This window comes from Stegodyphus dumicola, chromosome X1 (genome assembly GCF_044657685.1).
Source record: "Stegodyphus dumicola isolate Sdum_Otavi_A_Nest chromosome X1, ASM4465768v1".
In the NCBI taxonomy this organism is placed as follows: domain Eukaryota; kingdom Metazoa; phylum Arthropoda; class Arachnida; order Araneae; family Eresidae; genus Stegodyphus; species Stegodyphus dumicola.
Window position 1 is genome coordinate 120136974 of NC_140780.1, and position 144179 is coordinate 120281152.

Here is a 144179-nt window from a genome sequence, read left to right on the forward strand (position 1 = left end):
ACTCTCTGAATTTTTAATGTGAATATAAGAAGCCTAGTCATCTCTGCAATTTCTCCATTGTTCAAAATTAATTAAATAATTCTTAACTAATATCTCCATTTAAAATAGGCTACAATACTACAAAATAAGCTTCGATTTCTGTCTTAAACTGCAAGTCTAAGAATACTTTGGAATGGATATATACATACAAATATGCGTAATAAATTCGAGCAGCGTTCACACTGATACTTCTAAAATAGTTAGCAATGAGCGTTCTTATAAAGAATGCAAATAATAAATTCAGGGCATTCATTTTTCTCCAAAATCATGTTCTCACCAAAACTATTCTTTATGCGAATTTGGTTACCTGGCAATTTTTGTAATATGTGGTAAAATTTCGTCTTTATTACAAAAAGTGAAAAAGATGAAAACATTCAACCCCCTTATACTGTAATAGCCATGACTAAATGCAATCTGATGTGATGTAAGATGCACCTCTAGTTTAAAATTACAAAATTTGTAAATCCGTTTTTACAACATGCCACTTATTTGGTTCATTGTTTAGATTATTTTTGATGCGGAATACGTGAAGAATGAGCAGTGCCCTCTCCGGGACTCGAACTTAGCCCTTTCGAGTAGTCACCGAGCGTGCTACCCCTTACACGACGAAGGCATGCTGGGAGGAGGAAGGAAATACCTCACAATTGAATTTTACATATAACAGCTTCGTAATTCTTCATTTTTTTAAATGTTATATTACACATTGTTATTAATTTTCATTTTACTCCGTCTCGTCGAAACGAATACCTTCTGGAGCACATTCTTTTTTATATGTCGAAAGCCGGTACTTTTATCGGAAGTTAACTGACCATAATAGTATAATATGATCACGTTAGTTCGTTTATAAGTGAAACCACTCATTTGACATTTAAACAAAAATTTCTGTTTTAAAGACATTTTATTAACATCCTTTTATAAGGATAGGTTACTAATTGAGCAGATACCATACAGAACACAGCTATATACAAAAGACGATTTGTAAAAACCCTGTGGGTTGAATTTCTGTCGAAAGCACATGCGTTAGAGCCATGAGTAAAGAGTGAACAATGTTCATTGATGAGTGATCCAGACATGCGATCCATATGTCGCTGAAAAAATTGCTCTGCTTGAATTCCACAGTCGCGTAAAAGATGCTTGTGCTGGCATTCCACAAATTCTGTAAATACACTGCAAGACAAAATGATTGCCGTTTCAGATTTACTATATATTACTATATATTATTTAACAAGCATAATAAAACATAACCACTTTCTCTAAAATGCGACGTGAACACTAACTCGTTTATAAATGCAACATGCTCAGTTTTATAAACTATATGCTCTCTTCTATGTCTCATCGGGAAAATCATAAACTTGGTTTAGCTGGATGTTTTTTAAATTTGAATGTTTTCGTTATTACAGCTTTCTAAGCTCAAAGGCATATAAATGTGATGAAGCAGATTTAGATGTTACTGGGTAGAAATATTGAATGAGTAGTTAATGATCCATGATGAACAGCAAACATGGCAGCCGAGGCAGATTAAACATTCATTTTTATTTCATTATTATTTGTGGTCGCAATTTACTTGGGAATATAATCGTGCCTATTTTAAAATATTTACACTTTCGATACCTTTGCGATAGAAGGGAAGCAGTAAGCCACAGTCTACCTTCGCTGAGTAGCAGAAGCAAAGTGCGTAGTCATCCAATGTGGAGGCTTATTAAGAGAAAGGTTTCGGTTCTCGAAATTTTGAGCTTCGAATTAGCAACGCCATCATCGTTATGTTAAGTAGTATGATATGGATTATTCTAGAAATGGCGCAGTCCAGAAAATTTATTAATATTTTTAGAGTAGAGAGGCGAAATTGTAAGGATCTTATGTTTGACTAACGTTTATTTATTTTAAAAATTTTACTGTCCTCTCTTCATTTCCACTTCCGGACAGAATAAACCCGTTAGTTTGGTTAAGCAAATTGTACTTGCTAAAGCTTAAGTATTTAAGCTGTGGCTTTTCGCCAAGAACAGAGTTAGATGGGGAGAGAGTGAGCCTTCTTGCCTCTGTATTTCACGCGAGCTTTCAATCAGTTGTTGTCCGCCTTTAAGGCCAGAGACTTTGTCCTCTTGATATCTAAGACATATTGTCGTTTTCCGCAAGTGCCGAAAAAATTCAAATGCTGACACACTTACAATCACACACACAATCACACAACGGTGAAATAAAAAAACATATAAAAACATTTAAAATAGACATTATTAAGGAAAAAAATTGTCACTGTGTATTAAATAGATGATAAAAAATTGCAAAATGTCAAATACATGTATTTGATTGCGGCACACCTATATCCTACTCATGGCACACCAGTGTGCCGCGGCACACCGGTTGCGGAGCACTGTTTTAGGATGACACTTTACTTACCTTCAATGATTAGCTTAATTTACAAAAATCTAATTAAAATTCTTCGAAATAATTTTAAAACTTAAGTGACGTATAAATATCTAATTCAAGAATGGAAATATTTTTATTCGTGCCAAGTACATCAAAAATTCCAACTTGGATAAAGCATTTTCAAGTATAAAAAATATGACTCCAGTCTAAAGCCATTAACCTGCACACAAACTAAGGTATTACCATGGATAGCATGACTGTAGTTGGCAAGCTGTGAAAATACTTATTAGACTTGTCCAACAAATGTAGCCGAGAAGTAAAGCCGCGAAGCATTCATAGTTCTTCCCAGGTTTTATTTCTGGCAACTAAGTAGATTAATTTTTTCCCATTTCGCTATATTTTGGTAGGATTAAAAATGTAGCAATTAAATTTCATATGAATTTGAAACGATTTAAAAAGAATCTTTTTAATGAAACTGTCAAAAGTGATTTCATTTTCACAGAAATTAGTTAATTATTTAAAAGCTCTTTCTTAAAAGTAAAGCACATACATTTTTAATTAAGGAATATCGTATCTTAAATTAATTAATTCAACTTTGATGCATCGAATGCTTTCTGTTTTAATACAATCAAAACACTATGTAAAATCTTTAAAATTCTCTTTTTAAGACAGTAACTGAATTTTAATTATTAATCATTTCAATTAATTAGAATTTATTTTATAACGGACGTTATAAGAAATATTTTATTATCATTTAGTAGAGTTGTTAATTATCATTTTAAATTTAAACAAAATAATACCCGTAACAAAAATCGAATATTTCCAACTTGTGTTTATTTCAACTCAGTTCGTTATTTGATGTCTCTCCTTTGAGTCCAGAAATTTCCATCAGTATTAATAATTTATGAGATGCATTTTGGTACTGAAACACAGAAAATATTATATAACTTATTGTAGTCAAAGACCTTATCAGATAACTGATGAGATCTATGCAATTAGTATAGATCACAACATTTGTACAGTGTAGTTCTTTTACATTTGTTTAATTGAACGCTCTCGAAAACTGTATAAAATGAAGAGCAGAAAATGGAAAAGCTCTTGCTCTCGAATTATACTTATCCTACCATATTTTCAAAATGAATCAGTTCGATCTGCAAATATGTGCTTGCGAAAATCGTGCTTAAACACCGTGATTGTTCTATTTGTGCTTAGACAATGAAGGACGTCATTAATAAAATTTCGTAATTCCTAATAAAAATCGACAATAATTGTTACAATAACAGTGATTTTGTTAACTGTTATTTACAATAACAGTGAGGTTAATTTCTAATATTAAATGAAGATAGCCAATAAATCAATGTATGCAAAACTCAAAATATTCTTCTCTAAAATTTCTAGAATAAATTCTAATTTGTAGTTTTAAATCCTTCTTGTTACGTTTAAATTGAAAAATGCAAGTGAACACGATGTATTTTATACACAAATATTAAGAATATAAAAAATTAGAGAAAAATAAAATATAAGTCTTTTAAACAAAAGTAATACGGCTTCTAAATCGTAGAGCTTGCGGTTATGATACTGCTTTGAAACAAAAACATGTTTAGAATAAAGTATGTTTCGTTCAAAACATATTGATAATTTAGATTACTCTCATCATGCTCATGCTGTTTATGCATGCTGTTTTGAGAGCCCGACCAGTAGCCGAGTGATTAAGACCTCTGAATATTAGCAGTTAGATCCGGGTTCAAACCCAGATAATTGGGGTGGCTGTATGGTTGTGTTTCTTGGCTTTCCCATGTGTAATGTGATTACGAGCTAGTTTTGCTTAGAGATTCCACCACGAAGTCATCCCTCCGGTTGGAAGATAGCTTTATTCAGCTTTATCATTGTGAGATAACTTACCCTTACCTATCGTTCTGAAAATAAATTTCTAGATTCTGATATTTTGAAGTTCATATAGGTTACTTGAGGCTAATGCCTTGTTTAATGGCAACGAATGCGTGATTTTTTGTTTATTGATAATGATAATAACTATTTTAGATGTTTCTATTAATCTTTATTTCAGGATTAATACGCGACTAATCTTTATTTAAGGATTACTTTTCAAATTGCTGATGCATGAAGGCCGTCTTTTCATACTATATCGATTACCCTCTGCATGTCTGGTATTGCTGTTTTTGGCTGTGTCTCATAGTTTTTGTGATAAGTGTCCTTACTTCTCAAATTCACTTCCAGGAGCGCTGCAGTCGGTCTCATGTGATTCCACATAGCCATTTTAAAGTGGTCAGATGCATCTTCTATCCAAATATTTCCAAAGTTATTTCGGTGTTTAAAGATTTTACTATATCCTTTATATGCACAAAGAGGAGATTTTAGAAAGAGAGATCAGAATTTATTTGGTTTTAAAATTGTCCTTTCTTGCAACCGAAAACTTTTCAGGAAATGTTTTCGCATTGAAAATATTCGGTTGTAAGCTGATTATAAATATAACTGAAAATATCCTTCCTTTATTTCTTCATACTAGAGAATTTAAGCATAGAATTATGAATAGAATTATAAAATCTAGCACAAATAAGCATATAATTGTTTCTCATTGCAGTTTTGTTGGAACTTAATTCAACTTGATCAAAGCATTGTTTAGCGACGATATTTTATGTTAGTTGGTGGATTTGACAAAAGAAACGTGAATGGGCTTGGAACAAGTTTTCTACAATTTCAACAGGAAAGGAGTGAAAGCTACGTCATTTACGAGGTTGCTATACATCAGAATTTCGGAAGCGCCTAAGAAATGCAAACTTAAAGAGGAATTAATTTCGGCTCTCAAAAACTATGGTTTAGTCAAAACAACGGAATGCCATGATGGATTTAACCCTTTTTCTGTCTCTTTTAACGTAGTATGTATTCGCTTATCCTGAATTTTAAAGATAAGCGAATTTGTCCAATATACGCCAAACGGCATTCACAAAAAATTTTATAAGAAGCCCATAAATGACGATCTGATTTTTTTTTTATTTTATAACTAAGAATTTGATTTTATTGATAGGTCTGAAGGAAATCAGAAAACTATACTATTTGAAATATTTGAAAAAGTAAAAGCTGAATTTAGGAATGAAGGGAACATCAATGCTAAGGATTGAAATGTCTTCAGCTTAAAGATTTAAAACTGATTCGAATAAAAGTCTGGAGAGTTCCTTATATTTTCTATTCTTTCTATCTTCTATTTTTAATCGTAATCTAACTTTTCTGGTGCCAGACGTAATACAATTACTGGACAATATGGCTTACCTCACAGCCTTATTACCATCCTTCGGTCATACCTCAGGGATCGATGCGTACAAGTAATATCAGACAGTGACATTTATGTCCAAAATTTCTCTACAGGGTGTCTGCAGGGGTCGTACCTAGGAACAACCATGGGAAATATAGTGGCTAACTCGGTATTTCATCAGTTCCAGAGCGCAGAATGTGCTCCGCTTATAGCCCACACGGGCGATTTTATGCTAATCGTTAGAAAGAAGGACAAACTCGAAGCAAGATAGTAGTACCCCAATGGGCTACAGCACACAAACTTCAGATATCGACCCCGAACACTGAAGCTTTATACAGATACAGGAATCATATAGGACGCAACAAATATCTTAGACATAACCCAAGTGTTAACCTGCAAGGTATTATTATTATTATTTACTTATTACGTGCTCCGTCCTTAGGCACTACACGGAAAGGGTGGGATGCCCCGTGGAGGTCTTTTTAAGGGAAACTGGCTCCTATCCATTTTACGCATGGGGAAAACCACGAAAACGCCCATGCAGCCAGCCCGTTCGCCGGGACTCGAACCCCGGAACGAACTACCAGTGTTCAGCGGCTTTTACCGCTCGGCCGCTGGTGGGCCAACCTGCAAGGTATACCAATAAAATGTCTGCCCCAGTTGAAATATCATATGCTAACACTCGATAACTGATGATGACTGGATCTTTACATGTCTTAAATCCTGGATGTTACTTTCCTGGATGTTACATGTCTTAAATCTCAAGACGCAATTTAATACATTAATCAATAACGTGTAACGTATGGCTTCATTTATATGGGGTTTCTTGTCTAAGCTGTTAACATTTGGCATAGAACTATCACATAAAGTGTAATCATATAAGGAACGGCTATCTGAGGTAGAGAACATACCTCTCACATGATACGCCTCTGCTCTCAATGCAGATATAGCAGCTACTCCAAATATGTGGGGTCTATCTTATTATCTCAGAACTAGCTCTACAACTGGCAGGATTTCTTCCCTTAGACTATCACAAGCTATCTAACAAGGCTGATCAGGAACTATAGGGAAGCAACTATCGCAAGGCTGACTAGGCTGGGTCAAACGTTCATATTTTGGGGTCATAGTTTTCACTACTGGACTATGATGAGCAACACATGGTCAAAAACTTTCATCCAGCTGCTTTTATTGTCTTCGAAAGCATCCACATAAACGAAGAACCAACTTTAAGTAACAATTATGACCCAGTCACAGATGGCTCTACGGGAAGAACTGCATCGGAAGTGGCTTCTGTAGAATAGAAAATTTAGTGGAAGACGAAACTAGGCCTTGAACAATTGGGTATACCAGGCAGAGCTGTTATTTGTCAGAGCTACAATTAGCTATACTAACTATACTAAATGCTGTACTAAATTAGGTATACTAACACATTTCAGTAGCAGAAATTCACGATTCTCAATGACTCGGAGTCAAGCCTCGCAGCAGTCGCAGGATAGAAGAGTAGAAGCCACTTGCTATACCGAATTCAAACACAGCTTCTGGCTGTGCTTGTCGCACAAAGGGCCACTCTAGAAGGTGTTCCCGCACATACTCAAGGCAATGATGCCGCGCAGTTTCTGATCAAGCAGGAAGCAAATGGCAGGGGACTGCTAGAAGAACTTAATAAACTTAATCTCATGTTAAAAGAGCAACTTTCACAAGCGTGTTACGAAACTGGCGAAGTAGAATGTCAGAGATCGAGTGAATGGCATTTCGCTTTTTGCCGAAAGTTAACAGGGAAAACAATATCCATCGTACCAGCTTCGCATAGTTCCTGATAGATCATGGGTCATTCCGTATGTACCTCACCAAGCTCTCTTTTGCGAGTTTCTACAGCTAGTAGATTTCCCCGCTGGGATTGGTACACAATTCACTTTGATTCACCTCCGCGGTCGGAAGCCATCTTAGTGGCAGTGTCACTCACTCACTCTTACACGTAATTTCTTCCTCATATTCCTATAGATATTTCTACGTGAAACAACTTCAGTTTTATCAAATGCAATAGCTCAAAGTCATTTTCTCTGGGATTCTAAAAAAAAACACTCTAAATTTAACTTTTTATAATAAATTGCTAAGGTACTGCATACATAATTAAAATGTTTTATCCACACATACTTAAAATTGCAGTTATTAAACTATTTAATAACTCAAATTTACTAAAACTAAAAAAACTTTAACTAATAAAATTATAAATATCCATAGCAAAAATGAATTTTATTACAAAAGCTTAAAATGAAATTCAATTGAAAATTATTTTAACTATATTAAATTATAAAGTAAAACATCACAAATTTGCATAATAAAATTCTTCATATGAACTATGAACCAAAAATACTTTCTTACCAACAGTGCATTTTCAACCTATCATTGACATCTTTCGCTTGATCTGTGAATTGGTCACCATGATTGTTCTTCAGTCTCTTGTATTGATACGCGCATTTTCGAATATCTATTGAGACGTTTTTCAAACATGGAGCATACCTCAAATAATCTGAAATATATTTTATAAATAAGAAATTAGAGCATTTTAGTATCGCAAATAATGCGTTTCAAGCACACATTTCAGCAAATTTTAACAACACATTTTTTAAAAAAGGCATTTCATATATAAAGTGGTACTAATCAGTTAATGTGTAGTTCAGCATGCTGCAAACATGTTTTCCAATAAAGATTATCCCGTTCAGCCATATCATTCTAATAGCAATAAACCTAAATATGTACTATAAGTTTGAAGGAAAAATTGGCATAGTATTGAAAAAATTACTTTCTTTCGAATTAGTAATATGAAAATGCTTCGTTAACGATGTATCGTAACGTTACGTCACAAAAATAAAATTAAGTTGATTCTTTCCAATACAGGTTAATATGTGGTAGCTATTAAAATGCCTACCATTTTTTTTTCATTCTTTGAAGTTACAAATTGCATTGGCTTAGAAGCACCGCAACCAGTAAATGAATTTCACAAGATCAAATACAGCAGCAAGTCGGTGTAACTAATACAGCAATAAGGGAATTAAACGTAAGTTAATGACAATAATTAGTGTTCCTTCATCAAACGAATGCAATAAATGTATTAATAATATTGACAAAAGCCTTTTATCATATGCATCAACCGAAAACTAACGACGGAGGGAAGCTACGTGCTAAAAGGATTTTTATGGTCCTATTAATGGAGAAAGGAAAGGAAGCAATAATTGCATTAAATAGCATAGCAACCAGGTTACTGGAAGAAGACACAATGTAGCTTAGTCTCGAAGCGTCTTTCAAACCAAGTTGATTTCTATCAGTGCTAGAAAAAGTATTAATATTCATAAAGAAATTGAAAAGTTCTGAATAAAGTACTTATTTGTTGTCTAATTGGGCTTGCAAAATTCTATGGGATAATTTTGTAATATCCGAAAAATTATGAACCGAATGTTATTCTCTCTTTCAACCTATTGTCATTTTTTAAAAACTTAAACAAACCAAACGCAAACTTTTGGCTCATTCTGATGAAATTTTATAAATATGTATTATGTTATTAAAATTTGCTGCAAGTGATATATAATGCATTATTTCTATTTCTTTTGGAGCATTAAATGTATTTGCAAGCTTTTTTTAAAAAAAGAAACCAGGGGTCTCACTTTGCTGTTGTACGGTTTACGGGTAGTGCCTACTTGGCAAATGAACATGCACTTGGCAAATGAACAAGCTGTAGTAATGCATATTCTAGTTGTATTATATTTGTGAGTTATTACTTAAAGTGAATAAGGCAGTTTAGTTAGTTGTGCCGTCACTGATTCACCCGAACAGGATAAATTGTACAATTTAGTAAAAAATTAGTAGTTGAGTCAATCTTTCATAACTCAAGGCAATCACTATGCTCCTCCTCTGAAATTTGAAATGGAACTATATGACAGCCTGCATAAAAATTAAACAGTTTTTAGTATAAGGACACTGGTCCTATTGCTAACCTCCCTGTTGCTTATATCCACTTCTTTTGACTATTTCATAAAATTTGCCAAATGACGCCAGACATCGCAGTTGAGTTAGAGAAAATTACGCTATTAAGAAAAGATTATTTTAGTTAAAAAGACTTCAGTCACCTAACCTTTTTTTAACATTTTTAGAGTTTCCTTATCAAACAGTCATTCTCATATTCTAAAATATTTATACTACCGTACTTAAATAAGAGATATTCCATTTCCGTTACATTGAGCAAAATAAAAGGATAGCTACTCAGATCTCATTAAACTCAGAAAAGAATTCTTGTGTCCTCATAATAATTAAGAAATAGTTTACTTACAGAATATAATGAAATTTTAAGTATAGAATTTATACTTTTCACTGAATTTGAACGCTTTACTGTCTGCATTAATTTAATATACACACTCTTAGACAAAAAAAAAAAAAAAAAAAAAAAAAAAGAAAAGAAAAGAAAAGAAAAGAAAAAAAAAAACCTACGCACCAAGAAGGAGTTATCCGAATGGGTCGAAAATCGGTAGACGTGATGTACATGTACAGAAAAACAAATGATTACAGTTTGAGAAAAATTGGATGATTTATTGAAGAGATAGAGCTCCACAAAGTGAAAAAGTCAGTAACGCGTTTGTCCACATCTGGCCCTTATGGCATCGATTGATAAAGGTTGCGGTTGTCCTCCTGAGGGATATCGTGCAAATTTTGTCCAACTGGCACGTTAGATCGTCAACGTCCCGCGCTGGCTCGAGGGCCCTGCCCATAATACTCCAAGCTCAATAGGAGAGAGATCCGGCGACCTTGCTAGCCAAGGTAATGTTCGGCAAGGCAAGCAGTAGAAACATGTGCAGTGTAGGGGCGGGCATTATCTTGCTGAAATGTAAGCCCAGGGTGACGTGACATGAAGGGCAACACAACGGGCCTTAAAACTTCGTCGACGTACCGCTGTGCTGTAAGGTTGCGAGGGATGACAACTAAAGGGTGCCTACGATGAAATGAAATAGCACCCCAGACCACCACTCCTGGTTGTCGGCCTGTCTGCCGGAAGACAGTCAGGTTGGTATCACACCGCTGTCCAGGGCGTCTATAGACTCGCCTTCGCTGGTCATTGGGACTCAATTCAAAGCGGGACTCATCACTGAAGACTATTCTACTCCAGTCAGTGACATTCCAGTGCGAATGAGCCCGACACCACTGCAAACGGGCTTGACGTTGTACAGAGATCAATGGTAGTCGGCGCAAGGGGCGCCGTGACCTCAGCTCCCTTTTCTGTGAGCCGTATATGAATGAACCTTGCAGTCACTGAAACACTAGTTGCAGGTACAGTCGATGATAATGATGCATCTGGGGCTGTGAGTGCCACTCTGACGATTGCTCGGTCTTAACGTTCTGTCGTTTCTCTAGGCCTACCGCTTCCTTCTTGACGCTGTTTGCGGCCATGGTTCACCCATTACTGCCAACATCGTCTAATCGTGGCATCGCTCCTGCTCAAATTTCGAGCTATTCGCCGATAAGACCAGCCCACCAGCGGCCGAGCGGTAAAGACGCTGAACACTGGTAGTTCGGTCCGAGGTTCGAATCCAGCGAACGGGCTGGCTGCATGGGCGTTTTCGTGGTTTTCCCCATGTGTAACGTGTATACGAGCCAGTTTCCCTTAGAAAGTCCTCCACGAAAGGCATCCCTCCCCTTAGGCAGATAGCCCTAGTGTGCTTTGCCATAATTAAATACACACACACACACCGATAAGACCAACCAGCCCAACAACCTACACGACCTCTCTCAAATTCTGACATTTGCGCGTATCGTTTGGCACCTGTATGCGAGGCATAGTTACTGTGTACCAGAGTACACGGAATAAAATTCGTGAAGAATTTATGACCTGGAATCATAATTTATCCTCTTAATTATCCTGCCAGTTACGCAGATCAGATGCGCTGTAGTGACAACTGTTCATTCATTGGTCGCCAAAATGTAAAATTTTGCATTTTCCATCGAAACCTGTATGCATATCAATTTGTGCCTAATTTGCTTTATGTCTTCTCAGTGCTCGTGGTGAGTCGTTTTTATTTTTGTCTCAGAGTGTATATATAAATATAAACTACAGATATTTTTATTATCTGAGCTACAGTTAGGTTTGATTTAGTTTTAAATGTTTAGTCTGCCAGAGTTACATGATAGTACTTAACTTTCTGTTCCTATAGACTTTGAATGTGTATATCAAATTTTACCTTTTCTAAAATGTATATTTTTCAGTTTAGTTTGATAGCTTGATCTCACGTAAGAATGTTAACAATGTGTGCTTTCGTTTAATCTAAAAATTCTCAAAAATTTACTTTTATCAAGTAGAGTTATTTTGAGCTTCTGTTTCAAAATAGAAATACCATTGTAGGTTAATAGTTTATTTTTCTAATAGTTATTTTTGTTTTTAGAAATAGCTTTACTTCCTCATGTCCATACCTATACTTTCCGGCCAAAATTTGTTTTCAATTTTACGCTTTATGCAAAATAGGGAGAAACTGCTATTTCAGCTGAGATCTGAGCTACTTCAGTTGGAGAGAGTGTGCTCTGCCTTTCGGCCATGTTATTGTTAAAGCTTGCAAGCTTATGGTCGGGTGTGATTTTAGCTAAGAGCCAACTACGCAGTAAACAAGGTCTGTGGAGCTTAGGTTGTTTATTTTACTTATCATTTGTTTAAATTTACATTTTCTATTTTAAACCAAAAGTGTCTATTTTAAGCCAAAGGTATTGGCTTCTCATACACCCAAGAGGAGCCATCTGTGAAATTATTTGAGTTAAAAGGGTATCTTAACCTTTCTTTGGAGTTGTTATTTACGCAACAGGAACTTACATAATCTTTGCTATACAGTTCTAAAGAACTATATTTTAGCCAGAACACTACAACATTATTAATGATAAATAATCATTGAATAATTAAACATTGGAAAAACTTACCCTACTTTATTACATGCATTTTGCTGGAATAAATATTATTTTCAATTTTTAGCGAAATGTTTTACTTAAATTTGACTAAATTTGACTATATTTTTTTTACAGAGATGTACTGGTATTACAAACATTCAATAAAATGCCTTAACGCAGTTGTATTTGCAGCCTGTTTACTACCGAATATGATAAGGTCTCAGGTCATTTCGTAAACCATCCTATATCTCCCCATAACTCTCTTTTTCTCTCACGAAAACAAGGAAAGCTAGCACTGAGGCGCCTGCAAGACCTCCGTGCCTATGATCCCAGAGAGTCTTAATCTGGCATTGTATGAATTTAATTGTTGTAAATTCCACCGCTTTAATAAAAGTAGAAAATCTCCCAAGTTAAACCAAAATTTTATAGAAAAAGATTATATTGCTTTGTAGGGTTTATATTTATTTTAACTAACATTTATTTTAAGTTTAAACTACCTTTCCTGTCAAGCCTTACTTTTCCCCTGGAACTGCCAATGATAGAGTATGTAAATTTTAGTAGAAAGCGCAAGGATTCAAATTATCAGCGGAAGTATTCTGATTTAAATAGAAAGGAAACGAGTTCGAGGTGTGATATTCTTACTTCACGAGCACGGAGGTAGTTGGCCAGAAATTGAAGAACCCCGCGTTTCGGCCTGTGTGCTTGCATGGATGTAGTGTTAATCGTTCAAGTAATCTTCAGGTTTGCTGAATTAGCAGCGGTATTGTAAAACGCGGTGAGTTAGTTACTTTTAGAGAGCCTCGTAGTTAGAGTCTTGTCTTTAGTTTCTTTTCAGGTTATTATTTTTATTTGACCGCCGAGTTGGCGCAGTTTGTGAGCGTCAAGAGCACGCACTTGTAATTTATTACGTTGAATAAAAAGGGACTTAAACCCTTAACAAGACTCTGTCTTTTATCCAGTTTTCACAGTCACCTCTTGGTTGCGTGCAAGTTGGAGGTGCGCAACGCTACATTGGCGCCCGAACACTTATCGAACTGAAATGGCCGAAAATTGGATGGAAACCGCTGGACAACACCAAGAAATGACAAGCCAATTGGAAGGATTTAGATACCTGGTCCAGACTTTGAGAGCGTCAATCAAGCCAAACGTCCATTTCGACGGAAAAAATTCGGTGGCGGTATTTCTAGAAGGTCTAGAAAACCACTTTCAACTCTACCCTGTTCCTGAAAGACAAAAAGTTGCCATCGCCACATCCGCACTAAGAGAACAGGCCGCGCTATGGTGGAAAAAAATATAGGCAAATTTTTATTAGGGGAATTTGGAAGCCAGACATATACATTTGAAAATTTCAAAAAATCGTTAGTAGAGGCCTTCGCCATAGTGAAAGATCGCGCAAGGCTGGAAGCCGAACTATATAGTTTCTATCAACGAGATATAGCAGAATTGACGGACTTTATTCTACGAAAAATTAAGCTGACGGATATGCTCTATGGGAAGAAACCCGATGCGGAGATTATTGAAATAATCTTACCAAGATTGTTACCCGCTGTTCAAGACTACTTTGAAATTAGAAACCCAAGCACATTGCAGGAGCTCTTCGAATTGGCGGTGAAGTTTCAAAATCGCAGAATAGCGGAAAAAGCCAGAGGGGCAACGTATTCTCAAAGTACCCGAAGGAAATCTTCAAATGAGGAAACCAGAAATGGAAATCGCTCTTATGGGGGAAAGAGCTATCAAGCTAACTCATCGAAACTCGAAGGTCAAGACCCAAAAAGAAAATTCGAAAATAAACATCCGCGTACCAAGAAGGCACAGATTGAAAGGAAAGCTTTAAACAAGTAGAGGGGCCTGTGAAAGGGAGGGTCCAGACCCCGGAAGTTTAAAAAAAACCCTCAAATAGACATTTAAATACGGTCATCGTAAAAAACTCACAGCTACCAATTATACAAGTCCTGGTTGGCGATGTACCAGTAGAAGCCCTCATCGATACAGGAGCAGAAGGAAATTTTATGAGTGAAAATTTCTTCAAAAAGAATTTTTATAGGGTACGATTATTTAAAACCAAAAATACGGAAATTATAGCGGCGCAAGGAAAAACATGTCACTGCATCGGGAAATTATCATTAAACTTACAGGTAAAAGAGGAAAGCCTCAAAGTATTAATTTTTATAGTGAAAAATCTGCAAAATCCTCTTATTTTAGGTATGGAGTTTTTAAGGGCCTCGAGGGCCAAATTAAATTTTCAAGACAGTTCCGTGGTACTGGAGATGGACCAGAGGGTGGTGGAACCTGTGGAGACACCGCAAGTGGACCTTAGCCATCTGAATGACCATGAAAGGCAAGCAATACAGCAAGTGGTGAGTAATTTTTCTAATTTGTTTTCAGAAAAACCAGGAAATTGTCAAATAGTCACGCATAAGATTCAATTAAATGCCCAAAAACCTTGTAGGACTAAACCTTATCGGTACGACAAACAAAAAGACGTAATCATCGAAGAACATATTCAGGAGATGTTAAAGAATAAAATAATAACGCCCATAAATAGTGAGTACGCGAGTCCAGTCGTACTATGTAGGAAAAAGAACGAGTTTCCTCCTTCGGATAAAAGGGCTTGGAGGTTTGCCATTGATTACAGAAAACTAAATAGTATTACTAAATTTCCAGTTTACCCTTTGCCGGTTATAGACGAGATCATTAGACAGATCAAATCGACAAGATACATGTCTACTTTGGACTTAACGTCTGGCTACTATCAAATAGCTATGAGACCCAAAGACATACAATAAACCGCGTTTATAACAAATTCGGGCACTTATGCATTTTTACGCATGCCCTTTGGGTTGTGTGGGGCCCCATCAACATTCCAGAGAGCTATGGACATTGTTCTAAAGCCTGTCCTAGGAAAATCAACTTTAATTTATCTAGATGATATAATTATAACGAGTAGTACGTTGGAACAACACATTAATGATCTAGAACAAGTTTTTAAATTATTAAAAGAGGCCGGTCTTACAATTAACGCCTCAAAATGCAAGTTCGCAACTAAAGAACTTAAATATCTCGGTTATAAAATTTCGCAAAAGGGTATAGAAACGCAAGATTCAAAAATAAAAGCTATCAAGAATTTCCCACCGCCCAACACCGCCAAGAAACTTTCTTCTTTCCTTGGGTTATGTTCTTACTATCGATCTTTCATAAAAGATTTCGCTAATATTGTTGAACCACTCTTAGTAATCAAAAGAAAAAGGGGTAAATTTACGTGGACAGCAGAAGCAAACACAGCTTTTGAAAGATTAAAAGAAGCGCTCATTAATGCCCCTGTTTTAAAATTCCCGGAGGGGGACGTAACCTGGAAATTGCAGCAGATGCGTCAGACTATGCGGTGGGTGCGGTTCTTATGCAAAATAACAATCCTCTGGCATTTTTTAGTAAAACATTGAATCAGACACAAAGGAATTATACAGATACAGAAAGAGAAACATTAGCCGTATTAATGGCTGTACACAAATTTCGAGTTTATTTCGGCAAATCACCAGTAACAGTCTTTTTGGATCATGCGGCTGTTGGTAGACTTTACTCGGGGAAAAACCTAACGCCCAGGTTAATAAGATGGGCTTTAAAACTCCAAGAATATAATATCAGAATAAAATATAAACCGGGTAAGGAAAATGTAGCTGACGCACTTTCTCGTATAAAACTGGACGATGAAGGAAATGAACTTAAATGCGCTGTGTTGACTTCAAAAATTTTAGATTCTAGAGATACGATTATTACTGAACTGAAAGCTGATCCTGAATTTGGAAATATCTATGCATATTTGAAAGACCCCGAAAGCTTTGAGCACACAGACATCGATGCGAAAAGAAATAGAGCAGAAAACTATGAAATAATAGATAATTTATTATTTTATACGAAAACAACAAACGAAAATCTTGAGTACAAACCAGTCATCCCAGCCTCGCTTCGATTAAGCATTTTGAAGGAATTACGCGACGCGAAAACAGCGGGCCATTTAGGGGTCAGAAAGACTTTAAAAAGGGTACGCGAGGCGGTATATTTCCCGCAATTATACAAAATAGTAACGGCGTATGTCAGGTCCTGCAATCAATGTCAGTTAATAAATGATATTAATTACAGTCCGGCCGGGTACTTAAATAGCATTCGCGCTACATTTCCGAATGAAATTTTAGGCATAGATCTTCTTGGTCCCTTTCCCCAGAGCGAGTTAAATAAAAATCGTTTTCTTTTAGTAATAGTAGATCATTTTTCAAAATGGACAGAAATTGTTCCACTTAAACGCGCGTCAGCCAAAACAGTCGCAGATGCATTCTTACACAGATACATTTTAAAATACGGTGCACCGATAAAAGTCATTAGAGATAACGGTAAACAATTCGTTAGCCAAATATTTGAAAATATTTGCACTGGACTTGGCATACGCCATATCAAAATGGTTCCGTATAGACCACAGGCAAACATAGCAGAAAGAGTGAATAAAAACATAGTAAAAATAATTCGCAGTTACGTAAGCACACATCACAAGCGCTGGGATGGTTACATAAATGAATTAGCTTATGCTTTAAGAACGGCAAATCATGATACTACGGGAAAAACCCCAGCAGAATTATTTTTAGGCCGAAAATTAATTACGCCTTTAGATAAATTATTCTTTGTGCAACAAAGAGAGCAGGAGTTTAAACAAAAAGATGTGCAAAAGCTGATTGATCAGGCGCTTAAAAGCTCGGATACGGCAAGAAATAGGCAGAAAGTATATTATGATAGAAAACGCCGTGAAGCAGATTTTAAAGTTGGGGATAAAGTATTGAAGCGGAAATTTTCTTTATCAAGTGCCCCAGACAATTTTACGGCAAAGCTAGCTCCAAAATTTGAAGGTCCCTATGTAATTCAGGAAATCAAAGGAGTAGTATTAGATCTTAAGAACGAGAGAGGAGAAATCTGTAAAGCAAGTCCCGACCAGGTGAAAAAATACTATAATCCAAATGATTTTGAAATCCTTAAAAGTTTCTTGCAGGACTCAAGTCTAAACGAAATAGAAGGGCCAGAGACTGCAACAACTATTCCACCACCCAAGAAACGGAGAACTGAAGAGAGACCTAGCACTTCTACAACCCGGACGTCGGTATCAAAACGAAAAAATGATTATCAAACTCCAGCGTTTAAGAAAAACAAAAGTACAGATGAACCGGGTAAAGAAACCGTGGTAAAAAGAAAAACACCACCTACAAAGGATGGCAGGAGGAATTACACATCAAGAAGAACGCGCACACGGCCACAGAGTCAGGTGCCAGCAAGGCCGCCGTTCCGGAAACTGAAACGGCAACAGGAGGAACAAAAATATCAGGAAGAGAAGAAATTCAAGAAGGACTCCAGACCGGAGGACGTCAAGACCAGCCGTCCCAGGGAAAAACGGAAATGCCAACAACCAGACGATTACTCCGCCAAGAGGCCAGCATGCAGAGGACGCAAAAGAAAAACTCATGTGGACGACACTCGGAGGTCAGTAAGGAGAAGATTGACGTCCATGAAACCGATAACTTGGGAACAATATTGCCACAAAAGAATGACGGAGTTTCAAGCATCGAAAACTCAAAGATAAGTTAAAACCTTCTATAAAATTTTTTTTCTCTTTTGTTCCGAAATGTTATGCATAAGTACGAAGTCCTATGTTTTGACGAAAGTCAATATGTCTCGGTTGAGACTTAGTTTTGTTTTACTTTATTTAGCTAAGGCAAAAGTATTATTTTCTTTAAGTATAAAAGCTAAGAACAAGCATTTTCTGTTGGTCGAAAGACTAATTCTGTTATGTTAAAGCCAAAATGTGGCCGAAGATAAAAATAACTTCGTATTCTTGTATTAATAAGAATTTTAGTTTCAGTGCCGCCAGCTTGGCGAAGAATGAGTAAAGTAAAAATTTATTTTCTCTTATTCATTGTATGGTAAATTGTAAAAATTATATGTATTAAAATTTTGTAAATGTACGTAAATACTTGAATGTTATGTAAAAGTAGAATTTAGTCTAGAAGCATAAAATTTTAGATGCTAAAAGTAAATGCTCAAAAGCAATGAAGTCAAAATTTAAGTATTAAATTGTAGATAAAGTCATGCTTTAGAGCGAAAGCCTGCATGTTTAAAGATGAATGAGGGGGAAGTTAGAATGAATGTGTTTTGTAGGGTTCTCCACCTACACTTGAATTTTTAAGAATATTAAAGTAGCTCATTGAGTTGTAGAATGTCGAGTAAGGTGTGTCTATTTGGTCGTTGAATTCTAACAAATCATGGTGGTTAGGGGAAGTGTTGTAAGACTAAAACACGAATATTCCCGTTTGACACCACACATGGTGGAGAGCCAGGGTAAAGTTAAATTAATGCTTGAAAAATTGAATGAATGTGAAGTAAGCAATAACTAAGAAAAACGAATCGTGTAAAAAAAAATTTATTGTGTCAAGAAAGTGTAAATTATAATGTATTTAGAAAGATACTGATACTTATTCCTTTCATATGCTGGAAGGAAAAGACCAAGATTGATTGATGAAGTCCAGGAAAAGTTGCTGTAAGAAGAGAAAGTTATAAGTATACACAGAATTTTAGTATACAATTTGTTACATAAGATTTTTTTTGTGTAAACGAGGTTCTCGACAGTTAGTTCAGAATTATAGAAACTTACAACAGGTCGTTTGTAGGACCTGCTTCCAAGTTTTCCAAATTCTGGCAGCGGCAAATGTAGGGTTTATATTTATTTTAACTAACATTTATTTTAAGTTTAAACTACCTTTCCTGTCAAGCCTTACTTTTCCCCTGGAACTGCCAATGCCAGAGTATGTAAATTTTAGTAGAACGCGCGAGGATTCAAATTATCAGCGGAAGTATTCTGATTTAAATAGAAAGGAAACGAGTTCGAGGTGTTTTACTTTATTTAGCTTCACGAGCTTACTTACTTACTTCACGAGCGCGGAGGTAGTTGGCCAGAAATTGAAGAACCCCGCGTTTCGGCCTGTGTGCTTGCCTGGAAGTAGTGTTAATCGTTCAAGTAATCTTCAAGTTTGCTGAATTAGCAGCGGTATTGTAAAACGCGGTGAGTTAGTTACTTTTAGAGAGCCTCGTAGTTAGAGTCTTGTCTTTAGTTTCTTTTCAGGTTATTATTTTTATTTGACCGCCGAGTTGGCGCAGTTTGTGAGCGTCAAGAGCACGCACTTGTAATTTATTACGTTGAATAAAAAGGGACTTAAACCCTTCACAAGACTCTGTCTTTTATCCAGTTTTCACAGTCACCTCTTGGTTGCGTGCAAGTTGGAGGCGCGCAACGCTACAGCTTATAAAGTTGAATATTAAGGCTAATTTCAGAAGTCGCTTTCTTTCTCTCACTGTTATACACTCTTCCTCTCTCTGAATGAAATTCGGAAACGTCAGGTTAAGTAAATAATGCTATCTAATAAGAGTAAAAACTGCTATTAAATTTTTCTAGGTTTATTTCCATCTATTCTCTACTTTTTAAACAAGAAGGTACATATAAAAAATACCTTTAAATGTGAGGGTATGTGGCTTTATCTTATAATATTACCTGGGTTCTGCTGGATCATTAACAAATGTGTCCATAAATGCTGAAAACAAGTGGAATGGAAACTCGGAGGATTTTAGTATATTAATTTCTTTTAAATAACTCATTAAAATTATAAAATTCTATAACTAAATCAATTTATATTTATTTTTTATGATCTTATTATTTTTTATCAAAAATATAATGCATTAATCGTAAAGCATACTTGGCAGCTATTTTTTAATATTGACTGCTTTTGATTCTTAGCAAATTCCTGTAACATACCTGCGAAGCCTTCGCTTCTAATAAGTACTTGGTTTCGCACTGAAAACTGCTGCTTTAATGTAATAAAACCAGATTAATATATGAAATCTGTAAAGAAAGTAAGAAGACTGATTACGCAGTGACTTACACGGCAGGTGAGAGTGGTTGCCCTTGCAGCAGACTAAAAATAAATCATGTGATAAATCATGTGAATAAAGATAAATCATGTGTGCGCTTCCCCACAGGACCCAGTGCTCGAGCTATTACGAAATGCGAGACGACAGGCTCTAATACTGCAGAAGCAATAACTCGTTCAGTTACGTCTCCATTGACTTTTAACTTTTTGCACTGTTTCTGTCACCAAAACCTCTCGATTTCAGACAGTCTGATGGACGAATGATTCTGTTGCTCTTCTAAAATTGTTTCAACTATAACGAATCAGAGGACGTCAAATACAACCAGAAAATTAAGAGGGTAGGACTAATTCAGTCTGCAAACTGTTTTAGGCAAGGCAAGAACTCAGAATACTCTATGCTCTTAAACTCTCGACTAGAGAGACTGTGGCCGCTGCCAAGATCCTCACATAATGAGGACAATAAGCACAATAATTTTTTCGATGGTTATCTATTTTTAACAGAATATTCTCGAAGTTCTATATTAAATGTATTTTAGTTCTATATGCAGTAAGTAATATACAGCCTTAAAAAACTCAAACAACACCAGTTAACGAATGGAGTCGCGCTATCAGTGCAGGGTACCGTTATCACCCCGCCCTTCACATAGCATCAAGACCAACCTCTCATATTCTTCAGTTCAAACGGCACCTTCACAAAGTTCAGATCTACTACGTTACTTCATTTTTCACGAGTCACAAAAATAAGTTATCTATGTTTTAAATAACGATACGTCAGTAAATTTTGTTTTAAAATTGGGCGCAAAGCGATCGTAACATTTTAAAACATTCAGCAAGAGTATGGAAACCATGCTTTGTCGACAGCACAGATTTTCGCGAGGCCAGGGAATTAATTAAAAGTGATCCTTGTTCTGGAAGATATTTAATAAAAAGAATTGATGAAAATATGGATAAGATCAGGAATCATGGGAGATCATATCCTCGATTGACTGTGATATTCATTGCCAGTTGCAAAAATGGGTGGTTCACGTTAAACCAGAACTCAAAAGACTTGGATGCTTTATCATAACAATGCGCTGAGCTGTACGGTGCATTTAATAACGGCGGTTTTGCTTCCAAAACTGTTATGAAGAGTGGAATCAGCGCCTCAAGTGATATATAACTTCACAGAGGTTTGCTTTGAAGAAGACTGAGTAGCCTATTACAGCTTAAATGTAAATAAAATTGCTCTTGGAAAAAGCATCATTATTTAATTTACTTATCTCGTGTATGTAGTAAATGGAAAGCTGTATGTGTTGTAGAATACTTTTAATATTCTTAAATACTTACACAATTACCGCATTGAGTGCGCATATTATGACTAACTATTTTTCAGTTTTAATTTTAAAAATATCTTATAGCGTTTAATATGCTAAATTGTTAATTATTAAAAAATGTGAAATATAGCCCTACCTTAAAATACAAATTTTAAAAACTGCCGTTTCCTGCCGTCAGCATTTTATTCTCATTTTCATTTTTCTTTATACATTTATTTTCTACTTATTATTCTATACATTTCAACTTATAAATTTACCTTCTTGTAACTTTCCTGGAACGCACAAATCGTTTATGACGTGTCTTGACTCCGATACAACTGAGTTGAAAATTCTTCTTTGTACTACTGAAAAGCAGCGATAGCTGTGATCATCAATGCAGCGAACACCATGCTGTAGTTTTCTGAAAAATTTAGAATATTAGTTAGTGCAGAAGGTGGGAAAAATACACATTAATTTTAAAGTTGTAAACACTCTTCAGTCTTTTTCTAAATCTCATATCAACAAGATAGCTGCTTGGAATGATTTTCAGATCGCACAGAAATTATTTTTTCAGTACATATTAACTGTTTTAAAAGTGTAATATTGCATTATGCAAGTTTAACAATTAAAAATATTTATTTTAACTTGAAATTCAGAGACAAATATTAAGATCTAGCTACGTATTTATTTGTAATAATTTAATCAAAACACAAGCAAAGCAAATAAATTTAAGTAACTGTCATAGAAATAGGAAATTTTCTGTCTCATGGCATAAACAAACATAAACAAGCGACAAAATTAAAGGTGCAAAATATTAAGTATTACGTGCTAGAGCTTTAAATGACAAAATGTTTTACTTTGAAATATACAAAAAAAGAATTAAATTCATCCTGCCTCATGTTTTCGTACATAACTAATAGTAGTTTTTCAAATCAAAGCTTATGTTCTAATAATGTTTTACAGTAAATCTACAAATCTGGAAATTAATATAAGATGCGTTGTAGATAAATCTTAAAAAGGTATATGAAATGAACCTTTTATCAGTATAGGTATTCGAGGTTATGTAAATATATACCATGACCCCGAATATCCTTATTCGGCCTTTAGTTTCGCAATCGTTGATTGCAGATATATGCTACGAGTTACAAAAATGCTAAATGTGAAGCAAGTGTGCATTTTTGCATTTCTAAATTTTTATAAAAATTTGTAAATATTACCAAATCTAATTTTTATATGGCTTCCCTGGCTTATAAATTATACACTGGCTTTCCAAATTAAGCAAACAAGGCAAATTAACAATTTTCGAAAGAGAAGTTGAATTTGAGTGGCTGAAAATTGCTGCGGATGCTGATGGCAATATGCAAATATCGTATGTTACAGCCAATCACGATTGCTCAAAGGCAGTCATTAAGGATGTCAGCATTCTGAGGATCTTTAAATGCCGATACGAAGCATTTATAACTTTCGCAAGACAAATTTTGAAAATATTCGTGTATCTGCGGCTGAAGGAAGACGAATGGCAGATTCTGAATGGTGTCGGGATGTCATAAGTTTGGGAACACGGCAGTCAATAAAAAATGTCATTCTTTTCTTTGGTGTTATCATTCAGAAATTTCTCGAATGTGGACACAATTTCAAATAACTCCAATAGTTATCTGGAGATCTGTGCCCGGTCGACAAAGGGTTACCATCCTTTTTGAAGGAAAATGTATTTCTAGAGCTGACAAGCGGAATCCAAGAGTGATCTCCAGAACTGTTACATCCATGGTTGCAGGATCATTTTGGTAAGACAGTATTTGCCATAATTTTGCTCCATAGTATAAAGGGACTGTATTCCAGAGTACCAAGCGTTTGCCTTCCACCAGCCGCCCAGTCCGAAGGAGCAAGATTAAAGTGCTGATGTCAGCATCTGAATTGGATTGTCTCAGATTGGCGCAACATCCTTTTCACGGAAGAGTCCATATTTCCCTGAATCAAATGTAAAGATCTTGCGAGAATGAGGCATATGTAATCAGGTCCAGAACATCATTCATTTAGGAGAGACAGTATCACTGTGTGGGCTGGAATTTCGATGGGGTATCTCACATAGCTGTACATCTGTAAATACGGTTCTGTTCTTTAAAGACAGTATCGAATGATATCCTACTTCTAAATGTGATATTCTACGCTACAGCAATTGACCTTGAGTTCCTCCTTGTGGATGATAATGCCGGTTCAAATCGAGACAACAATGATTACGAGTACCTGGAGAGCGAGTTTATTTTTTTTATGGAGCAGTCACCGTATTCTCCGATGTTCCCATTGAAAATCTCTGGTATGCTCTCGGGCGTGCTGTAGTTGATCACCTTCATTGAAAGCACAGGGAATCGCTGGAAAGTTTGTGTGAGGGTTAGGTTTGGTCACAATCCTTATTAATGAAATTGTTTGTTTGATTTTAACTTTAAACATGAATTTGTTAATGACCTAAATGTGACATTATCATATAATTTAGGAAAATTAAATATTGTTCTCATCTTTGTACATTGTTTAAAATCCTGCAATTCAAAATTTTTATAGTGAGAAGAAAATTACAGAGAATTCAATATTAATAAAAAAATACGTGACTTTATTCTAAAGGTTTTATACAAGAACAAGCTTTACAACTAAACTTTGAAACTGACTGATTGAAAAACTGGAAAGAAACATGTTACAAAAAAAAATGAAACTGATAGCGAGGACACAAAGAACATTAATGAAATTATGCCTTATATACAGGGATGCATCTGATTTAAAAAGGAAAACTAATTTATTTCCCTGCGTTTGGAAATATAAGCTAGGGCAGAGAGAAGTGAGTTATTCAATAATGAACTGAAAACTTGAAATCTCGAAAAAAGGTCAGAATTAATCTGTTATGGGTAAAAGACGATATATTAAAGCTGAAAATCTTATATTACAGAGCGGGATAAGCAAAGTAAATCATTCATTGATTTTACTGCATCTAAATGAATACTGTTCAGTTTCTCATTGCTGCCTTTATTTTTAATTATAATTAAAATTTTATGTTTTAACATGCAAATCTTTCTTCATAAAAATGTCAATGAATATGATTCATTATCTTTAGATATGTTTTAATACGATCTTCTCTGCTACTCTTGTAAGGATCTTAAGTTTTACCTAAGGTTTATTTTATTTTAAACTTTAGTATCTTTTCTTATTTTTCTCTTCCGGCCAGAATTAAATGCGTTAACTTGTTTATGTAAATTGTACTTGCTAACGCCCAAGTATTTAACTTGTGGCTTTTTGCCAAAATTTAGATAGAGAGGCAAAGTGAGTCGCCTTGCCACTGTATTCCGCATGAGTTTTCAATCAGTTGCTGTCTGCCTTTAAGGCCAGAGGTTTAGTCCTCTTGATATTTAATACGTATTGTAGTTTCGGCGGTGTGCGTACTATATACGTAAAAATTTAAAAGGCCAGTCTTAGTGTTAAACAGTTGTGTAAAGTACTCGAAGTTAACTCTTATTGTTAGTTAGTTAGTAGTTTTTATATTTTTGCGTTCAGACCACAAGTGGTTGGTCTTTGTATCCCGAAGTGCGGGAGCATCTGTAATATCGTGGACAATAAAGGGTAAATGTAACCCTTCCTGCTTGTGTCGTCCATTCCACACATATTTGACACATAGCTTGAGTAAGCTCCCTGTTCCTATTCAGAACACGCAATATTCCCAAAACAAATTAAACGGCATACAAGTGCTAACACTCTTACTACTTAATCTCTATAATCTTCTCTACTTAAGAAATAGTAAACCATGTTTGCGAGGGGACAAGAATACATATTTAAGGTAGGGGGTATTGAACAGACTGTACAGCATACAACGTAATTGACGGTCTGAAGTATAGAAAGCCTAACACGACTTATGCTCCAAATATGAGTTCATCATTCTAATAAAAACTGTCTTTTCATACAAGACAGGGCACAATGCCGCAAAACGAATGTGTATTCCTAACATTTTAATCAAAGCTGAAGTAAAAGGTACTTCCTTAACAAGAAATAATTCTAATATAAATTCTGTCCAAAACTTGTGGTTCATTATAAAAAATAACATTAAAACAAACAGAATAGCCAACAGAATGGAACTCTTATTCGAATATGACACCATAACTTGGATGTCAAACAAAAGTTTCAATTCCTTAATTGAATATATTCTAAAGATTTAAATTTGACAGAAAATCATAATGTTCCACACTAAAAGTTACCTAACCATTAAAATTTTGAAAATTTCATATTTACTAGGCTGAATATTATATAAATATTTCTTTTGAGTTTAATAATTTGTCCTATTCCACAGGATTCTTTTATCTATAGAACTGCATATCTTATGTAGTTACCTTTATAGATTTGCTTCCTTTTAAATGTTATTCTGTTGCAAAACACTGCTATTAAGTACTACAAATCATTATTTCCACTAATTGTTAGAAGCACTACTCATGAAATAAACTAGAATGAATTCTTCCTTTTCAGACCCAAAATATATTTGAAGAAAGTAACAGAGAAGCTGAAACAGTAATCCCCTCGTTTCGTTTTTATTCCTATTTTATTCTGAAGGACTATGTTGCAGATAATGTATGAACGACACTTGTTGTAACAAATGTCGGGAATCTGCGAAATAAAACAAGATGTCAGGTGAAGGTAATTATCCAAACGTTTCAGGTGAAGATATTATTAAACGGCAGACTGAAATCGCATGGAAACGGAATTATTTCAAGATAAAATTTATGTTATTTTACTTCCGAATTTAATATACATTTATAATATATATTTAACATATATTTTACTTCCAAATGAAAAGCGTGAGTATGTAAAATTCCTTGAATAAAATTGATTGCAATAAATAACAGTAAAACATGATGGAAGATGTTTCATATCGTCTATTATTATTTTGCAAAATGTATAATTGTTTTAATCGGGCTTTCTATAAATATTCATTAAAATATAGCTTTATCATCAATGGACATTTCCTTTAATTTAACACATACTTATGTTATTTACATATTCAACTTGCCATTTCTGTTTCATTAGGCTTACGTTTTGTTCACTGCACTACCGTCTTCATGTATTATAGTCTTTCAAGATTCATTAAATTTCTGTCATTCCTTCAATCCATTAGTGATAACGCAAAAATAAGTAACAAGAAATATATTATTTAGAATGTTTCATGTTAAACAATATTTTTTCAGAAATTTAACAAGCATGCCTAGTGAAAATTTTAATAAGGAAAAACAATCGGTACCCCTTTTGTTCCAGTATTGCTTGCATCATATTTAATACTGTGTACTTAAGATGCTGCTAGTCGTAAATATAAAAGGGAAAATAATGTAACAGAAAGATGACAACCTCATTTTTCCACATGACTAAAATAAGGCAACTGCTTTTTTTTATCTTGTTATCCTTTTGGAATTATCATCAGAATGCCGGAAATGCCGTTAATCCGGAACACGTCAAGTCAGACACTTCGGGTAAACAATCTTCCACTATGGTCAGCAATGCAGTTCCTTTCACAGAAGTAACAGACTTTTGGGCCAATAATTAAATAATAATCTATAATTTAGATCTCGTAATGGAATACATTTAATAAATACAATACATTAATTATTTGCTGAAACAAATAGGTGTATAAAAATCACTTGCTTAAACACTTCCTATTTATTTTCGCAACTTCGTAATTACCTGCACACAATGTCCAATTCCTCTCTAGTCACTGCTAGAGCTAGTTCTTCTGTTTGCGCGACCGCATTTAGTGCTCTAAGACACTCTTCAAATTCCTGAGCAGTGCATCTGTATTCCTTCTCGCCAAAGGTACCTGAAATTATTCATAGATATATATCAGTGATGAGCATCAATTCCAATACAATTATTAATCACAACACACAAGCCTTTTTCATAAAAGCAATTTTTTGGCTGGTGTTTCTGGCATTTTGCCTTTTATAGAATTCACAGAAATACTAACACTTCTTTAGAAAATCTGATTAAATTACTTTTGACTTAATTTAGATTGTTTCAAAGTCACAAAAAGCTGAATTTTATAATAAAGTCGTAAAAGAGAAGTAATATAGGAGCCCATATGTTAGAATGATAGTCGCACAAAACTGACTTCATATGAACAATACGTAAAAAGTAAAGAATGCTAGAAAACTGCTACAGAGGATGTTCAAGCATTTTTAGACGATTTTCATTGTAATTACAGAAATATTTTACCAAAATTTTTTATTTTTTAAATATTCTGCTTGATAATCGTTATTCTTCATTATATTTATACATCGTAATTTCTAAGACGATAAATTTTTTTGTAATATCGGAAGAGGTATTTTATCTCATTGCTCTCGAACAGCTTTCCAAAGTCTAAAGAAGTTTAGGTAGACGTTAGGAGAATCCGCTTTTTTCGAAGTTCAAAAACGCAAAAATACATTGGTGAAAGTTCAGGAAATTTAGCAGGAATATGGGTAAAAGGTATAGCCTTGATTCCCGTTTCTTGTTCCCTTTTTTCCAAGAAATTAAGAGTAGATTTTGACGTGCGAATGCTTGCTTTTGTCTTGATGCGATTCTACTGATTGATCGCTCTGTGTGTTAAGAAAAAGTATTTCATATTTGAAACTTGGGTACAAAATATATTTTTGATAATATATGGAGTGGATTTAACATTTTTATCGAGCAAGAAAGCGAATGTCGATCATATTTATACCCTACAGGCGACCAGTAGAAGAGCTGATAGCGCCATCTGTCGGCAGAAATAGTAACGAAAAATGAAGGAAGCTAACTCAACCCTTCATTTTTCGTCACTATTTCTGCCGACAGTTGGCGCTATCGGCTCTTCCATTGGTCGCCTGTAGGGTATAAATATGATCGACATTCGCTTTCTCGCTTTTGCAGAATTTTTTGCTCCTGATGAAGGGATACTCGTTTTACTCTCAAAATCGATTGTGATTTTACAAAATCTAGGCCGAATAAAAGGTTTTCGATTTGCCTGTTTTATTCAAATTTAGTAATGCAGGCCTATTAGCTGTCAATTAGGCTAGCGAGAGGACAGTGGAAGCAGAGACCACGCCTAGTTCTGAGACGAGCATTGCTAGGAAAAGACAGGATGCTGGTACAAGAATGAAGACAAACCGGCCGAGGATTGAAAAATATCCTAAGGGGGAAGACTTCAGAGGAAAGTAGAACGAAAGTTGCAGGACAAAACAGCAGAGGTCTATAGCCCAGGACAACCCAAGGAGCAAGAATCTGAGACATACCGCAATCAGCGTTACCAATAGTGCAGGAAACTTCTAAGGCGTCTGGGAGACGAACGAGTTTGGCAGCAATCCAAGAAATTCCGAGAATAACTACTCCAGAAAAAGGACGTCAGCCAGGCAAAAATCAGTCAATAGCCCCAGCTCTTGTAGAGGAGAGAAGCCCAGATAACTAGAGGCCATGGTAAATCATCGTAGATCCAAGAGACTAAGAGATTTAAGAGAGAACTAAGAAGGAAAGGATCTATAGACTAGAATTCAGGTAAAATCGAGTAAATGCAATAAAAACTTAATGAATTGCAATTCGATTGAAACTTTCCGCGCGTACATATGTTAAGAATTTAATATTGTTCTAAAGGAAATTACATTATTGCTATTGCAGTAAACGTAAGACTATTGTAAGGGAAAAGATTTCAGAAAATTAGTGGTAGGCTGTTCTAGTAACACAAGGTTTGATAAACGAAGTTAAAATGTAGGTATTATCTTAATGCTTGAAGTAGGATGTTGCTAAGGCCTGGCGTGTCTAGCGAACTAACCACGTAAGACTTGAAAATGTGGAAGGTAGTTGATCTAACATCAAGACACATGCGTGTTCACTCAGTGTACGGCTGAAGAGCAAATAAGATTTAAGATACAATCAAGCTCCAAGCACATTGTTAAAGTAAATTCCTGTGTCATGGCTTTACGTACTAATCAGGGGATCAAACGTGTTACCTGAATACTAAACTATTTTTCCTTTCATAAGTCTGGAAGGAACTGAGAATGACTTAGCCCATTGTAAATAACAAAATTTTTCTCAATATTATGTAAACATCTTGGCTTAATCTTTGTTTTATAATTATAAATTCTCTACAAGCGTCATAAACTCATTTGTTTACGAATTATTTTAATTTTCATGAAGGCGACTGCAAGGTGTCATGCTAATTAACACACTACCTTATTATTTAATCTGAACTGTCACTTCTGCTTTTTTCGCCTCCCATTGGGGTCCACATTAATTAACGATTATATGAGAGCAGAGTTCTTACAATTAATGTGTGAACTTTCCGCAACTATGCTGACCTTTGTCTCTTACAGCTCGTAGAACTACTTAAATCTGCTTTAACATTTTGCTAGCCGTGTTGCTCACGTATAAAAAAATCTGAGCCTAACAGGAATTTGCCTTGTGAATTTTAAGCCTTTAAACTCTTGATCTGATATTTTCTGCTAGCTTAACTTTACGTTAGCCAGAATTTTGTTTAGTCTTGGGCTTTCTTAAATAGATACATAGATAATTATATTTTAATGCTTTTGTTTAAATTGAGCTTTTTTAAGCATACTGCTGAAGAAATTGCAGCTGTACTGAAATAAACCAATGCATTCAATTTATTTCAAATACTTTACGTATAAGACGCAATATTATAAAAACACATGTAATAATTTAAATCTTTAACGACGCATTATATTCAAAAACGTAAAATACCTTATATATCATGCAAATTAAAATTAAACTGGAGAACATTATCAGTAGTGTTGGAAAGCTGTTCAGTTTCAGATATACCAAATAAAAGGACAACTGCAAAATATCTAAAGTAAATTAAGTGAAATGTTCACTATACTGTAACTAACATAATTAATCTAAAGTCATGAAATTCTTTGAATTTCTTTAATGATTAAACGGTGTATAGTACATAACAAAGTCATTCGTTCATCATTAGGTATTTTTCAGAAGCACCTTACAGTACTTCCGTTTTGTATTCCTTCAAACGTAAAATATCTTGTATATCATACGGTTTAAAATTAAACTCGAGAACATTATCAGTGCTTGTAAAGCTGTTAAATTTCAGAGATGCCAAATAAAGGGAGAACTGTAAAATCTCAAAAGTAAATTAAGTGAAATGTTCAACTATACTGTAACTAACATAAGGAATTTAAAGTCACGAAATTCTTATGAATTTTTTTCATTAATGATTAAATGGTGTATAAGTAGATCACAAAGTCATATTTTTCGTTAGGTCTTTTTCAGAATCACCTTACACTATTTCCGTTTTGTATTCCTTCAAACAAAGTTCTAATCTATTGTTCTAATGGGAATCCTGCTGTGATTCTAAACAAAGAAATAAAACAGTAGAACAAACAAGAAGTTGGATGACAAAAAGTAACTATTTCAAGGAAGGCATAGCCTGTAAAAAGATTCTAGGAAAAGAAAAGCAAAAAATATGGTCGTTTCAGACAGCAAGAAAAGGTTTGAAAGCAAAACAATAAGGAAGAACAAGTTTACGCATTGGAATAAAATCAATAAGGCTCAAGAGCCCGATTGACTACTATACTATTATTGCAGTGTTAAAAGAGATACAAATTGTATTTCAGTTGGTTACTTGGATACGAGCCAAAAGAAATCAGGCTTTGTGTAGTACGTATAGTTTTATTTTAATAAGAATAACACGCAAATTCCTTGGTATAAAAAATTCGCAAACTAATATATAATCGGATAAATAAAGGTTTTATGACTTACGAAAACAAAAAGCAATAAATTTTAAAATTGTCATAGTTTGTCAAGTAAACGAAACCATTTAGTATATTATGCAATGTCTCTTTCTAAAACCACTTTTATTTAGCAATGCTTTCATTTTGATTTTTAATATTGTTAGTTAAACTTATTTTCACTTTCAATATATGGATATATGGAGTTGAATATATGGATCGAAATCCTACTGTTTGCCCTGGTCATTTACTAAGGCTACGAGGCGAACAATATGTAACTTCTTTTTAGGTCTGAATATTTGAATGATGTACGTATGATTTAAAGATGTTTCTCACGATACAAATAATTAATTGCAACTTTCATCGCTTAAACATTAAAATGAAATAAATTTGGGAACTGGGAAATCTATTATATTAAAATCAGTTTCTATATGCATATAATTCAAAACTTGATCAGATTTTATCTTTTATAATGCTTTCATATGTTTTACTAATTAAACTACAAATGGTAAAGCAGTCGAGGATTATCAATGATTTCAAATTATATATAACGAGATAAAAAGCAAATGTAATCATTATAGTTCTTTATTAGATAAGTTAGAATAAAGACATAATTGCATATAGAAGTTATACTTTACTTAAAGCTCGTTGTTATGCAAAACATGGAATTGGCGAGAAGTCATAGGCTAGCCTACATGTGGTTTTTATTTATATGTTTTGGTTTCTTTGCAAGTGCATCTGGATTATCCCTGAGAGTCAATGTACTTTCTTTGCTTCCTTGTCTGAAAGTAAATCTTCCTGAAGTTTATTCTGACTACTGAAGAGCCCACTGATTTTTTTTCTAGTGATATTTCAGGGTTTAACTCTAACAGCTTAAGAACATTTTACTGACTACTTCTTTCGGCATTTAAAAGCCAAAAACTAGGACTACTGCTTTTAAAAGATGTCAACAAATTACATTCAGACTTCTTTTTTTTTATGAAATGCCTATCAAAACACGAAACTGTATCTTAAGTATGAAACATAAATTGGGATTGATAGCAATTTGACGTTAATTTAACAACACAATTTAGCTGTTTGGACACTTAGGAGAACAAACCGATGGAAATTCATTTTCTTAATACGAACACACAGTATTTTGAAATTCCGGGAGGCAGTCCTCTACGCTCCGATGAGAGCGGGAAGAGTCAGGTATAATAAGCAGTGGAATGTGAGTTAAAAATATTAAAATTGTCTTTGTAGAAAAGGCCGCCGAATTCCGCTTTAAAGTTATGCTAGCGTTAAAGCCTTTCACGGGCACGGCTGGGGAAGAGTTGAGGGTTTAACTGCTGCTCCGATTCCAAGGCAGACATGACGGGTTCGTTCTTGCGCTTCGCTAAGTACTTCGACGAAGAGGTGCGTTCGTTTCCTCTCGTGTTAAGACTTTTACTAACACAGACGGTTGAGATATGGATGTCGCTGCTAGCTAGAACTTACTCTTGATCGGTTTCACGCATACTCTCTCACGAAGTTCTTTCGTTATAGTGGAGTGTATTAGCTTCCCGCGGACCGTGTGTGTTAGTTCGCGTTCTCTAGAGCCTCTGCTAGTTTTCTCAAGGCGAGGCTTGGTCAGCATACGTGTGAGCAGCTCTATCCCCATGTCGTTGCTGCGCCCTTCAGAAAAGCAATAAAAATTGGAAGACGGAATTTTTGCATGTAAACACAAAAGCCTCTAGATGCACCCGAAGGCTCAAATCTTGGCACTGATCCCATGGACAATGTAGTTAGTTTTGAACCACTACCGTAAACACGAACTAAGATTTCGTGTCTGTAAAATATCAGGAAGCCGTAGAAAGAAAGCGGCTCCCAGAGCATTTCCAAGGTGTGTGCTATCAGTGTCGGATTCGAGTTACGTGTAACTTGAACGTTCTGTGAACGTAAAAGAGCTACCTTTGCCACAGAAATCTAAATAGTAGGGTACAGTCCTTCTGGGCTAAAAAATGTCCGACAACATTAAACCTTGTGCTGAGCATTCTATAGATATGTTGGTTTTAAAAGTCTTGTGATTTTGCTCTTGAATATTTTATGTGACATAAGTGCGAAGAAAACTGTATTAAGAATAAAGTCCAAAAGTCAGTTATGTCAGCAGGAGTGAGTCCAAAAGTAAATAGGTAAACTGAGAGCTCAAAGAGAGCATAATAAACCTTATCAAACCCTCTGGTGCCACGTGAAAGTCTGAATCCTTTCAGGTTTTCTTTTCTTTTTAAGTATTGTTGCTTAGTTACTTTCATTTTATTTTTAATATTAAGCACATATTTTTAAAAATATGATGATATAAGTAAATGGCAGTACAAATGTCAAAGGCTATCTGCCTCAGAGAAGGAAGACATTCTTGTTCCTCTGCCTTCATTCAAGACTTTCTAAGGGAAAATAGCTCGTATTCACGTTACACATGGAGAAAACCACGAAACTCCACCACAGAGCCAGCACGTTTGCCTAGGATCAAATTCAGGTCCGCCTCCCAGTATTCAGCACTTTTAACTACTTGGCCATCAGTGGGAGAAATTACAGTCATCAAAGGTCCAGAGGCTCGTGGATAATCATTGCTGGTTGTACAGAAACAATGTTGCGATACTGCAACCATTCGTCACCATCGTATAAATGCGGTCGCACGCGATCCCTCTAGCTCTTAAGAACCTCTACGTATGCGGTAGCATTCACTTTCCATTTTCCAAGAAGAATTTGATAGTAGACATAGACAACACTATAAATTGAAGACAAAAATAGCGAGCATTATTTTTGCTGTCTTTAAGACCCTTATTGAAAATCGTGATCTTCTTGAAAAAAGCTATTTTCTTCCCTGCGTTACCTCCATAAAAAAAGCATCAACATTTCGTAAATTTCCTGACACTTTCTCTTGAGTTTCAAGAGAAGTTTGGCATTGAGTCGTTCTTACACTTAGTTATCAGGTGATAAAATTGATGGAAGACGAAGCTACCTGGTGTTATGGTGGTTCTGCCCTTCACCTTTTCTTAACCAGAGGCAACACGTTCCAGGGGCTCCAAAGCGCCGTATCGAGAGGGGAACTTAACCACTGAACAGAAGCATTTGTCTAAAATTGTTAAGTTTTGTTTACATATGATCGTTATTACATCCAGGTTTTACAGTTTAAACATCCCAATGGCATATAACGTTTATCAATTACAGTGATATATACAGTTTATACATAATTTATCCTATTTCCACCGTTTCCACCGTTGAAGAAAGATCGTCCCCTCCATGCACAAACTACTAGTGGTCAGCAGTCTAACTGCTCGATCACTGGTGGGGCGTATTATTATGTAAATAATTTATTCAGCATTTCATACTTTAAGGCAGAGGTTCCCAGTGGGGGTCGGTATTGAATCTCTGGGAGTAGATGAAATTTTAAAGTGTTAATGATGATCAAGAAATCGACTAAAGGTCTACAGGTGAATATGCATCGGCAATTAATAGGCATAATTAGGATCTTATTGATTTCCAGAAACATTTTTATGAATTAATAATAATATTATTAACAATAATATTATTAATAATAATAGTTGATGATTAATTCTTTATTTTTATAAAACTGTATCATATAGTAATATGCAAGAAAATGTTAGGAATTCCTGCCTTATAGTAATGCTATAATATTTAAAACTTAAAAATCAAACATAAAAACAAAAACTCGGAAGAATTTCAGCAGCTATTTTTAAATAAGAAGGTAGAATGTTTTAGAGAATATTAGATTTTAACATTTCAGTAGAAGAAACAATCATGTAGTGTGCTACGTTTTGAATAATCATTCAGTTATTACAGTTTCATAGTACAATGGGCGCAATTATCACAGTTTGTTCATATGCTTCCTTAAAGTAGTTTTTCAATTTTAGTATTGAAATTTCCTTACTCCTTGAGTTTTTTGATTTATAAAGCACTTTGTTATTCACAATTTATTTAGAAAATCATTTTTAAGTAATTTATGAAAAACTAAGTGTATGGAAGAAAAAGAAAACGTTATTAGCGACAAAGTTATATTTCATCTTACACACACACACACACACACACACACACATATATATATATATATATATATATGAATATTATCAATATTGTGAGTTCTAAGAAACTGAACTGTAATTTGAAACTTCGGGAACATAGCAGATGAATATCAAATTTAATTTACTTAAAATTCAAAGCGATCATTCTGAGCGTTGGCTCCTTAGAGATGGGAATAATTACATTTACGCAGTTGCAACTGACTACTAATCAGTTAATTGTTTTCGCTTAATCATTTCCTTCAAAGATAAGTACAATTCAGAAAAGCAAATGTACTTATATAACGCAAGCTGAACAATCAATTATGTAAGTACTAAACGATAATGTCTACTCATCTTCCTTTGCAAAATGATTTTAAAAACAAGCTCACTCTATGTGGCTTTGTTAGAAATAAAATTTTTAATTTAAATCACATTTGAGTATAAACTAATAACCTCTTTACCTTTTAAACTTTGAGTTAAACTTAAGTTCAAAATCAATTTGATCCCTTTTAAAGAAAGTCGGAATTTTTGTTCTATGAAAAGTATTTATACAAAAGGCATGTTGTGAAGATTTTTAGTTCAATCATTAAGTTTCTGTAAATTAATAAATCCTAAAATATGAATCACAAGTATTTTTTCAATAAAAAGCTGTTGTTGGTGTTGTGACTAATTTCATTTGTCTGACCTAATCAAAACAAGCCCACGAATTTTATCGTGGCAAGAAGTATAAGATTGCCTCTGTCGTTGGCAAAAGCCGTGAACACCATAGAGAGGTGACAGATAGATTTTGCCGTTCCACCCCAATTTTGAAGAACAGTACCCAGGAGGCGGTCTGAGGGTCTTTCACGTCTCTTCTCGTAGCACCAAACCACACGAGAGGACTTTCGGCTCGCCATATACACTCATGTCCATAAATTAAGGATAATGCAAAATCAGGCAAAGGAAGAGTTAGAAGCAAAACAAATTTGACTTATTTGCAAAGCTAATTTAGTCATAGATAATGCTAAAGTAGTTAGCTTTTATACCTAATCCTGCTACATTCAGCTATTGTAATGTAAATTTAAACCACAAGGAAGGGAAAGAAGAATAGAAAAAAGGTTCCCATTAATCCATTAGTAGGTTACACCAACTAGAATCAGCGATCTCTTCTTTAAATCAATCATACTGATAATTTTTCCGAGTCATTTTCACCTGTCTATTCAATTTATGCATAACCTCTTTATTCGGAAATCACGATAAGTATTGAACTGAGAAAAGCACGACGACAGTTTACAATCATACCTTGGTTGAAGAAGGAAATAATTTACATGACAATTTAATTTAAGACCTGTGCTTATCTTTTTTCTTTTTACATAGCTTTTACATGAAAAACTTAATGGTTGTTGAATTTAAGAAGAATTTTATTGAAAAGTCTTTTAGATGTTATATCATATTTTATTACATTCAGAAAAAGCATTCATTACTTTACCATTTCACGGAAAAGTTAGCGTATTTTCCAGTATCTGTTCTTAATTTAAATGAAATAGAAGTACTAAAAGCTCAAAGTGCTTTTTTAAGATTTTGTCAGTTATTCATCAGTTAACTGGAAATTTCCAGAGAAAGGTCTGTAGCTTTTTTTCTTTGTAATTTCAATTAACCAGAGCACCCAGTTATGCTATCAGCTAATGTCATACTATTATCTTAAGTGTCACAAACTTTCAAACTACTACAAAAATATGACACAGAAAATTATTTTCTAAAACAAAATAGGCTGCTTTGCTCTTCTATTTCATGTTATAAATTATTTCGGCTCAATGAGTATAAATTCAAACAAAATTTCAAATTCATGACGTCATTTTGCGATTAAAAATTCATAGAGTGGAATCTAAAGTTACCGGATACCCCTTTCCCAGTAGAGCCGTTATCTAATCTTCGGGTTCACGGTGTGCGTAAAATGGATTGCCGATTTATTGATTACCATTAAATAACCTATTCGCGATATTAAGCGCCGTCGTCATTTTAGCGATAGCTATACATTTCTCGTACACTCTGAAATATGAATATTGGCGAAAACAAAACCTCCGGCAAAACTATCGCTTTTTCGAATGAGTGCTTCAATTTCTGTAGCGGATTAGGTTTCCTATTAACAAGCGAAATTTTACTAGCTCTTTTGTACTGTAAATGTGCATACCGCGAAATTTCAAATTATAGGAATTCAACTTTTTCCTTGTATCATATAAGAGATTTTTCTATTATTAACATTAACGAAATTTAAAGATTAAATTGAATCTACCGCTTCCAAATTAATTTCTAGGCACTATATGTCAGCCATTTAATTTTGCATTTAATTACTATATTCTGGATTCTTAATTTACATAAAAGTAAGGAAAAATGTAGCATTTTAATTTGGAGGAGAATAAAAAAATAGGAAATATCTTTCCCCACTATATTAATTACCCTCTTATTCAAATTTCTTAATCTTAAAAATTGGGTAAATTTTTAATTATTTTATTCATAAGTAGACAATAAAATGTGTAAAATAAATAACCTATTATGTTACATTTACACTCGTATCCAAAATTAAGATAATTTGCAATTCAGTTCATTTTTACGAAAAGTATTGCTTCAGCGATATTTATTATGCAGCCAATGAATTATGTAAACACTCAGACTGGAATACCTGGATATTCAGAGTGGATATTTGCGTGTCTGCGGATCTGTGACGTAAACGAGGGGTTTTCGGCAATTTGCCTGCTCGTACTCCTTCGCGACTTTCGCCGTGTTTCTCGCAAGAGTTGGGTAAATTTTCTAAGGCTATAAGGCATTTCTCCCGCCTTCTTAGCGAGCCTTCATGGTGTGGTGGTCTGCAGGGTCAGCGCGTAACTGAGAGATCCGCAGTTCGATTCCCGGCGAAGGCGTTGCATATTTTTCATCTTTCCGGCTTCCAAAACACTTAATGTCTCTACAGTGGCGCCCGAACTAAAAGGGTGTTGGATGATGATTCTCCTCACCCAGGATTTGACGATTGCGTCCCCTAAAAATTCCAGTCGCCCATTAAAAGGGGGAGTATATAAGGTATTTCCCCCGCCTTTTTAGCGAGCCTTTGTGGTGTAGGGGTCTGCACACTCAGCGCGTAATTGAGCGGTCTGCGAAGGCGTTGCATATTTTTCATCTTTCCTGCTTCCAAAATACCTAATGGCTCTAGAAAGCATCAAGTAAAATGAGTAGCGACGAAAGTACTGATGAAGGAATTAAATGGAGAATTGTGGGTAGATTTGAGGCAAGACAGTCGCAAGAGCAGGTGGCTACAGAGCTCAGTGTAACGCTAGTGTCGTCGGGAATTTCTGGAAACAGTTTCAGGCTACTGGATTATCGAGAAGACCTGGACAAGGTCGTCTGAGATCCACAACGACGAATGAGGATAGTTATTTGGTACTTTCATCTTGGTGACACAGGACTGCTACAACTTTATTGATGTCACGTGAGCTTACACTGACACTGGAACCTGAGTTTCATGTTCTACAGCTGCCTGAATGCTTCATGAGATAAGGCTGTGTGCCAGAACACATGGTGTTTGAGGCGCGCTCACTGCAGCACTCAAGAGAGCGCGTTTAACATGGTGTAGACAACATGTGCTTTGTACTAGACTTCAGTACAGCACCTTGCTTTTTCATGAGAAAGATTCAGCTTGGACACGGATTCTCGGCGTACCTGCATCTAGAGAGAGCCTAGAACACGATACCCTCTTCCCCTCATCAGGGAAAAGGACCTAACGGTGGTGAAGGTGTAATGGTTTAGACAGGCATTATGACGAACGACCGCACACCTCTGCATATGCTTAAAAAAGGTTCCCTGACTGTTATGAGTTATAGAGAGAAGATCTTAAGAGCACTATGTTTGACGTTCCACTGTTGGTCTTGGGTTCCTGCAAATGGAAGAAAACGCTCGTATACATAGGGTTCAGCTTGTCGACGATTACCTAGAAAGTTAGGATATTCGCCGCATTTATTGGCTAGCCAAATATCCGCACCCTAATCCTGTACAGTATATCTGGGATGCTCTTGGAAGGGCAATTTTATCTCTGTCTTTCCCTCCGGGAACCATGCCGAAATTTAAACTGCCTTGCTGCAAGAGTGAGATCGCCTGCCATAGGGGCTCCTCAACTGCCTCCTGTCCAGTATACCGTCAAGCTGCGCGATCTGTCTGGCTGTGGGAGGGAACCATAGCCCATTATAGACTCATTTTCAGCTCGATATCGCAACGTGGATTTTGGATATCTCTGCACTATAAACTTTACTGATAATTATGCGTAGATAAAATGACTTTTGAAGACACATCTCCTTCTCTATTATTAATTTATACCAAATTTCGTTAAAATCTGTATATTATTGTTTTCAGAAATTGTACATAACGTGCAGATTCTCTTAATTTTCACACTAGTGTGATTATTTATAGACGGTTAAAAATGACTGTTGAAAACGTTTTTCTAACGGGAGTCAGAATACTATCTTGAAATAAGAAAAATTAAGTAAATGTACAAAATTTAAAAAAAAAATTCAATATTTATGTAAAATATATCATATCAAACATTAACAAATTAACATAATTAATATGAGCATTTATGTAAAAATATTATTTCTCCGTTAATTTTTCTTACAACGAAAAGGGGATATTCAGAACTGTTTTCCATTTATATTTTGTTGAGTCTAGAATTTTTGGCGTAAAGCTGAAGATTACTGACTCTTCTTCTGTTACAGTTGAACTATTTTCTGATCACTGTTTTTATTTAACTGTCTATTCCGGAAGAAAGACTATTTTCTTAACAATTTTAATGAAAACTAGTGGTAAATTTTAAAATGAATTATTTTACAGGAGTTTCGAAAATTTCGAAATTAAAAGGGATGAAATTCATTTGTAAGCATAATCAAAATACTACTTATTTATTTTCAACAATGAGTTTTATAACAGACTTGTTTTTAATACATGTGAACTGCAAATTTACTGAAATGCAACATGTGAATTGTTAACCAATTTATTGCAACGTATACATACTTCGAAACTCCTTAGCTAGATTGTAGACACACTAGATATTTTTTGGAAGAATGTTAGAGGAAAAATATGCAACGACTTCGCCGGGAATCAAACCACGGATCTCTCAATTACGCGATGAGCTTGCAGACCACCACACGACGAAGGCATGCCAAGCCAAGAAGGCGGGAGAAATACCTTATATACTTCCCCTTTTAAAAGGCGACTAGGGTTTTAGGAGACATAATCGCCAAATACTGGGTGAGGAGAATCATCATCCAACACCCTTTTAGTTCAGGCGCCACTGTAGAGACATTAGGTATTTTTTGGAAGCACGTTAGATGAAAAATATGCAACGCCTTCGCCGGGAATCGAACCACGGACCTCTCAATTACGCCCTGAGCGTTCGGACCACCACACCACGAAGGCATGCCAAGAAGGCGGGAGAAATACCTTATAAGGTTTTTCACTTTATTTTTAAATCTATTATGAGAATTTCTCCTCTACACTTTTCGTTCTATATGGCTACAACAAACAGAAAGAATAATTTTGTGAATATGACTGCTTATTTTATAAGAGCTCTATTTAATACACTATATATTTCAAAATGATGACTGGAATGAAATAGAAGCCTCACTGAGGTTTCAAATTCATATTAGTATTTCATCTCAAGCATTCATGTTTGAATATGAAATGCATGTTGAGTTCATAGTCTAGCCTTGCCTTTGCTATTATCAACTATTATGCAATTAAACAAGATTTTATTAAAAGTTAGTGCTTATTTAAAATTTCTATTTGTCTAAGAGTTCTAAGCATACTAGTAGATCTGTTATTCCCGTTTAGCCCAAAAAGCTCATTTAAAATGTCGTATTTAAACTTAATCAATTTTGATATTTTAAGAAAGGCTTCTTTCCTATTCCTCTTTCTATATGTAAAACATTTGGTACCCGATCATTTCATTCCAAGCCAATGATATTCGTAGATTGCCTTATAGATCAAAATCTAAACGTTAGAGGTACTTGTAAATTTAATTCTCTTACATATATTAATTAAAATCTCTTTGGGTCTTCTTTTGAAGCTTTTGCTGTTAACGCTGTTACTGGAAATCAACTTCTGTCTATTCATATAAAATTTATTGCCTTCTAGTATTCCAAATTGTATTAGACTGTAAACTGTATTAACTGTAATAGAAACTGTAAACTATATTAACTGTAATAGAAACTGTAAACTATATTAACTGTAATAGAAACTGTAAACTATATTAACTGTAACAGAAAGAAACTTAAAATCATCGGAACTTTCAAAATATGATTTGTCAGTACTTTTTGCCAGTGTGTCCACGAATAGTCAGTCGAAAGGCCATATATATGTTTCCTATTTCTTATGCACAGGTGCAAAATCATTCACATCAGTGTACTTTGCTATGAAGTGACATATTTGTTGGCTCAAAGCTATAAGCAATAACTCTGAATTTTGATCTTGTAATAACTCGAATACTCAAGCTAGCTACTCTTTTTTGTCTTTTACACTCTTTAAGAAGTGTTACTGTAGTCATATTTTAGTAAATGAGGAATATCTGGAATTTTATTCCTTTCTCTAACTGAAAACTGGTAAATATAAGTTAGTATGTACAAAGTTTATATGTATCGTATGTACAAAGTTTGCGAAACTATTGAACACTGAGACTCTCCAGGCTGATGTTGTGTTTTGAAATTCTAAAGTAAACAATGCGTAGAACTCCAGTACCTGTATGTGACTTATATTAATATGAAGATGTCGAATGCAGACATTTGACTGTTTTCAGAATAAGAGTGCATTAAAAAAATTAGAACACAAGATGAAAATTTAAACATGTTCATCCCAATAATGTAACTTTGTTCATGTACAGAAAAGTATTTCTTTCAAAACAAACTCCTCAATGGGATAGAAAATTACACTAAAAAGAAATCAACAAAAACGTAAATTTCCAGCATTTACATACCACTCTTTAGTATAATGTTATTTTAAATTCAAGTACTTGACGGCTAGAAAGTCAAAAGGATTAAGCAGGTGACAGCTTTATCTCCAGGAAATCAATTTTACTAGTATTAAGTTATCCAAAACGGATTTACCGCATTAAATTACTTTAAAGGCAAGATTCATTTTTTCCCAAATTCTCATTCAAGGAATTAATGTCAATCACATTATTACTTTGTATCTCTAATATATACTATTTTGTCTTTTTGTGTTCAGCTGTATGTTACGCGAATTGCTTCTCCGTGATCTCATAGAAAGATTTTTGTCGATAAGATTATTTGATAAACTACAAACCAATAAATTATTAGAAGCATAACTTGGCTACCTCTTCGCTTAGCACACGACCTTTCTTATACAACTTTAATCTAAATGTCAGAATGATAGTCTTTTAAACAGTCGTTCTAGGATTTAATAGAGGAGGCAATAAAGGTGTATTTATTACTTGATTTACTTATTGTTGCTTTGCACTTCCTTTTAAAAGTTGACTGATATAATTTATGGTATGATGTGGTTTGTGAAAAATATCATCAATGTTACAATATATTTTAAAATGAAGTGAACAGGTTACTTATTGAACAATATAGAATGCTGCTTAGTTTCAGAGTAATAGATATATCCAAAGTTTTCTTGTATGGACAAATGATCTTCAAGAACCAGAAATGACTGATGCAATCGATGTGACTATTATTAATTTAACTCTTGAAATATTTACGAATGAGACTACATTGTGTTTTCGTTTTACCAAATTTTAAAATCTATGCTTGTAAACATTATTATTCCGGAGCATGTAGCATGAAAAATCAACTTATCTTTGCTGAGTTCCGAAACACGAAATTTTAACTTGATAGCTCGACGTACTATAACTTATGCAGCAAGAACACGTACGGACACATACGAAACCTCCTTATATTCTCCTCCACCTAAAGGGTGACTGGAAAGGTTGGACGACTTATGGTCTACCTTATTTTTAATTTAAGCAACAACATAGTACAGACTATTAGGGCGTTCGGAACGAAACATCAACTGCCTCTCACCGGAATTCGAGCCATCGATCTACAGTTTGCTAGCTGGATGCTTCAACCACTTACACTGCGAGACCCGCTTTGAGAAAGGCGATAATATTTTACATGTTTTCAAAAAATTGTCTTAAAATCTGTATATAAGCTGGCCTTCCTCACTGGTTGCTTTTGCTTACATCCCTATAAATTTATTTGAATAATTTAAATATTACTACCAAATTTTCAAATATATTGATGTAAAATATATTTGTAACAGCACATTTTATTACATTTTTTACGTTTAAAGAACGCGGATTTCAGTTACACCTTTCATTAAAACTTATGTCTATTACCATATGTGGCTAAACTATATATAAAAATGCCTGTACTAAATAAACTGATCTACAATGCTTATTGCAAATGATATGCACATTAGAAACGTGTAGTGAAAATGATTTCAAGATGAGGCAGCTGAATTTTATTATTCTTTTATCATAAAAATAATCATAACCATGTAGTTCCTTTCGTGATTTTGTAACGAAGGTAACTACCTGGTTATGTTTACATTAAACTTCGTTATAAAATCACCATTAAGGAACATTTGTTCTTATTCTTGGTTAATAGGTTCTGATCTTACATATCTCTCTCAAATTTCTCTGCATTCTAGTTTCTTCCACTAAAACGATTTTGACGGATCTGTCTGTAAGGGAACTTAAATTTCTGCTACTTCATTCATATTATCATATACTTCCGATACTTTGCGATCCCTTTTGTCACTCTTCAAAGATTAATATGAAGGGATCTGCACAATAAAAAGGAAAAAATATTCTCACACCTATAAATCACAGCTCGAGAAATGAAAGGCGAATCAACCGAATGGAAATGATCACAGAGCGTGACAAATTGCCAGAAACTAGCTAAGCTGGAAATCCCCAACAAATAAAGAAACAGAGCAAAAAAAGATGTCTTTTTACGCACTCGGAATCGATTAATAAAGAATTCTAATATCTCAAATTCAATATCCTTCAATAGGCTTATGATTTACTGGTGTTGAATTTGAAACGGAACACAGTCCTTTCTGAAAAGATCGTTCAATGCATTCAAACAGGTGATTTTAGTCAGAAAGTAGTGTGCTGTGTCATTAGCATGCGACTAAAATGGTTTTTTGTAACAGTATACGCTGGTAATCATTAATCATTGTCTGTTCTGTAAGATATGAGAATGAATATTTTCCCGTAAAAATAAAAACATAAATTTACACAAAAAAGCAGGAGAAAACTTGTTTAAAAATACGTAACACAAATATGCATAATAAAGGAACCCATGTACAGAAGTTTCAAACAAATTCTGTGAAAGCTAAGAAAGGTTTTAGATATAAGAACTACCAATAATTTTATATCTGTGCTTTCAGTTGGAGATTATATACACTTAGTATGGATTACTAAAGTCCTAACTTAATTTTAATTACCTTTTCAGATTTTTTGTGCTAAATATACATAAATCACATACTGTGTTCCAGTTTTAAAAAATTTTATAATGAAAACATAATTTCAATATATCGGAATATTATTATATTACAATGAAATTCTTCTTATAAATTAGATTTATAGACAGATGAGCATTATTAATAATTATGGAATTCCCTTTTTAACTTTTTGATAAGTTATTGCATCAGCTCTATTAAGTAATTTTTTTCTTATTTCACCATGACTTTAAGATTCCTTGCCTCTGTGTGCTTTTATCTTCATTATAATGATCATTATAATTATCTGAAGGTTTTGATATACAGTTTTCTAAAACAGGTACATTTTACGACAGAATAAGTACAATAATACCACACAGAATACATAAATACAAGAAATACAGAATACAAGAAAGTGAGACAGCATCCAAGCAGTATAAGGTGCCATAAGATTAGTTTTAAATGTACAGTTATTTATATACTTGTTTTGAATTTTAAAACCCGCAGCTGTTAATACTAAATGTGCACTTTAATTAGTAACAGCTCCTTAAATGTTTTTTATAATTTGATTATTCGCCTTTTCCATTCCAAAAGTAATTTCCAAAAATGTTAGATTTCAAAAAGATAGATTTCATAAATGCTTATATTAAATCTTTCTGAAGATCTTTACTTCAAATTAATTCCTGTCAAATTATTTTTGTACAAAGTATAACGCTAATGACGTATGTACTTACATACTGACAAAAATGAAACGGAAATCTTTTAACCCATTAACAATGAAAAGTATTCAATCTAAACCTTATAGCTAACCAAGAGAAATTAAGCGGAACTATATCTTTGCTCTTCCTAATCTAATAACAATATCGCTACCTTTCCTCATCCCACGCATCCTTTATAGCCCTCGTAATACATCGTACACTACATCCCTTGTCGCCAATTGGTATTTTATCAATATTTAAAACGTAAATTATGAAGCTGCGGAGTAGCGTGCTTCCGTTTCTGAGCTTGTGCTTTGCTTGATTGTGAAGGAATTCAGTGAAGTATGCAAAATATAAACAGAGCCTGTGAATATCTGCAACTGCCTGATATTGAAAGAAACAGTTAGCATACGCATTATTATCTTCGACAGACTCAACGTCTTCATGACGTATATACATCATTCAGAAAATAAGCATAACCGTGAACGATTTAGTATCTAAATTTTAAAACCTTATTTAAGAAAAGTATTCTAAAAAATTATTTATCATTTTTTAGTTGTATTAAAAATGTTTTTCAAAAAATAAATGTAAAAGTCGTTTTTTTTTTCTCAGTGTCACTTTTAATTATTTGCTGTGCTGAAATAAACTGCTTCAATGCTTGATTTCTACATTTATAACATTTATAAGCACATTTATGATTTTCTTTTAGTCAGTGTAGAAACTTGTAGCTACTTACTGTTTTTCATAGATAAAAGTTATCTATAATTTTGCACATTTATTATCCTTATATACTGGCACTATTAATTGAAAGTATTTTTGTTTTCCTAAATTACCTAACCTTTTATCCTTAAACACTCAGAAATGCAACTGGTAATCTTTGATTGTGTGCCATGAATTGCTTTAACTCTGATGTGACAGCATGTAATTAATGATTCCTATTATTATCCGATTTATGCATCTGTTATTTACAGTTTTTTGGTTCAGGTTTGGCATTTTTCTGTTACCGATATCTCCACATTTTGGTGGTTACTGTCGACGTAATCGTATCTTTCTAGTAATACAAAATTCTCATGAAATTAAAATAGCTTATTAACAACATTTTACGTCATTTTAATCTAAATTAAAATTTATTTCTATATTGCTGCTCATATCTCTTAATTTTTTTTTTATTTTTTCATTTACTTTCAATTTTCATGACATATAAAGTCGCGCATTATGCTGCGAAATTAATTAAATAATCAAGAGATAACAATTAAATCAAAATTAGATTATGAAAAGAATAAACATTTTAACATTAAATACACATATCAAAATGGAAATAAAAAATATTTAACAAAATTGATATAGCAGCATAAAATTGATGTAAACATAATAATATAAAATAATATTGATATAAAATATATAAAATATATAAAGTTATGAATTCCTTGAGGATGAAAAACAGTATTGAATATCCCTTTATCCATTTTCAAGAAGCTCCCGAAGAATTTTCACCAGAGCCATGATTCTGGGTTATATCTAGATGAGTGTGAATTCATGAAAAAATTTGAAACAAAAAAAGAGGACCATTAAAGATTAATTTTAATTAAAATTAAAACAAGTATTTAAAATACTCTAAAAATGCAACAAAATAAATATAAAAAGAACTAATGTTTTTTAATTTAATTAATTATAAATATATAATCTGCTCTGACATGACCCGAAAATAAATTATTGTAAAAATAAGCATTATAAGAAGAATTCTTCAGCAGGAAACCAGAAAAACCATTGGCAAAACAAAAGCAATGTACTAACGACATATATTTCAAGCCAGAAATACTAAGTAACATTTCGAATCAAAGAATAAGCAGAATTGTCAAAACACTTGTAAATCAAAAGTAATAGGGTAAACCAAAGGTAAAATATTTCAGGTAAAACCTTTTAAAAAAATTCATTCATTAAAAGAAAACCTTTTTAATAATAAATGTTGAAAAGTTTCCAAAATGATTAAAAACCAAAAAAAGCATGTAAATTGGAAGGCCTAAAATGAAAAAAGAAATAAATAAAATGTAAACAAAAAAGCAATATGCCTAAAATTGGAAATTTTTAATTAAAACTGGATGAATTAATTCAAGAAAATTAATTTGAAATGGAAATTAAAAACCTGAATGAAGTGTTACGTGCAAAATGTTCACTCTGTGCAACTGCAGAAAATGCTGTTTAGAACAAAAAAAAAAAAAAAAAAAAAAAAAAGAGTCCAGTTGAATGGTAGGTGTTGGGGTCATGAAATGTAAATAAAAATAACTAGAAACAAAAAACAGCCAGAGCTGAGTCAAAGTGCAAAGAGGATGAAAATTTAGAGTTAAACTGAAAATGAATAAATTAAATAAAGTTAAACCGTAAAAATTGTTCAATTAATACACGACCTATTCAAAAATTAGTAGACAAAAATCGAATCTTTTAATTTTTTTAATTATTAAAATTAATAAAAGTAAGCTGTATCTCTCAATTTACTTTTATTAATTGAAATAATTTTAAAAAACATTACTTATAGAAATTATCTAACATCGGGGTTTTATCGGAGGGGGGATAATGCATGGTATACTTGTAAATTCAACCATCACCATCCACGTTTCTAAGTGCACAGCTTGAATCTAATGTATTTTCGCAAAATTAGCAAAAAGAGAAAAAAAATTCTATATAAACTTAGAAGCTGTGTATCTGACCCTAGTGCATGGTGCTTCTAAACTTATTCTGTGCATAGTTTGTAAATTATAAGGGCAATAGTTATTATCAGGGAATACTTTGGTATCCCTCAAACCAGTACTTAATAACGAACTAGAAGGCTCGCAGCAATTGACAGAAAAGCCTCCCGTCTGTCACCAATAGACACGTGATAAGCAAAATATTACCAATCACTTTGCAAGAAATATTGCAAAGGATTAAAATATTATAACTGTGTTTATGGTATAAAGGGTAACAAATTCAGTTCGGGAATAAAAGTTCCACTGGTAGAAGCTCATTGAATGTATAGTTGACTTTTCCTGTTTCTCACTCCGAAAGTGCATTACAGCCTCCAAATTCCCGCCCAAATTAAAGCGATGTAGTGGACGGTATTTCTTTACCACTTCTATTTGCCCAGCTGAGTCCTGTTCTCTCTTCTATGTCAATTTTTAAAAGCAGGAATAACGTAAATAGTCAAGACATTCTCCAAAAGAGTATCCTTCTTATACAGTGGTTACCACACCCTTTCAGGAACCTGAAAAATTCATGGTTTGATTCACGACAAGGACACAGATGATTTGTTACTTAATAATCTCAATTAAGCAAGTAATAATATGTGCAATGCACCCATAGCATATTAGACATTGAAAAGATGTAAACAAACTTATTAAGAAATATCAGATAATTTATTTTTATCATAAACAAAAAATTTTAATGTTTTGTTTTATATAGCAATCTTAAAATATTTCCAGTTACCTTCTGAGGCACTGATTTTCTAGCATTCTGATGTCATGTGCTATAACAATATTCTTATTCCAGACTTGTTCCCCAACTATTTCATGAATATAGAATAAATGGAAGATAAAATTTTCACGCGACGTGTCAACGTGTTTAAATTAATATTCAGCTCAAGTAATGAGGACAAAAAACATAAAAATTTCTTTAAAATTTTGAAGTAACTAAATATGACGTGCTGTGTAAATCATATTGGTACCAGCATGTAGTTCTTTGATGTGCACTGATTAAATAACCAAAATTCTTTGATCGCAACCCAGTTGAAAAGATCATTTCCTACGCTTCGTTTGATGGGACGAAGTTTGTGAGAAATTTTCAAAAATGTATGATAGTAATTTTGCAAAAGGAGGAAATAAGAGATTCATTTAGGAGAAAAACCTCAACCACATTTTCATTTATTTTTTCCTTCGAGATTTAATCCGCCTTGCATACTGGCGTAAAGTTGACCCAATTTCCCCGTATCCTGCATTTATTTCCAAACTGCCGAATTCGATGACTCGAAATTTCGAATTTCCATTAAAGAAAAAGGAAGCGCATTTGAACTCAAAAGTTTTCCTTCTTATTATCTATTTCTTCTTTCGCGTAATATCTTATTTCCTAAATTGGATATATATACCCCTCTATTTAATCCTGTACGTCCATTACTCTAATCTTAAAAGAATTTAAGTCGAATATGGTCTCTGTCGAATGTTTCACTCGTCCTAATGGGGAGAGGTAGAAACTATAATGAATTACGCGTTTTTTTATAAAAGCTGTTACAGACTTCTTTGCTTGATTTCGCTTCAAATGTTATTTGTTTTGTAATTAAAACGATTCATTACACAAGAAGATAAGACACCCAAAGTAGACTTATCTTAATAAAATCTGTTAGAAATGCGAAATTACAATTGTCTAATATGCCCGTTTAAAGCAAAAAGGAGCAATAAATGTCTTTGATGTGTTTTACCTCGTTCCATGCGCAACTGTAAGTTATCAATAATTCTAATTAATTAATGAAACTCATGTTGCACAAAAGGTATGTCGTAGGAAAATTTTTCGTATTTAATACATGTTCCAAACATTGGCATTTTACATATCTTAATGAATGCCATACAAATTTGCATCCTCATTCCATATTGTGGAATATCGCAATGCTCATTGTTCATTTTGAAAACAAGGATGATGCTAAAATAATAAATAGCTATTGTAGCGTTGCGCGCCTCCAACTTGCACGCAACCAAGAGGTGACTGTGAAAACTGGATAAAAGACAGAGTCTTGTGAAGGGTTTAAGTCCCTTTTTATTCAACGTAATAAATTACAATTGCGTGCTCTTGACGCTCACAGACTGCGCCAACTCGGCGGTCAAATAAAAATAATAACCTGAAAAGAAACTAAAGACAAGACTCTAACTACGAGGCTCTCTAAAAATAACTAACTCACCGCGTTTTACAATACCGCTGCTAATTCAGCAGACTTGAAGCTCACTTGAACGATTAACACTACTTCCCGCCAAGCACATAGGCCGACACGCGGGGTTCTTCAATTTCTCGCTAACTACCTCCGCGCTCGTGAAGTAAGAACATCACACACCGAACTCGTTTCCTTTCTATTTAAATCAGAATACTTCCGCTGATAATTTGAATCCTTGTGCGTTCTACTAAAATTTACATATTCTGGCATTGGCAGTTCCAGGGGAAAGTAAGGCTTGACAAGAAAGATAGTTTAAACTTAAAATAAATGTTAGTTAAAATAAATATAAACCCTACACTATAATTAAATTATAAATTTTATTTATTATAAGTTACATCCTTTGGAATCTGTACGTTGTTGTGTGCGGTCACGAAGAATCTTTATGACTTCTAACAAACAGCTAGTAAATACTACCTTAAATTCTTCGACGCAAGCTTCTAGAAAATAAGTACATAATCAAAGTATGCACTTTAACGGTACTTTAATTTCTTGAGGCAGAAAATGGTCAACCAGAACTGAGTCCTATAAACATGCAAGATTTCGCGAATGTAAGATTTTCAGTTAAAGTTGTCGGACAATGTCAGCATTGCGATAAGAGGCTTTATCAGAAGAAAGAAATATACCTTATTCTTCTCGATATGGTGCATTTTTAAGATGTTCTAGAAGATCCAAGTAAAGTACAGCAGCAGTGTTCTGTCCATAAAGCACAAATTCTGAAGCTGATGGTTTTTTTTCTATTGCAGAAAATAAGAACATTGCTTTGATTTTATATGATGAATGTTTCGGTTTCATTGGAGAATTGGTTGATTTTTGCCGCTCAGTTTCACGGTTGCAGAATACCCATGTCTTGTTACCTGCAACAGTAACATTTTGAAAATACTGACTTCCTTCAATGAGAGAAAATACTTCTTTTAGTAAGATAATTTGTCTAATATCCAGTTACAATCAACTTCTGCTTATAGGCGTTTTTGTAGTTGCATGTTATTTTTCAGATTCCGAAAGCTGACAATTTTCACTTAAACTTTTTATAGCGCATTATACTGCTGTAATCACGAGCACTTAACCAAATGAGATTTTAAAATTTAAGGAAGTAAAAGAATAAAAAAAAATGAAGTAAAGAGTTTACAGCTAAAACTTTCAAAATCATTAAAAAATCAAGAAAATTTTTACTGTAGTTGCGATCTGATTTCTGTATGTAGATTCTAGCTTAAAAAAGATTGAAGCTAAACACTTACAACAAGCCAATAATAATGAGAGATTTAAAGAGGCAGAACTTTCCATGATATTATTCCAGTATGCATTGATGCTACGTTAAGAGCTTTGCTCTTATTTAATAAAGAAAACATTTCACTATTCAAGACATAGCTGTGTACTTTTTTCGATGAAATTGCAACAAATGCTTCCCACAATGGAAGTGGTAATATTTTCTATTTTGTTAAGACACGAAGTTGTTAAGACACGAAGAAAGAAAGTAATAAACTTTACTCAAGTGTTAAAAATCACAAGCTTTTAACATGATTACTTAATTATTTACTTAGTTCTATTCTAATGCTGAAGGAGAACTCATGGAGAAGAAAAATCGATGTTTCTTATCCTTCTAAACCTTTAGCACTAACTTCTCAAGAGGACTTTCAGCACCACAGAATTTAAAGTGTTGCTAAGCACCATAACGGCTAGGTCAAATGTGGTTTTTTATTACTACAATTTAGATATTCCTTTTATTTTACTTCCCCCCCTTTAAAGACGAATAAAGAGACAGGAAGACACGCAATTGGCCTAAACCAGATGGTCCTCATATTTTAGTTCAAGGCCCATTGTTGAGACTATTAAATTCCTGAACGAGAAACGGGAGAGATCAACTATGACATCGTTGAAAATCGATCCATTTATCTTCCAGCTGCTAGCGGAAATGCTAACTGCTGCATCACAATGGAACACATGGAAGGAATGTCTTAATTCTTCACAAACCTAACTCCTTTACCTATAGATGGCTATTTTTTTTAATATTTTTAAAAGCTTCCTCTGGTACTCTTTCGAAGCTTAAATAAAATGTTTTCTACCCTCAACATCTAATTTCAGCAATTTTAAAGAAAAGAGATTTGTAAAACATATTAACTGCACTTTTAATATATATCGTATTCTTATAAATATTGGTCGTAATCATGTCCTTCCAGCTATAAAATGTTTCCAGTAACGCAAATATTCATGTTTTAGCATTTTGAAATTTTAAAAAATCAGTTTTGAAAAATTTACAAAATCTAAGCTTTTATACATTCCCCGGTTCCTACACTTGTAGTTAGGAAAATTTTATATTCATTATAAAAAAGGAGAAAAGAATTCGGCTCTTGTATACAAAAATTAGCCGAGATATTTCATTTAAAAGTTGGAGATTAATTTTAGATGCTGTGAACAGACTGAAGACAGAAATATTTGCATTTGTTACTAAAAACTAAATATCAGTTTAAACAAAGGTTTCGGATGCTAATAAATTAAATGAAGAGCATAGGTTTCAGATCTTAAATTAAAAATATTTCATGTTCAACGAATTCTTTTTATGATTATTATATTATGAACGTTATGTATCTAAACTCCATGAAAATATTAGTTACGCATGTTTAGCGTTTGAAAACGTATAAATTAACTTGTGTGAAAATTCTTTTGGCATACTATTTGTAACAAAATTCTAAATCAAAACATTTGTATTTACACCTGTAAATACAAACTGTATCAATGAATGGCATCTAGAGGAGAAAAGCAAAATCCAATTACTTTAATTTATTTATTAACCGACTTCTCAAGGCAAGTTGGAAATAACGTAAAATGTCCCAAATTTTGAAATTTAATATCTCTGTTAATTTTTGTAGTACGGGAGCCATGTTTTATTTATTTTTTTAATAATGAGTATAAAATGTTCCTAAATATAAATGCAGGGACTAGGAGACCACATAATAATTATATTTCGTAATTTTTATGAAATCAATTTTTTTTTAATTTATAAGTGCAAAAACAAGAGTATTTGCTTCATTTAAAATATTTTTGTAATTGTAAATATACGTCTACAGTTAACGATTGAAAAATAAATGGACGGATGAGGACTTTTGCGAACAATGTGTATAATTCTTAATAATTTCAGATGCGTTCTTAGACACCAGCTGGCAAACATCTCTGATTGTATACTGAAATGTTTCCCTTAGTAAACGAAAAAGATAAATGCTTGTGATCCACTTTTAATAATATTCCATTTTTCGTCAGAAAAATATCTTGACAAATCACTCGTTTATTTCACAGTAGAATTCGAAATATATTCACTTTAAGGTTTCTTATTTTATATTTTACCTAAAGATTTTTAATACATGAGTATGTGTGTCCTATAAATGAAACAAAACAGTTCTCTTTTTATATTAATTTATTAAAAGTTGTACATTATGTTTACTGTATTCTGCATATATAAAGTTCTTCTTTTAATATGATGATTAGTTTCTTCAGAAACAACATTTTTAACAAATCACGACAAAAATTGCAGCAAAATAGTTAAATAGGGCACAAACACATAAATTAACCGTTACCTTAATAGAAGTACATTTACAATTTTTTAAAGTAATAATTCTGTTATTTCATAAAGGATAGGAACCCGTGAAGAAACTATTAAATTTAATGATAAATATATGCAGGAATTAAGAACCGTGAAGTATGCGTTACTTGCCCCAACGCGTATCATTTGTAAAAATAACGTAAATCCTTATCATAAAATTTCTAGGGGTTTGAAGAATCCTTTACTTTGGGCAAAGGGTAAGGAAATCCTGAAACGAGATTGGATTTCTGGACAAACAAAAAACATTTTTGTTGCTCGTTATTAAAAAAACCTCTTATGAATAAGATATATATGTGTTTGTGTCTTATCCATTTGATATATAATGTTTCATCCAATACCGTAATTGTCTAGCGATGAATAGCTGAGAAAAGAACCCAAAAGTAAATCACAGTTGAAGAAGCGTAATTAAGAGGTTACAATGTCATTTTCAGAACAGTGCTTGAGATGGACGAATGAATAAAAAAACGCCATTTTTCAAGCATAGAATAAGAGTCTTACCTGCACGATTTTCTATTTTCCTTTTTTTGTAAATCATATTATTCTGAAGAAGAAATGACCTTTTACCTAGATGCAAGTCAGCAGAAAGAAATAATTTAAGATTTTTAGTACCTTAAAGTTGCATAAAGAGTTGATAGAACAGAAGAAAATATTGACTTACTGCTTGCACTCATAACACTGTCGTCAATCTATTAGGAACAGTGCCAGTCAGTAAGTATTCTATTCCAGTGCTTTCCAAAAACGTGATTCTCTAACCGGAAAGCTAAATCAGCTCAATTTACGAACTAGCTTAACAAGTAACGTATTAATTTGAAAAAAAGGTTTAGCAATCATTGTGAGTTAAACTCTGCTAAAAGATTTCTGAAAATATTTAGCAGGAACTCATGCTTGAAATAAAGTTTGTTTCCGTCATATTAATGGTATAAAATAGTATTAAATTTCTTAGCATAATTATAATTATTAGTTTCTGTCACAGTTGCAATTTATTCTTTCTGAAATTGTAAATTGTTTTTAATACTGAATTTATCATTGCTATTTTCTGTCACATTTGTAATTTATTCTTTAGCTTTCATTCTTTCTGAACTTATAAATCGTTTTTAAAGCTAAATTTTTATTGTTATATGGCAATTAAACACAATTTAAAAATATCTAAGGAGAGAGGGTAAAATTCAAGATAAGACCCATTCAAAAGGTTTAGGGAGCGCTAGATTACGCCTGCCGTTGGCAACAGCTTTGAGCACCATTCAGGTGACAGTGCACTTTAGCTCAGTTCCGCCCCCAATTTTGATCGAGAGTCTTCCGGGGAAACGGGTACGAGGTTCTCTGTCCCCTCTCCTCTTCCAACAAAGCACACAAGAGGACTTTCGGCTCGCCGCATATTTAGAGCGCCGCCATGCTCCACCGACACTGCACATTAACAATGCCTTCTCCGGGATTCGAACCCGGGCCCTTCGGCTCGCCTGACAGCGACACTAACCACTATACCGAATGGGCAGCTGTCGAGTTACGTTGATGAGCTTAACAATTTTCATTCAACAGAACTCATTGTGCTTTGCCAAGTTAAACTGTTTGTGTGAAATGAAATCAGTGCATGTCAAAACAGCAGTAGACACTCGAAGGATACAACAAAAGAGACAACAGCCACTACAGCTGTGACTACTCTTAGTCCCCAAAGCAATGCCCTTCGGAAAACTTTGGGAAGTGTGTCAGAATTCGATTAGAAGGGTTGTAAAGACATTAGAAGTTTTAGAACAGGCAAGATGGAAAATAGCAAACGCCTTCGCCGGGAATCGAACCGCAGATCTCTGGAATACCGGCCCAGCATGCAGAACCACTACGCTACGTAGGCACGTTACGAAAGCGGGAGGAATACCTTATATACTTCCCTTTTTAAAGGGCGACTAGGGATTTTAGGGGACCCAATCGCCAAATCCTGGGTGTGGAGAATCCTCATCCAACACCCTTTTAGTTCGAGCGCCACTGTAGAGACATTAGGATTTTTGGAAGCAGGCAAGAGGAAAAATAGCAAACGCCTTCGCCGGGAGCCGGGAATCGAACCGCGGACCTCTAGAATACCGGCCCAGCGTGCAGAACGACTATACCACGAAGGCACGCTAAGAAAGCGGGAGTACCTTATAAGGTTTTCACGCAAGCAAATAACTATTCTTCCGAGTATCATGGAAAAGGTGAGTGAAGATAACCCTAGAAAACCATCCTCGTTCACAGGGTGAGCTCCTTAGGAAACTCAAGTGAATATGACACATCCAGTAAAGAAACATGATATCATACCAGTAAAGAAATGTGATGAATCTAATGCATTCAATGATGAAAATTTTTCTTTGTGAATGGTGATATTAAGAAACCGTACTACCATATAGTAAAATATATTTAAGTTAATCGTGGATAAATTCCACCAAAGCCATGTGCCGAACATTTCTCCCATTTAGAAGGATGATCTCAGTTTGTTCCTGAAAAGCCATTAATCGTGCTTGATGTCCTCAAATAAAAGCATAAAGGCTATTAACAGTCCGCTTATGTTAAATTCATTTATCTTTTGAAAAATATAATAATATAATATATAATGCTTCAAGCATTCTGCTGTTGCTTCCTGCTTTACTAACATATCGTCGTTTATTACTCTTATATAAGTTAAAAAGTTATAAAGATGTAAAAGAAACGCAAATGTGATTGGTCAAGAACTGGACTGCGCCAATTAAGCTGTATATTTTATGTTCAAGACTATTGTATTAATAACAAAAAGCGTTCAACTGGCCTCTGTTGCCGCTACATCTTGTACGAATCTCCCTCTTCAGTGGTTGTGGTAGGAGAAAGAGCAAATAAACACTCGGACTCTCGGGGTGTTCTTCCTCAAAATTGGTACGGAACTGTACAGCTAATGCGGCGGGACTATGCCTGTTTAACCAATGGTGAAATTCTGGGGTCCAGCCATTTCTTCCTGTATCTGTATGAATTGCCTTTCATTGCTAACATCTATGTCATGTAAAAAATTGTTTTATTACATTAATTAAGTGTTGAATTGAACTGTTTGTAATGAATTACTTGCATAATCCGAATGTACTGTAATGATTTTAATGACGCTCGAAGGAATAATGTAAAATATCTGTTGTAACACAAATTGGTATGTTTTTGTGAACTTTGGAAGAACCTTTATGTGTGGCTAACTTTTGACAATATCTCATTGAGAATAAGTTGAGATATTAGGGTAAAGTTAAAACTTTTAAAATATAACTTCATTTCAATGGGCATTGAACAATTGTTTAGATACCTCCTTACTTCCAACATTCCTTTGCTATGTATACTTCTTTGTTAACCGTTAATTATGCATATAGATCTCGTGTGCTCTGCTATATTCAAATAACCTAACCTAATCTACTCAAGTAATAAAATTCTTAAAAATTATTAATAAGTAAAATAAAAATAAAAATAAGAAATTGAGCTTGAAAAATAAAGGATGGAATTTTAGAAATTATAAGCATTTATTAATTATTATTTTTATTATTATTTATTTATTTTATTTTGTTCTAAGTTAATATATATATTATATACACATACATATAAGAATGTAAAGCAATTAGGAAAAGTAGCAAGAAGGAAAAATAAAAAAACTATCTGAACAACTTGCATATTAATTACAGAAATATAATATCTAAACAAAAACGAACTGAATGGAGATAAAATCCCAGAGAAATGTTAAATATATGCATATATATATATAAGCTAATATCAATTTTGGAATTAGCATGGTGACATCTGCAACTGTTTAACTTAATCTCCCAAATTTTAGACCGGTGTATAAAGACACTCGATTCATAAAGTTGATAGAAAAAAGTAGTTTACGTCTTCGAAAGAGTAATCATAGAATCCATGTTTGTACACCAACAGTTCCACAGCTTGACTTGAGCAAAGTATTTCCAACTAATAAGCACCTGAGCGGTTGTCTCACATTCATATTTTAAACTGGATGTGAAAAGGCATCTGATTCATGATACTTAAATGGGAATTAAGAACGTTTGCTCATGATACAATAGATTAATTAAAAACGTGTGGCTAAGTAGAAGTTATGAAGCCATGGATACAGCAAATAACGTTCTGCTAAACTTTAAATTGAAAGATTAAGTCGGTACACATTTTGTGTAATTTGTATATGTTCCCTTACTTCCTTTGTTGAAAACATTCTATAATGGATGTTTCTCCCGCCTTCTTAGCATGCCTTCGTGGTGTAATGGTCAGCTCGCTCGGCGCTTATTCGAGAGATCCGAGATTCGAGTCCCGGTGAGGGCACTGCACTCTTTTCTTCACTCCTACATAAAAAATCCTAATGTCTCTACAATTGACCTTTGAAACTACTTAAAAATTCAACATTAATAGTAAGTTATCACCATTCTACCACTATTTAGCCTTACAGTAGGTTCACGTAACACTTTATCGTAATAATTTGAATCCCAATGACCATTTAAAAGGTTTGTTAAGCGAAAATGTGTTCTTGAAGATATCTTTAATGCTTTGAAAAAATTAAAAATTTAATGATTATAGTTTATACCAATTATGATATGTTCAAAGTTAATCAAAAGTTGCTGTATGATGATCTTGATTACAAGCAGTAATCGTAGAGCCTGAACAAGTGAAAGTGAAAATTGAAGAGATCTGTAATAACTTAGGGTAACATAGGTGAAGCATAAAAACGACGTTTTTAATATTCTAGATACTTCGTTTCAAGATAGTTTTTGAAATGAATATCTTGCTAAATAATCAGGGTTTTAATTTTTTAATGTATGCCACCATATCTACTACATTAAAGAGAAGTACTTATTATCAAGAAGCATCTAATTTTGAATCAGGTATATAAAAAGTACATTATTTGAATTTAGCTTGAAAGCTAAAATTTAAATGTTAAATATTTTTACTCTCTTACAAGACTAAATCTGTTCCCCTTTCCCGCACTCCATTGTTAATGTATTTGTGTAGCGTTTTAAAATTAATTACACCAAAATAAATAGCATGCCAAAATAAATATCTTAATGTGGAAAATATTTTGATATTTCATATGTGGTTTCAGCTGTTCCGCATTTACGTTAAAATATTTCTAATGAAGCCCACCATTGAATCAATCTAAAAGCAGTGTATTTTTAATGAGTATGGATAAATTTAATTTGCTGAAGTTTAGGTGTCTTTTACTTTCTTACTTTCGATTCTTTTAAATAAAAATGTGCATTAACGTTAATGGGATTGAAAATTTGGAATGCATATTTGTTGAAAGTGATTATTTATTCTTTTCCACTTCGCATTCAAATATAAGTTCATGTTTTCTTTTCTCTAAAATTAAGTTGCATGGATGTATGTAAGCGGTTTGTATTCATTGTGGGAGATAAACATTTTATTTCTGTCTTAAGATATCCAAGAGACATAGACGGTTTATTTGCACAGCTTAGATGATGTTTGTTCGTTACTTAAACGCGTCTAGCTATAAATTATATATATATTGCTCAATAAAGTTTTTGTCATAGAATATACGTTCTATATAATCTATACGTTTATATATGCTCGTTTCAGATATGCACTTGAACGTTTGCTATCGCCCACAGGTTTTGAATGACATCATTTGATAGTATCTAAATGTTTCATTAAAATGTGTGGTAATATTTAAGTTTATATCACATGCTATGTAAATATACTGAAGATTAAATTATACACAAAAAGTATTGAAATTTAAGTTGAGGGGAAATTTTTTATTTCTATTTATGAGTACTTTTCATACTCTATAAGGTATTTTCTCCCTCCTTTCCGCATGCCTTCGTGGTGTAACTGGAAGCACACTCGACGCTTACCCAGGAGGTCCAGAGTTTGAATCCCGCGATGACAGTGCTAATTTTTCACGTCTCCAGCATCAAAAATCCTAATGACGCTACAAGTAGAGCTCAAACTAAAACGTGGTGGACGATATTTTGTCACTACCAGGATTTGGCATTTGGGTCCCCTTATGCCTAGTCGCCCTTTAAAAGGGGAAGCGTATAAGGCATTTTTCTCTCCTTTCCTTATGCCTTCGGGGTTTAAATAGAATCACAATAGACGCAGTTCGAAAGGCCCAAGATTGGAGACCCGGTGAGAGCATTGCACATTTTTCATGTCTCCTGCTTAAAAAAAAAAAAAAAAAAAAAAAAAAAAAACTAATGACTACATATATGGTTTTAATAGTTCACTTCTTGTTTCTAATTAACTGTAATCATAAATCAAGTTAGAAACTTTAGTAACGGTATTTAATTCCCGTAAGTACCACTTGCCTCACGCTGTCTTTTTGAGATAACCGAAAAATCCAGTACGAAGCATGTAAATGCAGTAGGTGTGGCGATTAAATAAGTTCTTACTCGCCTTACATTTAAATCAGGCTACATAAAATACTACTGTTTTCTTTTCAAATGGGACAGCAGAAACGAGGAAAAATTAACCCTTAAAAATACTGGCCAATTTTAGTGTCAGGAAATTTTAACATCGTCAGCAAAGTGCTTGAGAATTCTTACTCCCGTTTTTTACAATATTAAACTCGAATCGACGAGGAGTTCGCTAAGAAAAGAGATGCAAATGGATTTTTAACTAATTTAATTTCTTAACGTAACTGATGATAAAGTAAAAAAATTTATTATTAAATGTGATAAATTAAACATAATAATATTGGTATATTATTACTTTTACGGAAATAAATAGCAAACCAAATGTAGAACTCACAAGAAAATGAGATAATTTTAAATAAAGAGAATACTAATTTCTAAAAAATACCACAGTTTGGTTTTCCTTTTGTATTTAGAATATTTTTAATTAAAAAATACTTTTAAATATATATACAGAACTTTGTCACAAATGAAGAAGTGGTTATTTTGTAGAAGACAATCTTAATTTTTTTCAAATGATGATTTTCATATTTACCTCTCTCTGAGTTTTGTTCGAACTATCTAAAGAACATTGTACGTACGGAGAGGAAAGAAATTCTCCCATAGGAGAAGTATTAATCATTTATATGCAAGTGCATCGTTAAATGTATTAACGATGCACTTGCATATAAATGATTAATACTTCTCCTATAGGAGAATTTCTTTATAAATAGAAATTATAGAATAGATTATAATAGATCAGTATGGATAGATTGATAAATTAAAAAGGTTGATTGGCAAAACTGAACCGAACCGAATCATTTAAATACATTTATCCAACGGCTACTCAGATGAAATACTTAGATGCTAGAAATACACTTAGATGAAATTCATTTGCAAAAAGGGAATTAAATATCATAAAGAAGCATTATGATTAAAATGTTTAAAGGGGGACATTAGAGCTTCAATATAATGAAAATTCTGTTTAAGCCACTGTTTTTGGATATTAGCTCGTAATATCCTAGCTAAATTAGATTTATTTGTAAGATAGAATACTGAAGTGCTGTGTAGCGATTATTCGCTGAGTTCTTGTAAACAGTAAGTAAAAAGAACGGTTAAATTACCCTTTATTCCAACTCAAAGTAAATGAACAGATGGCCCCTTCTCGGGCGTACAATAAGCCTTCACTTGGGCTTTAACTCAAGATAGAAAACATAAAACTAATCTAATACTAACTGAAATTAACCAGTCGAAGCTGCACAGAATCAGCTAGCTGGGTTCGCCCTTATTTAAGATCACTGGCGTATGCCAGCAGGCGCGTACTGCCTTAGAACCCTAGGCGTAGACTAACAGCAACAAAGTGGCAGAAAGCCAGAACACGCTCTCTTAGTGAAGTGACCTAGTCTTCAGCTTAAATACTCGTTTTGACCTCATTTGCATAAACCGTAATCCTGAAAACTCTTTCCGGTAGGGAAACTTAGATGGGAAATGAGAACGTATAGGAAGGGCTTGTTCCAAAATAAAAATAACTATTAGAAATTTAAACCCTATAATCTTAACACATGAAATTATCAGAAGGCATCATGCTAAAGAATCGTATTTTAAATTACGGAAATTAAGCGTATAGATGGCATTAAGTCTATCGTAACTTGTATTATCGACTTCTATAATAACAATAAATACTCGTTTGGTTTGATTTATTTTATCGTGGCAAAGCCTTGAGGGCTATCTGCCTAAGAGTACGGATGCTTTCGTGGAAGACTTTCTCAAAGAAACTAGCTCGTATACACGTTACACATGAGGATAATCCCGAAGCCGCCTATGCAGCCAGTCCGTTCTAGGGATTCGAACCTGGGAACCGAAATGCCAGTGTTCAGCGATTTCATAGCTGGGCCGCGGGTGGGCCTCAATAAATACTCGAGTAGAGATCATGACGCATTGAATTGATCTGCCTCAGATAGTTTTCAAAACTGCTGATAAAAGTCTTGCTCAGTAATATAGTGTTGGCTTACAAAATTAGATCAACTAATTGATATAACACACTAACAACCTTAGTGTGTTTAGTGTGACAAAGTGTATATAAAAGTGTGACAAATTGTCACTATAAATAAATCAAGCTCAAAATAATAAAAATGCACATTTTTAACTAGCTGAATTAATTTTAATTTTAAGCTTAATAATTGTGTTCAGAATTTAATACGAAGCATAAATGAAATCACATTATACATATGGAGAACTATAACTTCAATAATATGTGATATTTTGTGTTTCTGAAATTATTCTATGACATTAAGATTTTAAACCTTTCCAGCCTTTCTCTTCCACAAACCGATCAATTTATCAGTGGTTTATTATATCAAAGCTAGAATCCCTAAATATTCAAAACTAGCACTTATTCCTGACATCTGAAAATGCGAATGAAAATAGTACAGAATTATGTCAATAAACTTGTATATTTAATAGAATGTGGCAAAGAGACAATTCTAACATGACGTTTTCTGTCCGTTCTCATATGCCAATAATTCGACACCTTCTTCGCACTTTAAGAAATCGATAGTCTGACTTTCAAATCTAAAGAATTTTACAGAGTGTTCTGTGGTAATATTGTGTGGCACTTCCCATTGTTAAAATAAATCAAATAACTATTGTGTTTTAGGATATCTAGGATATGACTGACTAAAATTCAACTATTATTTGGTGCTAATTTTAAATACAAAACCTAAATGTTGAATATAGATTCCGTTTAAATCAATATAACAGATTCTAATAAGCGCATTTGTCATAGGTTTAATTTTGGTCAAACTTCTGTTTAATTTATTTTATCTAGTAAAATCAGTTAATAAAATTTATGCAAAAAACACTTAAGCAATTACGGAAATTTTTTCTTAACCATAAGCAAGTTGCTTAAAGGTCCCCCTACGCGCACAGAAGGAAACACTACAGTGAAGGGTGAGAAAACTTAGTTTTTCCTACATTCATGATGCCCCAACCCTCCTTTTCGACTTCTGAAGAAGAGAACTTTATGTTATACTCCACTGAAATCGATACAATTTTTATTTAAAATCTACGCTAATCTAGGGATGTTTCTGCCTACTCTTACTCTCTATCTTGCCTGTTACTCTTTTGTATAAATTTTTCAAATACTTTTCCAACAAAACACTGCAAACGTTCGACTATATTTTAGTACGATACCGCTATAATAAGGGTTTGGTTTATTTTGGTTTATTTAATTATGATAAAGCACTCGAGAGCTATCTGCGTAAGGGGAGAGATGCCTTCTTCGAGTACTTTCTAAGGGAAACTGGATCGTATACACGTTACGCATGGCGAAAACTCACAAAAACGCCCATGCAACCAGCCCGCTCACCGGGATTAGATCCCAAGTTGAACTCCTCAGTGTTCAGCGACTTAATCTCTCGGCTACTTTAAAGCACACCAATACATTAAGGATAATGCTGCATTTATTTAAATAAAACGATAACCGTTTTAGATTCATTGATGAGTTCTACAACTAATTCAGGATTTCAGTCATTCAGGATGGAGATCGTTAAATTATTTTACAACTTAGCAAAATGTAGAACTAAAATCTCTTATAAACATAATTTTCTTTTGAAAAATAATGGAACAAATCTTAATTGCTGTACAAAACCTTCATTTAAATACAAGTAAAATAGCCGTACTGAAATTTTATATAAAATAGCCGTACTGAAATTTTCCTTAAAAGGAAAGAACTTATTACTAGAAAGTTTAAAGAATGTTATTCTTCAATGCATCATTTTCTTTGTCTTACGTCTTTATTTTATCACTGAGGAAATCAGAAATGTTTAGTCCTACATTGTCCATATATGTTATGCTATGTAGAAGTGAGGGGGCCATCTAATATTTACCCTAAGTAAGCAGGTATTAGCCCCACACACTAACTAGAAAACTAACAACATTCTGGTATCATTCCTCGAGTCGTGATCGAAATTGTGACTCCAGTGAACACTACAAGTACTGCCACCGGCGGCGGCATCAACGGTACTCCTAACCTTTCAGTGCTATATTAGCTCAAGTAAGGGATTAAATTACATGATATACATTGCGATATACATAGTTGTGCAGGTGCCATATTTCAAGATGTTATCTATTGTAGTGGGTACAGGCAACATATTTTAGGACATTATATGTTGCATTAGAAACAGGCATGTTGTTCCCCCGTTTCAAATCATTTTTGTAAACATGATCTGTTAACAAGAACTATAAAACTGTTTACAAAGCGTACATATAAGTACTGTTGTAAAGTTGTGCTGAAACTTTAACAGCTCAATTTTGACGATTCATTATTTGTTTTAACGTACGTTTTTATGTTATTTGATTTTCAGAAATTATATTATTGTCTAGTAGTAAAGTATGGAGTTTTAAAACTTATTTTAATGTATACTTGAAGAAACCAGCAAGAACATTTTTAGATCATCAGCAACAGTACTAAGGCCTTTAAATTTATTAAAACTTACTAAGTTATATTTATGTATTGACCGAGTACATATTACTGAGTTATAGGTACATATGATTTCGGAAATCTGATTGGTCCCATTAAATAGGTTATCAAAGATATTTCAGTATTTTAAGGATTTGCTTCGATAAATTCAAGCATGTAATTGTTCACAAGTTATATTACTTTTAAAAACTCCTTTGTTTTTAAATTAATCGTATTTTAATGATAATTTCATTTATTTCCAGTTCGGAGTATACACATTTATACCAAATTTACATTCCTAATCAGTAATTATCATTTAAATGTTCATCAAAAGCATTTTAGCATTAAACAAACTTACTATGTCATATGTGAACCAGTGCAGATTATCAGTTATTTTACTGCTGGTAATGAAATGAAATTTGACAAAATTTTGTGAAATATAGCTTTCTTTGAAACCCCAAATGTTTCAAAGAAGATTGTAGATCTTCTTAAAACGGTAACACTGCTGAAAGCTTAGGTTAAACAAAGGTGTTGGTTTCAGTATCAGTTTTGTTGTTTATAATATTAAAAATTCAAACCTCCCTAATTTGTGATATGTTTTCTTTAATCCTAATACTTACAATTTCCCTTATTCATCATAGTGCTAATGTTGGGGATATTTTAATGTAGACTTTTAAATTAAGTAGGGTAGATTTATAAAATGACGTCAATGAAATAAAAGTACGAAAAAAGCCTTGCATTTCTAATACTGGGATTTCAATCCCATTTCCAATTAGATAGAAGATCACTTTCATTATCATCCTTCTAAATGGCCAATAACTAACTCCATTGTCAAGAATTACTTTCGTTTGCATTCAGGTCAAAACAAACAATCCTCTTAAGATTACTGTGATTAAGATAACAGGCAAACCATTACCCTGAAAGGGTTTCCTTGGGAGTTTTAATAAAAGGAATAAATTTTGTCTAACGCTGGGTTCGTCGCTCTTTCTCTTGACATTATTGTTTAATATAGAAATAGTAGAATAATAATTGAGGGCATAGTTTAGTAAGGTCCAACGCCTTTTCTGTTTGCCTGAACCACTCACTACACAAATATAGGAGTTCAATTTGTGATGTAAATAACCACTCATTTTTTGAACGAGAACGGTTAATATTTTTCTTTGTGTTGGGATAAAACAATATGTAGGGGATTTCATCTCATGCAACATATTTTCATCTATGATGCAATGCAATGTTGTCTGATTAGTTGAGTGAGAATCCATTTTCTTCCAATAAAGTAGCATAAAAGTAAGCAAATTATTTGCAGTACTGATAAAAATGCCGAGAAATTCTTTAGATTTAATTATAATTAGCGTAAGGAGTTTTCCTCTGACAAACTATGATGATGTGTTTACGAATATTTCCCGAATGAAAACAGAATTAGGTATGAAACATGATTTTTTCTTTCAGCGAAACGAAACCTAGAATAACCAAAACGTAGTATTTTCAGGTAGAAAACACGCCGTAAAAGATAACGAGGGCAATCGCAGTTAAACTTCTGTTACAGGAACGAGCCTACTAGCGACTGAGCGGAAAAATCGCTGAACACTGGTAGTTTGGTACAGAGTTCGAATCCTGGAAAACTGGCTCACTGCATGGCAAACCAAACCAAACCACTACAAGAAAAAACGAGCTTCATGCAATGTAAAGAAATAATGTTTCAACCAATAGATGAGAGGCAAACGTTATTTAAATTACTGACTAATATTAAATTAATACCGTCTAGAAGGTATATTCACAACTAAAAGTTTAGCGAAGTCTCAACGGAAAACATCGTATGAAGACTGAAAAGCTACAATGAATCCTTTCATACTGCGATTGCAAAAACGCGAACAGATACTGAGCTTTCAAGCACCTGATTCCTAATTAAGACATTCGCCAGTTCAGATTTCCTGGAATATTTGACATGTCTCGATTTATGATACATTTTATTAAATTTTATTTAAACTGCAGCCGTATTTTATAACCTAAGTGGCAAAACTCTAATTTCGATGTCTCCGATCCAGTATCTGTAAAACAAAAAGGAAACTTCAGCAAATTATGATCATGGTGAGGAGTGCTAGATTGCGTAAATCGTTAGCCAAAGCCTTGAAAATCATACAGGTGACATTCTGACTTTATGCTCAGTTCCGCCCAAGTTTTGAAGGAGAGCATCCTGGCGAGTAGATCCGAGGATCTCCCACACCCTCTTTCCCTACCACTAACGTTTCCAGAGGACTTTCGGATCGTCACATATTTTAAGTGCCCTTATTCATGCCTTCTCCAGGATTCGATCCCGGGCTCTTCGGTACAGCAGTCAGCTTCGGTAAGCACTTTCTCGTCTGGGCGGCATGTTTATTTCTGATACTCATATAAGAAGCATTTGTCATAGTGTTTTGCAAATAATTCAGATAAATGAAGGAAACGTTAAGAGAGGATAGATAGTGAAATTTTACAATTTACGGCAAGTATTGAAATGATAAGAGAAAACTATTTAATTCTATTACATTTCATTTCGAATACAATTTCATTACGAAATAATCAAAATTTATACTTTTTAGTGAATTCATAATTTTAGAGCAAAAAAGATAACTTATAAACAGAATTAAGAATTATGTCATTTATCGCAGGTACGCAAGACGTTAAATTGCATATAGTTTACAGTAGGATTGGAATGAATTATTTTACTATTAGCATAAAACCATTTATACTTTTTAGTATATTAAAACGCACTGATAAAAGGAATTTGCACAGGACAGATTTGATGTTAGCGTTCGATATCTGTAACTATAAATTACAAATATATTTTATCACAATACTGATTTACTGTTGGCAATATAATTCTGAATAGGACAGTTTTTAAAATACATCTTTTTCTATGTGTTTATATCAAATGATCCACTTTACATATAATTTATAGCACCACCTTTTCTTGTATTTCTCATTAATAATGAGAATAAAGTTCAGAACTCGGTATGTTAAATCCTTTCATGAAGTTACAAAGATTTGATTCAGAAATTGAAACTGATGAGGAAAGAGCAGACAGAGAAAAATTTTATGGAAAAGAAAGACACAACAAAAAAAATTGAAAACACTGTCTTAAAGATGGAGTTTTTACTTTCAAACACAGAGCTCCATAGAACCACTTGAATCGTCTCTTCGAGTCACACAAAAGATAGAAAAGAAATCGGTCGAACATAAAGGAAAATAGAGTTTGAGGGAGAAAAAAAGTTTTCTTCAATATTTATTCCAGCGACAAACTCTAATGGGCAAAGGAAGATCCTGTTAGAGCTGATTTTTTCGCAGATACGAAAACGCTGCCGAAAAATGAAATTACCATTGGCGAGCAACAGCCGCATCTAAAGAAAATCCACTGTAACAGCACAAAAAATAGCTATTAAATAGTTTCAAACGGATTTTCTGTGTGTCATTCCTTTTTTTTCTTCAAAGAAGCAAAAAATAAATGTTAGACGAAGTGAAAACGCAAATATAATGGTTTTCTTCCAAGGAAAACATTTCAAATGATTTCAAATGTAGCAAATTATTCTTATAGTATGTTTGCTGTGAGTATTTCCCTTGACATGGTGGATTTCGATGAAAAGATACGAGTGAGAATTTGTGTCGTTTCAAATGAAGCTAAGACATCTGAAGCTCTTTCCAAATTAAATTTCGTTTTTCTCTACAAGGTTTCTTCGACTATAGGCTAAAGATATTCCTTAATAATTTTAATTTTGTGGTCTGAATGCATAAAAAATTGGATATGTTATATTTTAAGCAGAAAGATAACATTTTTATGATATTTTATGATTTCATGTGTAGCTAGGTAACAAACAGCATAAACCAAATTTAATCGATATAATTAAGAATTTTATATGCGTCTTGTCATGATAAAGCTTTGCATATAATTTCGCATGTATTTTATATATTGCATATATATATATCTTAGTTTGTTATGTTAAACTATTTTGTAAATATTTAAAGCAGAAGGACGCGTTTGCACTTGTATGTACATTAGTTTTGCAACTTACGAGAAGTTTACAATAAATGTTGTGCTTGTTAAATTACGAGCTTACTTAAATATTGCGCTGATGCAATAATAACTCACTGAGGGTACATTGTCTGAAATATAGATAAAGGGGTTGACTCATTACAAGTTTATTTTTTAACTTCTGTAGCAATGCTTTATTTAACAAAATCTACTAAATCAGAAATAATTCATTAACAATTAGATTTTACTTATGCTTCATTCTCAGCAGCTAATATTTTAAGCATGCCTAATTTTCAATTATATTTCTGACAAAAATTAAAAGGAAATGGATAAAAATTAAAAATAACTGCTATAAAAAATCTGAAAGCTTTCAAATTTTACATCACGCGCAAAGCGGCATTTATTTCAAGTTTTGTGTGATACCTTTATTTATTCAATATCCTTTTCTTCGCACTTAAGCGATAGAATTCAATCCAACAGCAATATCGCAAAATAATTTTAAAATGAGCATATCTTTAGAATTTCCAAAACACAGTCTATTTTTTTGTAGTACAGTTTTGCCATTGCTCGCTTTGACATCGTTGAGTTTGTTAATCAAAACTTCGTTAAACTGTTACAAAATATGAAATCGATAATTAAAACAAATTCCAAATTAGGGATTCCAGATGCCCATATTCAGCTAGAAACGTACGTTATTCAAAATTTGATGGCTCTAGGTGCCGTTGTTTTATCACAGTGCGACAAACATACATACATAGATTCTTCATTATTTAATTTCCTTAAATATAATGCAGTATTCTAATATTTGGTGGCAACAATTTGAAAATGAACTGACATTTATAATGAACGAACGCAAAATGCCAAAATGAAATTAATAGCCCTTCTGGGCTAACTCCCTTTGGGCCAAAAATGAATCTAAAATTTAATTTTTAAAGCAGTAATTTTTGCTCCATCATTGCCAATACTACATTTTAGTTAAAAGTAATTCACAGCCAAGATAGGAAATAAAAATGTAACAATAGTAGCCTCAAATATTTCTGCTTAATTACAAAAAAGCAAAGTTTGCTTAATTCCTAGGCAGAAATAATAATAATAATAATAATAATGGCATCAAATTAAAACCTTATTATTATTTTATTACATGTTTAGTCAAATCCAGTCAAGCGAAGTCTAACTGAAAATGCTGTCCATAAGATCCAGTCCAATTGCTCAATGAAAATCAAGTATTCCTATGACGCTTACAAGCTAAATTTTGCTGTAATTTTACTAGGTGAAACTTAGTTTTAGCGATCTCTGCAACAATTACTTTTCTTAGTTATTTAAAATTCTTTTGCTCTAAGCTAAAAATATTGATGAAACAAATTAAAGAAAGAACAGTTACAGTTAAATCAATATGTAATTATTGCTTTAAACACTAATATAAATACAAATTGTTAAAACTTTCAGGGAAATTTTCTTGGCAATAGTTCAAAAGTATCAAGCTTCGCTTTGGTAATGTAACCAGCACCTTTTGGTACTGGAATGCATTTTGCCACGGTTTGGGAACAATATTGCGTAAACTTCTGACTGTACATTTTCTGGGAATCTAGTAACTAAAGAAAAATAGCAAAAATCTCGAAAGAACAGTACTTAAAATTTTCCTTTCCAATTTAGAAATACAGACCTGAATTTATAATTTACATAAATTGCGTACCATTGCAAATATATCGCGCTTTTATGTGCATAACAGATATTAACGCTTTAGCTATCTTCATTAATCTATTGTTTCAAGCAAAGTTATGCTCCTGATTTGGTTCGAATTTGAAAATTTCTTTTAATTACTAAATATTTCCATATTATGTTAAGTAATGTTGCGCTTGTGATTTAATAACATAGATTTAAATTATATTTGTTGAAATTTAATTTCAAATGTATTCAGATCATTCCGTAAGCTGTAAATAAGAATAATTATTAAGTTATTGTAGGATTTTATTTTCATAACATATTCTCAAGCATTTCATTTTTGTATATACATTGTAGTTTAGATAAGTTAAGAGTCATAACCAACTTATTTCTAAAATAAATATATTTGCATATAAAGTAGCGAACAAGGTTTAAAGTTCATTTCTTCACAGCAAAGCAACTGCTTGCATGGTAACCGTGTATCTTTGCTACATAGTTATCACAGCATACATCTGTCAAATTTTGTTACATAGAATTACAAAAACGCAGTCCTTAACCGCAGCTTGCATACACATATAATGCCTCGAAATTGATTGAGAAGGTAAGATCATTTTCCAGATATGGCACGCAGTAAGTTTACAAATGAAGAGAAAACGAAAGTTTGAGAAGTCCAGTTATGAAAGGGATTGCGTGATAAAGGAAGCTGTAGTGCAGCAAAAGGAAGTCTGCTGGACCGAAGCTTTCGTCTCATTCTTTATGCTTAAGCGAATATATTTTGCCTAAATATTTTGTGAGAAATGATGGCTTCAAATATAATTTTTCTCTGAACTTTCCTTCAAGGAAATCTGCGAATATTAAGAGTCAAAATAAAAACCAGGTATTCAGGTAGATGACCTGATTTTACGAAATATATTTATTATCCAAATAACTTAATCACTTAAACAAGTAGAAAAATAAATTTTTATCACTTATAACGACATATAAATTCAAGCATGAGCAGCTGCCAAAAATCTAAATTAAGAACGATAATACGTGAAAGCATGTTTAATCAGAAAAACTATTTTAAAATTAATAAATATAATATGCATTAAAAATAATAAAAGAATAAAAGAAATATTAGCTTTGGTTAAAGTAAAATCTGTGAAGTGGAGCTACTAGTTATTGAAGATTCATTCAAACTTGGTACTTTCTTAAAATACTTGGTGCATAGAAAAATTACCCTTTGGTCTAAATCATATACATGAAGTTGTTCCGAAATTTCAGTTCAAAACCTGAATTCATAAACTTCAGCTATTTTTTTATCATCTGGTATCAGCTTCTTGTAGGTTAGAAAACTAATAAATCGGAAAAATATATTTAATTTTCAAACACAAATGATCCCCAACTTAAAAATAACAATTTAACAGATTTCTCGATTTAGATAACGTTTTCCTTGTTGGCAATGAATGTTATGCAAACAAATATCGATTTAATGAGTACTCTATTATTCCGATTCAACAAACTATCGAAGCTATCTCAATTTAACAAGAGGTCAAAACTATCTCTATTTAACAAATTATCAGAAAGATTCAAATATTTTTAAGTTTAATTATTTCAGTACCTTCTGGATCTAGAAATAATTTAATATTTGAAAAACGGAATATAAATATTATTAATCACACGGATATTGAAAGGTTTGGAAATCTCAAACTATGGCATACAAAGTTCTAAAGGCAATGTGCTTTATTAGTTTCTAATAGAATTAGGTATCATCGAATCCTGCCATTAGTTGATATTTGAATTGGATCTACCCATTTTCAGCGAAAGTATGAAGACGATACTCGAATGTAGAGTAAAGCTTTTTCATACTTACCAGTTTTGATATTATGCTTCTATTGATGTTGATTTGCAGGCATTTGAGGTAAATGATAATGAAATAAGCAGTGGGTTCTATGAGTAATATAAAAAGTAAATTCAACAAATCCTTTTGCAGATCTCATCCTGAAATATAATTTTGCTCTGTTCAAGTATGAAATAAAAGAAGGACTGTTTGATGACTTTCTGAAATTAGGAAGACTATGGAGACTGAACTCTTTGATACAAACACAGACTTTATTCGCAAATTTCGCGTTCAAAATACTCCTGCCTAAAAATAAATTAAAAAGTTATTTCAATTATTTCATTTCGATATTTTATTAAAACTTTTAAACGATTTTGTATCAGATACATAACGTATTGCGTTAGAAACATCTTAGTAATCACAATAATATCTGCTTGTCTTTTAACACAGAACATTTAGATATGTTATTAAAAATAAAATAAAGATGTAAATAACTAAGAAATAAACTTATTTATTTTAAATCGCCCAATCTGTTTAATATTTACAGACTGAGTAAATCTGACAGATTAATCATCTTATTTTGTATCTAATGAACTAGAATGAGAAATAGTTAAATATGAGTCCTCGTGAATTATAAATTGAAAAGCTTATGCTTTGCATAACAGCACCATTTGCTAAGACGAAGGGATGACAGATATACGGTAGCATAATTTAACGTAACGGTTCAAACATTTTGGAAAGATGCAACTAAGTCTGTTTCTATAGGAAAACTAAATAAAGGTTTGATTTGCTAAGGAATATTTATATTGCTTTGAAATAGTTTCGTTTGTTATGAAATTACATACTGATTAAATCTGAACGATAAACTAGATAGTTTAGGTTTTACTAAATGGCAACACTCTGAATGCATAACAAAGAAGATAAATATCTTAAATTTCGAGCCTTGGCAATACTTGCCAAATCGAGTCTTCATGAATGTTTGGCATCATAACGTAATGCAATGGGCCTAACATTTTGGAGAGTTCCCGCTAAGGAGGTTTCTAAAGTCAAACTTTCTAAACTTCCTATTATTATATTTTTATATAAAATAATTTTCACTCATTTTCTTTACTGAGAGCGTCGCATTGATATAACTGTAGAAAGTTTTGTTTTTGTTTGTAAATCTATAGCTGCGTTTCCTATCATAACGAATAATCTCAGTGTATAAGATTCTTATCCTAAGTAACCAATTATTATGATTTTGATCTTTATTGCAGCTTTTCCTTTCCCTTTTCTCCAGAATGCAAATTAGCTTTGAGAGTATATAAACTGCGGATTTTGAATCTTGATTTGAAACTGAGAGCTTCTGGTACACCCGTCGCATTGTTAGAATTCTTCGTCAGTTCTATCCAAAACAGATTATTCGGGCTTTTGTGTTCTCTCGCTAACCAATATTTTAAGGTCATATCAGACATTCAAAACATTTCAGAAGAACAATTCTTTGGAACAAGTTTCTGCTTTATCACGCGGTATAAAACATAATTTTTGGAGTTATCATGAAAACTACCCTCTTTTATGGATCAATATCTGTAACAGAGAAATAGTAATCAGTAAACAGTATTCCTCTGTTACAGATGATGACTAACGACGGGGATTCGATGCTGAAATCTGATTGGTTGTTTAAAACGAACAACTTACACTTTTTTACGAAAGAAAGAAAAAATATCGTGCGTCTTTCTTTCAGTGGTTAAAAAAAATTCAGAAAAAATGTTTGAAACAGTTATTCGTCTGAAATAAACGTATGTGTGAGGTCAGCCTTAGACTTTCAAGCCGATAAAATATTGAACTAGTTTACAGCATGCTTTTGAATGTGTATTTAGACTACGTTACTCGCGTTTGAACTTATTTGACTGTTATTGCTTAACTTACATCGCCACGAGTGATGGTTTGTCTGTATAACAAATCTTGCCTTTTATTTGCAAATTTCAGACTAAATAAAGAGGTTATTTTAAAATGTTTTTCTGTATTTATACACCCGTTCTCAAACGATTCGTTACGTCTGGATTTTATCCCATTTCCCGAATCCTTGTAAAAAGTATGAAGATATTTTACAACATAATTACGTTTATTAATCCTTAATAATTAAACTTTTCAAAGATTTCAGTAGAAACATCATTTATAATATTTATAGTTATTTATAAATGTTTTAGAAATATTATTTATGATAATTTGTTTTAACAATTGTCTGCATTATATTATTTTTTATGAGTTTTCCTGAGTTCTAGGGAAAGGCTATGTTTTACCAATTCTTTTTTTTTCCAGAGGGGGGCACTAGCCATTAGCTACTATTAAGGCCAGAAGCGATGGTCACTTTAATATGGGGGCACCTAATAGGTCGGCCACCGTTACCTCCTATGAAGGGCCAGACAATTTACACCCATGTCTTTGCCGTGGTACGAACCCGCTCCCTTCGTTACGGCAGTCAGAGTCACTAACCACTTCCCATCTATGCGGCGTTTTACCATTTCTTACCAATTTTTTTCAACCGCATTTTGTGGCTTTACATATGTAGATGCCCTTCGTTCTGGTGCCAAAATATTACCACAGCCTTTTATATCTATTTAAGATAAAATATTTTGCGTTTCAAGTACTTCAGATAATGTCTAAATGATATGTTTTATGTAACCATTAAAATCAGCATTTATTTTGCTTACCATTAGTTCTACTTGCCTATGTTAAATACAAATCTAGTTTTATGATATGCACTAGATAGTTGCATTCATTGGGTAAAATGTGCAAGACCTAACACGTAAAAAAATTGAAAGCGAAGTAATCCGAAATAGTATATAGTACGCAAAAACGCAAACACTCTCATAGGTTCCTGTACACACAAGCGTGCCCATGAGATAAAAGAAGGACATAAATGAAAAGATCAAAACAGCGGTCTTTTATACACCCTGTCTGTGATATAAAAGAAAATTTCTTGGCGCTTCTGCGTTTAGCGATTGAATTAACAAAATTAAGGCTTCAATACTGTAAATGTCCTTTGAGAGTCGGTGTGATTTTGAAGAAATATAAATAAATCTCCTATTTTTTCTTACTTTTCTATTTTTCATCAGTTACTACGAATATGATTCATTTCTTTTCCTTACATGAATCGCTTGCCACTCTCCTCAATTATTTAATCATAACATGTATTTATAACAGGTCTTGACACTTTCATGACTGGTTCGCATTTTTAAAATGCAAACTACATTATTAAGTATTAGTCCTTCAGGAGGTGCTTTTCATAATTCTTGTCATACGTTTGTAAATTTAATGAAATTAATAAAATGATAATTTAAAAAAAAGGAATAAATGTATAAACAAGGAAAAATTATGCAATAAAGTTTTCCAAGTGTATAAACGTTAGAAACAGAAAAAAAGTCCTGAAAGAGATTTGATATATAGCGCAACTACTACTGCATTAGTTCCTTATTCCCCAGCTATGGCTCAAATTATCCCTTAGAGAGTAATTACCTTGAAGTTAAGGACCACTGCTTGGAGGCACCATATCCTTCAACATATTGCAGTTCATCATCCTTTAACTGTAAAACTAGTTTCCTAGCAGAAACTCCATGTTGGCAGAAAAGCTTGTCACATCTTTGACAGTGAAATTAGCTTCCCACTAGGCGCTGCTCGTTGTGGGCGCAAAACAGGACGAATTTGAAAATGTTAATAACGTGAAACTCTGCCTCAAAGCTTCGTGTTATTTCCTCATGCAATTTAGTCTAACGATAATATTAATTTATGATTAAATATGCCAATTTTGAATTTTCCTTTGTTTAATTCTGTTGGAATTTCTTTTCACACATTTTTATATTTACACAATTGAATAAATAAAGTATATATAAGTAGATTCTACTGAATCAGTTTTATTTTTGTTTGTCTTACGCAACCTAGTAAGTCCATTACTTCTGCATATTGCTATATTAATGCAGTCATTTCGTATATTCTTTGATATTTCTTATATGTTTTCTTTACAATATTACAGTAGTGCAAAATATGTTGAATGTGAAATGCAATTTTGAGCAAAATTACTCAGAAGCCTCTAAGAATCAGCATTTACATTTTTAATTAACTTAGTTTTTGAAATTGGAAAAGTAACTTTTTTTTTACTTGAGTTAATAAAATATTCAAATTCTCCTTAAATGACTTTTTTATATCAAAAAGGTAAATCCTTAAATTATAGATTAGGATATTAAAAACATATCTTGCTTATTCTAGGTAAAGACCTACAGAAATCGTGGAATATTTCTCAACTAAAGACGAGCTTTTAATAGATTTTACCTCTATATTCCTATGAGGTTTTTACAATGGTCAAGTATTATTCAGAAAATTTAAAATTTTTTATAAATGTTTTCTCTCTTGTTTGGTAAAGGTGGTGAGAAACTAAAATAATAAATGATACATGCTTATTTATACTGAAATTACGGCTTTGGGGAAAAACCCTGATTAGTCAAACACGCAAACTATTTTGAATTTTGTGACAGAAATAAGAACAACTATGTTTCTTTTTAAATTGGCACCAGGATTTGTAATTAAAATTACAAATCCTACAATTACATATCTTTCAAAAAGAGTTATAGCTATGTGTTCAAATATTTCTTCGTAATATTTATTTAAAGTAAGATCAAGCAGTGGAGATATAGTGCTTTTAATCATCATGGAGTCTATGATCACACATAGACAAACACAGACGAAGCTTCCATCTCTTCCTAATTTCCTTACATTTTCACTGGCCTGAGATTACAATTATATCAAAACCTTGAAAAAATAAGCTTGGTTATTGAATTTTCCCCAGCCAGGTACTCTACCTCTGAGTAATCAAGCAGCACTAGATAATCGCTATTTAAAATGATGACAATCGTTATTGCACAAGAAATATGATTTGAGGCGATAAGAGATTTACCGGCCGATTTTCATGTGGTTCGGCGGCTGTGTTAAAACTTGGGCTTTGATCTACAGTTGAACACAAATGTTTCTTCTTCACGCGGGCAGGTATTCTTGTGACAGAATTAATTAAAATAAATTAACGGAATAGCAGATTGATTCGGATTTGCAGTTCTGAAGTTTAATGTACTGAAAGAGTTTTGTCCAAAACTGAAGCTTTTTTTTTTGTTTCTTCAATAGCAAAGAACCAAGGACAGAAAATTTTGGTGAAGCTTCAAAAAAAGACAGAGAAAAATTCATTGTTTCTTTAAAATTTAATGCATAATGTTTATATTTAAATTGTTAAAATATAAATTTCCTTTCATTTTTCTAATTCGTTTATGTTTAAACAAGCTTAATGTGTAAGGAATTTCCTCCTTCCTTACTACTCGCCTATGGGAATAAATAGAAGTACGTCCAGTTGGCAACTGGAAGCTCTGAAGTTCGAATCCCGCTGAGGACATTACACATTTTTCATGTTTCTTGCTCCAAACTAAACCAACTAACTCTAACAACGGCCCCCAAACAAATATGGAGTGGACGCTAATTCACCAGCATATGCATTTGGAGGCTAGGCCCCCTCCTCCCCAGGAGCCCTTTAAGTGAAAAAGAATGTCTAATCGCTCCACAATTGGCTCTCGAGCTACAAACCGGGGTTGATAATAATTTATCACTACCTGGGCTTGGTTTCTATATCCTCTTCTTCTCTCCGGTCACCTTTTAAGTGGGGAAGAAAGTAAAGAATTTTTTTCTTTCTTACCGCGTGGTTTCCGCGTGTAATTGCAAGCACGTCTGGTTAGCAATCGGGAGGTTCGCCATCTGAATTCCATTGATCCTTTTACATGTTTGCTGCTTCGAAATCAACCTAATGGTTCTAAAACTGAACTTTACTCATTCAACAAAAGTAAAATAATACAAAGGAATAAAATGATATAGCAACTTACTGATTCCAGAGCAAAAGAGAACAAAGCGATATAAAAATAAATTGATTCCAGAATAACAGGATCAGTTGAAGCAAGGCATCGCTAAAGCTTAGCTTAAGAATCCCTGTCTCAAAATCTGCAGCAATGGGAATGCGTTAAGGAAATACAACATATAATCACTCATTTTTTGTACGGCTAATTTGACCCGCTTCTCATATTTTCAATGAAACTTAGATTCAGAAAATGACAGCAGCATAATAGGTACTACTGTAGCTGACTTTTATTTTTAATATATGTTGCATCATTATATCCTAAAGCCAAAGAAAACTTTTTCTTAATATTAATTTTTTCCTAAACACAGTTCATATAAGACACCAAGACTTCCAAACATTCTTCATATTATTTTAGTTTGAGTAGCAAAGCCTTCTCAGAAAATAACAGCAGAGTAAATAAGAAATATGCCGTCGAAAATAACTGGGTCTCATTAAAAATGTTGAAATCTGATGAACTCATTTTGCCATCGCAATATACGATAACAGTAAAGAAAAGCAGTGCTTGAAAATTACCTTTTTTTTACTTTACATTCTCTTTTCTGCTATAAATCATAAATTTTAAATTTCATTCTATTTCTAGATCTTGGCTGCTGAAACATCGGATGGTATTTACCATTCAGACTATTATTAATCTCTTTTAAAGTTAGTGTCATAGTATCGTTTTTGCATTGTAAGAATTCAGGTTGAATTAAGATTGACGCTGGTATGAAACGAATCTGTTTGTAGCGTTCTGACTGTTTTTAGTTGATTTTTTTTATTATAACGGATCATCATTGGAACTAAATTACTTTTATAATTCTTCTCAACTTATTGCAAGCTTGAACCAATTTTCCATTAAACTACTGATGGGTTGTCTGACTAACATGAAAGGTCCCATCATTATTTGACTAATATAGTGGACGACACAGTTTGGCTTTGATACGCTTTTTATTTGACATCAAAAGTATGATCTCTTGATATGCAAGCGTGTATTTTTACCATTAAACTAATTCATAATTACATGTTCCTCTAAATACTGCCATATCTTAATGAGATTAATGAATTTAGGTAACGTTAGCAAAGTAATGCTATTTCTCAAAATTATTTGACGAAAAGTAACGTTTTTGGTAAAACACCAAAGTAATTACAATCTTAAATTCATTAAATTTATAAATACTTACGCTGATCTGTAAGATTACTATAGACCTGACTCTCATCTCCTGCCTGAAAAATTAAAACAGTAGTCATAATAAGAATTATCTTTCAGACTCGTTGTATTCTACCTTTCACGTCGAGACACATCAATAAATTCATACAGATTTGCGGGCTCCACGTATGTCAGATGTGTACCGTAGGTAGAAAGTTATAAAAGATATTGCGATTTACAAGACTACGGACTTTTAAGGGAAGAAATGGGATTACCGATTATTATAACATCCGATACCTTGTGTTTCTTGTTAAAAGAATAAAATTCAATGAAAGTGCTTGTATTTTTTTATTATGAAAGAGAATAAAGGGGTTACAATACCCATTGACAATAATAAACTCACACTATTGGCGGGAGGTAAGACACTTCTCTGTTAATGAGAAACTGGCCATTGTGTTTGCTTTATCAAAGCTTCGATATTCAGTAGAACCTGTGCTGTTAATTAGTATCCTCCAAATATTGATCTGTTCTTGTCTCTGATTTTGTGTTATTCGTTTGACTAAACAACTTTTCATATATGTAAGTACGGCCAAAGATAGAAGACATAAACAATAAGTTTAAGTATTCCTGCATACTTGTCTTCGGACGTTTACATAGAAAAAAATCAGTTAATGTAGTATTTTCAAGAAACTTGCATGTTACTGCAGAGTCACACTGCAAATTTACAAATTCCAGTTGAAGCTCAGGTGGAACTCTTCCAATGTCTACCCAGAATGGCGAGAAGAACATTCTTATTATTGTCATTCTTCGAAGATTTATTCTCATGGGCGTTGAAAAATCCGCTTCTGAATTCCACTCTCAGATTTTAAATACCCTGTACATAACCGCCCAATGTAATATTTTTATTCATCAGTTTTGGAAAGGGAATGGAATTCTTATTTAGCAACTGGTTTTCCCATAGGATTCAATTTGTCGCAAAATCTTTCACAGTCATAGATATTATAAAAAAGCAGACCTTTTCCCAGTAATCAATAGTTCAGATCATTGAAATGACCATTACTATCGAAAAGAAACGCAAAGTCTCTTGATCATATTTCATCATGGAACTCGCAAATGGAAACGAGAGGACTAAACCTCTGGCCTTAAAGGCGGACAGCAGCTGATTGAAAACTCGTGCGGAATGCAGTGGCAAGGCGGCTCACTTTCTCTCTAACTCTCCTCTTGGCAAAAAGCCACAACTTAAATACTTTAAGCGTTAGCAAGTACAATTTGCATAAACAAGTTAATACGTTTATTCTGGCCAGAAGTGGAAAAATAAGAGAGGATAGGAAAGTTTTAAAATAAAATAAACGTTAGTAAAACTTAAGATCCTTACAACGTGAATAAAAATCTTACTTAATGAATACTAAATATAGTGAATCTGAAAGCTTTAAATTAGTTTCTGTTTCAATTCTTGGGCTAGAGTTAATCTGAAGTTTCTATTCAATCCCAGTGAAAGAACAGCTTGTTCGCAAGGATGCTTAGTTCTAAAATCTCCTAATGTCTCTGCAAGTCAAAGTTACAATTAATTTTGATGTAAAAAATTGATTCATTGCAAGCATGATTTTCCGTTTCTAGACGTTTTAGTACAAAACATACAAAGATCTCTGATTACCGTAACGGCAGAACAGATACCATAGGAAATAAATTTAAAGAAATCTGAAACACTAAAAGACTTTCTTGCTCTTTAAGTTTTAATAAGGTCATTAATTTAAAGCCTGAGTTAAATGTATTAATAATCCATAGCATAAGGTAAGCTATATTTGCATAAATGTAAGTGACTGTTGCTATATATATATTTGTCAAAGGGAAGATTAGAGAAGATGTATTGAGATTTTATCTCCCCTTTATAATTTTCAAGGGAGCGCTGCAAATCTTTCTGGTTTAACTATGAGAAATGCTTTGAGTCTGATTACTGAAATCAATGACTAACCTTTAAAAATATCGTTGAATGATTTCAGAATTTCTCTCAGTTTAATTAATTGTAACTCAGCGACATTACTCTTGGGAACAGATACACCAATTCTTTAAATATTTAAAGGCAATTAATCATTTGGATGCCGAATCGCACATAATCCTCAGATACGAGTAAGCCCTCAGAGAGAAAGATGAAAGCATCTTAAGAAGTTTTATCCCTCTATAATCAAAGATGGAAATGCCTATATGTGGAATTATAATAGCTTGATAACAAATAATGCATTTAGAGTAAAAGCAGGTGTTTGTTAAAACAAACTATTATATATCATAAACTGAAATTCTTTACAAAGCATGCACTAATTATGAATTGTAAGAAGCCCTGATATTTGGCGTTAAGGTTGCCCTGCTAAACTAATTTTACTGAATTTTTAAAAATAGCAGAAGTTTTTAACTAAAATTTCCTCAATTTCATTTTTCTTACAGCAGTCTGGTTTTTTCGCCTGAAAAGGTTAGAGAATCGAATTAAATATATTACCATAATGGAATATTTAGAAAATAACTTAATATTTTTAGTTATTTTTATTTTAAGGTTTTTTTTAGTTATTTTTATTTTAAGTTTTTTTTTTAGTTATTTTTATTTTAAGGTTACCACATTTCGTCTGCAAGAGGACATAAGTTTGACTTGTTTACTGTATAAAAGCACTGACAGGAGATTTAGTTCCATATATGTTTTGAAAATTCATAAAACGTTCCAAGAATTAATTTGAGGGAACTTTTTCCATACTGTGAATGAATGCATAATTTGAAGGAATAGTTCCTTTGCTATGAGCAAAATTTGCTGAGAAACGAAGGCTTCTTAGCTCAGTTAACAGAGCATTTGTCTTGCGTAAGTTGAAGAATTATCGGACTGCATCTTTATAAAGCTATTATGAAATACGGATTGTAGAATGGCACTTGATGAAAAGGAGCACTTGATTTAAATGAGAAAATTTATTCGAGTTTCAAGTGAATCAGAACATATCATTTGCAGTTTAAAAAGTTAGGTGTTAAGGGCACTGTATAAAAACAAAGTTAGAAACAAAAGTTGTTCCCCACAGATAACTTTAGAGCCGTCACTTTTCAAGACTTTTACTTAGCCCGTATTTGCATCTTTATCTGCAGAGATGAAATTTGGCAAAGATCTGCATATCTTACAAAATATTTTAATATTTAGCAGTAGAATAATAGGAGTGAGATTCTAGAAAATTAACTAATATCTTATTCATATCGAACCAGATAAAAAAACATTATAGACGTTTCAATTTTATAATGGGAAAATCAAGCAGAAGTGTCCATTGTAAATTCAGTTCATTGGAATAAATGTAAATGCACCAAAATCATCTCCAAACTTTAAATAAAATCCTTTGATATGTATAATTGCACTTTTGCTATTCAAAAGCTTGATTTTTACTGAATTATAATATAAAACTGTTAAATTTTACATCATAATTAAATTTGAAGCCAGCATGCTTTCCATGCACATATCGTGGTCATAATACTTTAATTCCTTGATGTAAATGCAGTTGCTTAGATCAAATTTTCAGCTCTAAGATACTACAGTTCTTTTACTTTATATATAACTAATAGCATGCAGCCCGGATATAAAATCAAAATTCTTGTTGTGGGTCAATTTGCTGTTCCTAGTGAGCTGTCCAAAGTGAGCCAGTATTCAGATGTTTTTGTATAGAGATTAAATTTGAAACACAGTTTTTATATTATTTATTTCTTCAAATGCTTCGTCCATGAAAATTTACATTTCAATGTAAACAGCTTAACCTTAACTTTTTCTGTACGCAATGTTTTCATAGGTAAAATATTTCTGTAGCAAGTTTATTTTAGTGTGAAATTTAATTTTCATTTTTTCCTTGAACCATATATATGAAGCTAATAATCTAGAAATATATGATAGTTAAATTTCATCTATGAACATTATATAGGTAATCTAGAAAGAATTACGAAACATGAGTTTTTAAATGCTAAATTTCTGATAAAATTTGTCAGACTTTTAAGATTTTGAAAAATCGATTGATCAGTGCTGCATTGTCAATATAGTTTACATTTATGTAATTTCGGTTTTTGATTTGCGTCGATTTGGCTGCTAATTTTTAAGTGTTATACTTCTCTGAATGAGAAAAAGTATTTTTAGTTTTTCATGCGTTGTTTTACTTCTATTAATTTTAACGTTTTATTTAAAATGGTTAATCATTTTTTTCTTTCAACGTGCACTCTAAACTTGCTTGAAATCTGAAATTATTTTAAGGAGGAAATGTTTTTTTTTTTTTTTTTTTTTTTTTTTTTTTTTTTTTGTAGTTTTTATATTCTGAAAATTTAAATTATAAGTAAACTGCTAAATTTTGGTAGATAAAGCAAAATATCTTGCCGCTAATGTCAAGAATTCTCATAATTTGGCGCGATTCAAACATTTTTTCATACTATCAAACATTTTTTCATACTATCTTTATGACTTAATCTTAATCTTTCTAGACTTAAAGGAATGCTGGGAAAATATTTCCCATTACAAAATTCTGAAAGTTTTCTTTTATTAAAGTTAAGTATATTTGCTATATTTATAACTTATTTACGTTAATGTTTGCTCATTACCTTATATGTATTTATTCAAATGCAAAATGCTATGTCTTTTTTGCACTCTGCAAAGAAGTGGCAAACCTGCAGTCAAGATGATTGAGAAAGTCTGAAGTAGACATTGGATTAAATTTTTAATTCTAAATTATGTCTTTATTTGGAGGTATAAAAAACTTCCAGTGTGATTTGAATGCTGTTTCAAGTTTATAAAAACCAGACATTTGAAACCATAAAACTTTATGGAAGAAGTTCTCAAACTGAAGAAACAGACTTCTGAAATTTTAAATAATGAGCAGGGTAAATGTTACAACTAACAAAAGAATAAAAGAAATCTTGGATACGAGTTCACAAAAAAATTTTGCCTTCAGGAGCAAGTGCATGATCGCTTTCGAAACAAAAAGAGTTTTATTCAAAATGTATGTTAAACTGAGTTAGCGCCTCTTTGCTACCTCAGTTTAGCGTAGTATGAGTTTTAGATTTTACATTGGTGTGCTTGTCTCCTTATCTTGTTTTAAGAATCAGAATTTGCTTACAACTGCCAAGTTCTTTAAAAATGCTTCTAGCATCTTAATTATATGTCTAATTCCCTTTCTTGGAAAAAAAAGAAAGAAAATTGATTTGAAATTTAGGAAACTTTTGTTTGGACGTTTTTCGTTATTGCAATAATAGAACAGCTTTCACTTGACTTCTTTCAGCAAAACAATATCTTTAAATGACGGGTTAGTAGGTATAGTCAGTTATCATTGCTACAGTTTATAAACATGTGGAAATATTCCTGGTCCATATGTTCAGGTATAAGCATTCATCAAATAGCTCTACCATGCCAAAACTCATTAACTTTGGCATTTGTTTTTAATTTTCAAAGAGATTCATATGTATCGGGTTCAGAAAAATTGAATGTTCAATTTCCAAAGCCCTTCCTTGTTAACATAGAATATTGTCTATTAAATATCGTACTGAATTGGGTATTTCTGGGATATTTTCTCATGTTAGACGATTAATAACCTGTCACCGATTAAAAGTCTCAAGCTGATTGTTTTTTTTTCTGGCTCTACTATTACTAAGAATCAAATAATTTATTTGAGCTCTTTTTATTTGTTATCCGTTTAGTATAACAAATGCAGTTATATGGCAGAAAATGTTAAATTAGTAAAACAATCCGGAAACGGAGGATTAAATAAGCAAAACAATCAGAAAAGAAAGAACGGATTTCACTGAATATCGAAGTTTTTTATTCAAATAATAATAACATTATAAGTGATAGCATGTTTCAGTTCATGTTTCTTTTCTGCAACATCGACTGTAAGAAGAAAACACTTTTAATTTTTTAAATAGCATTATCGCGTGGTAATTTGAATTTTTAGAGCTCCAAAGTTGTGCGGAACATTTTAAGCCCATAGAATATCTACAATCACAGACTGGCTGGAGATATTAAATCTCACTTTCTACATCTTCTATCTTTCCTGTGGTCCTTTGCTCTTCTTTTCCATATTTCCATCAGTCTAACTTCGTTCAATGTGAAATCTAACATAGCGATAGAATTTAAGTAAATACAATTGATAATATGAAATTTAATGATATATATACCAACATAATAGGTCAAGAATTTAACCCTAATAATAATAAATATTTTTTAAAAACGCTTTTGTCTGAGTTTTCTCAGTTTAACTTCGTTTAATGCAAAGTCTAATATCGCAATAATCAAATTTAAGAAAATAAAATTGATAACATGCAGTTTAATGGCATAAATACTAACATAATAGGTCAAAATATTAACTGTAAAAATAAAATTGATAACATGCAGTTTAATGGCATAAATACTAACATAATAGGTCAAAATATTAACTGTAAAAATAAAAAAAAATATTTTTTAAACATCTTTGTCTGAGTTTTCTAAATGTTAGAACGATGTATATATCTTGAACAGAACAGAATATTATTTAACAGAACCGTAAATACAGATAAAAGGCAATCAAAGTTAAACGTACAGTAAGACTGTTTTGTAGTCTATATCCAGCATATGTCGTAAAAATAAATCTACTTAGGGAAACATGTTCAGCACATAAATTTAACATCGCTGTATTCACAAAACGCAAACATTTCATCAGTAAATTTATCAACCACTCCATATCAACGAAATGACAGTAATTATCTTAATACTCCATTGTTAAGATTACCGCTCGGATATATCGCATGTTACAAACGGTTAGTTTTGTTACGTGCGCACTTCTCTTCCCCTCTCACGTAAGGAAAACCATGTTCCTTCCTTTGGTTTTGCTTTCCGGAATTCTAAAGCAGAATACCATAAAAAGATGTTATTCTATGCATTTTAACTAAATCTTTCCTTCTCAAAGCAAAGAAAAATAGATGATAAAAAATAGGCAGTGAAGATTAATTGACAGTTATTATTCCAGAGATTGCTTCAGGAATTTGTCATAAGTAAAGTGAAAACAACTGAACGGCATTTTTGGTGAAATATAAGAAGCTCTTTTAAATATTAAACAGCTGTGTTATTGGATTTATAGGAAATCATGTGAACAACAAATATAATAGCACCTAAATGTTTTGCCCTTTATTTTACGTGAAATATTTTTTAATCTTCTGTTGTGTGACTGTTGCCTAATTTTAATTATGTTAATTGCTTAGTTTTGTTAAAGTGGTTATTTAAAAAGTTCGATCCTTATAAACTGTAATTGTTTTCTTAACTTTGGTAAAGTTAATTCTTTAACTTAAAGCTGATTTTGATTTTACTTATTTAATTTCTGTATGAAAAAAACAAACTGAATTTAGTTCTGTTCTGTTTCATTGGTGGTTTGTTTGGTTGATCCTTAAGGTTATTAATTTTAATTTTTAATTTGTGTTTTGTTATTCTAGTATGGTGTGTAAACTTAATTGTTTCACTAATTTAATATCTGTTTAACTTTTACCCCTCTTTCTTGTAAAGGTTTTAATCCTTACTTTCTGACTCAGTTGGTAAATTCGACATTTGTAATGAAACCTTATGTATTAGAATGAATTGAAACTTTATATATTAGCATTGAAATTGAGTACTTATAATTTGATTAATTGTAATAAAAGAAGTTTATGTAATAGAATTAAATTCCAGTACTGTTCGTTAAAACTACTTTTTTCAACAAGTGTAAAACTGATATAACGAAAAATATTTTATTTCCTAAGAATGGTTTGAAATTATGTTCTTGTCTTCGCTGCAAACAGTGTCTTCATTCTTGGCTTTTTCCGTAGTTTCTCTGCGCTTTGAAAAAACATCTGTCCAGCGGATATTTTTTTTATTATTATTATTTAAAGAAAAGAAATCCTCGTGCACCACAAAGTATCATACGAGACTTACAAATCGTAAGTAAAAAAGGCAAAATTGTAAGTAATAACATAGTGGGTAAATTTTTGGGACCTCTATTCGAGGCTAGCTTTTAGTATGGAGTTATGCTTAATGTTTTTCCAGTGGGGGAACGAATTGGCCAATGTCAGCGGTGAGTCCTTTTTAAATTTTCACCTCGAGATTAGGCTACTGGAATTTTGTTGTTGTCGAAGTTCAGCGGAAAAGGAGATTGACTTCCGCCTGCAGCCTTAGAGTCCCGTAAATGCAGATGGGCAAGTTGTGCCTACTTCTGGAAAACTGGAGGGCCGAATTTTCCCATGAAGAAGAGCTGTTGAGGTGCTTGGAAGGTTTGGGGCTCGGCGATCTTCCTCCTCGCTTCCTCCCCAAGTTAGAAGATTATCGCCAGGTGAAGAAAAACGTTGGCGAGGGGATTTCTACCGAGAGACTGCTAGGGAGTGCAACACGCTTTATTATTTGCTGCGGAGGGCCTACTAGAACTATGGCTGAAATCAAACGCTTGAAGACAATGTTTTTTAAAACTGTTAAAACTATATATGCAAATGTGTTGTTAATTATGTAAAATTTAAAAAAACTTACACAAATTTTCCCATATATTCACAGATTCAAATTTTGCGTTATAAATGAATATTATTCAAGAACCATTTTATCAAGCTGAATGTAATTTAAATTTTATACAGTTTTAAACGAGCAACTGGGCTGAAGAATCACGTGAATTCAGAAATGAATGATCATTACGCACAATATTACATTTTTATGAAATTTTGCTCGTTTCATAATGAGGTTCAGGTTCAGGTTATTTAATTACGGCAAAGCCTCGAGGGCTATCTGCCTAAGGGGAGGGATGCCTTCGTGGAGGACTTTCTAAGGGAAACTGGCTCGTATACACGTTACACATGGGGAAAACCACGAAAACACCCATGCAGCCAGCCCGTTCGCGGGATTCGTCCCTCGGACCGAACTACCAGTGATCAGCGAATTTACCGCTCGGCCGCTGGTGGGCCCGTTTCATAATTCTCTGTTATAACAGACACATTCCGTTAGATAAAGAAGCCAGTTTCTGAGTGTCAATCTGGAAAGCAATCGTCTGATGGAGTCTGACCTACATTTAAATTTGATGCTTCATAATGATGCTCAACAAAGTATGAACTTAAAAATTCTGCTCATAGGAAATGTTGTGTTCTCATTTCAAAATATGAAGCTGTAAGAATATGCAGTTGGCTAATGATTTATACAAACTAAGAAAATCTTAAGATAACTTTGAAAGGCCAACTTGCTAAGCATTTTTCTCTGAGTAAATCAAGCCGCTTTAAGCTCCGTTCAAGCTACGCAAAAAATTTACAAAAGCATTTGTATGGATCTTCACTGCAGTATCTTAACTCCTGCAACAGCAGGAGACAAAAGTCAGTCAGACAACTTATTGTGCCGTCTTAACGTCTAATAGGGAAATCAAATCTGCACTGCTTGGGAAAAATCAGAACAAATATTCAAGTAAAATTAAAATAATAAATACAAAGTAAAGAGGAATTACAAGCTTTGACCCAGGCTTTAAATCTGTCACGAAGCAATTAAGGCTAGCAAAGCTTAAGCCACTTAAAGTAATTCAAGTTGCAGGGAGAAGTAACAAAGTGGCAGTCAGCGACAGCTGTTTCTGTTGAACTGAAGAATTCTGCGCTTATATACATTAACAAATTGGGATGCTAGAGAAACTGACGAAACTAGAAATGAAAGTGCAGACAAAATAATAGAATAAATGTTTAATTAACATTAAATCTTACTCATTAAGTTACTACAATTCAGGACCTTAATGGATACAATAGTCAAACGTCTGACTAATTTTCATTGCTATCTCTGCTCTAAAATAAAGGCATCCATGTTACAACAACAAACAAACAAGTACAAACTAACATATTGGGATTACTGTACATCACGCCAGTGCCAATTTAATTAAAAAAAAAGCTTTATTAAGTCTTACTTACGTTAAAAAGAAATATAAGGTAGATTAGATACGTTTATAAACCAGATATGAGAGTAAAAAACAGAATATTTTAGTTAATAATTTGAAAATGAATACAATACAAAAAATTGCAAGCAAAGGGAAAAATTAACAGTTTTACAATTAAGCTAACCTCTATTATAATTCAATATTCAAAATGTAGTCCAAAAGTATATTAAATGGTTTATTTTGTCCTATACACTTTTTCATTCGGAGATTTATGCTAAAAACGAGCGATAAAATCAGGCGACAGTCAGACAGGAAATATTTTTTCTAGTGCTTGCCGAGTCTTTGCATGTTTTCAAGCGCCGCCAACTCTTCCGGAGTGATTCGCGCTTGTTTCCCTAAATATTGATCTTAAACACATGCTTTCAATTACATTCTTAAAATGAGGTACAAAATTTTGTGAGAACTGTCTCCGCCCTGCGAGTGCGAGGGGGTGAATCTGAAATAAAATACATCCTTTCATATGGTCTTTTCAGAGCAAAACATTTTCATTGTAAAAGTTTTATTACGGTTTTATTAAAAACAAAAAATTCTTTATTCCTGGCCGCGACGTTTGCCCAAATATGGTTAATAAGCAGCTTTGCCAAAAATAAAAGGATCAGCTACAAATTTAATTAAAATGTTATTATACTCAAGAGAAACCATTAATCGACAAACTGAATATTTGTTTTCAAATAGCTTTCTGAATTTATCTTGAAACATCTTGAATTTAAATGTGTAATAAGCCCACAAGAATAACATAAATCAGTAATTTTCTTCTTGAATATATACTAGAATTTTGCAAATTAGGATATTGAATTTTGTAACTAAACAAGTAATAGTGAATATTTAATAAACTTAAATTTGTTCTCTCTATGGTTTGTATAGAAATCTAATTCGTATGAAACCTTTCTTATCCACGATATTGAGATCATTTTAAGAAAACTTGCTATTTCAGATTTTAACTTCTTTTCTGAAGTATAACATAAAGAAATAGAAAGATAATGAAATTTAAAGCTTCAAACTATTCCTGAAATTGGTGAAAATATACAAAGGTTGTAAATACATAAACTCTTTATTTCAATACATCTATTTTAATCAATAAACTTTTAATTATAAGTAATTGGGTATGTGTCTCTGATATAGTGCTAACATGAGTTGTATAATTTTCACCGGTATTAAATTCAGCATGATTTTTAATTCTCGATTGTATAATATTTTTCCTTCTAATATAAATGTACAAATGAATAGCAGAACTATATTTTTCTTTTCTTGTAATCGTGTTGTAATGGCATAATTTAGAACGGTGGGAAACTGAGCTGTAATCTAATAGGATAAATCAGAATTTCTTCCATTATCTTGGATAAGTTTTCTTTCTCTGAACAAATACGCATTTGTTGTCGCGTAAAAAATTAATTACTTCTGAAAAAGGAGGATTCCTTTTACTACACTTTTTCTTGTTATTTTAGCACTACATCAGTACAATTATGCATATTATCTACTAAGAATTAGCAATTAAACAGAAAAATAAAGATACTAAATTTCTTTGTCCGAATGTGAAGATAATTTTTTAGATCAGCAATCGAAAACATTTCAGGAATTAAAACATATGAAATAAAAGAAAGTAAATTTGAAGATGCTGCAGTCTCTGCACAATAACATAAAAAATTAATTAGGAAATAGAAATTTATTGTACCCAATCTTGCTTGTTTCAAATCAATGTCTAATTTGCATTAATATTTTCGATATTGTGAATATTCTCGCTATATAAAGCATATTTATTAAAATAATGCAATGATTTACAGTAAATTGTTATATTATAATGTATTGCTTAATAATTATACTTGACAAATAAAACAGCAATAAACAGTAAGTTTTTAACGTGTCGTTTTGAATAAATTAATTTTTATGCATAAAACTGGATATAATTATGTTTCTAATGCACTATAAAGTTTTTTAATTAAATTAAAATAAAGGAACAGAAAAATTGCGAAAACAGTGTCTCGTATTAACAGTCTCTAGACAATAAACCAAATATTGTAAAATTTGGTTATTTATTGCGAATTGGTATCTCTTAAACATATTCAATCTAGTAGCTACAAAATTAAATTAAAATTCCTTTAAATACGACTTATTTGTTTTTATCATATATTAGCTTTTAACTGTAATTCTATCACGCATATCTGCACATACCATATGTTTTAGCATGTTAATTTCTATACATAATTTCACTGTAATAGTTAACAAGAATGTACTTTAAGCAATTTTAAATTATTTGCTTTTGTATATATGTCTTAGTCGAAATCTTTCTGATGAAAATCGTTCTGCATTAAGGTTACATACTCGACGAAAATTTAATGAAGCTGAGTTATGTACAGTACATTAATAGTGCAGTATTAATACCTAGCTCATGAGCTTCACTCTTCTATAGTAGTTTACTCTGCTTTAGTAGTAACTATGTTTTATTTTCTGTACAGGCTCTCCAATGATGAATTTCGTCTCGACTTTGGTTCCTAACGGGTTGCACACGTTCTTTGGTTTTCTTTATTTGTAGCATGAAAATAAATTAGTTTCCTTTAGAAGTTTTCTATGGAGGCATCTTTCCTAAGGCAGATAAACCGATCTTACTTTGCCATAATCTGCCAACTAAGCGTTTTTCGGTACAAAATTTAATTTCAAATTAAGGTTAATTAAGGAAATAAAATTTAGATCAGGCCTGGAAAGCATAAATTACCTGTAGATTACATCTCTGTAAGAAAAAGGTTAAGAAAGATGATTAAAAGTTTATGTTGAAGTAATAATTTGTACTTTTCGGAATTCTTATACGTTGCAACAGCCTCAAATGATGCGAAATCTCAAGAGGAATAGTTTCCCATAGGAATCCAATTGTTCCCTTTAGATTTTCTTTGCTAATTTTTGAATACTTTCTCAAATCATGACCAAAGATGTTAAAGGTGAAATGAGATACGTAATATCGCTTCAAATTATCTGCAGAAAATGACTCCGAAGTTTTAACACATTTATGACAATGAAACGGGCTTGTATTAATTTTTTAAGTAAAGAAATATTTACAAAAACGTAAGAAAGGAACGTTAGAGTTTTTTAAAATAACATGCTTCCTAAGTAACATTGTACGCTGAGAATTTTCCGCACATTACGGCTTAATTTTTCTTTTCTTTTTATATCGTTATTTAAAGAAATATTTCTGAGATAATTTTGCATATTTTAATCAATAAAAGCATGATCAATCAGTTTTATAATGATGACCAAAGATTCACAAACACCTGATTTTGAGCGAGTCAGTTATTAAGCGTTCTTTAATATTCATGAATATTTTAATGTTTCTCAGGTACATTCTTATTTTTCCCTCAAATATGATGAAGTCGCTGTGTATGCGTGACTTTTAATGAAGATAATAAGCGGCAAATTCTTTAAGATGCCTGCGCTAATACCACCAATATGTATTTGCATCGAACGATCTGCTGTAAACCTTAAGCCGCATTTATTTTAACATGTAAAAAAAAATAACGAAGATTTTTTTTTTGGTTAAACTTCCGTAAAGTATATAAATACAATTTGCTTCCGAAGCGCTATCTACTTAACTTACGAATATATTTCAATGAATTAAAATCTCTTGTATATTTTCTGCATCGTTTTTGTAATGTTATCAGACTTCGATTGATTATGAACAATAAAAGTTTCCTGTAAGGCATGAATCATTTCTTTAAGAGCATTTAAATATTTAGTGCTAATGACTATGGATGCTTACTCATTTGATCGTACCCAACTGCCTTCCTTTCTGTGGAATAATTATTACCTCGTAGATCATAAAAATTAAGAGATAATATTAGAATTGTACAGACAGCATAAAAAATTACATGAAGTTTAGAGAAAATCGCGTGTGAGTTAAAAAAAGATTCATTCGATCTGAAATTGTACTTTCTGGGTCTGGTACTCCCTCTTACCCTGCCACCAAATACTTTAGAAGCAAACTATTGCACCTACCAACGTGTCTGGAGGAAAAAGTGATAAAATTTAAAAAGAGTTAAAATTTGGTAAGTCATTAATTAAAACCAATAATTTTAAACGTGAACGGATAAAAGGAAATGTAATTCTTCAATCAAGAACGTTTATGGTAAAGTTAGCAGAATGAAGATTTTTTAAATGATTTAGTGTTATAACGATTCATTGCTTTTAATGCGATATTTTGCATATCTCTATTGGATAGGCTCAGTTATGTTGAACAGAAACGTTATAAGCTCCCCAAGAGTTGAAATCCAAAATAAAGTCTTTAAGGATAACTGCACATTTTATTAACGAAACATTGTAGCTTGGAAATTAAATTTAAGGAGAATCCCAGCGCTTATACAATCATTATCAGAAAAAGACGCATAGTTTTTAACAGAAGAATAATATCTGATATAAACAGGAAATTATCTGGAAAAACTGCGTAAAATCTATGCTTATAGATTAAACTCGAAATTACATGAGTTTCTGAAAGTGAGTTGACGATAGAGAGCAGATATATGTGCAATATTTGTGAGTAGAAAGAAGTCGCTTACAGTCTTATTGAGCATTAGTCACAAGTTACGTTTAGTAAAAGGCTAATACCTACACACTGATTAAACATTTTAGACTACCAGACAAATTCTCATCCAGTCTTTAATTTAAAATCCATTAATATCAAATTATTAAAATAAGAGTAAAAACAACTACAACATTTATTTGTACTTCAGCTTGAAGATGCAAAACTAAAACGTTTAATCGAAACACACTGTCCGCTTCTTGAGGCCTAAAAATGCAACATTAATTCAATTATTTATAAAACAAATTTTAAATTGAAACTAAAGCATCCAGCGGTTATGCCAAAGCTCCTTCTAACATAGATAAAAGATAAAATTAAACTCATGATCAGTCATACACGTAATCCCAACAAGTAGAATCAGTGCTACAAATGCTTAACGTGGACACTCTCTCCCGCATAGGTTCTTAGTCGTTGCTTTAATTCAATTGATTTATATTTCTGATTACGCTGATAAAAAACAAAAGAACAGAAAATCTTTCCCATTAAAGTTAATTAAAATAAATTTTGCAAACTAAAATAAAACTTAAAAAATTCAAACTTTTTGTGTAATTAATGATTTTATTCCCGTAAACCTTTCTAGATCAAATATCATGAATTATTAATGTAGAAATGTATACACATAGGCTACTCTGATCGATTAATGGCTAGCTCTTCTGGCTATTTTATCTTTTGGCCAGGGTTCAGATCCCGGAGAGGGTATGGATGAGTAAGTGTACAGGGCCTTTGCGGCATGGGAGCGCTTAAAATAGAGGGCAAGTCAAAAGACCTACCTAGAATTTTGCTGGTATGGGAAGAAGGGTAGAAGACCCATGAAACCGTTCCCGGAAGACGCTAAAAATTGGGATAGAACTGGGCAAAGTTGTACTGTTGCATATAAGTTTCCCAAAGGAAACGCTAACGACAGACGCAATCTTATGTTCCTTCTCCTCAATAAATTTCACGGATTTGTTGTGATATTGCTGTTAACAAGAGGGATAAGTTACAATAGCAACATAAATTCATTGAAAAGTCCTTACTCCCAAAACGAGATATAAATGAAAACTGTGGAACGGAACTGATAAAGATAATCAAAGAAAACTGTACTTCTGAATGAGAAGAAAAAGGAATAGTCTGAATTTTCAACTACGTTACACTGTTAGAGAAGAAGCTACTGAAACCTAATAAAACTTTCCTGTTACACATCAGTAAGCTTCAGTTAGCAAAGGGTCTTACTCGATCTAAAAGATGTCTTTCTAAAAATGCATATGCAGTTTTAAATGTTTTAGTATTAATTTTATCAAAACAAAAAATTAAATGCAGTAAGTGCATACCATTTAACAATTACACAGATACGAGATACATTTAACGTGACATTCTAAGTATTAAATCTCACACACAGTAATTTAATGAGTATTAGAAGTTTAGCAATATGCAATACGTAAAACTAGTGTTTTAGCTTGATATTTGACACCTAATACTTTATTTTAACTAGTTATGTGTGAAACAAATCAATCTGAAGCTTTTAATGCAAAGCATTTGATTAAATATATTGCATTAAAAAAAGGAAGTGTTTCACAATCCATCTCCTAAGCAAATTCTTAGAAGACGGCTTGCGGTTGCTTAGAATTACAAAATTGTTTCAAACTTAAATTTTGTTTAGTCTAAATTTTGTAAAGCTTCAAGAAGTTCACATAAATGAAAAGCAATTATGTGTTAAATAATAAAAGAGGATTCAGAAATTTCCATTAGCTTTGTGAACAAATTTAGAAAGTTCAAGAAAGACTGAAATTAAATTTTTGAATAACTGATGAAATATCAAATAGAAAATCATTTAGTAGTCCACGAGTGGCCGAGAAGCTAAATCTGTTAATATTTTCTTACGCAGTCGAATTCTGTCTGATAATTAATTAATTAACCATCCAAGAGTATTCAGTAAACGAAAAATAGGAATATGCTAAATCTAAATTCTAGAATTAGAAAATTGCCCTTTATCGTGCTATTTACATAAAGCTTCGTGAGTGGAGAAGCGGGAAAAGAAATAGAATGTTGCCATCGAACTAACTATAAGCACGAAACTTCACCTTCAGGACAGTGATTTTCTTGTCCTTCTCTTTTGAAAGAAGAGTACATGTCTCCAATTTTCTGAGCATAAATGTAAGACAATTCTAAGAGGTTAAAATACCAGAATATTTTGTGTTATAAAGCTGTTAATATACTATTGTCTCAGCAGATTAAGAACTCATGCGAAAATTTCAGAAGTAAAAATTTATCTGGTAACACAATATTAGATATAGCTTCAGGGAAATAAGATTCTCTACTTTGATTAAGAAAGATTTAAGAGCTAAAGACAGAATAAGACTGCAAATCTACGCTTTTCCTTTCCATTATGCCAAGTGCAGTGCTCATCTCTTAATTAATGGACTGAAAACATTTAATTTAATACGAAATTATAGGAATTAAAACTTTGTTCACATTACTAGCTGCAAGAATGAGCACAGTTCCGAGCGATTTATTCGATTATCATTTATTCAAACTAACCATCTGCAAATGAAATCAGACGCTTCGCCTTAAAACAAATGATTGCGATCTGTTAACAATGCTGAACGTCTAATTTGATTGAATCATTCTAAATCTGGAATTTCATAGCATTAGTATATTGAAAGCATATGTACTTTATAAACCTGAAAAATATTTGATCATTTCTCTAAGTATACATATCAAAATTTTCATGATTGATATTCTTTCATTTCTCCACTGTGTGAAATAGCTGAATCATTTCAAAATACGTAATTTCGTTGGATGAAAATGAAAAAAAAAAAGGCTTCTAATTCAAAATCTAGAACCTAATACAATTTCAACTGCATAATATGCAGTTAAGATGCATAATATGCTACTTATTAAGTTCTTTTTAATTTAATAAGTTTAAAAGAACACTACAAGAAGAAGAAGCTAAATTGTTAGGTTTTAGGAACGAGAAACGTCAAAAACATCAAATGTGCTCTCACCGGAATCCACACCACATGGCTTTCGAGAACAGAACGAACGGTAAATGCAAAAATTTCATACAAACTCATCTTCTGAGATTTCGCCTGCAAATTAATTTTGATGCATAATTATAGAAAAGGTTTTCTTTAATGCAATTTGTATAGCTTGAATATTTTCCCCTTGTTTTAAAATATTTCTTGAAATTAAAAAATAGCTTCGTATCAATATTTAAAATTGCAGAATCATTAGGTTTTTTTGATTCGGAAGACGGGAAAAATTAAGAATGTCTTTGCCGGGACTCGAACCTGGACCTTTCGAATACGCGCCAAGTGTGCTACCATCACACTACGAAGGCATGCTGTAAGGAGGGATAAAACGCCTTATATACTCCTCCTTTTAAAAGCGCGACTGGGAATTATGGGACCCAAGCGCCAAACCCTGGTGGTGACGAATAATTGCCCACAACCTTTTAGTTCAGGAGCCACTTGTTGAGTCATTAAGTTATTTTGAAGCAGGAGATATGAAAAATGAGCAATGCCCTCGCAGGGACTCGAACCTGGACCTCTCGAATACGCGTCGAGTGTGATACCGTTGCACCACGAAGGCATGCTGAAAGGAGGGAGAAAATACCTTATAAAAAATAGTGGTTCGAATTCAACATCTTAATGCAAGATATTCAGACATGGTTTCAGATTATGAACATAATGAACTTCCTGCCATCCCTGTTACAAGAGCATGATTTGATTGGATAATTATTAGGCTTATTATTGGAATATTCTGGTCGTTTTAGGAGTTTGTAAAATATCCTTTGACTGGAATTTTTTTTATTTTCTTTTGTACATATACATAAAAGGAACACATGCAGTAACACAAAATTTAAGCGCAACCATTGTGCATGAAATGTAACTTTCAGCAAGCCCTTTATTCTACACGTTTCGGCTAAATGTGGACTCAAAATTGTCAGCTCGTGTCGTTGTGCTAACGCCGCATCTGGAGAGTTTGCAAACGGAAAATGAGATGCAAGGTACTGGTCAGTTCGATTCCGTGATGGACATTGGGATTGTGACTATCGAATCCGTTCAGAATGGCTTTCGGGAGCGAATTGCAAAGATCATTTTGTAACGTCCCTTGATCTTTCAGAGAACTCTGATAAGCCTGCTCATTTGATATGAAGAGAAAGCTTTAGCAGTGGAAGTAGCCATTTACCTGTGTAATCGTGGAAAAGCTTTAGTCCCTAGTTTGTCACAGCGTAAGTGAAATTTGAATCTATTTCATCAGCACACGGGGTGAAAGCCCTTTTCACATATATATACTTCATTTAATAAAATCTTAGTCTTACACAGAAGTCTAACTCACACCCGTGGCATCAAGTATCTCCTAGTCGCCGTACCATCCAGAGCGCTGAGCACATTTGAAGGGAAGGTCATCTTAAAAGAGAGGTTCCAGTAGTGCTTCAAAGGCCTATACAGATACTATTAAAAAGTTTTATGTAGAAGATGGATGGGTTACAATATTCTTACTTCATGAGGTATTCTTTGTAGAATTCGTTCAAGACTTTATTCATAGGAGAGCATATATATATATATAAAACACAGGAAGGAATTTGATCATAATTGTGTTAAAACACAATACTGGGCAGTTACATTAAAACATTACATTATGTTTTGTGACTAGTGATGTGTGAAAATTGACATTTGTTGACCGGAGCATGAAAGTCAAATCTGGCCTGTATTTATGGTAAAATGTGCAAGGTAAATCTACGAATGTGAATACGATTTACGGAGAGAATATAATTAGGAAATCTAGATGTATCATTTTCGATAATTTTAAGTAAGATGAAAAAAACATTTAAAGGTACAACATTTTGAGGCAACTTCAAAATTGCTGTGATTGATAAGAACAAAATAGCCGCCGATCTGTAATGATATTTTTGCATCAAAGATGCTCTTCAGCTCGAATCTCAACTTCATTTTGTCTTAGTGCTTTTATACAAAACCGCTATTTCTCGAAGATTTCCCATATTTTCTGAATTCCTTGTCTATATAAGAATTTTTACCGTTCCTCACCAATTATATGCACCTGATCTTGAAACCTGAGATTTCTCTGTTGAAGCCATCAATCAGTTTCTCAATTTTCAAAACGAGATTTGTCAGTTGAAGCCATCAGTTATTTAGCCACCTTATCATACGAATGTTCAGGTGCGAAACAGGAACCGACTGGCATTACACTTAATAGGAAGGAGGAGAACAACAAAGGTACAGACCTTACTCTGGAGTCTAACCCGCACTAGTTTTAGTTAACAGTAAGCATCCCCACTAGTGGTCATATCATCCAGGTCGGTGAGCTGATTGAATTGAACGCCATCTTAAAGGAGATGTTCTTCAAGTGCTTCAAAAGTCACTACATATACTAGCAGAAAATGTCTTACTTTGAAGAAGAATGTTACTTAGAATTCATGAAACCAGTCCCCTAAATTTTGCATTTTGAATGGAATATTCGCTACTGCACTAGTAGTTTCTTCAGCTAGTTCATTATTCATCACGAACTTACGAAAATTTTCGATTTGACGTTTTTAGCAAATTCATGAATTCTTTAGTCTCACAGTACGAAAAAAATATTCATCACATTTCGTTTAGCATTATAAAACTGAGACATTTAAGAACGCTATTGATCTGCTTAATATAATCGTACCTAGACATTTACTAACTTGAAATTAGCATCGATTTTGTGATGTAATCTTTCAATACACAATGGAAGAAGCAAAGGTCGTTACAAGTTTTCCTTTTGTAGCAATGATGCAGCTTTCAAGAATGTTAAATTGCATGCTTTTAGTATATTTGTATACACATACTCTGCACAATATCAGCTGCTACACAGACAAAAGTTTCAGTAAGAGGATATTAACACAGAGGAAAGTTTTTTGTAGTTCTGATTTCATCTCTTTTCTTTTCGTTAAGGCGTGATAAATTTCTTAAATTAAACAAATAAGAAAGAAATCACACATGTGGCCATTTTATTTAGTTAATATGTTTGATTGATGCTTCGGGAAATTTTGGCCTGAACAATTGTGACCTTGCAAAACAATTGTAAATGTATGCCATTTTTTGCAAGAAAGGCTATTGAATATGTATACCACCTCTCCGGAGAAAAATTTCTGAAATATCATTGGTTGCAACTTGCGTTAAGTATTTTAATTCCACAAAGCATAATACTTAAGCTGCCTTCTCCAGTGCTTTGCCTTTTTTGTTTTTTGTGTTTTGTGTTTTGTATGTTCTGTGCAAGATGATTGATACACAAAGTAAGACAGGTGCTATACTCTATATACGACTATATGCTATCATATTCCAGAAACTTTCACAGTTACTGTTTCTGTTTTGGAAAAATATAATTTTCCAGTCTTCATTGTTGTCTTTTGAGTACAGCTAAGATAAATTCTTCTTGCATGCACACATTGTGTAATTATTAACTATTAATGGCTATTTACTGACTATGAAAAGATGCAAATAAATTATACATTATATCATTCTCACTCAGTATCACATTCAAATCATTATGACATTTGTTCATCAAAGAACAAAATTTGTGAAGCAAGAAATGTCTTTTGTTATTTAAGTAGCATCATAGTTTTTTGGCATATCTAAAATTGTCTGATTATGAGAAAGAATTAATGTATTTCAGAATTTTGAGATTTTATTTATCTTCAAAGTACTCCTTTAACCATTGTTCCATATATAGCTTTTCTAAAACCGAGATCTAAATTGTATGCGTTGTAAGGATTATGTTAATTTTATTAACAGTTAAATTTTAAGTTAAAGTTCCTTTCCTGTCAAATTCTTAACTTCATCTTACTACTTCCGACCAGAATGTAGTTTTGGAATCATTCTGAATACTTAATGAGGAGGAGCGGTGTTTAAACCGCGAAGTCTACTTACAGAGTTAGAGAGAATCAGAGTTTCTGATTTGCGCGCGTCTGCCTTTTGGCTACTCTCTCTCTCAAAGCTGTTATTACGCTCGGCCGTACTCAGGCCCTTGATAAGCTTCGTAGTCAAATAGAGTTAAGGGGCCAACTCGTTTAGAATGTTGATATCTTCGGCTATATTTCTTTAGTTAATCTTAGTTTTAATTTATTTCTTAGTCTCTTAAGTTCAAGCCCAAGTGTCGGCTTTTATTGTACACTCCAAGACGGAGTTTTGTTAAATCTTATTGGAATAATAAAGGGTTAGTTACCCTTCCTTCTTGTTGTTTCTTGTTACACGAACTTAAGCGATTATTCGCTAACTAGTTCTTAAGATTCGTCACTTTCTACAGTAACTAAGAATTATTACACTTGTGAGAATCTTACAGCGTAATTTATTTTCTTTGTCTGAATGAATCATATGAAGATTCATTGTTTCGTGTTCCAACTTGAATTTTAGTTTAAAACTGAAACCATCATGCAATATAACGGGTCCCCCCCCCCGCCTTAAAAATAAATATTCTCATCATGCTACTTCGCTTTAAGAAAAATGTCCAAAGAAAACTTTTGCTTTATTCAAAAAGGTTAAGACGTGGAAATATCATTCATCGACTTTGCATCGTTCTTACTATGCGAGGGAAATGTACATCTGACTATAAATGTGGGAGCTCATACTGTTTCAAGGCAGTTTAATCTGCATATACAGAACTACACGATATAAAAGGATGGATGGATCAGCTGGAGCATACTAGCCTATTTCAAGCCTCTCCTCATCTGCCAGATCAGAAAACTAACTTAACTTTCGATATGGAATCAGACAGACGTACAGAAAGTGCGGATGATGATCTGACAGATGCAAACGAATGATCCTCTGTTTAACACCCTAGTCAAATGCGTGAATAAACATCCCTGTTTGCCTCATCTCTGACAACTAACCATATCGCAGCATCGTCCGCGCTAAGACGTCAAGTCATCTTGTATAAGCATTATATCTTCAACTATGGAAGTTTAAACTACTTACTCTATGTTATTCCTGTTTATTTACTCTATGTACTTATCATATTATTCTTGTTTTAACATTATTTGGCGTTTCATGCGTTACTTGGTATGATTTGATATGTATACCTGGGAATTTTTTTATATACTTCATTTGGTTCATCTGATTACGGCAAAGCACGCGAAGGCTATCTGCCTAAGAGGGGGATGGATGCCTTCGTGGAGGACTTTCTAAGTTTTTCATATGTAAAATTAATGGTGATTCCTTCTGTGCTTTACGAGTTTTTGGCATATGAAAGATTACACAGGAAAGCTTTCCTTTCCTAAAATGTGAGTAAGAACTTTTCATTGTACCCCTTTTAACTTTTCGATTTTAATAGAATATTGCATTAAACTTGAATATATGAAATTTATGAGCAATTTTTACCGTTTTGAAATCTGTACTTTACATTCCGTTTATTTTTAATATTAAACCGTGGCTTAAACAGCAAATATTCCATTAATATTTCCTTAATCTTTCTAACATAAAATGTAACTTTCAGACACTAGCTGGTAGATTTCAATGCATTAACTTCCATACAGCGGAAATATTCTAGAAATTATAATAACATTTTATTTAGAGCTTGTTTTTAATATTTTAGAAAAAATTTTCAAATAAAATGCAGTTCTGTTTTGATTGAACTAGATTTTTGATGAAATGCAATTATGTTGGACTCGACGTAACTTTACAAGATATAAAATGCTGCTTACTATTAAATACGGCGTGATTCCGTAAGGAAAAAACACACGCATCCCATGATAGTGAGAAAGCTAACACCTCACAAATGCATCAAAAATGCCAAGCTCATTATCTTCTTTCCCATAGAAACTAATTTCCGATATGACCTGCAACTTCTTCATAATGAAGGAGCAAGATGCCTGAAGTAAAAACCCCGTGCATCCTTTTTAATACAATAAATAGCGTATAAAAGTGGCATTATTAATATCATGTAAGCCTGTCATCAAATTTTACATATCCGTAGTTCGTCCGTTAAATTCTTGCATACGATAAGCTCGGTTAAAGGACTAAATATATAGTTCCCTTCGATTTTTAATAAAGCTTCTTGACGGTCTTTATTATTCATGATTTACGTTTCTCTATAAACTTTCTTTATGGGATAATAAACATTGCATCTTGTTTTCACTTAAACCCAACTCAAATAAAACATTGCTTTTGCTCTTTTATTTATGATTCGTTTTCTACATCTATTTATCTGAAAACTTGAAGTCTTCTTTAGTCTTCAATAAAGAGTATATCGAAATATGTCTTTCTACTAACTTTTAACTAATTTTGTTAACACAAATCTAAACTCAATAAATTATTTCAATTTAGCAAAACAAATTCTAAATTTTTTCGGACAAATAAGCATTGACATTTGCGATACTACTCTAGTTCAAATATTTTTACTACCCAGTCATTTCCTAAACGCATCCGCTATTCAGCTGCATATATATTTTATCGAAGCAAGCACATAAAAGCTGAAAATGTGTTATGTAAATAATAGGTACTCAAATTTAGGTATAGACAAAATAGTAAAAGTATATATAAAATTATCACCTAAAGATGATTTTTCTTGTAAAACTCTTTAGTACAAAATCAATTTATTGCTTTTATAGAATAAATATAGCATTAGCATAGAATTCTGGAATTTTATACCATTTAATCTTTCTTTTATAGCTGGAAAGTCCAAATCGATACTTCTTAGTGTCATTAAGATGTTAGGTTGACTAACTATGACCATGCAAAGATGAACTGTCGAACTTAGAAGGTATGCCCTTGTGTAAGACATTTCAAAAGAAACTGGCTCCTACTCACATATTATATCAGGAACCCAAAAAAGCCTCATGAAGCCAGCTCTTTTGCAAGAAATCAAATCCGGAAAGAACTACCAGTGTTAAACAGTCTTAGCCACATTTTACGATCAGAAAATGAAAGACTAGATAATTAGTATTTATGAAAATAAAACCATAAATATAACTCAGGGCAAAGATTGAGGAAAATTCGTTAAAATTCTAAATAAGTATGCTAAACATGGCAGCGCTTTTACGAAGAAAACGGTATAATATAAATATTTAAAGAATTGAATTTAATTAAATGACAAATTCTTAAGCTTGTTCATGAGCGTGAAAATTGTCTTAAGCTTGAAAGGCTGTGACATTTATTTCAGAACTTCAATAAACATCCCATAAGAGAGAACAGAGATTAGAACCCCATCTAAAATATACTCCACCCTCTTATAAATTCTACATATGAGACACCAAATTCATTAACTGTGTTCAGGGATTTATATCTTCATTTTAAAACGTTCTTGTAGTTTAAATAAAATTCTCATAATTTTTTGCTACATCTGGACACCGTTTTACGTAATTGTCGCTGGGACGCTTGCCAGATTATACTTCGTCTCAATTAAGTTTTATTAACAGCAATTAGAAAACAATCTGTTAGGGTCAGTTGTACAGATGAAATCCATTTTTACAAATTTCACTTGCAAATAAATTTCATTTTAAGAAATATAATTTATCTATGGTTTAGTATATGTATGTCTGCATATATAATATTTCATTTACAAGAGTTATCTAATTATAAATTATAAATAAGCACTTCAGTTAGTTTCGGCCATCAGTATCTAAAGGAATATACTAAAATACTGTTATTAGCAACTCAAATAAAGAAAATATTATATCAAATTTACTTTTTAATATAGTACTTGACGTATAGTCTAATTCTTACTTTATATGCGTCGCTATATTGAAAGAGATTTAGGAATAAATCTCATGATTTATATTAAAATTTTACCCTTTTATTTAAAATGGGTAATTAAACATATAATACTGTTAAAAAAATTAACTAATTTGTTAAACTAGAAAAAACTGAAAATTATGTTTCATCTACTTTGAGGATTAATTTTTTTAACTGTAGATTTTTTTTCTTTTATATGTCCATTTCATGTTCACATCGTTATTTGTGTGAACTACTTGTATATCATGTTTTTATATTATTCATATTTTATCAGTTTTTCTTACGATATTGTTTTATTTATGATAATGTTTCATTTACATACCGCTTAATTTCTTGCTTTCTTCATTTTAAATTAATTTTCAATCATAACCCTTGACCAAGATAAACTTCACAGACTCTAGAAAACTTTTAGTTTGCTATGTTCATTAAAAAAATGTACGATTAACACTCCTCTAAAAATTTAACTTAAGTCATTATGGACACTATATGTATTCATGTCTATTTATAAAAAATCATTTAAAAATAGTATTTTCTTTTCTTGCATTTGCGATGAGATTTCGCAATAAGAGCGAGAAAATATAAAATTTGTGTATTGATAAAAAAATAATTGCTAGAAGTTCAAGTTCATTATTGATGTAACATAAAAAACATGATTTTTATATCTGTTTCTATTTAAATACCCAAAATTATAAATGAAGTTTTCTATTAATTATACAGTTGAATCCAGAAAAGATCACAAAAAATCCAAAAATTTCAGTTTTTGCATTACCTTTAGAAAACGAATATAAATTTTGTATATATTAATTTATTGAAATTTGAAAAATAATATTTTACGCAATACTGATTGTTATTTAGTTTTCTCAAAATGTAATACTGAAAAGCATCGGAACTTTTGTTCTGAAAGTAGCTCATCGAAAAGAGTATTAAAGCGAGATCGGAAGAGTATTAAAGATATTAGAGGATGTCAACATTATTCTCGATAATCTATTTTTCTCATGAATAAAAAATTATAACTTTGTTTATAAAAATGAAATTTTAATTTTTTTCTCAATGAACATACTATAATTTTATTTTACAATTATTTTGTTATTCTTTGCTCATAATTATTTTATACTGATAAGGAATACAGTTCAATGACATAACAGAATTAAACTAATAAAATGAAAATGAGACCCCCTCCTTTTCCAACGTCAGTTATTGGTGAAATCCAAGTCAGATTCCCGAAAAGTTTCATTTTATATTGTTTAACTTATTTTTTAGTTAGATTTAAATGACTTGTAAAACAGGTCATATATATAGCACTTAAATCTTTTGTTTCCTTATTTATTTGCTCTGAATTGAAAATTAAATTGTTGCTTAAATTAAAAAAGTAAGATTTAAAATTTAATCGAAAGCCGGCAACAGAAAATAAAATAAATGCGATAATTCTAGCAATACTGAATTCTGTCAACTCACCAATGATAGAAGAAAGGAGCAATAAAATTGTACCCGGTGCAATATCCATCCAGATACCGACTGACAACTTTTTTTAAAATAGAAGACTTCACTTTTAAACTCGCTTGCTCCAAGTCTTCCCAACAAATCCAGCCTCTCGCGGCATGGTTTCTCTCTATCTGAACACCACGTGCTAGTTCGTACTGCCTGCACTTGAGACAGGGGGCGCTACTCTCCATCACTTTGATTTATTCTCTGTAGAGAAAGTGACTTAAATTTAATGGCAATCAGTCCTCGCTCCTATTACTTAGATCAGTACTTCCTAACCGATATGCCTCATATAGTTGTTATATGGCGAGATAGTAGGTTTGGCATGAAAACGTAGTACCAATAAATTATTGCAGACATTTAATTTGCAATGCATACGTTGGAATAATACAAACAATAGTACCCTAATTTCAAAGCATTTGGGACATCCGGGAAGGTACGTCTTTTAAAGGCATGAAACTGGCATTGTTTCTGCCATAAAACATTTGTGATCAAGAAAAGGTCGCCAAATACTGCAATAAAAATTTAATTTTATTCGCTGCTAAAAAGTTTTGATATTACAACAATATATAGGTTGTAGGAAAATAAATGGTATACCTTTATCATGATAGCTTCTTAATAATTTTAAAGTAGTAATTTTATTAATTTTTGTGATGTTAAGAAAAAACGTAAACAAGGATGTCAGGCTCTCTTACGTGCAGTGTGATTTAAATTTTTTGAGAAGCACCGATTAAACAGAAATAAGATTTAAGGAACTATTCAGAAAATACTCAGAACAACTTAGCAAATTAATCAGTTCATCATTTTTATTCACAAATATTATATGCATTGAGAGAAAATATTTATTAAAATAAATTCCTGCTTCATAGAATTCCTTTCTTTGAGTGTGTGAAAAGACTGAAGCAAAGATCATATTATAATATTCACTTCAAAAGGAGAGAGAAAAATTCAATCTCTTTTGAGATATGGACTATAATCCCAGTTAATAAGGTATCTAATCCTAATTTTCTCAGTTGAATATCTCTAATCCCAAACTTTAAAATAGTGCGAAATTTTCATGAGTTTTGTCCAATTTTGCTCTTTTTAACTTTAGCTTTTTATAATGATGCCAGAGTTGTTTTTTTAAAATAAAAATAGTTTTGCACCGTTTATGTCACCTATAATAATTCATCTTAAAAACTTAGATTTACAGTCCTTTATTTAATCCACGTAAAGCACATAATGCCTAGTTTTCGTAAGAGAAGTTTCAGAGAATAACATATAGGGGGAAAATGCTAAATGGCCTGTGTAGGTGTCCTATTAATTCAGAAATCCAGCCTTGAAAAGAAAGTAGCAGCATTTTACAGCTTTAGCTAATGAAACCATAGCTTCATTGGGTAATTTGGTCTTGAATTATGACTCTTTTTACTCATGCCTGGAAAAAATGTAAAATGAATATATTTATCTAAACATTTTAGATATTTAAGAAAGGTTTCAAATTCACCGTTGATTATATTATAAAATATGTTGCAGAGTCATTGGGTCTTTTTGAAGCAGGAGACGTAAGAAATGGATAATACCCTCGACGGGACTCGAACCTGAACCTCTCAAATACACATCGAGTAGGTTTCCAATTGCACCACAGAAGCATTCTGAAAGGAGGGAGGAAATAACTTATAATGCATTTTAAAGAAAAGAAAGCTTCTCCTGCCTCTCATCATATTTGTATTTGGTGAAAGAATTAGTCATTTTAATCAATTTGTTATCTAGTCTTACGGACTTTCTACTCAAGGTTTCGTGAATTATGTAACATACTGTTGCTATGTTTACATCGTTTTAATTCAAAACACCAACGAAAGCAGTTTAGCATCAATTTTAATAACACTGCCGTTATAATTGACAACTACCTTTGGTATTCGATTAACAGATTGTAAGTATTATATTAATTTATCTAACAGTTAAGTTTTGAGTTAAACTTCCTTTCCTATCATTTCTGAATTTCAACTTACAACTTCCGGTCAGAACGTAGTTTTAGAATCACATTTGAATGCAAATTGAGGAGGAGAGGTATTTAACCGCGAAGTTCTACTGTCTTAGTTAGAGAGAACCAGTGATCCTGGCTAGCACGCGCCCGCCTTTTTAGGCTGCTCTCTCTTAAGCTATTATTATTACGCTCGGCCGTACTTTAGGCTCTTAATAGCTTCGCAATTTATTAGCGTTAAGGGGCCAACTCCGTTAGAAGATTGATAGCTTCGGCTATATTTTTTTAATTTAGTTTAGTTCTTAGTCTCTTTGGTTCTAGTTTCTTTAGTTGAAGCCCGAGTGTCAGCTTTGTTGTACAACTCAAAGATTCTGTTACAACTTATTGAAGGGTTATTTCATCCTTCTTACTTGTTGTTTCTTGTACTACGAACTCAAGCGATGATTCGCTTATCAGTTCTTAATATTATTCACATCCAACTGTAACTTTAAAGTACACAGTACAGAATCTTACAAGATAATATATCGTTTGTTTTAGCTGAAGCACAAAAACTTTCCTTCTTGAAAATCTTCTGGATCAGCTCTGCGAAAATTAAGAGCTAATAGCACCTGAAATGTATGATAAGTAAACAGACAGCCATTTTTAAATTTAAAACGTCAAATTACATGACAAACGCTTAATAACTCAAGCAAAGTCTTACGTTCTTCCAGTTGTTGTTGTAGTCGTGTCCATATTACATGGAACAATGTTTGGCAAAGCCTACTCCTAAGAGAGATTGGACTTCTATTTTCCACCCGCAATTTTGGGGAAGAGCACCCAGGGAAGAACCGGAGGTCTCCCGCCCCTCTCCACTCCCACCATCCCACACGAGAGGACTTTCGTCTCGCCGCATATTTGGAGTGCCTCCATGCCGCACCGACACAAACATCCACAACTTCTCCAGGATTCGAACCGGGACCCTTCGGTACCGTAGTAGGCTCCCCTAACCACTAAACCATCTGTGCGATGTGTTCTTCCAGTGACGATTGAAAATAGGATAGTCAATAACTCTTGTCTCGTTTTCTTTATTAAGTTTTTGTATCAGACTAATTTCTCACATTTTCATAAATTCTCTGTCACTAATGCACTCTCTGGTTATTGTAAATTCATACCCTATTACTTGCGATGCTAGACGTGATGGCTCTAGCTTGAAGTGATAGCTCTTGCGATGCTAGAAGAAATGATTCAGTGTGCTGTTCATTAATTTGTTAGTTTTTTCTCCCTCTTTACGGCGTGCCTTAACGGTGTAATTAGAAAGCACATCCGAGTAGCAGTCGGAAGCTCCAGCGTTCGAATCCTGGCGAGATAATTGAGAATTTTATCTCGTATCCTGTCCCAAAAATTACAAAATCGTTCCACAAACTTTTCAAGAACACCATTTCGCAGCTCGCTAAAGTAATATATGGGAGTTAGAATGAAATACTTTAGGAAAATTTAGAAAAATAAACAAGAAATATCTTGCGTTTAAAACTAGAATGGAAGTTCGATTTTTTTATTTATCTCCATTTATTCAAATGCTTTTCGTATGGTCTTTAAGACTGCGTTCTTTTAATTAGGTTGTTGCACTTGAAGACAAGCTCACTGAGGTCTGTTATCCTGAGCAAAGGTAAACAAATAATTGAACTTTCCTTCTATTTTAATGACGTTAGTTTTCTATTTTCCTGGAGATTTGAACCATATCTGATATAAGACTAAAGAGTTTTTGCCTAAGACTAAAAAAAAAAAAAAAAAGGCTATTGGTACGGAATGAGGACTGGGGTCTCTTCAGTTGCCTAGTGCCACTAAGTGAACTGATGAGAGAGGTAAAAACAACTCTTTGCAGCCGGTGGAGCGAGAACTTTATCAATGCCCTTCTGCACTTTCGGGGAGGGGGAAGGAATCTAAACGCCGAGTTAGGTTCAAGATTCAAACCAAGACCACGAAAATAAAACTGGCGATAATCGGCTACTCTGGTTCTGACTTGCTGAGGAAGGATTTCCTTACGTAGATGTAATAGAAGTGTTCTCAATTTTAACAATTCGATTCCACAAAGCTGACACTTTGGATACGTACGAAATCTGATCATATGTAACAAGCATTCTGTAGGTTCAAATATGCGAGGGTAATTTGTTACTTCAACAGTTCGGAAGATAAAATGATTTGAATAAATAAGAGAAGTAAGAGTTATGTGCAGAATGATATAAATAAACTGATCGCCGAGTATGATCCAGGATCCTTTGACCATAACTTTGCAGCTTCGATTTTGTGTTATCAATCAAAAGTTATTTTATCCAGAGTTTAAGGTGGTCCAATATACGAAAATGCTAACTATGTACATTTAATGATAAAATATTTGAATTCAAATATACGCTCTGCAATCATTGAATTCTCTATTTGTTGCCGACAGATTTCGAACTGCTTTTGTTTTTGAATCTTGTTCCAAATCTTCCGAGATTTTACCCAGAAATTGTCTTCCGTTTTTATTTGTAAGGATATGTTATTAATTGGTGCTTATTCAGCAATGATATAATGTGAGAAGAAAAGTATCAGGTATCAGAGATTTAAAAAAAGCATTATTCTACGCATCAAGCAATTGATATGAAAGTAAGCACTTCTAATAAAACAGGCTTTATAGTCACCACTTGCGTCACTTTCTTGCTCAAAAGAAGATCTATTGTTTCGCGCTCAAACAAGGAGGATATGTTGCCTGTCTTATCGGCATTACATATAGATTATTCTTTGCCAGACTATGAAAGCAACTAATCGTTTTCTGGATAGAAGGAAATCATGGCGTGTAAAAATCAATTTTCTTTGTTGAATGCCGCCTAGTTTCCATTAGTTGTTCGATATTTCTCTATCTAGTGTAATGATTTAAAAGCTTATGATTAGTTTGCAATATCTTGAAATGCATTTCGTAACCGATAATTAGGAAAATATTATGTCATACTAATTTCTTTCCGGATAAAATTATTCTCTTTTGGAAATAAAAAAATTCAGAATCATCTATATAATTTCTTAATAGTTCTTCTGCAAAGTAATGCAGAATTATGTTATTGAACAAAGAGAATAATCAATTTCTTCTCCAATGAGGAATCGCAGTTATGACAAATGATGTCTCAGCGTAATGCCGAAAGGATTTTTATTATATGATGCAGCAGATTCACTTAAATTAAATATGATGCTTTTAACTTTACGTTGTAGTAAGCCAATATTCTCAACGTTATTCAACAACTATGTTAAAACAGTATATTAGCATAAATACGTAATTCATTTGACTACAATTCGACGATTTCTTATATATCAAATCGTATCAGTCTCAGTTTTAAAAAGATGATTATTCTTTCCTCCTCTCCTTTATTGTCTTTCTTTTGGCATTTAATCAATATGTATCAATAGAATTAATCCGTAACTGTCTGTTAAGATTTTGCAAAGCTGCTAATTTCATACAGGTAAAATTTTGGTATCGAGTTATATATGAGATTTCTAATCGGAGCCAAGGCGATAGGTTTTAACATCTGAGACAAATCTTAAAATTGCTTCTTCCCCTTTAAATAATTTTTATATCTTTTATGTTAATATCTGATGCATTATATTTTAATTTTCTCCTGCTCTCATTTTTTTTGCCTGAAGCATTATTTGCTGCATACTCGACGCGGTTTTGTTTCGGGTACAATTTTGATGCATTTATATCTTCCGGTAGAAGATAATGCAAAAAATGCTCATTTTTTGACAATGGATAAATTAACAGAAAATGGATGCTTTCTCAGATTGTAGACTCCGGTATTATCTACTGCTTCTTCCACGTTTAAAATACTTTTTCCTGAGTACTATTAGGAAAATAACTCGATACAGCGAAATTAAGGCTTAGTTTAGGTGACATTAGTTTCCTGTTTGGGTTTCTTAGTTTCATTCCCTGCTCTCGTCGTACTGGTAAAGTCGTAAATTAATGTGTCAAACAAAGCTTTGAAATGTTGAAATATTTTTAAAGCCGCCACGTATTTGACCGTACTTCAGGGAGTTTCTTATTTTGATAGAAGGCATTAAAAAATTGGTGTTTTGTATGAATATAAAATTTTCTTGTTTATCGTGTTTTACATAACTCAAAAAGTGTGGGATTTGCATTAACTATGACACTAAAGAGTAAATGGAAAAGAATTTCGAGCTAAAAAAGGTATTTCCCCCGCCTTTTTAGCATGCCTTCGTGGTGTAGTGGTCAGCGCGCTCGACGCGAACTCGAGAGGTCCATGGTTCGAGTCTTGGCAAGGGCATTACTCATTTTTCATTTTTTTATGATTCGAAATTACCTAATGGCTCTACAGTGGCGCCTGAACTAAAAGGTGGTGAATGATGATTCTTCACCACCAGGATTTGGCGATTGGGTAACCTAAAACCCCAGTCTCCCTTTAAAAAGGAGAGTATATAAGGTATTTCTTCCGCCTTCTTAGCATGCATTCAGGGTGTAGTGGTCAGCACACTCGACGCGAATTCGAGAGTTCCGTGGTTCGAGTCCTTGTGACGGCATTGCTCCTTTTTCATCTTTCCTACTTCAAAATTACCTAATGGCTCTACAAAATATCTAAAGCTGCTAGCATAAAAACCAAAATCAGACATAATAAAATTTACTTAAATACATAAAATGTTTTCAAGCATGTTAATAAATTTCAAAACGATCAGTTCCAAAGACCAAATTAAAACATTACCTATAATGATAGGTTTTGCAAAGTTTATATTAAACCAGTCACTTTACACTATTTCTTCAAACTACACTTAATATCTTTAGACGAATTACTACTTAAGACCATTTCTATATCTAAGCGAGAGCAAATATTGAAGCAAAAGATAAAGAAAGCAAAATCGCTAAGTAAAATATATCAAATCACAAAATAGACCTCCAACCCTTCCAGTTAGTAGCTGAGCGATTTATTATTGCTGATTTGCAAAATCATAGCTAAAAATGTTATTGTAATTTGATCATGATCAAAACGCCAATTAAAGAAGAATGAAGGAAAAAACGCCTACGCTTTCAGCTTTTCTACCTGAAATAAATCAAGTATGGGTAACCTTTTCAATCTCAATCAGTGAATTACTGATAATAATTCATTTTACTGACCATTTGGTGTAGCAAAATATAAACTATTGTCAAAGCAGGGCAACACATCAGCATGCATTTGGTCAGAAACAAAGTTTTTCCAGTCTTCTTATCTTTCATTTATTCAGTTACTCATAAATATAATTCTAAAATGAACGAACGAAGTGAAGCGTTGAACGAGCCGAAAAAAAAACATAAAACTGTTAGTGGATTAGTAGAAGCAAGCTTTATAAAATATTTTCGCCCAACTTTACGTATGCCTCCGTAGTGTAATGCGATGCGAAGCATACTCGACGCTTATTCGAGAGGTACAGGGTGCGAATGCCGGCAAGGGCAATGCTTTGCCCTTGCCGGCATTTGCACCCTGGATTCATATTTTTCCCATCGCATTCAATATTTTTCCCGTCTCCAGCATCAAAAATCCTATGACTCTACAGTCTTACAGGTTATATTCAAATTTTAATGCTAGAAGTTTCGAACACAGATTTTCGTGTGCTGAAAAATTAATGATTGAAAAAATTAACCTCTTTTAATATGATAGCGAAATTTACTTGAAAAAGAATTTCTCTTTATTATAAAAGGTTTTTACATATAATTTCTTTCTGATTAATTAATTTGTCTAGGATAGCTTACCATGATTTATTATTTACTGTAGATTACAAAATGATATCATTTTAGTACCTTTTCACAGTGGAATTAGGTGCCCTACTTTTGAACTGCGCTCACTACTTTTGAACTAACATAGTTTGAAATCATTAATCTTCATTTAAATAGAAAAGCAGAGAAAGATTTCTTTCTATAGCTATGTAGAAATAGACACTTAAGATAACTAGTAAACGTTCCACTGACAAGCTAAAAAGCCAAAGGTGAGTATTCTTCTGTCATTTGAACTGAATCCATCTGACAAATGTTTTAAGAGCGTAATCTGGGCTAATGGCGCTCTCAGCAGCTGCAAAGAATCTCTCCGCAAATCCTTTTTATCGTGGTCTCTGTCACTTTAACAACGTCTGTAAAAAATTACCAGTGATTATTTTAAGAGGAAAGTGCTACTACTCCGGAGTTTATGGAAACTGCAATTCTTCAGTGTGTTTTTTGACTACAATTCGAAGAAAACTTGTATTATAGTTCTTAAGAATATTTTAATAAGTAAATACTTACAGTCAATCGATATCACTGTGAAATCACTTGACATTTTATGCGCACTCATAGATTTACATAAAACAGAGTTCTTGACACTGAACTGCAAACCTTGATTGTGTGTTATAAAACTTTCTACCAAATCTCTATCTAAGTAAATTCTATATAAGTAGCATCAATATAAACGAAGCTCTTAAGAAGCCGGAAATATAAATCGTAACGGAAATATAAATCTTAACGTATCTGTAAGTGGCAGGTGGCAGGGGCCGGGAACAGCTAGTGGCTAGCATATTAGTAAACAGGTATTATCCAACGCACACCATTATCTGTAGATCTGGTATCTCCCCTGAGGCCACGAGATGCCTCATCGAAAATTTACATTAAATATTATTTGTTCGCATTGTGAAACAAAGGTTGTTGATTCAATTACATTTGTTGTTTGGGAGGATAAGTCATTGATACTAACGTGCCATTTAAGCAGAAATTATACATATATATGCATCAACTCTTATAAAATCATAAAGCACGTATCAATAAATAAATCACATTTAGGCGCATAAAACGCATATGAAGGAATTCAATTGCTCGGGCATTTATTACAAATAATTAAAACCCTTATAAGCACATAAATCACATATGGGCACATAAAACAAGCAGAGCAATTCGATACTGTTGTAAGATACGGTGAAAATGATTGCAGATTATAAAACTTAACATTTGATAAAATATTATAGGGATGGTTCATACAGATATAAGTAGATTAACAATTACCCAGGAATGCATATATATGGAAGCATATAAAACACAACAAACTTAGTGAAATGATAATGCTGTGGCTTTAAACTACATAGACAGAGACGTGCAGATAGACTTTAAATAGGCTTGATTAAGCAGACATAAGGAAATTGAGACATGCATAGCATAGAGGCAAAACGGATGCAAAAAAATGAAATCATCGAAGGTATTGCAGTGGAAAGCGCTAAAAAGCTTGCAGTTAAAAAACAAGATGATGTTACAAGAATGGCCACAAAAATTTGTAGTTTAATTACAGATAAGACAGAAAAGTATGCTTGTCACCAAAAGAGAGGCTATCACATATAGCACTGTAATGAGGATGTAAATAATGTAGATGCGTATATACTTATAACTCAGAAAACGAAGAAATTAATGTACCGCTTCAGACAGTCAAATTATATTCCGGATGACTAGTAATTACACCTCAAGAAATTATACTATAGTTACTATATTGCTGCAACAATCTCTTGTCCTATAGTCATCATACCGTTGATTGTGTTGCATAAATGTTGCCGTAGCACCAAAAATCTGAGTACATAACGCTTGTATGCGCATAGTGATATATATCATACGTCTGGTTAGAGGGAAACAAGCAGCATCTACTTCTTTTTGAATACAAAACAGAGAATTTAAGATAAAACGCGAATCCATCTAGCTTAATTAAGCTACTAGAACTTACCCTTATAAATAACGAAATAATGGATTTTATTTCAGATCAAGACAAGGACTAAAATAAAACATTGTATGTGCTTATTTCTCTGAACGTTTGGATCCAATCCACAGCAACTTTTTAGAAGGATGCTTACAGAAAATATTTCATTAATTTCGCCCGCAAGCGAGCTAGTTTGTTGAAGAATTGTGAATGTGCCTGACAGAAGAAAAACAAATGCTTTGTACAACCTGTCGCATAACACGTGCTCTACTCTGGAAAGAGCTATTTTGTTGAAATAATTAGTTTCTTAATTTGATCTAGGAAAGGCAATAATAAATGCCTAAAGACGTGTATGTTGTACTTCTCAATCTACATGAAACAGGCACCAGTCTTACTCACGAATCATAATATAAATACTTCCACAAGAAAACTTGATGCTGCCGTTAACACGACTAAAGATGACTGTCATCATTTCTTCGTAGGGACATGTAAATGACTAGCAGGATGCTTAAGTATACCCAGCTGCCATCAGTAAGCACTGTAGTACAACATTCGCTCTCCGACAACACCATTAAACGATATTTGAGAATGATGAGATGACAGTTGTATAGGGTGGCCCAGAAGTCACTTTACATTTTGAAAATTAAATAACTTTTTCTTAAATGACTGTATTTAATTAATTCTTTTTTATTTTTTGCTTATTCACATGTCCATTCAAATGGAAATGAGCTTCATCTCCCATGATCAACTTGTGAATAAACTCATTGTCATTTCTTGCAGTTCTCTGAAACCTGACAGCATAATTTACTCGTTTCTGAAAGTCTGCTGGTTTTAAATATTGCACTAATTGAACCTTGAAAACGCGTCACTAAGTTCCTTATTGCAGGCCTAGTAGGGGGATGTCGAACATTAAAATGGCGCATATCTTTGCGTTGCAACAATTGACCGTCCATTTTCAAAGTAAAATTCAATTATCTTCACTCGTTGTTCTGTTGTAAACCTATCCATGCCAAAAATTTCCAGGGATTATAATTTTTAATTTAAAAAAAAAAAAAGAAATATATTAATAGAAAAAAAGTTATTTAATTTTCAAAATGTAAATTGACTTCTGGGCCACCCTTTACATGTGATCTCTAATCCTGCTTTCAAGAGTCAACTCTGAAATGCCCTTCTGCTCATTTTTAGAGCTGCAGCTCTATCCGTTTTGCTGTGACCAGTTTGCTTGCTAAGGTATCCTTCACATTATCCAGCCATGCGTTTACCCTTTCGCTTCATTTGCTCCGAAATGGGTCTTCATTCTCTTATGCATACTGGATTCATATTCGATGACATTCAATTACTTCCAGTCATCTAATCCAACTAAAAGATTATAAGGCATTTTCTCCCTCCTTCCCGTATACCTTCTTGATGTAACTGTAGGCACGCTCGACGCATATTTGGGATATCAGGAATTTGAATCCCGGAGAGAGCGTTGCGTATTCTTTCGACTGCCTTGCTTCGAAAAAATTCTTTAAAAAAATTACTCTGCAAGTTGCGCCCAAAGTAAAAGGTGGTGGACGATAATTCGCCACTGCCAGGATTTGGCGATTGGACCCCCTAATTCCCGTCACCCTTTAGTAAAGGGGATCATATAAGGTATTTTCTCCATCCTTTACGAGTGCATTCCTGATGTAACTGGATGCTCGCTCGAGGTCCGAAGTTCGAATCCGGTCTAGGATATTGCGGATTTCTTTGCTTCAAAACTTTTAAAAGACACTGCAAGTTCACTTGCCTTCATTTCCTGATCTTAGGCATGCCTTTCTATGCATTATCTTAAATTATCTTAAATCAAACGTTAAAAGAAAATGCCAGTTTTTTTTATCCTTAATTATTGTAAGTGATCTAATGTGCATTCCATTCTAACCACCCCTTGCTTCCCAAATTAACTTAAGATATCTGAAAATTTATTTATGTCATTATCGAATTTATATTACTTAACACATTCAAGGTATATTTTAGAATTTTTTATAATAGTTGACCTCTGGTGATGTGGATTATCCATGAGACCCTTGCTGTCATAGGTTATCTTATCATTCTGCTCTGTATCGCTTAAAACTATTAGTAATAACAAAAAATGTGCCTCTTATTTTCTACTGAGATATTTAAAGGTTAATGGATTTGGGCTAAACGCTTAGGCTTATAGCACTATTTAATCACCTTAACTCTTTTATTTATACAATGAACGTACTTATATCACTAATCAAAGCTTATTCTTAATTGACCAACAAAAAAATTACATTTAACAATTTTTTTTCTGTATCACTTATTCCCAGATTATTGCAGTGAACCAAAGCATTTCACTAAAGGATTTTTACTTGAAAATTGAATTTTCCTTTTAGTATCTGACTCTCTTTCGTAATGTGATTCTTCTTATTTTCCCATTTTTCGGCAACCTAGTATTTTTTCAACATTTTCTCATAAATAGCTCTTTCAACAATCTGCTAATCAAATGCTTTAGTTATCATATTACTTGCTCTGGAATCGTTGTGCTTACTAAGAAGTCGCACCCCTCTTGCAGTTTTGTCATAGCAGCATTATATTTGGTCATTTTTTATCACTTTTGCAAAACCTATTGCTTGTTGTATTTTTTTCCCTTTACGGTAAAAATTTATTTTGATCTCATTACTTTCTAGTTTTATTATGTTTGTTTATTTATCCTATGTATGTATATATATGTTTATATATATATGTGTATGTTTAGTTTTATTATGTGTTTCGAAATTTTCCAAATCTTGACTTGCATTGTGTACTCACTAACAACCTTTTGAATATTTAGTCCATTATTTTGAATCATTAAAATTAATTTATTACTATTTTGTTACTATATTAGAATATTACATATACTATACATGCAATAAAACCTTTTATGTGGATGGTATAGAATAGAATATAATTAGTTCCGAAAGCGAACTTAAGTCACAGACGGTTTAGCAGTTCTTCCATTATTGAAAAAGCATTCTTAAACAAATGCATATATACTCTTCCCACTTTCATAATATATTCGCAATATGAAAAAAAGCAGTGGAATAGTGGAATGTCTGACAGCAGGGAGAAAGCTGAGAAACTGTATGCTATATAAGAAGTACCGTAGATTACAATATTAAAGTAGTTTTAAAATGATACAGTTATAGGTTTTCTTTATTCCTTTCAGCTAATTTATATTTTGGTTTGCAATTTTTAGTAATATTATTTCCTGAAAGATTTTTTTATTATGTAAATACATGTCCTATGTGAGTTACATAAAAATCTCATCGCAGAGATTTTGAAATTACATAACAATAGAAATTTATGATTAGCTTGTTACTGTTTCTAGGCTAGAAAGTATAAATAACTAAATTACATAAGACACTTAAAGGACTATTACAGATTAAAGTTAGGATTTTATTTAGATGTTCTTTATCATATAGTATACTATATCCGTATCACAGCAAATTTCTTCTTGCGGGAGAATGATAAATGATATTTATCTAAATTTTCTGAAAAGAATTTTAAAAATTAAACAATACGGTATAGTGTGCATTTATATACGGTATAGTGTGCATTTATATATTATTGGTGTAATGATGATATGAGTTATTCTCTCGCCCCTGAATCTCAAAATTTGGAGCAATAAATTGAAATACATTATTTGTCTCACCTTTTGGATGATAGGACTGTATTTCCTGCAATCTTACAAATAATTTAATGTGTAATTTGTTTAGAGATAAGTGATTCAAATTTAGGGCACTTATATGAAGGATCCTATTTAATCATCCTCAACTTTTATTGTTGCAGCTGAATTTATTTCAGGAGAATATTTTACACACTTAAATTTGAAATTATTTTTTTTTTTTTTTTTTTTTTTTTGGAAATCTTGAAAAAGCTTCCTGCGGGGAGTAAATTACAGCTGATAGTGAAAAATATTTTAGTTACCATTAACCTTTATGTCATTGTTAAGAGGAAAACTTTTCTAAAGATATTTTCTGTTTGCTAAGATCTCAACCTGAGCTAAGAATGTAAACCTCAGTAACATTAAATCGCAAGCTGTCAGAGCAATGAGTAAAAATTTTCTTGTAATTCACTGCCAAATAACACTTTCTTTACCGTGTCGCAGAAAGTTTTCCAAAATGATAAATGGGATTATCTCGGAATGGAGCATCGAAGAATAACCCTCCGTATCTTTTCTTCCCTTTTTTCTTTTTTATACTTAGGAGAGGCTTTACGGATTCTGGTGCAGTTTATCCTCATATTTTGAAGAAACATTATACATTGATTCTTCCTTGCTTTTTGAATAAATAAACAGTATTTCATGAGAAATGCCATTATTTAGAGCTTTAACACAAGCTATCAGATCAGGAAATGCAATTTTGTCGCTGAGCCCCTTTAATGATAATGGTCACATACCTCTAAAGTGTTATTAAAAGTTTCAAAAAATAACTTAATGGTGATAAACTAAATTGATGTGATTTCAAGTTAACACCTTTATTTTTAATTTAGCTAGTTATTGAGATAGTGTAATAGTGCAGAATTCTGATTTGAATGTTTCAGATTTTCTAACGATTTCGAACTAAAAATTATTCTTGAAGATTTGCATGGAATACACTATTATCCCAAGTAATATTTAAGTTTTGTACAATACCCATTACAGTCAATATCGTCAGTGAAAGCAGAAAAAGAATTTTAAATCTTAGTAATCTGTTTATTTTAAATTCTTAAAGCTATAAATTATTTTATACATTTTTACTTGTCAAATGTAGCTTTCAGTAAAGGCAAAAAATACATCTTTAATGATCTAAATTACATCCGCCCAAAAGGGAAAATGGTTAGTGAGTTTGACAGCCTTACAGAAAGGCCCGGTTCGAATCCCGGAGAAGGCATGGGTCTAAATTGTCTGTCCAAACGTGTAAATTGTCTGTAGAAGGCAACGGTAGCCTACCTATTAGGTGCGTCCATAATAAAGTGACCACCGTTTCGGGCTTTAGCAGTGGTCAACGTCTATAACGGCTACTGCGCCCCATTAAGAATAAAAATTTGATTTAAATTAGAAACTGACACGTTAGTCGTATATTAAAAGGAAAATGCCCGTACAGTGGTTAAAAATAGAGTGCAAATAGGAAACAGAATTTTAATAATAAATATATGAGTAAGGAATTCATTGTACTAACACTGTAATAACTGATTTAATGACCTATATAAAATGACAAGTAGCATTAAAGGAAATACGCATGCAAGTGGTTAAAAAGTATGCGACACAAATAGATAATAGGGGTGAAAAAGTAATAATTTAAGTTATAAATCCCTTCATTGTTATAAATATTGATCTGTAAATTTACAGATGAGAAGACTGACACTTTGAGAGCAAGGCTTATGCTTCATATTTAGAACAGAGAATGTTTTATCAAGTAGTTTTTTTATATATCAAACCTTACATGAAAAGGGAATCAATATTCGTAAAATTTACCAGCATCTGGAAAGTATAAATCAAAAATCCTTATCAGATTACTTTCAAGAGATTCATGTAAAAATAGAAAACCAAAAATGACCTTTGTGTGTAAGTTCTTCGACTATAAATTCTTTTTTTAATAGTTATGAGGGTACTTCGATGTCTGTGAACAGAAAAGAAAGAAAATTTAAATATGATTTAAGTATCATAATAGTTTCCGCATTCCTCTGTAAGTTCGTACCGTCTAGAATTTCATTCCAGACCGAGAGACTATTCACTAATTTCAAACTTATCATTAGTTTTCTAACTTGAAATCAAAATTTAAATTTCACCTTTTAATGCATGTCATGGCATTCTAAATGCACCCAGGAAACAGATTAATTTTTTCAATGTGTAAAGATTCTGACTTGATTAGTTCTTTTTGTTTTGGGTTGCTGTAACAAAAATTCTTACATCTCAAATTCTTTTTCTCGGTGGATACGCATGCTCTTACTTGTGTATTCAAGAGAGCAATTCCACGTTCTCTGCATGGTTTTGCTTAATTTTAATTAACATGTTATTATTTATATCAGCATTTCCCAGCTTGGGGTGCGAGTACCCCTGTTAGTTAATTAAATAAAAGAAGAGCAACAGAGGGGATTTCTGATATGTCCGTTATTGACCGAAAGGCGTCAAAAAATAACTAATGCTAGTAATTAGCCCCGTCCGCAGATGTCATATTATTCTATTTCTGCCACATGCATCCATTCCTTTCTTTATTCTGTTAGCGCATTGTATGAAATAATTGGCAGACAACCATATTTTCAGTATTGAACGAATTATCAAATCTGTTAGTAGTTCTTGTAAATTTCCATTACATTAACTAACCATTTATTATGAATTAGGCATTTACTGCCACTTCTTTCTGTTTCTGCTCCATACTGCTAATTAGCTCGCGTATATTTAAACTGAGGTTTTTAGATTGTAAGACAGAGCGTATTCAGCCTCTCGAGACCAAGTTACTGCTAGCTCAAGAAAGGCTTGGTATCTTTGGCCTTGCGTTATGACTGCCGATTTTTGAATATTTCCTACCTAACCTACACTGGTTAGGTTTGTGAGCCAACTCCGCGTTAAACTGAATTGTGTAGTCTTTGATATCCTTGTGTAACCTTTGGTAGCTTATTTTAAATTTGAACTTACTGCTCTTTAAGTTACCTGGCAATAAATGCTGGCTGAGTTGTAAACACCAGGTGTACTTTCTGTTCTTTTTTCGTTATAATAAAAGAGTCGTTTACACCATTTTTCAAGTGTCAGTTCTTATTTTGGACTGAGTAATTCGCTGTCAGTCTGTCTAGAAATTGGTTACAATTTATGATAGCAAAAAGGGCTGAACTGTATGTTCTTTTTGTTTACAACTAAGACATTCAATCAGTCTGAGTGCGGTTTTTTTTTTCTTAAATTAGATTCTTTTCATTTAAAATTGGTACATAATGGTTAAAATATTTAAATAAAGACCTTTTCACAGAACTGAAACTATCCTGATAACTCTGATTTTTATGTCTCTACCAAGCACTTATTTAAAGACAGATATGCTTAAAGACACCTAAGCTTGACGGTAAATATTTCAGTTAAGCTTTAAATTTCACTATAAAGAATTGCTTCAAAGACTTCCACAACTACCTGATAGTTTCTTAAAAGTAAATAAACTCAATTTAAAATTACAGAACAACTTGTGTCTAACAAAACTGATTCTGAGATAAAAAAAAATAATTTTGGGCGGTTGATAATTGAAACTCTTTGGAGAGAAATATTTGAGACACTTTACAATTTTATGCCATAAAATGAGCTTCAACTTATATATAAGTCAAATAGAAATCAAAATCCGCCTAATTGGATAACTAAAGTCATTACTTTTCTTAATGAAGAAAGGACGAGAAATAGATTTCAAATTGTTTTAACCAAAGCTTCTTTAAAGCAACCTCAAAAATGCTACTCTGTAAGAAGAAATGAATTTATTGATTATATATATAAATCTCATTCATTGCAATTTATTGTATTAAATTAATAAAGCTCATTCATTTCAATTTATTGTATTAAATTAATACATTAGTAAAAGGTATCGTGGGAATAAAGAAGGGGTTCGTAGGTTGTGAAAGGAGATGTTAGTAGAATTCTATAATTATAATAAGAGATACGCGGTCTAATAAGTTACTATAAGTCTTAATAAGAGATACGTGGAAGAAAAAATGTTAGAAATTACTGGCTTATATTAAAAGCTTTGTTTACTCCAAAAGAATACGAAAACGAGAGGAGTTTACATAGGACTGAGAATCTAAGTTTAAGAAAAAGGATTAGCAACTTCAACCATCCCTAGTAAAGGTTCTCTGTTGCTGTTTAGTTTAAGCAAAATTTCTAACAATTGGTGAGTTTTTCCTCCGAACGTTAAGCTATAGTTCTGAAATTGGCAGAGCCAGATGCAAGGATCTAAGCTGAATCGTTTTCAAATTACACGTAAATTAACTCATTGTTATCTGTTATTCCCTCAAAAATCAGAATTAAATTTGTGTCAGCTAGTTACTTCTGTACTTTGAGCTGAAGTCAAAAGTAAATATTTAGTTGTGGTATTTTTGTTTCATTTATTAAGTATGTAGGATTGCTATTAATCTGGAAACTGACGTTAAGTCCTCCAGACCCTACAAGACACGTTAGCGATTATCGCTACGTTTTAAAAACTCACAAACATGGGAGACAGGGGGACAAGAGGGGACATCTGTCCCCGGGCACAACATCCAGGAGCGCCAAAAGATGTGAAATTTTAGATTGAAATGATTCCCATGCTTCGTAAACAGAAGGGGGCGCAAAATTTTCAATTGTCTCCAGGCGCTGAAAACCCTAGCTACAGCTCTGACGGGAGAAGGTTTTAAAATAGAACATAAAAGGCTCGACTTGGGCTGCGGACAAAGCAACACTTGGGGAGATATAAATTAAGCAAAGACAATCAATTAAATTCAGACGTGGGTAACGTATTGTAAGACTACACATTCAGCAAAATAAGCTATAAGCTAGCTCAATATTTTACGAGCTCGTAAGTCTGAAACATCGCCTTGCGAGGGAATGTAAAAGCCGGAATAATCACTTTTAGATAGAGCTGACGAGGGATTCTAACAGTGCGACGCGAGTGCCAGAATCTCTCTCTAAATATATAAAATTCAAAACCCTCAGTTTGATCTGAAAGGTAGTTTCCATTCTGGTAAGAGATGCGGAAGGAAGAAGTTATAGTACAGATCAAAATCATAATACCTTTTTAATTAACATAAAGTACGTTATAAGTATTTTGATTTTCATAGTTAAGCCGGGATGAAACTTTTTCGGCAGAGTAGTATTTATTTAAGACGCAAAATTGAGTTTAACTTTATATAATAATTTCTTATTTGATTTATTTTAGCTGTTCTAAATCTAAGCGAACTGTAGATTTTAAAATTATCCTTTCACTTTGGATTAATATGATTGCGAAAAGAATGAAAGAACAGTACGTTCATGCAACAGAGTCTTGACCTAAAGAAAAATTATGCTTTTAACACCATTTACTGTCAAATGTGGAATCACAAGAGTATTTCATGCTTTAATAAAGCCCTTTACTTAATAGGCTTCACCGTAATTAAATAAATTAGTACAATACTTCAATTAAACAGAATAGCAGAAAATCCTATTTTATTAATTTAGAATAAGGCAAATCTGAAGAAGTTATGCAAAAACTATAACATTAAAAATCAAATAATGAATTAATAACGGACTTTTAAGGAGGATTCTGAGCACAACTGGTATGACTCCGCCCTTTATAAAACTTGAGATAACTTATTCATGAAACTGTGTAGTAACAAATTGTAGACTTCTAGCTAACTACTAAATTTACAGATTTTTCCAGCAGATAACGTGTAGAGACATTAGGTTACTTTTAAAGCAGGGGTGATGAAAAATGAGCAATGCCCTCTCCGGGAATCGAACCACGGACCTCTGGAATACGCGCCCAGTGTGCTGACCACTACACTACGAAGGTATGCTAAGAAGGCGGGAGAAATACCTTATAAACGTATGCGAGTATATTCGGAGAAGAATACATGTCTGTATTTTACAGAGTAACAATGAAGTAATGCATTTGCTTGTAAGAAGACTACTTTAAATAAAGGTGCGTCAGGTAAGCTCAGTGTAATTGTATGTCAGATATTTCCCTTTTCTTGACAATATAATAGTTAGGAAAAGGAATACTGATGGACATAAATTAGAATGGCTCAAGGTTAGATGAAATTTATTTTAAAACACAACACAATTTACAACAACGAAATGTAATTTTAGACTGATTACCAAACTTCTTAATATATAGACATTGACAAGTTCAATATGCAAAATCTAGCAACACCTAAATGTAAGATGTTCTGCTAGGTGCAAGACCTAGCCGAGCGTTACCAACGTTAAGCGATATTTGTCAAGCTTAACCAACGTTAAGCGATATTGTTCAAGCTTAACCAACGTTAAGCGATATTTGTCAAGGAAAAATGTCATTTATGATACTCTAGCTATATTCACCCTTTAATCGGAAGATAGCTCCTTCTTCAAAACCTCGAAACCCATGGATTATAACTTCTAACGATTAAAGTTTCTTGAACTAGGTTCGTGAACAAGCCCTTCTGAATACAATAGAACAGGTACCAATCACATGTAGCGTCGGTGAGGGGCTTCATTAGAATTATAAGCTTCGAGTCATTGGGAATACAGTATAGGATACAAATGTGTGGAATACAACCTGATCCACCTGATCTAAAACTAGACCTTATGATATTGTTTGTGTCGCCTCTAAATATAGTATATTTTCTCCCTCTTTCCAGCATGCCTTCGTGGTGTAATTGGAAGCCTATTCGATGCGTATTCAAGAGGTCCAGGTTCGAATCCTGGCGAGAGCACTGTACATTTTTCACGTCTCCAACTTCAAACAGTCCTAATGACTCTACAAATGACGTTTGAAGTAAAAAGTGGTGGACTATAAATCGTCACCACCAGGATTTAGCCATTGGGCCCCGTAATTCCCAGTCCCCTTTTAAAAGGGGGAGTATATAAGGTATTTTTCCCTCTTTCCACCATGTCTTCGTGGTGTAATTGGAAGCATACTCGATGCGTTTTCGAGAGGTCCAGGTTCGAGTAAAGTTCGAGTTCCGGCAAGGGCACTGCACATTTTTCACGTCTTTAGCTTCAAGAAATCCTCATGACTAGTGTATGTTCTTCTACAAACGAATGCACCAGAAATATGCAGTCGAAGCCAGTGTCTTCCCTCACATAAGTAACTATTTAAAGTTTTAAGAAATGGATGCTCGCACATACTTTTACAGTACGGCATCTTCAGGTACGCCCATCTTCAGATATCTGAGGGAGCATTTTGCATAAACTGCTTTATTTATTATATTCTGCAAATTTCACTACCTCTATAAGGTATTTCTCCCGCCTTCTTCGCATGCCTTCATGGTGTGGTGGTCTGCACGCTGGACGCGTATTCTAGAGGTCCACGGTTCGATTCTCGTTGAAGGCGTTGCAAATTTTTCATTTCTCCTGCTTCCAAAAAAAAATACCTAATGTCTCTACACCTCGATTAATACATTTACACTGAAAAATTACAGTGGTGTAGAGAATTTTATGTTTTTGGGAAACCTTAGGGGGCTTTTCCTTTCTTTATTTTGGTTGAATAAACAGTTTTTTAATCTTGCATTTTGCATCTGTTTAAGTTTATATCCTTTCTAAATTTATCTTAATTGCCGAAATTATCTTGATTTTGTATTAACACATTTGAGTTTATCTTTTTATATGGTAAATATATCAACTGCAAAGTATTAATGATATGTCCATTAGACTATTTAATTTCATTTCATGTAACAATGCTTAAACTCTAACCCAAAGTGTAAGAGACGAAATCTTTAGAATGAAGCTATTCACTTCGATCCAATCGTCAATTTCGAAAGGCATTCACTTGTGTTAAAGGATAAAGTTGGACCACTCAATTAATCTATACATTTAGCACCATCGAGTGCAGCTTTCGAGATGTTTGAATAGGCATGTCTTTACTAAATGGTGTCTTTCAAGATTACGTAATTCATTTCCATTTATCATGTGTTATTTGAATTTGAATGTTTTTTAAGATTTTTCGATTTGCGGTTCAAACAGGGTTTTATTTAATATGCTTTTTATGTTGCTGAAATTTAAAGCTACGTTCTTGTTCTTTCAGGTAAGAGGAAAAACACGATTTTTGATATAAAATGTGATAATAACTGTGTTACCCAATTTAGTTCAGTTCTTAATTTAAAACTATCTGCTCTATTTTTAATACAGCTTTCTTTATTTTTATGTTGCTGCAGTATTCAAGAAATCATATTTTACTCCTTCACGATATGGATTCGGTTACTTACGCATATATTTAAATTTACGTCATACATTTTGAATAACAGACAAAATGTTAAATTTTTTAAGAAAAAGCTATTTATCTTGTCGTTCAGAGCATGTAAATATTTATGGTTGTGCGCTTTTTGGACATTTCGAAGATTCTTAAATTTCTGAAACCCAAAACATATCACTCAGAAGTATTTAGCCACAAATACAGATGTTTATTAGATTCAGAATGCTTTTATAATAATAAACACCACATTGAATTTTTAAACTCCATATCAGGATATTTCATATTTTTCTAGAGATAAAAAGTTTTCTATTATTCGGGAAATTCTATTTTTACTAAAAAACAGGTCTTCTTTCTCAAATAAAAATAGAACAACAAATTTGATAGGAAGAACTCGTAAACCATCTACTATTTGATACAATGTTAAAACTTTGGATAATTTTCAGTTAAATGCATAGCTCAAATAATTTTAAATGCAGAAAAGGTATAACTGCACGTTCTTAAGAAATAATAAAATAACTTATTATAAATTAGAAAAACATACTGGAGAGAACACACCCGTAATGATCTAGTGCTTGAATAAAATTAAATACATAGTTAAATGATTGCGGTAATCTTTTATTGAAAATGTTACAGCAATTTAAGAATAATAAAAATGTCTAACTTAAAGAACTTTATTCATGAAATTTTTTACTCGTTTTACTACTTTTAATAAAGCATAATGAGAAACCTAAATATTTAATTTACGTTGTAATCTGTGTTTCAAAATTAGATTTATACCACAAGTTTTGGAATATTTTACAGAAACTTCCGAAAGAACCTATTGAAGTGAAATTAATCTTGCTTTTTGTGCTGATAAAATGGTAAATTGGTGATAAGTGTCTGGAACTTATTTCATGGTGTCTTTCATAATTAAGTAGAAAATAGGGATGCTATATAAGTTTGCTGTTTTTTTTATTCAGTTTTATCTTTATTCTTATGTTATTCTATTTTACGTTTTAAAAAATTTCCAAGAATCTCATTTTTAATGTCATTGGTCAAACAGAATTAAGACGGATTTTCGTTGCCTTCTTTACAAGCTAAATTTGTATGCAAGGAAACACATATTTTGTATCTTTTTCAACATTTATTAATTTTTCCTGAAATATTATTCTACTGTCATCTACATATGAAGATATTTTTACTTCCAAAATGAAGCTCAGACTTCAATGTGCTCTTATAATTCAATGGCCTCAGTAATTAAACTGTTTTTGTTTAGAAAAGCAATTTAAAAATACTTTGAAAATGCACCTTAAAGCAGAAACATTTGAAAACTTTAGGTGAGTAATTTTATTTCCTTGATAATTGGAATTGGAGAGAAAACATTTATCACATCTTTCAGTATCGGCGAACTCATTAAAATTTCACTGTTCTACACACACTTTGTTACATAAGTAAAAATTTACTAATTTGAGAATTAAGACACAATAACACGCCGAATAAATACTAATTCAGAAGTCAAACAACAAAAATCAGCGTTATATTTACCAAATTTTCACAGGACTAGTTTCGATGGTTTTACCGAACCACCATCTTCAGCTGCAAAACCGCAAATGAACCAGATAGGAAATAATGATTAGATAAGATAAGAAAGCCTTGACAAGAATATGCAAGTGACGCCATCTGTTGGTGAAACCAGAACTAAAACATAATTTCTTTAAAGGCCGAAGGCAAATTTGGATTGGAATTAGGATCGTTAACTAGAACAGAAAGATTTTTATGAATGTGAAATGCCTCTAGAAAATCCAGTTCTCCAATGGAAGATGTTTTTTGAATAATTTTGGCAGCAGAAAAACTGAAAGTGTGGTTTTCGGACCAACAATGTTGAGCAACAGAAGACTTCTGTGTTTCCTTTTTTCTAACATATGCCTCATGTTCCTTGACGCGAAATTTTAAGGCTCTCTTAGTTTGGCCGATGTAAATTAAACCACACTGGCAAGGAATCCTATAAATACCCCAGGAATTCATATCCGGAATGGGGTCCTTGAGTATGGAACTCGGAATTTTATTGATGGGAGAATAAACAACCCGAAAGTTAAATTTCTGCAAAATATGTGCAACTTTATAGCTAATTGATGGAAAGAAGGGAATGACAACATAATTTTTATAATCTCCTAAAACAAGAGTGTGCTTTTTAGTGTGTTGAGATGAGAATTTTTTAACTGCTTGATTAATAATGTTGGGTGGAAAGCCCCTGTCAATAGCTATTGCTTTTAAATAATTTAGTTCTTCATCAAGGGCTAGTTTGGAGGAGCAAACTTGAAGAGCACGGAAAACATAGGAATAAAATGAAGCTAATTTTTGTTTAGTCGGATGACATGATTTAAAGTGTGGTGGAAGGCAAACCGATGAAGGTTTACGGTAAACCGTAGTACTGAAGTTGGATGTGTTACGTGTGACCAGAATGTCGAGAAACGGAAGAGAATTGCAAGTCTCAAGTTCAAAAGTGAACTGAATAGCAGGATCAATAGAATTCATTGTTGAAAGAACTTTATTTAAATCATCTTTATTACCTTCAAACAGAGTAAAAGTATCGTCTACGTAGCGGAACCATGCCGGGAAGTTTAAAGTTTCAAACAATTTTGATTCATAATAATGCATGTAGATATCAGCCAGGATGGGACTGAGGGGGCTTCCCATGGCTAATCCCTCAGTTTGCTTGTAATATTTATTTTGGAAAACAAAATGTGTTTGTTTCAAACAGAGTTGAGTGAGAGAAATTAGCTCATCAATTTCGATGCAAGAGAAATGAAATTCGCGAAGTCTGGTTTCTAGACATCTTAATGCACGCTCCACTGGGACATTGGTGAATAATGATTTTACATCAAAAGAAACCATGAGTAAATTACTAGGAGAAATGTTTTTAACTTTTTTTACAAACTCTATTGAATTTTTTATGGTGTAAATGTTATTGTCTAATAGAGTTGAAAATCTAGAAACTAAATATTTAGCTAATGGATACGAGGCAGTACCTAAATTTGATACAATAGGGCGGAAAGGAATACCACTTTTATGAATTTTGGGAAGAGCATATAATCTGGCACAATTCGCAACAGATGGGATAAGTGAATGTTTTAAGTTGCCTGAAATGATTTGCGAAGATTTGATCGCAGTTTTTATTTTTGACAAGTTCGAAGGTGAAGGATCTTTAGGGATCGGATTATATGGTCCTTCGTTTAAGAGTTTAGTGACACCATCGATGTAAGTGTTCCTATCCATGACGGCTATCTGGCCACCTTTGTCGGCCTTTGAAATAATAATATCCGGGGTAGAATGAATTTCACGCAATGTAGCTCTTTCTCTCGCAGTTAGATTTGGTTTCAAAGGTTTATTATTGAATTTCACATTATGAGCGATAAGATGCCTAATCATTTCTTTCTGTGAATCTGAAACTTTACTGAACTTGAAAGCTTTTTCGATAGGAGCCAAAATGTTTGGAATCGAGGGTTTACAGGTTTGTGAGAAGTTAAAATTATATTTTAGAATTCTCTCTTGTTCTTCTGAAAGACTAACATTAGAAATATTAACTATTGGCTTGATGTTTACAATGGGAAGATTTTTTGAACTACTTGAACTGGAAGATTGTAAAAGAAGTTTTTCAAATTTAACTGCAAGGGTGTTTTTATGACGGTTAACTGCATTCTGCGTTCTAGACCAAGACTTTTGTTCAAGGGCAGTGAATTTTGGATATGATTTAGCGAGTTCCAGATGAAGCTTATAGAGTTCACGTTCAATTTTGGACAATTGTTGAGGTGTATCCCTTATGACGGACCGAAGTAAGGCAAGCTTGCAATTTAACAGAATTCTTGAAACGCGACTCGAAGATTTTTGATTAGATTTGATTTGAATAAAATTTGGGATCAATTTTTTACATTTACATTTAAGTAAAAAGTCAAGATTATTCAGGAATTTTTGCCGTTTCAGGAGTAATTTAGTGAAACGATTAACGGATGAAGGCATGATAAACAATACAAAAAATCAAACTAAATTAACTAAACAATAATAAAGCACACACAAAACAGCAGAAAAATCCCTCACTGAAATTAATAGAAAAGAAAACGTAAGCAAAATGCATGAAATCAGACAAGCAAAGCACAATATCCAAATATACAAAATCTAAACATAACTTGAAAATTGCAAAAAAGTACTTACCGAAACTCATGCAATCACAAAATGGCGGCCAAAATTTGTATATTTGGATATTGTGCTTTGCTTGTCTGATTTCATGCATTTTGCTTACGTTTTGTTTTCTATTAATTTCAGTGAGGGATTTTTCTGCTGTTTTGTGTGTGCTTTATTATTGTTTAGTTAATTTAGTTTGATTTTCTGTATTGTTTATCATGCCTTCATCCGTTAATCGTTTCACTAAATTACGCCTGAAACGGCAAAAATTCCTGAATCATCTTGACTTTTTATTTAAATGTAAATGTAAAAAATTGATCCCAAATTTTATTCAAATCAAATCTAATCAAAAATCTTCGAGTCGCGTTTCAAGAATTCTGTTAAATTGCAAGCTTGCCTTACTTCGGTCCGTCATAAGGGATACACGTCAACAATTGTCCAAAATTGAACGTGAACTCTATAAGCTTCATCTGGAACTCGCTAAATCATATCCAAAATTCACTGCCCTTGAACAAAAGTCTTGGTCTAGAACGGAGAATGCAGTTAACCGTCATAAAAACACCCTTGCAGTTAAATTCGAAAAACTTCTTTTACAATCTTCCAGTTCAAGTAGTTCAAAAAATCTTCCCATTGTAAACATCAAGCCAATAGTTAATATTTCTAATGTTAGTCTTTCAGAAGAACAAGAGAGAATTCTAAAATATAATTTTAACTTCTCACAAACCTGTAAACCCTCGATTCCAAAGATTTTGGCTCCTATCGAAAAAGCTTTCAAGTTCAGTAAAGTTTCAGATTCACAGAAAGAAATGATTAGGCATCTTATCGCTCATAATGTGAAATTCAATAATAAACCTTTGAAATCAAATCTAACTGCGAGAGAAAGAGCTACATTGCGTGAAATTCATTCTACCCCGGATATTATTATTTCAAAGGCCGACAAAGGTGGCCAGATAGTCGTCATGGATAGGAACACTTACATCGATGGTGTCACTAAACTCTTAAACGAAGGACCATATAATCCGATCCCTAAAGATCCTTCACCTTCGGACTTGTCAAAAATAAAAACTGCGATCAAATCTTCGCAAATCATTTCAGGCAACTTAAAACATTCACTTATCCCATCTGTTGCGAATTGTGCCAGATTATATGCTCTTCCCAAAATTCATAAAAGTGGTATTCCTTTCCGCCCTATTGTATCAAATTTAGGTACTGCCTCGTATCCATTAGCTAAATATTTAGTTTCTAGATTTTCAACTCTATTAGACAATAACATTTACACCATAAAAAATTCAATAGAGTTTGTAAAAAAAGTTAAAAACATTTCTCCTAGTAATTTACTCATGGTTTCTTTTGATGTAAAATCATTATTCACCAATGTCCCAGTGGAGGGTGCATTAAGATGTCTAGAAACCAGACTTCGCGAATTTCATTTCTCTTGCATCGAAATTGATGAGCTAATTTCTCTCACTCAACTATGTTTGAAACAAACACATTTTGTTTTCCAAAATAAATATTACAAGCAAACTGAGGGATTAGCCATGGGAAGCCCCCTCAGTCCCATCCTGGCTGATATCTACATGCATTATTATGAATCAAAATTGTTTGAAACTTTAAACTTCCCGGCATGGTTCCGCTACGTAGACGATACTTTTACTCTGTTTGAAGGTAATAAAGATGATTTAAATAAAGTTCTTTCAACAATGAATTCTATTGATCCTGCTATTCAGTTCACTTTTGAACTTGAGACTTGCAATTCTCTTCCGTTTCTCGACATTCTGGTCACACGTAACACATCCAACTTCAGTACTACGGTTTACCGTAAACCTTCATCGGTTTGCCTTCCACCACACTTTAAATCATGTCATCCGACTAAACAAAAGTTAGCTTCATTTTATTCCTATGTTTTCCGTGCTCTTCAAGTTTGCTCCTCCAAACTAGCCCTTGATGAAGAACTAAATTATTTAAAAGCAATAGCTATTGACAGGGGCTTTCCACCCAACATTATTAATCAAGCAGTTAAAAAATTCTCATCTCAACACACTAAAAAGCACACTCTTGTTTTAGGAGATTATAAAAATTCTGTTGTCATTCCCTTCTTTCCATCAATTAGCTATAAAGTTGCACATATTTTGCAGAAATTTAACTTTCGGGTTGTTTATTCTCCCATCAATAAAATTCCGAGTTCCATACTCAAGGACCCCATTCCGGATATGAATTCCTGGGGTATTTATAGGATTCCTTGCCAGTGTGGTTTAATTTACATCGGCCAAACTAAGAGAGCCTTAAAATTTCGCGTCAAGGAACATGAGGCATATGTTAGAAAAAAGGAAACACAGAAGTCTTCTGTTGCTCAACATTGTTGGTCCGAAAACCACACTTTCAGTTTTTCTGCTGCCAAAATTATTCAAAAAACATCTTCCATTGGAGAACTGGATTTTCTAGAGGCATTTCACATTCATAAAAATCTTTCTGTTCTAGTTAACGATCCTAATTCCAATCCAAATTTGCCTTCGGCCTTTAAAGAAATTATGTTTTAGTTCTGGTTTCACCAACAGATGGCGCCACTTGCTTATTCTTGTCCAGGCTTTCTTATCTTATCTAATCATTATTTCCTATCTGGTTCATTTGCGGTTTTGCAGCTGAAGATGGTGGTTCGGTAAAACCATCGAAACTAGTCCTGTGAAAATTTGGTAAATATAACGCTGATTTTTGTTGTTTGACTTCTGAATTAGTAATTTGAGAATGCTGATCACAAAAATGGCATTAAGAAGTTTTGATTGTCTCTCGTTTTGGTGTATCAGAGAGGAAGTCGTTGTTTATTTATCACAGTGTGACTATGTAAGGGAACACCGTTGAGCATCTGGCGATGTCACAGTAGCCTAGCAACTTGGAGGAAATCGAATAAAACACTAAAACTACTTGTGGAACTTCGCACAAAGTAATCATTCGATACGATTAACAAAGGAACTTTTAATCAGAGACGTAATTAGCGACTAATAAATAGCCTCTATTGAATCTATCCAAAGCGTGCACAATCAGCGCTGAAGTATGGAAAATTAAGAAGCAAGGAGCAAAAATGTTTCCTTTTACTGGACACCTCGCTCCAACCTAGTTACGTTAGAGATTTTTAATTAAAGTTAAAAGTAATAATACACGAGTAATGTATTTTTATTAACGAAGCTGAAAAATCGTTCATCATTATACCAACGCTACAGTAGAAGTAAACAAAAATTTTGGAAAATGCACAGCATCAAATCAGAAACTTTCCAGAAAATGTTCCAGAGGTTCAGGAGCATTTCACCTTTCATATGACGGCAAAACAAATGCAATAAAAAAGAGATTTATTCCGTAACATCAATATTTGTGGTTGTTTAGCAGACTAACATTTTACTTCAGTTCGCTACTTTAATCTCTGTTCTTAAAAAAAAAAAAAAAAAAATTCAGCCAGTCTTTATGATGCAGCTGAACACATTTACATGTGCACCCATTCAAAGAACCTTGTGTTATTTTACATTTTTTAGGTTGTGAGTAGTACATATGTGAGAAGTTACACTTAGGTTTAGAAAATGTGTTATTACTCCTGAAATAAGAAAAACTTACTTGTTGTTCATTGGATGCAAATCCGTATTTCAGTATCGACTATGGGTTCCTAATGTATGCTGCACCACCTATTTTTCATGCGTGGTTACATACGAAAAGATCGCCATAGGAAGTACGGAGTACCCATGGTAGAGCGAGAACCCATTTATCATAGGTGTGTGACACAGTGTGAATAGTTTATGTTTATTCCAGCTATTTGGAAAGTAGATACCAAAACGGGAAAGAAAGCTTTGGTGTACCTGAATCTGCTGTCATCCAGGCGCCCTATTGCACACGGTCCCTATCTGCCAATACCAGTGCCCCATATTGTTTTAGCTTGAACATATGCGATGAAAATGATATAGATGATACAGAGTAGCTCTCGAAATCTCGAGATCTGGGCTTTTTTTCTACCATTAGTTGTCAGTAAACCACGTGAAATGACACAGACAGACTTACTTGGGGACTTAGAATTTCTAAAATATAAATCTGAGTTGTTGACTTCTCGGTTATACTAATCGCATCACCTGGCAGATGAAGTAAAAGTAACAGCTTCTCATTGCAGACATAAATACTTTCTGCCATTTCGTGCCATAACATCGAATATCTTTCTGTATTGATGAACGTATCGCATAACACAGAATACTGCAGACTTTTTAATCGATCTTCCATGTTTTCTCTAAAAGCAGGTTTGTAGCATAATGTTTGTAGCATAATGATTTTGTAGCATAATTGTTTGTACAATGGGCATAATGGTCCTATGCCCATTGCTTATGCAGATGATCTTCAGGAAACTTGTGTGAATATAAAGAAATTATTCGGAATATGGCAGATTTGGAGACCAAATTTTCTGTAACTATAAGTTTATTGCAATTTTACTGAGTTTACAACCGGATTACACAAAATTATTGTTGTTTCTAAAGTGAATGGGATAGTTGTGCCAGGGATTTGCATGACAAAAAAAGAACTGACCTTCACATACATCTTTCACACATGGTATGAAAGATGTTACTTCAGAACAATGAAGATATTGCTTCCCCGCTTCATATCGAATTGAGATTGATAAAGAATTTTGTGAAGAACTTCAGAAAGACAGTTCGGCATCTGCATACTTAGGCAACAAATTTCCACGCGAAACTTGAATAAAATAAAAAAAAAAAGATATATTTTTTGGACCTCGGGCAGGCAGTTTTTAATGTGAATCTTAGTTTGAATAGAAATTTGAAGAAGGTGAAAAATCAGCGTGGAGTTCACTTCTACAAGGGTGTCAGGTCTTTCTGGGGAACACAGAAGTAGAAAATTACGAACAAATAATGCAGGATCTTAGTACATCGGAAATACTGGTTACTGAATGCCCCTAAAAATATATGCCGTCTAACCTCCTTGTAAATTCTTTGCTGACACTTGTGGTCATGTCAGCGATGATCAGGGAGAAAGCATTCATCAGAAAATTCAACAATGAAAACAAGATACAAAGGGGAGCCGAGTACAGTGATGGTAGCCGATTTACCATCGAGTATTAAGAGTAATGTGGCACAAGTTAGCTGCAACCGATAAGCTAAAGCAATGAAGGCATTTTTAAAGCCTTAAATATCACACTGTGTTTTTCAAACATTCGTTAATGCTTTACTATTATCTACTGTTGAAAACATTTATTTTTTAACATAAACAAGAGCCAGTCTTAGAAAATAAATTGTATATTTGTATTAAATAAGTGGAGTTCAGCACAAAGAAGCTGTAACCTTGAAACAAGAGCCAATCTTAGAAAATAAAGTGCATATTCATATTCAGTAAGTGAAATTTATTACAAAAAAGCTTATTTAATTTCTTTATTTAATTTAAGAAGAATCCCCGAAAACGAGCAAAACATTGCTTTAGAGTGGTAAAAGGTGGCATTAATTTTTCTGTAACTTATAAACAAGAGTTAATCTTAAAAAATAATTCGTATTCATGCTCAGAAGGAGAACTTATGTAAGATATAGTTCATTTCATCTCTGTAACAAGAAATAAAAATTGAAAATTTACTTAACTTTCGTATAACTATTTCATTTGCAATTAATGTTAGATTTTACTTTTTATTATTAATACTAACCAGAATTATGAATCATATTATTAACCAGAATAATTGCAAGTACAGACCAATAAGTAAGAACTGCATGATAATGAACAATGTAATAAAGTATTCATTATATGTAACGGAATCCTATTTTTTATCAGCAAAAATAAGAGAAGAGTGTTTCCTCAGTGATTTCAAGTCTTCCTAAAATGTACAAGAGGGAAAAGACTGCTCGTATCTAGACCTTCTTGATGAAATTTTTATGTTAATAGATATCTTATTTCTGCAAAAAAATTCAAAGGCGTGAGTTTCTGTTGGGCTTTACAGCGTGCCAGCGCACCTGCTTTAAATGCAATCCGTCAATCTTCTCATGGGTGCTTTCTTTGCAGCACGTGTACATTTGCATAGACTTGTCGAATGTCTCTAATGCACTACGCTCCTCGCCTACTTAACTCTTTCCATTCTATTTAAGGGAAAAATATTATTTTAAAAATTTCAGACCAGTCTGATGCAATTCATTTGGATCAAATTTCTATCGACGTAAATATCAGCTCTAAAAACACCTGAATATTAAAAAGTTTTTTCCGGATCAGTTTCTTAACGGCAAAATGAATTATTTCCATACCTTTCTAAACGGTAGTTCATATACTAATTACAATCCCTAAGAAAGCTACTTACTAGTATAGATTACCATTGCAGCGCAATATCGTATGAAGCTCTTTTATTTGGCCTTAATACCTACAATTTATATTGTCGAAGAGATTCTTGATCCCTTTGAAAATGTATATCGTTTTCCTTGGTATTTCCACTTTTCAGATAATTATTTTTAGAGGTTTCAGTCATTTTATGACTTCATATTTCCGAAGTAATAAATTTTCCGCCATAGTGTAGACTCTTTCGATATATCAAATGAGATCGAAATTCTAGAACTACTCGTGAAGAAAAAAATCCAAATACTTTTAAATAACACTCTATTAATAATTCTACATTACTTCTGCTTAAATTCTTGACACGTTTTAATTCCTTCTTAAGACGAAACAAAAATTTATTTGTTGAGTTTACATAAAACAATATTCCTATAGATTAAATAACTGTGTAAATTTTAAGTGCTCAGAATATAGATTGTAGGCTTTACTTTTCTAATAGTTATTTTAATTTCTAAGACAGCTTTCCTTACTCCCTAATTTGCTTACCTGCGCATTCTACCAGAATGAGTTTTCAGTTTCCCACTTTATGCAAAATAGGGCAGAAACTACTATTTAAGCTGAAGTATGAGGCACTTCAGTTAGAAAGCTAGCAAAAGTGAGAGACATTGTGTTCTGCCTTTCGGCCACGTTGACGTAAGAGTTAAAGTTTACTAGCTTTCGGCCGTGCTAATTACGTGCCTGTTAGTTTAGGCCAGTCATTTTTATATAACAGCCAACTACGAGGTAACAACTCCCTGCAGCTTAGTCCGTTTAGTTCTATTTAGCATTATACTAATTTTACATTTTCTGTTTTAAGTTCAAGCCAAACGTGCTGGCTTCTTGTAGGCAAGAGGGGGCCATCTGTAAGTATAATAGAGTTAGAATAAAAGCCTATTTTAACCCTTTTTCGGAGCTGTTATTTACGTGCAGGAACTTAGCGAATAGTCGCTGAATAGTTCTAATAGATTATAGAAGTTAAATAACTTTATTTAAGATAGAATATTAAACTGGCGCTCGAATTATCGTCAAACCATTTCACTGGAAACTGGGAAAGCTGCCCTAAGGCTTCTAGCTCCAACGGCATTTAAAGGTGATTCCTTATCGTCCGCAGTCTAATACAACGGAACGAGTTAATAAAAATATAGTTAAAATTAATCGAAGTTACGTGAAAAATTACCATAGTCACTAGGATGGCTGCGTCAGTGAATTAGGTTTTGAGCTTAGAACAGCAAAGCACGATACCACGGGTAAAACACCGCTGAATTATTTCCTGGGAGAAAGATGTTAACTCTCTTCGACAAATTATTTTTTGTGCAACAAACAGAGTCAAAGTTTAAAATGGAGGATATAAAGCAAATTATTGACGAAGCAATAAAAATTTAAGACACAGAGGACTAGGGGAGAAGCCGGAACTATATTACAATCAGAAAAGAAGGCATGTGTATTTTAAAATAGAGCGGAAAGTACTCAAAGCATACATTATCGGCTGCTAAGCAAATCAAGGTTGCAAAGTTCCCAGGAAAAAATATAGGAGCCTATTATAATTGAAAAAATAAGATACACCATATTGTATCTCAAGGATAAAAATAGACAGTAAACTGTGGCAATCGTCGATCAAGTTAAGACATACTATGATAGGAATGATTTTCAAGTGATGAAAGATCTTTTTCAAAAAACGATGTGAGCCGAGAACCATTGCGGTGGGAACTTCAGAAGACTATGCTGCAGAGCGCAGAAAACAGCAACTTCCACCACAGATCCGGCCAGAAGAGAACGAAAGTAGAGGCCAACAAGAGGGACGGGTGAGAATCAGAAAGAAAGCCACAGTCAACTTTGTGGAACCAAAGGAAGAGAAAGCATCCGCCAAACTTCGATGTAAAACCAGCGAAACGGGTTCTAAGAGGAGTGGAAGAAAGGTCAAGCGCCGGTCATCGAATCTCCTTCCCGACGGAGTGCGACATATAAGCGCCCAGCGGAGTTCATCGCTCGACCGCAGACGAGGAAAGGAAAGCGAAAGAAATTCAGTCTCGAGGAAGTTCCATAGGGACAGAGATGGCAAGAAGGAGTCCGCAGGCTACGAAGAGGAGACCAGAATTCTAATTCCTACAGACCCGGAGAAAGTGAGAACGAGTCATTGAGAAAGATACTAAAAGGAAGGATCTTCCATTGCATCAAAGGAGAATAAGACTCCAACAAGTGGACTCCAACAACGTGGGAGCAGTTCTTGGCAAAAAGAATGGCGGAGTTCAAAAGACAAAATGCTAGATGAATTTTTTCCCTCTTAGTTAAAAACTCAGTTTGATTTTATATAACGTTCCCAAGTTGCTATGTAATTTTAGTTTTACCTCAAGCGAGGAAATTTCTAAGTTGTTAAAAGCAAGAAGCTTAAATTTGTTTTCGCAAGTTCGCGATAATTTAATGTATTAATGATTTTAGATTTTTGAGAATCAAAATTAGAATTCTTAGCGAAATTTTGTAACGAATGTAAAGCAACTTTGTACCGTTGATGTAAAGTGTACCTGAACATTAAAACTTTCTTAGTATTTTGTGTAAATATGTATTAAATATTGCTATGTTATTATTTTTCAAAAGCGAATGTTCATGCTAAAAGCAAAGTGTTTAAAAGTTAACTAATTTAGATAAATTTATGAGGTATTTTTTCCTTCCTTTCTGCATGCCTTCGTGGTGTAACGGTAACACACTCGGCGCGTATTCGACATGTTCAGGGTTCGAGTCCCGGAGAGTGCACTGTTCATTTTTCAGGTCTTCTGCTTCAAAAAATCCTAATGACTCTACAGTGGTGCCCGAACTAAAAAAAGGTGATGGGTGATGATTCTTCATAACCAAGACTTAGCAATTAGGTCCCCTAATCCCCAGTTACCCTTTTAAAAGGATGGTTATAATAAGGAATTTTCTCCCTCCTTTCTGCATGCCTTCGTGGTGTAACGATAGCACACTCAGTGCGTATTCGAGAGGTCCAGGTTCGAGTCCCGGCGAGGACATTGCTCATTTTTCATGACTCCTGCTTCAAAATAACCTAATGACTTTAATGACTCTAATTTAAATGACTTACTTGTAAGCAAGTGAAAATTGTGAATGAAGTAGTAGACTCCCCGGACTACACAGAAAATTTTGATGCACTTTCGCGGTTAGCACATTTGATGTAGTTGTTCACGTAAGATGTTATCGAGGTCTAGACAGTCAAGCTGTTTAACATTTAGGATGATGTTCAGGTGGTAGTTTGTTTGCTGTATTACATTTCAGAAACGCTCTCGAAATTTTTACAGAACAAGCTTCTTGAGAGGGTTGGGGGAATTAAATTTAATGATGAGTAAATGAAATTTGTATGAAAGGGAAGTAAATGTGGTGAAAAGTAAAATAAATTCTTATTGAAAGATGTAACTTAAGAAGCACTGTTTAATGAAAGTATTAATGCTTTTTCCTTCCAGTTCTGTTAGAAGGAGACAAAGCTGTTTCAAGAATTGATGTATGTTCCAGAAAAAAAAAAAAAAAAAAAAAAAGAGTGTTATTTGTAAAATATCTTAAATGATAAGTTAGATTTATCTTGCTATTGTATAAGCTGACTCTTAAAATCTTAGACTTCGAATTTTAAACTCAGAATTTTAAGAAAAACGGCTGGGGTTGAGGGGACCCGATCGACAAATCCTGATGGTGACGAATTATCGTCCACAACCTTTTTAGCTCGGTTGCCAGTTGTAGAGTTATTAAGTTTATCGGGGGGAATACCTTATAATATCACATGCAACAGATTAATAATTCATAAGTCAACCTATTATTAATAAACTTCTAGGCAAAAGGATTTTAGAAAATATGAAAAAAAATTATGTGTGTGCATTTACAGAGAAAAATCTAAAACATTTTCAATTTAAAAATTGAAAGATTAAAATTTCGTTGAAGAAAATTACTTATTCTTGTTATAAATGTTGTTTCAACATTCTAATTATAGAAATGTTGTTTTAATCATGTGAAAATTTCCCATGGATACTGCATAAAACGTGATTTCTCAAACAATCGTCAGTAGTTCAATTTAAGACCTTCAAATGAAATCGAATATGTCCATAAAATAACTTGCTTAGTAAATAATAAAAAATAGCTTACAAGGTATTCAGTTTTTAAATAAAAGAAGTACTTAATATAATACGAAAGTTAACTCTTGCAAAGTGCTTTTTGCTTTTACCCGAAACCCTCTCTAATAATATCGAATTCATTCCTTCATTTGTTTCGCGTGCCAAATTTTATATAATCCTAACCAATTCTCATCTCACTTTCATACAAAAATGTTATAACCAGCTTCTATAATACTAACTGTCTATTCAAATATGATTCACACGGCCTTTGTCTCAATTGACCTTCAGAGTGCCTTTGACACCCTCTGGTGGCCGGCCATTAAACAAGCTCTCCGCTCATCTCGATGTCCCCGTAACATCTATGGCATATTTTACAGTTACCTCCAGAATCGTTTCCTCCTGGTCCCACACAACAACGGGACAACCATCAAACAGCAGGAGAGAGGATGCCCGCAAGGATCTTGCGCTGGCCCAGTGCTCTGGAATCTAACTTTCAACAGCATCATCTCCACCAACTGGCCACAACATACACAACTAGTTGCCTATGCAGACGACGTTGCGTTCCTAATCCAGGGTCGCACCAGAAACGAATTGGAACACAGAAGCACTCAAATATTACAAAAATTCAGCTTCCTCTGTCAAGAACTCAAATTAACCATCTCCACTGCCAAATCAACCGCTCTTATCATTCCCAAGCCAGGCACCACCCCAAGCAGAAATCCATGTATTAAACTCCAACAGAAAAATCTAAAAATCGTCAAAGAGCTCAAGTATTTAGGCTTAATATGGGACAAAGGCCTTACATGGATCCCACATCTACAGCAACTCAAAATTAAGACACAAGCCATTGCACGCAAGGCCCGTCAATTTCAAGGTATAAATTGGGGACGAAACCCATATATTAACAAGATTTTGTACACGACAGTGATTGAACCCATAGTCCTGTACGCTGCGGCAATATGGGCGAAGCCGATGCAAAGCCGGAAACGGAAACAACTACAGACCATCCAAAGACCTTTCGCACTAATGATGTGCAAAGGTTTTCGCACCACAGCCACCTCTGCGGCCATCATCCTTGCAGGCATACCGCCACTATATCTTAGAGCCGAGCAAGAAGCTACAATAACCAGAGTCCTGCAACTACGCAAAGAAGCCACCTTCCACGATACAACCCACAGTCCGACCTTATATGAAAACCCTCGCCCCACCCAACGACCACACCTGGGCATTCAAGGAAGAAACTTCCGCATCACCATAGACAACACTAGTAATTCTAGTATTCCCAACGCTACGTACGTCTACTACACCGATGGATCCAAGATTGAAGACGGAGTTGGTAGCGCGTACATTTGCTACCACCAAAATGATGAACATACCAGTTGGAAGGCAGCACTGCGGCACTTCAATAGTGTGTTCCAGGCAGAAGCCTTGGCCATCCTCAACGCCACCAACGACATACTAAGTAACGGCTACCACCAAGCATGCATCTGTACAGACAGCCAATCTTCACTCCTGGCAATTCAAAACTTAAGCCACACCTCCCCAATTATCTCCGAAATCCAAAAGCTACTCTCTGTGAACCACCAGCAACGCATTCATCTCAACTGGGTCAAGGCGCATGCTGGTCTAGTTGGAAACGAGGCAGCAGACACCCTAGCCAAAGAAGCCGCCATCAGTTCTGAAGTTCAGCAAATCCGTATCCGTGCACCCCCATCG

At 33.2% G+C, this 144179-nt stretch overlaps 1 protein-coding gene across 1 annotated transcript; it reads right to left on the reverse strand.

The window, feature by feature from the left end:
* Nucleotides 1–918: 918 nt before the first annotated feature.
* LOC118189877 (uncharacterized) lies at nucleotides 919–106493 on the reverse strand. The gene is made up of 5 exons (XM_035360570.2): nucleotides 106343–106493; nucleotides 27537–27669; nucleotides 22112–22254; nucleotides 8054–8201; nucleotides 919–1206 (listed from the first exon to the last, which is right to left on the reverse strand). Exons 1-5 carry the CDS (start codon nucleotides 106389–106391, stop codon nucleotides 927–929), a joined length of 753 nt encoding a protein of 250 aa, XP_035216461.1. The 5' UTR covers nucleotides 106392–106493; the 3' UTR covers nucleotides 919–926.
* Between the last annotated feature and the right edge of the window lie 37686 nt (nucleotides 106494–144179).

What these genes read in the sequence shown, in the direction of transcription:
- LOC118189877 (XM_035360570.2), bottom strand. Translation starts at nt 106,391, where the DNA reads ATGGATATTGCACCGGGTACAATTTTATTGCTCCTTTCTTCTATCATT. An exon ending in TCCAGGAAAGTTACAAGAAG is followed by an intron (nt 8,202 to 22,111) that starts GTAAATTTATAA and finishes AATATATTTCAG; the next exon opens with ATTATTTGAGGTATGCTCCA. An exon ending in AGGTTGAAAATGCACTGTTG is followed by an intron (nt 1,207 to 8,053) that starts GTAAGAAAGTAT and finishes TTTGTCTTGCAG; the next exon opens with TGTATTTACAGAATTTGTGG.